The 133,316-nt window shown below is 35.6% G+C and overlaps 1 long non-coding RNA gene across 1 annotated transcript; it reads left to right on the forward strand.

Annotated features, from left to right (window-relative positions):
- The first annotated feature begins 50,251 nt into the window (after positions 1-50,251).
- LOC137241089 (uncharacterized) lies at positions 50,252-120,973 on the forward strand. Its single transcript, XR_010949906.1, has 3 exons — positions 50,252-50,779; positions 56,342-56,657; positions 119,738-120,973. It is a non-coding gene; the product is annotated as an uncharacterized lncRNA (long non-coding RNA).
- The last annotated feature ends 12,343 nt before the right edge of the window (positions 120,974-133,316 follow it).

A 133,316-nucleotide genomic window follows, 5' to 3' on the forward strand; every position in this document is an offset into this window, starting at 1 on the left:
CCATCATTATTTAATTATTCTTAAACGAAATCGTTCTCGAGTTGATATCCAACTTCATTCTCCAATTACAATCAAACGTTTGAGAAATTTTGCAAAATTAAGAGTTTTCGAGTAGATCTCCAACGTCATTAATATTTTCCAATTATTATCCTAATTTCGAGAGATTTTGAGAAATGTAAAGTTCTCCAGCTGATATCCTACATTCCATATCGAGTTGAGGTGGAGTTGTTATCACCAAAACCGACAGCTGTTTATTATGAGACATAAAAACCTGGTTGATAGCAGTCCCACCAATTTGTAAGAAAACTTAAAAGGAGCACGACGCAAATTGACAGAGAAGCTCGACCTAAAATCTCTTCGGAGGCTACCGCGCCTCACATTCATTTATTTTTTAAATTATATATATTTCATTTCACATTTATTTATTTTTTAAATTATATATATTTCAATTTATTTTCGTTAAAATAATGTAGTATGGAATCCATTTGAGTCCAGTTAGAGAACCATAAGTTGTTAATTAAATTTTTTCAACTAAGTAATAGCATTTTTTGCTCTATAGAAAATGCCCTATTTTGCTGAGTACGCTATGATTCTCGAGTTGAGCTACTATTTCGAAACAAATTTTGAGATTTTAGAAGTATGCCTAGTTATCAACATGAGCCAAATGCTTTTTGGGTATATTCGATGCCATTTTGAACGAACGCGAATAACTGATAGGTTAACTAGAGTTTAGCCCTGTCAGATCGGCCGGTTAATCTCAGCTTAAACTTCAGTTAAAGTAGACTGAAAAACTGCATAATAAGTTTAAGCGTAATTTAACGGACAAACTGAGTTGAAAACCGGACCTTATTGGTATAACTCTTTCTCGCTACTGTTTGTTCATTCTTCTTGTTCTTGTCATACCACTTCATCTAAACTATCAATATTCAGTGATAATCAGCGGTTCAACTACTTGCGTCATCTGTTGATATAATTTGCATTTCTTATTGCACATTCACAACATTTGTGGACAATTGATGACAGCGCATTGACCGAGATTGCTTAGAGTTGGCCTACTCCTAGTTAGCAGCTGCTCAGCAACCTCTAGTGAGCAACACTCATCATTCTTATATGGTTACGACATTTAAGTGCTTCTTCTTCGCATTTGTTCTTGGAAGATCGTTTCTGAATACAATCAAGCTCTAATGAGCTACATATACTAAATTTTTTTTAAATAATTTAAAAATTGATTTTATCACTTGTCTCTATTAGTAACCAAATTTACAATGATTATGATTAACGAACCTCATATCCCAATTGTCGATTAAATGCATTTGTTTAATGACAAGATCGATGACAGCTTTCTAAGAGTTTATCTGATGTTATTCAATTGCCCAAGACATGCATAACTGGATGTTGGCAGCCAAATAAAGTGCACCTTATATAAGGCTTTTTTTCTATGCGGCAACGCGCTGCCCTCAAGTAGCCCTATGAAGCTAGGCTAATCCTGTTAACTCGATGGATGTATATATATAACTTTTTTTTGTGTATTTGTCGAGTCTTTGATGGGCAGCGGTTTGTCAAACGTCGCGATCTGAGACTGCTCAGCTACAGAAGAGATTTCACCAACTTAAAGAGAACAGAAGCAAACGTATTATACATTAATTATTAAGAGAGGTGAGAACAATCTTTTTTATAGAAAAAAGGGAGTCCGAGCTCCCAAATGTGTTTGAGGAGAGTTATAATCTTGGCATATACGCCGAAAAGGTTCATTTTGTTCGAAATTCGTTCTACAGTCAATCGTTCCGATGTAGTGAACCGATCTTGACAAAATTTGCAGGGGAGGTGGATGTGTAAACGCCCACAGGCTATTTGAAATTTAATTTGCAAACAATTCGTTTCTATTTGCTCAAGCTAGTGATAATTGAGATTACTTATGTACTCAATAACCAATATTCGGTATAAAAACAAAACAAAAATACATATCGCGATACACCTCCGAAGAGATTTGGACCGAACTTCTTTCCAATTTGCGTGAGACAGAACCTAGACATGTTATGCCGACTCAAAAATGCATCTTTAAGGCAGATTAATTTTCATTGAGATGCTCTTCATATATGAAATACGCTTGGAAAAGCAGTTCTCCAATTGAAAAAAGTTGTTTCTAAATTTTCGATATTGTCTTGCACTTGAGCCCAGGATCTTCGGTAAGGTAGATGGATCAAGCTACCAATACAACACGGCGACCGCCAGGGAAAGGTAATGCAAGTGGAGAGTTGCATTGGAAGTTTGATTTTATTTGGTTTGGAAGTGGGAGTGGGTATGGGAATATAAATATGAGTGTGAGTAGATGTGGGTCTGGGTGTGAGAGAGGGAGGGAAGTGGGAGTGTGACTGTGATTTTGAGTAGAGGCGGGTGGGTATTGGAGTGGGAGAGGCAGGGCAGAAGGAGTGAGCATGTGAGTGGGAGTGGGAATGAAAGTGGGAGTGGAAGGGAGAAGAAGAATTACACGTTTGTGGAGATAAAGGGATTAAGAAAAAAGGGAAAGGCAAAAAGAAGAATGGCAAACGGAAGATAGCGGGGACGACAATGGGATAGAGAGTTATAGTGGGAGAGGAATAAAAATAAATATATAAATAAATACAAGGTGCGATAACATCCGAAGAGATTTTGGGCCTAGCTTCTCTGAGCAGCAGATAAGTTTTCACTGAGAAAGCTCTCATGGCAAAAATTCATTCGGAGTGTTTTCCAAATCACTGCCGAGGGACAACCCTACTTAGAGTATCTTTTTCTAATTGAAAAAAATTCTTTCTTAATATTTGATGTTGACCAGTCCGCGAATTGAACCCAGGATCATCAGTGTGGTGGGCAGAGCACGCTACCACCAACGTCGGCCGAATGGGAAGCCCCTTTGAAATGTAGGAAAACCATAACAGAATATCTGCTGGGTTCGCTGGATCGTTTCCGATGCTGGATCACCTCAGATGTAAGAGTGCCCTTGTCACAGTGAGGAATTCCCGATTGTATTGTAAGATATCTAAGCTCAGGAAAGTGGTCCTGCAAGATGGATTAGTTAGAATCTTTGTAGAGAGAAAGGAAATGCGAATGCATCAGAATGATTTTAGATCAGAAGGAAGAACAAAGGATGGCAAACTGGGGAATTCCCGAATGTATTGTAAGATATCTAAGACCAGGAAAGTGGTCCTACAAGATGGATGAGTTAGAATCTTTGCAGAGAGGAAGGAAATGCTAATGCATCAGAATCTTATTAGATCGGAAGGAAGAGCAAAGGATGACAAAGTGAGGAATTCCCGAATGTATTGTAAGATATCTAAGCCCAGGAAAGTGGTCCTGCAAGATGGATTAGTCAGAATCTTTGTAGAGAGAAAGGAAATGCGAATGCATCAGAATGTTTTTAGATCAGAAGTAAGAACAAAGGATGACAAACTGAGGAATTCCCGAATGTATTGTAAGATATCTAAGACCAGGAAAGTGGTCCTACAAGATGGATCAGTTTAAATCTTTGTAGAGAGGAAGCAAATGCGAATGCATCAGAATTTTTAGATCGGAAGGAAGAGCAAATGATAATAAAATCACCATCCTATTATCCAGGAGCGCTTGTCTGACAACAATTAGTCGAACTTGTAAAATGAATGCAGCGACAAGCAAACGAAATTCGTGATGGGCTGGCAGTTAAATCTCAACGTAGAAGAAGAGTGGAGAAGTGCACGAAGCAGAGAGGATAATAAAGCCTTCTAAGAGTACCGTGGTCGACCAAACAGACTAGCAAGGTGACACTTGAGGCGATATGCTACCAACGGAGAGCATGAAGAAATCGCTTTTTACCTTCAATTCGGAAAAACTGTAGAACTAAACTAGGTTGATGTCGCGAGACAATATTTTGAGCTTGGCTAGGGGGAGTTGTTCCTAGTATCTAAAGTCAAAGAAAATATAGACTGCGGACTGAGATATCACCCTATTTCAGATGCAGTTTCAAAAATACCCTATCTGAGGCTAAATTCAACACTCTTTTCCATTAGCTGGCGCATTTAGTAACAAAATTCTGAGATAGAGCGTTTTCGAACTGAGCAAAAGAACAACGAAATATCCCGAAACGGGTTATCCCCTAACAAAGTTTGGCAAAGGAAGACGCAAAATCGTTCAATTTACACGAAGGACGCAGACGTTATATAGATGGTGTTGGAGAAATACAAAGAGCCCAAAGTATGTTATTCGAGTTCTTCCAACGCTGTAGTCGTTGCTTTTATTTAAAGAATCTTCCGTACACTCTTTTTCCTGCTCATATATCCTATTATTATATCCAGTTTGAGAGTGCTGTATGTGCGAAAAAAGCGGGTATTTTGATTGATCTTGAATTTTTTCATTGATATTTTGTCAGGAGCAAGATTAACTTTGCCCACAACGCCCCAATAACGAGGCAAAGCCATTTTCATTACTGCAATAATTTTTTTGCAACAAGAACAGTCAGAAAATATTTAATGTCAAACGTGTAAAAATTTCAAATAAAGCTCTTATTTAATAGTAAGTACCATACAGCAACAACAAATAATCTTACTACAATCAAGTTAAGCCAGATTCTCCTGTGGTTTTATATCGTCTGACAATCACAATGAACATCCTTAAGTCCAATCACTTCTTTTATAACATTTTTATAACTAAGACATCCTAGACTCGTGCCCCTAATAAAAACAAACTATCTTAAGTATTTAGCATATTAAGGTGAATCTGTTTGTGTGAATCTAACTACGAATGTATTGTTGATGTATTTGCAAAAGTCATCACTGTCACATGCGTGTATTTACGATATTTTAATGCCAACAAGTATGAATTTTTACGTGTCTCTACAAATGTTTATTGCGACAGCCTTCGTTAGTCTCCACTAGACACAAAAACATCAAATTCTCAGCCACCTTTTTATAGCTGAGTATAATAAAATTTTGATTACCAACAAGCTGTTTGCTTTGAAGGATATTTATAATGAATTATAGACGTTGTTATAAAAGTTTTATCTATGATGACAGAAGAGAAATAAAAGTGAAATTGTAAACAAATTTTAGATTAGTGCTGCTTTGATCAATGCGGAAAACTTTACTAGAGTCGTTGGTAATGAATAAACAACATTTCTCATTTAGAGTTTTGAAATTCGAGTTACGAATTTTGAGTTTCGAATTTGAAGTTGCGAGTTTTAAATTTTTGATTTTGAATTTTGGGCCCATATCGTGCGTTACGATTCATATCGAAATCCAGTTTTCACTCAAACATTAAATCAAAATAGCTCTTAAATCGTGCGTTCAAATAACAACATATGTGGATTTATAATTTATTATAATTTGTATATATAGTTTGGCAGTTTCATATTTATAAATTGAGTGAAGAATGGATTTCGGTACGAATCGTAACACACGATACGGACCTTGAGTTTTGAATTCTGAACTTTTAATTTTGAATTTTGAATTTTTAATTTAGAATTTCGCATTTCGAAGTTCGAAGTTCGAATTTGAATTTTGACTTTTGAATTTTGAGTTTTGATTCGTATAGTTTTGCCTTTAGAATTTAAATTTTTAACCTTTAGTTTTGCACTTTAATTTCGAGTTTTGAATTTTGAGTTTTGAACTTTGAATTATAAATTTTTCATTTTCAATTTCGAATTTTTTGTTTTGAATTTTGAATTTTCAGTTATAATTTTGAATCTTGAATTTCGCATTGCGCCTTTCGCGTTTTGAGTTTTGAATTTGGAATATGGTATTTTGACCTTTCGATTTTGGATTTTGAGTTTTGAATTTTGAGTTTTACATGTTAAGTTTCGATCTTTGGATTTTGAATTAAGATATTTGAATTCTGAATTTTGATGTCTGAATTTTAGTTATCGGGCTTTGAATTTTAATTTGACTATTGATTTTGAATTTTTAATTTTGAATTTAGAATTTGAAGGTTTCATTTGACTATTGATTTTGAATTTTTAATTTTGAATTTAGAATGTTTAGTTTGGAATTTTGGTTTTGGATTTAGAATTTTAAAATTTTGGAATTTGAATTTACAGTTTTGAATTTTGGATTTCGGTTTTCCATTCACATTTTTGAATTTCCAATTTGGGATTTTGTGTTTTGAATTTTGATTTTGGTTTTGGATTTGGAATTTTGATTTTTAGTTTTGAGTTTTGAATATTGACTTTGGATTCTGAATTTTGATTTGTTTTTTTTTTTTTTTGGTTTTGAATTTAGAATTTTGAACTTTAATTTTGAGTTTCGAATTTAAGTTGCAATGTTATAATTATGAACTAAGATATTTGAATTCTGAATTTTGATATTTGAACTTTAGTTATGGATTTTGCGTTTTGAATTATGAATTTTGACTTTTCACAATTCTGAATTTTGATGTTTGAACTTTAGTTTTGGAGTTTGCGTTTTGAATTATGAATTTCGAGTTTTCAATTTAGAAAACTTTAGATTTTAAATTTTGATTTTTGATTTTGAATTTCAGTTTTGAGTTTCGAATTTAGAATTGTGAACTTCTAATTTTGGGTTTTTAATTTTGATTTTGGAATTTTGATTTTGGATTTTGAATTTTGAGTTTGAATTTGAGTTTGGAATTTTTGAATTTTGATTTTAGTTTTGAATACAGAATTTTGAATTTCGAATTATGTTCTCAGAATTTTGAACTCAGAGTTTTGAATTTTTATTCAGATTTTGAGTTTCAAATTTTAAATTTTCGATTTTGAGTGCTGAATTTAGATTTTAGTTTTAAGTTTTATGTTTTAAATTATAAATTTTAAGTTTTTGAATTTGGAAATTTGAAATTAGAGATATAAAATTCAATTGCCAAACTCTCTTAATTTGTGGGTAATTTTTAATAGTTTTTAAAAACATACTTCTTTATATTTTTCTGTAATATTTGGATTTTACCAACCCCGAAACTGGAGCTCCGGGAATGGTAGGCTTTAGGATTGACTATACCAAAAAAATGTTTAGTTTATATCTTAGTTTTATTAAATACTAGCCTTTACCCGCGGCCCCGTCCGCAAGGAGGAAATGAAATATGTGGGCTATTCACGTTAGCCTGCTTATAAAGTTATCTGTTTAAAATTTTTTTTTCTGCCTAATGCATTTTATTTTTGTAATTGAGTAACAAAAAGAACTTTATGAGCTGATAACCTGATAGGATCCCAAAATGATAACGAAATTATCCAGAAAAATCCACGAAATGACCCCGACGCTATCGCGGACGGATCCCGAAAACCATCCAGAAACGCCCCGGAAATGTTTCCAAAAGTTCCCGAAGTAGTCCCAAAAAAACCCGAAATGACAACGACACGATTCTAGACTTATCCAGAGAACCACACAGAAATGATACCTGAAGGGTACCAAATTGATCCCGAAATAGTCCCGAAAAAGTTCCGAAATTACCCTGACGGGCTCACGGATGGATCTCAAAAACCATCCAGGAAGGGTTCCTAAATTATCCCGACATAGTCCAGAAAAAGCTCCGAAAAAGTTCCGAAATGACTCCGAGGGATCCACAACGGATAGCGAAAACCATAAACAAATGATTCCGAAAGGGTCCCAAAATGATTCCGAAATAGGCCGAAAATGACCCCGATGGAATCCCGCACGGATCCAAATGTGATCCCGGAAGGGTTTCAAAACTATCCCGAAAAAGTAACAAAAAAAATCTCAAAATGAATCTTACGGCATCCTGGACGGATCCAGAAATGATCCCAACATGGTCCCGAAATGACCCTGATGGATCCGTCAAACGATCAAGAATTGATGCCGGAAGGGTCTTCAAATGATCACGAAACAATACAGATAAAGTCATGGAATGACCCCTAAGTGGTCCCCAAATGATCCCGAAATAGTCCCGAAATTACCCTGATGGGTTCCCGTACAGATCCCGAAATCCATCAAGAGGTGATGCAGGAAGGGTCCAAAAATGATCCCGTATTGTCCCCGAAAAAGTCCCTAAATGACCCCGAGGGGATCCCGGACGGATCCCCAAAACTATCTAGAAATAATGAAGGAAGGTACCCAAAATGATTCCGAAAAAGTCGTGAAATAACCCCGACGGATTCCGGACGGATCCCGAAACCATCCAGAAATGATCCCGAAATAGTCCCGAAGAAGTCCCGAAATGTTCCTGACGGGATCTCAAACGGCTCCCTAACTGACCCCGCCGGGATCCCGGACAGATCCCGAAATCCATCCAGGAATCATTTTGGCCCAAAATGATTCCGAAATAGTTTCGGAAAAGTCCACAAATTACCCTGACGGGATCCCGGACGAATCCTGAAAACCATGCTTAAATGATCCCGAAAAAGTCCCGAAATGACCCCGACGGGATCTCGGACGGATCCCCAAAACTATCTAGAAATGATGAAGGAAGGTACCCAAAATGATTCCGAAAAAGTCCTGGAATAACCCCGACCGGATTCCGGACGGATCCCGAAAACCATCCAGAAATGATGCCAAAAGGTACACCAAATTATCCCGAAATGATCCCGACGGGATCCCTTACGGATCCCGAAAACCATGCAGAAATGATGCCGGTACCTTCCCGAAAGAGTCCTGAAATGACCCTGACGAGATCCCGTACGGATCCCGAAAACCATCCAGAAATGTTGTCGGTAGGTACCCCAAATGATCCCGAAATAGTTCCGAAATGACCCAGTCGGGATCCCGGAAACTATTCAGAACTGATGCCGGAAAGGTCTTCAAATGATCCCGTATTAGTCAAGAAAAAGTCTCGAAATGACCCCGACGGGGTCCCTTAGGGATCCCGAAAACCATCCAGAAATGATGCCGAAAGGAACACCAAATGATCCCGAAATAGTCACGAAATGACCCCGACGGGATCCCGGACTGATCCCGAAAATTATCCAGAAATGATGTCGGAAAGGTCCTCAAATGATCCCGAAAAAGTCTTGAAATGAATCCGACGGGATCCCAGACGAATCCCGAAAACCATCCAAAAATGCTGCAGGAAGGGAACCCAAATGATACCGAAAAAGTCTCGAAATGACCCCGACGGGATTCCTAACGGATACCGAAAACCATCCAGAAATGATGCCGGAAAAGTCCTAAATGATCACCTAATAGTCCCCAAATGACTCTGACGGGATCCCGGACGGATCCCGAAAACCATCCAGAAATGATGCCGAAAGGGTCCCCAAATGATCCCGTATTAGTCGGAAAAAGTCCCGGAATGACCTGCGACAGGATCCCGGACGGATCCCGAAAACTATCCAGAAATGATGCCGCAAGGATCCCAAATGATTCCGAAAAAGTCCCGCAATGATTTCATTTCATTTTTCATTTCATTTATTTATTACGGCAAAAAAGCCTAATTCATAAATTAAATTATATTACAATTTACTATCTTATTGCTAAGGTTTTACAATATTCATAAAGTTTTGCTTTAAAAGCCCCGATTTCATTACAACTTTTTATATCTATAGGCAGTTCATTGAAACTTTTTAGACCTTTATAAAAAATATTTTGCTGATCTATTTCAGTTCTGAATATTCTGATTCCGACGGGATCCCGAACGGATACCGAAAATCATCCAGAAGTGATGCCGGAAAGGTCCTCAAATGATCACCTAATAGTCCCAAATGACCATGACGGCATCCCGGACTGATCCCGAAATCCATCCAGAAATGATCTTGAGAAGGTCCCAAAATGATCCCGAAATAGTGTCGGAAAAGTCCGGAAATAACCCTGACGGGTTCCCGGACGAATCCTTAAATGATCACGAAAAAGTCCCGAAATGAACCTGACGGGACCCCGAAAGGATCCCGAAAACTATCCACAAATGTTGCCAGAAAGGTTCTCGAATGATCTCCTAATAGTTCCGAAAAGACCCTGACGGGATCCCGAACGGATCCCGACAACTATCTAGAAATTATGCCGAAAGGGCCCGCAAATGATCCCGTATTAGTCGAGAAAAAGTCCCGAAATGACCCCGACGGGATGCCGGACGAATCCCAAAAACCATCCAGAAATGATACCGGAAGGGACCCCAAATGATCCCGAAAAAATCCCGCAATTATTCCGACGGGATCCTGAACGGATACCGAAAACCATGCAGAAGTGATGCCGGAAAGGTCCTCAAATGATCACCTAATAGTCCCAAATGACCATGACGGCATCCCGGACTGATCCCGAAATCCATCCAGAAATGATCTTGGGAAGGTCCCAAAATGATCCCGAAATAGTCTCGGAAAAGTCCAGAAATTACCCTGACGGATTCCCGGAGAAATCCTGAAAGCCATCCTTAAATGATCCCGAAAAAGTCCCGAAGTGACCCTGACGGGATCCCGAAAGGATTCCGAAAACTATCCAGAAATGATGCCGGAAAGGTCCTAAAATAATCCCCTAATAGTCCCGAAATGACCGTGACGGAATCCCGAAGGGATCCCGACAACTATGCAGAAATGATGCCGAAAGGGTCCGCAAATGATCCCGTATTAGTCGAGAAAAAGTCCCGAAATGACCCCGACGGGATCCCGGACGAATCCCAAAAACCATCCAGAAATGATGCCGGTAGGTATCCCAAATGATCCCGAAATAGGACCGAAATGACCTCGTCGGCATCCCGGACGGATCCCGAAAATTATTCAGAAATGATGCCGGAAAGGTCCCCAAATGATCCCCTAATAGTCCCGAAATTACCCTGATGGGATCCCGGACGGATCCCGAAAACCATCCAGAAATGATGCCCAAAGGGTTCCCAAAAGTCCCGAAATGACCCCGACGGGATCCCGGACGGATCCCGAAAACCATCCAGAAATGATGCCGGAAGAGACCCCAAATGATCCCGAAAAAGTCCCCAAATGACCCCGACGGCATCCCGGACGGATTCCGAAAGCCAGCCAGAAATTATGCCGAAAGGGTTCCCAAATGATCCCGTATTAGTCGCGAAAAAGTCCCGAAATGACCCCGACGGGATCCCGGACGTATCCCGAAAATCATCCAGAAATGATGCCGGAAGAGCCCCCAAATGATCCCGAAAAAGTCCCCAAATTACCCCGAAGAGATCCGGGACGGATCCCGAAAACCATCCAGAAATGATGCCGGAAGAGCCCCCAAATGATCCCGAAAAAGTCCCCAAATGACCCCGACGAGATCCCGGACGGATCCCGAAAACCATCGAGAATTGATGCCGAAAGGGTTCCCAAATGATCCCGTATTAGTCGCGAAAAAGTTTCGAAATGACCCCGACGGGATCCCGGACGAATCCCGAAAACCATCCAGAAATGATGCCGGAAGAGCCCCCAAATGATCCCGAAAAAGTCATGAAATGACCCCGACGGGATCCCGGACGGATACCGAAAACCATTCAGAAATGATGCCGGTAGGTACACCAAACTGATCCCGAAATATTCCCAAAATGACCCCGTCCGGATCCCGAACGGATCCCCAAAACTATCCAGAAATGATGCCGTAAGGGTCTTCAAATGATCCCCTAATAGTCTCGAAATCACCCTGACGGAATCCCGAACGGATCCCGGAAACCATCCAGAAATGATGCCGAAAGGGTCCCCAAATTATCCCGTATTAGTCGAGAAAAAGTCCCGAAATGACCCCGTCGGAAGCCCGGACGAATCTCTAAAACAATCCAGAAATGATGCCGGAAAGGTCTTCAAATGATCTCCTAATAGTCCAGAAATGATCCCCGACGACTCCCGGAAGCTATGCAGAAATGATGCCGGAAAGGTGTTCATATGGTCCCCTAATAGTCCCGAAATGATCCCGAACGGATTCCGAAAACCATCCATAAATGATGTCGGAAGGGACACCAAATGATCCCGAAAAAGTCCCGAAATGATCGCGACGGGATCCCGGACGGATACCAAAAACCATCCAGATGTGATCCCGGTAGGTACCCCAAATAATCCGGAAAAAGTCCCGAAATTACCCCGTCGAGAGCCCCGACAGATCCAGGAACCTATGCAAAAATGATGCCGGAGAGGTCCTCAAATGATCCCCTAAGAGCCCCAAAATGATCCCGCGCGGATCCCGGACGGATCCCGAAAACCATTCAGTAATGATGCCAAAAGGGTCCCCAAATAATCCCGTATTAGTAGAGAAAAAGTCCCGAAATTACCAAAACGGGATCCCCGACGGATACCGAAATCCATCCAGAAATGATGCTGGAAGGGACCCCAAATGATCCCGTATTAGTCGAGAAAATGTCCCGAAATGACCCCGACGGTATCTCGGACGAACCCCGGAAACTATGCAGAAATGATCCGGAAATAGTCCCGAAATGACCCCGTCGAGATCCCCGACGGATCCCGGAAACTATGCAGAAATGATGCCGAAAAGGTCTTCAAATTATCTCCTAATAGTCCCGAAATGATCCCCGACGAATCCCGGAAGCTATGCAGAAATGATGCCGGAAAGGTCTTCAAACGATCCCCTAATAGTCCCGATATGATCCCGAACGGATCCCGAAAACCATCTAGAGATGATGCCGAAAAAGGCGCGAAATGACACCGACGGGATCCCGGACGGATCCCGAAAACCATCCAGAAATGATGGCGGAAGGGACCCAAAATGACCCCGAAAAAGCCCCCTAATGATCCCGGAAACCATCAAGAATTTATCTCTCAAAGCTACGCAAATGATCCCGAAAATACCCCGACTGGATGCCGAACGGACCCCGAAACCCATCCAGAAATGTTGCCGGAAAGGTCCCTAAATGTTCGTGAAAAAATCTCGAAATGATCCCGGAATAGTCCCGAAAATATCCCAAAATAACACCGACGGGATCCCGGACGAATCCCAAAAACCATCCAGAAATGATGCCGGTAGGTATCCCAAATGATCCCGAAATAGTCCCCAAATGACCCCGACGAGATCCCGGACGGATCCCGAAAACCATCCAGAAATGATGCCGGAAGAGCCCCCAAATGATCCCGAAAAAGTCCCCAAATGACCCCGGCGAGATCCCGGACGGATCCCGAAAACCATCCAGAAATGATGCCGAATGATCCCGTATTAGTCGCGAAAAATTCCCAAAATGACCACGACGGGATGCCGGACGAATCCCGAAGACCATCCAGAAATGATGCCTAAAGGGACCCAAAATAACTCCGAAAAAGTCCCGTAATGATCACAGAAACCATCAAGTACCCCGACGGGATGCCGGACGGATCCCGAAAACCATCCAGAAATGATGCCGGAAGGGTCCCCAAATAATCGCGAAATAGTGCCGAAATGATTCTGGAATAGTCCCGAAAATGTCCCAAAATAACCCCGACGGGATCCCGGACGGATCCCGAAAACTATACAGAAATGATCCCGGAAGGGTCCCAAAATGATCCCGAAATAGTCCCGAAAAAGTCCCGAAATTACCACGGCGTAATCCCGGACCGATCCCGAAAACCATCAAGAAATGATCCCGGAAGGGTATCGATATGACCCTTACGGGATTACAAATAAGGTGAAGCTAATTATAAAACCATGTTAATAAGGCAGCAGGCGCATTGGAGCGAATAAAAAGTTACATAGAAACATACAGGTAAGGCTAATAAAAGCGTGCTAATAAAAACAATTGATGGAGAGCGGATGGCGGGAGTAGAGGAGAGGACCACTGATCGTTCCTCCAAAATTGTCTAGATCACGATCTGTATGTACCAGATTCCAAAAACTATTGATTTAGGAGAAAATTTATATTGAGTTATAACAATTTATAGATTTTACACCAGAGGGGGAGATAAAGGGGGGCGGGCGGAGGGTGTCACTGCTTACTTTGTAAGCCCTCGACTTATTTGACCCCTTGAGTCTGTGATATTGATTTAGTGTTTTTTAACAAATGAACTCTAAAATAAAATGCCTGCATGAGATGGTTTTATGTTATTACTTGTCTTTTATGTACTTCTATAACTCATTTCTGTATAAATATGTTTAATTGAATTGTTAATACTCCATATATGGCAACTTAGATCATGCCCATGTTCTCCTGACTGACAAATTGGTGATGCTTTGTACGACAAATTCTGTAAGTATTTGATGCTTTTCTAAGATAACTATTTTTGGATTTAAGATACCAAGAAAAAATTAAAAAAAAAAAAACTAATAAAATGTCATTGATTTATTATTATCTCAAAAGTGACATATTCGCCTAAATATCTGAAGTTCTCACGTGGCTTTTGTCTTATGCCGTGAATGCTGTAGATACACACCCGTTTACGATATGTTGCTTACGTGAGATTTCAAAGTGAAGATTTGAGCTTAGCGACATCTTAGCAGATGATGAAAGATTTGTCTACTCGGTTGATGCATCTATACGGCATGAGCTAATAAGAATGAGGTAATTTTATTACTATAATTTGTATGTAGCAGTACTCCAAGAATTTTGATATTTATTTCTAGTTTCTGATTTAAATAAAAATTTGAGATATTAATAAAATCGATAAAAAAACAAGCCATCAAAAATTCGGAAGAAATAATTGTGAAATTGATTAAATATTCCTTATACCTAACAATGCGAATTATTTTACACATTATTTGATTTGTCACCGTGGTGTGATGGTAGCGTGCTCAGCCTACTACACCGTATGCCCTGGGTTCGCACCCCGGGCAAAGCAACATCAAAATTTTAGAAATAAGGTTTTTAAATTAGAAGAAAATTTTTCTAAGCGGGGTCGCCCCTCGGCAGTGTTTGGCAAGCGCTCCGGGTGTATTTCTGCCATGAAAAGCTCTCAGTGAAAACTCATCTGCCTTGCAGATGCCGTTCGGAGTCGGCATAAAACATGTAGGTCCGGTCCGGCCAATTTGTAGGGAAAATCAAGAGGAGCACGACGCAAATTGGAAGAGAAGCTCGGCCTTAGATCTCTTCGGAGGTTATCGCGCCTTACATTTATTTTTTTATTTATTTCATTTCTTTGGCAATACAGTGATACGAACCGATTACAAATAAGAAAGGAGAACTTAATGACGACCGCTGGACAGAATTCTTTGACGCTCAAATCCAATAACTAAAACTCAAATCCAATAACTAAACAAGCATACCTAGATATATCAGGATCAGAGCCCAATGTGATATTACAAACATTGCTGAATGTTCAGTCAAAATATGTAGGGACACTACCTCTGTTGGCTACCTGCAAATCGCTTTGTAGGGTGTTTTATCACCTCTTCTCTACGGAATGTGGTGCACATTTTCAAAGACAAGCAACCGCTCATCTTTTACTAGCCTCTTGCACCCTCTGGCGGACACTCCACAGTATGGGTGATACAGACAGATTCCAAGATAAATTCTTTTTTAATCTTCTGCTCGACGGTCTTCACCGCAAAGTACTCAGTAGTGTAATGAGACATCAAAAACGAGTACAAACGAAGGAAACATCCTTACCATGACTACAGCTCGCACCTTTCTACCGCCTGCTTGTAGAAAATACCTAATCCGCACTTGCTGAGGCCAGAACTTTGCTCGATGCCACTTTACTGTGTTGGAAGTTCATCTGTAAGGTTCGCAACACCATTGTGCTGTTTTTTACCCCCTAACATACTGAACGTGATACCTACGTCCTCCTCTTGCCATTTTGGTGTAATGCTTTCGAGGTCTTAAATCAGGAGTCGTACAACCACTCTTTTCCAAACATTTTCCAAATCACGCTAGAAGGGTTAGACGGATTTGATTCACACAAAATCAATAGTCTGGAAGGAAATTTTGATTATGGTTTTTGGAAAAAGGAGTCTCTAAGCCACTTGAAACACTTACTTTTTAATAATTTTTTCGTCGCTATACATCTAAATATATTGACCCAATAAATGATATTTAAAAATAAAATTTTTCAAGAAGTGGTCACTGCCTACGCCGCAACCCACAGAACATAATTTAATCGCTCTTACTACAAGATTTTTCGACTTAGGCCAACAATATTTGAGCAGTGGCACACACTTCCAGTATCTTCAAAAAAATAAATCCAGTAGGTCCTTCAGACTGTTAGCTATCTGTATGCTAAATTTTAACAAATTTTTAGTAGTTTTTCTAAAAATCTTTTTGGTTGACATTTAAAAGACAAAAACCGTGGAGTTTTTTCTTCATCTTCATTGGAGAATTATATTTATTAGCTAAAGAAAAATAGTGAAATTAGTTAGACAGACTGATGAAGATGTAAGAGAAACATCATGAAGCGAAGAAGAATAAAAAAAACTGGAAGTTTTTTCTTTAATATAACGACCGAAAGGCTCCTTTTAGAAAAACCAGTAAATATTGATTAAAGAATTACGGAAAAAATCTACAGTTTTCAGCTTCGTTGCAAGGACGTTCTTTGGCAAGTTTTAACAAGTCAGTGCGGCGCTAATTTGGGATGATTTCTGAACGATGACCGGGACATTTAGGGATTTTTTTTTTTTTAAATTTCGATCTACTTTGAGACCGTTTCAGATCCATCTTAGAATCTTCTCAACTTTATTTCCGGGTTGCTTCGCGATTGTTTGTAATTTAATTTACGGTCGTTTCGGTCATATGCCAAATTAATTGCATGAACTTTTTTAGAACTGTTTTGGAAAATCATGTCCATGCTGTGTCAAAATAATTTTATATTTTATTTTTTTTCTTAGATATATAAACCTTAATTTTTTTATAAATCATAACTAGGATGGTTCCCCAGTGGGTGCTTCATGATAGAGGGTCTGGAAAAACTGCAACTATAAGATATCATCCAGGCAAACCTATCCCTTTAAATCACTGTTATGTAAATCCCCTTTAGCTCTAATACAATCGAGGTGGCGCATCAGCTTTGCCTTGGCTATGAAAATGCGTCTCGTGCTTAATTTTATCTCATACCTGAAAATTAAGCTGACAAACGGTTAATACAAATACCCCTCAATCCTGTCTCACTTGACCAGGCACCAGCGCTGCTCAAACGCCTATGTATTCCATACCTCAATTGCACAGTCAATTTTTTTAAGTGTTTAAATACCAACTTTTATTAGCTGGGGATGATAATCAGTTTTATTACTTATATTGATTTTCCCATATTTCACCTTAACTCACTATGGTTGAGTGATAAATATACACACGTACTTATGCAAAAGATAAGAAAAATTCTACTAAGTTGATTCTCAGCAAAAATCTTTTCTCAGCATTTGCCACTATACATCAACTTCCTTTCATTTATCAACAAGTTTCAATGGGTTATAAACTTCAGCTTAGTGTCAAGCTAATTTTTTATTAATCTCCATATATATCTACATACATAAAGCAGTCTTAGTGCTTATGAATATGCGGACATGATTAGGAGGTATTAGAAGTACAATGCACCAACAAAAAATAGAGCCAAGTTTGCCACGCCACAGCCGGAGGATGCATAACAGCTTAAGTAGTAAAGCATTTCAATTTCCCTTTCCTCTTTATAAATACTTATGCACATATGTATGTATATGTGGTTAATTATTGTGCAACATGAGAGCGCGTGAAATATAAATTCAAATAAAAATTCGTATTCATATGTTGGTAAGAAAGTAAATTAAGAGCTTTCCAACTGACAAAATGACAGTCATTTGATATTAGTAACCATAATTCTGTGCTAATATTCTTGTTGGTATCCCTAAAGTGTGTGTGTATGTTGCTTTATACATGCTTAGATAACAGCGTGATGTGCACCTGTGGTGCCTTTTCGTTTCTTCTTTTCTCACATAAGCTGCGTAAAATTATAAAATCTTATATATTTTGCTGCTATCATAATGAAGAACTATCTAAGTAACTAATTTCCGGCGTCAAATAATTTTTGAGGGGGTATGCTGAGATAGGGCGTTCCTCAGCAATTGTGAAATCAGACGTTTTCGAACTTGCAGTTAAGATACGGTGATATTCCACTTAGGCGTCGCTATTCGCTCTGCGGATCAGAGAACTAAGAATATTCCAGGATTCAGCATGTCTCTCGTAAGAAACGTTTAACATCCATAAACCAGAAGTTTTTAGAGGTCAAAAAAATGGTTTCTGAGGCAGATAGATAAGCTACCTATTTTTATCGAAACAAAATTAATTTTTTGTCGATAATAATCCATTTTTTTTCGATAACAAACGATATTTTTTTGATAACGCATAGAACCTTTTTTCGAAAACTGATAACCCTTCGATAACAATTGTTATCGATAACAAGCCGATAACTCGGCGATAGCAGACTAATACCATATCGATAACAATGCGATAATAATAATGGTTTCTATAATTTTGCGTAGCATATGTGAACTTTTCCGAATCCTGCTAAGTGATTCCAAAAAATTCCCGAAATTATACCAAAACAGTCCCTAAAATAATCTTTAAACTATCTCGAAAGAGCTCCCAGCATATTCCCGTAACGATCTCAAATTAGTCCTGATATAAACCCCAAATAAAGCAGCAATGTTTCAAACACCTACCTCAATTAACCCAAATTAATTCATTAAACGATTCCGGAAATATACAACTTGATCTCAAAATGGTCCCGGTGTGATCCCAAAATTACTGCAAAAAATACAAAAAATGATAGCAAAATTATCGCCGTAAACTCCTCAAAAATGCTTCGGTTGCAAAACAAGTGTTCTAAAACGTAAGGCAACAATCTCAGTTATAGGATAGGTAAGTTAGAACTAGCTGGCCAATGAAAACTGAATATTGTTATCAAATTCGTTGCCTGTGGCGCCAGTAAGAAGTATTCAGTTAGCATGCACATCGTGTACCTTAAATCTTCTCTTTTTACAGATATGAGCTACTTTATGAGTCTAACGTTGTGAGATTTGCTTATGATCTTAGAAAATCTGCAGCCCCGCGCTTCTGTTCACGTCTTTCCTGGCCGATGGATCATATGCAACTCTTGTGTCCTTTTGATTTCTCCCAAACGGATTGGGACATCTACCGTGTTTTAATCGAGTGCCGCACAATTCTTGTGCCAACTCATAAGCCTTGAAATGATTAATCTGGAGATGTTTGATATTGTCGTACGGCATAAATAGTTCTTTCTCTTGAGAAGAGCTAGTTCCGTCTTTTAACGCATGACATATATTCGGCATGAATCAGGCATCCGTTTACGAGCCCAGTCACCTGTGTAAAGCTTTCCTCAGAATATTCAGAAGTTTCCACGAAATAAAGCTTGCTTGCTCCTCCTACTGTATTGTGTGACTGTTCTGCCACTCACAGTTAGCCAATGAATTTCACAAAACCCGATTCGACTTCCAAGGAAAAGAATAAATTCGTATGTGAAAGAAGACACAATCAACAGGGAGAAAAAAGAGAGGTAGTTTTTTGGAATAATCGCTCTATGATTGATAATGATCAAGGGATCAAACGAAGGAATGTAGCTGGAGGAAATTCGCAATTACAAAAGGCGCATTCTATTTTCAATTGACACTTTCTTATTGACAACCGACCGTTCCTTAATTCAAACATTATTTTCTCATTTACAACAGAACTTTCTTAACAACTAAACAAATGGCGCACTCGTAGTTTAATTTGACGCTTCCGCATTAAGAATGGACTAAGTATACTCATTTTCAAATGACGCTTTCTATTCTACAACTCACTATTATCAATTACGGATGATCCTTTAAGTGACTTTTTTGACATCCTAGTGACATTTGCATTTACAGTTGACTGTTCTCATTTACAGCTAAATAGTCTTTATTGCAATTAAGCTTTCGCAATTTCATTACTTCCCTTCTCATTTAAAATTCTTAAATTTTCTTGCATAACTTATGACGCTTTCTCTTTTCCTATGACGATTTATAATTTACAGAATATTAATGAAGCCAAGAGCCTGTTAGGAGGAGCAAATGCGTAAATTCAATTTTATAGTTTAGCCTTAAATCTTTTTTTTTATCGGAGAGGCACGTTAGCCCCTCTCGCTTAGCCTCTATAGGAAAATGTTTACTTAAATAAGTTTGCGTACTGGTAAATATGTTACATATACTGTTGTTGTTGTTGTAGTTATAAGAACGCTCCCCGAAGGTCTTGGTTAGTGTTATCGATGTTGATGGTCATTTTCCGGATGCAGATCCGGTACGGTCCGGTAACAGGCAGCATTAAGGTACTGGCACGACCATTTTGGGAATGATTTGGTATGACCACATGAATCTTTTTAGGCCATACCGCACTGCCACCTCCTAGATCCATGAGGAACTTGGGATCGCCAGAGCCCCGGCTGCTAAAAAAAAGGATTCGCCACGGGTAGGTGAGGTTGACAATTGGTTTGAGAAGCTATATATTGCGCTGGCAACCCCCTTGAAAGGGTTGTGTAACCCCTTGAATCAATTTGGTATTTTAGCCGCCTCTTACAACAGGCATATCAGTCGTGGGTATATTCTAATCCCCCTGACCAGCTGGGGCGGTTGCATATACTAATTTTGTTGTGTGTATATTTGTATTCATACCTATCATTTTCTCATAGATTAGCGTCTTCATTTAAATTAATTTGCAATGTTACATAGAGCACCCGGTTATATGCCTACCAAACCGTTCTCACGAATTGCAATGTGAAAAAAAGGAAAATTCTGAACTTTATATTTTTGTTCGTTGCAGTCGCTAAATGCCTACGCTTGACAAGAAGTAGATAGAATATATATATGCACTAGGCCGGGTCGATTTGTGGGAAGGCAAAAAAATCGCCCATTGCTCTGTGAAAATCATATACTAGGGATCAAAATAAGAAACTTTGCCGAAGGAACCATATCTCTAAAACGAATTCTGATGTTTGAAAAATCGCACTTTGAAATGCCTATGTGTTTTTTTTTTTTTTTTGGAGTTTATTTTTCTCTTTAGAAATTTATTTAGTCAGAACATATGTAAATGAAAAAATGAATTTAACTTAGTAATAGAAAAGAAATTAAAAAAATTATTAGAAATTAGCGTTTTTACAACCCCCTTTTAAAACCAAGGCATCACTGTGATGCATTTGCATGTCGTAAATATAGTTGTGTGGATTTTTTATTCACCCGTTTTTAAAAATGAAGGTATCACTGTGACACAATTGCAGATGGTAAAATTGCTTGTGTTGTTTTTTTTAAGCCACCACAAGACACAGCAGGTAGAATTGAAATTGCCCCTACACAAAAGTTCGACCCAAAGGGGGGGGACATCAGAATTCGTTTTAGAGGTATGGTTCCTTCCGCAAAGTTTCTTATTTTGATCCCTAGAATACGATTTTCATAGAGCAATGAGCGATTTTTAAATCGACCCGCCCTAATATGCACATATTTTACATACAAATATAATCACTTTGCAACATAAGGCTGCATATCAAATACAACGCCACATCTTACCGAACAACCAACGCCAACACATTGCGCCACTTTTACTTGCCGTTTTCACACAATGGCTTAAAACATTCACAGTCACACACACCCAATTATTGTTTTCTGTAAGTGCTTGGTCTTTAAAAAAAGTTGCTTCATGCTATTTTATATATCTTACCATGAACTTGACGTTCACTTTTGACAAGTTAGAAATTTGATTGCATATGCATTCGCTATTATGAATACTGCATTTTTTTTCTCTCTACGATACATCAGCCGCCATCAAGAATTTCCATCATAAACATTAATTTCTACATATGCAAGCACTGTAAAATGGCACCACTCTATGTGTAACTGGTTGCCTTCACCACTTCATTATTAGCGCCGCCTAATTTCAAATTGAAATCTTCGCCATGTAGTTTCGTGATTGCTTTTGGCTCGGAATTGATTGTTTAATTTCATGCATTTGCATTGCTGCAAATTGTGTCACTTTGCTTTCGCCTAAATTGTTGGTGTTGTGCGAGTAAAATTTTCATATGAATAAAACCAATTCCATTTTATCAATTTGCTGTTAGTTTCGATGAAATGACACAGTTCCCTCATTCTTGGTTGAGTGAAAGAATAATGTGAATGTACTCATCCCATACATTTTCTCGCATTCTAAACCATGCACTTCCACAAGGCAATAAGTAACCCCATATGAAATTACATGATATGACAATGGGACGATTAAACGGAATAACAACTGGCCTAGCGTCCAACACCAACCATGTCAAAGCGGTTTTTGACTTCCAGGCACACAACATAAAATATGCTTCAAGGGAGGAATCGGAGGTATGCCACGACAGTGGTAGGGGCATTACAGTCTACACAGGCGGCTCAAAACAGGGAAAGTTAACTTGAGCTAGAATGTACGGTAAGCATCTACAGGCAAATCAATGGCACCGTTTTGTAGATACATGCAGTGTCTTCAAGGCGGATGTCTTTGCCATATATAGAGCAGCCAAACTGCTTCAGAATAATAGCAGTCCAACGTGATAAAGTAGGAGATCATGCTAAGGTATCGAGCCTCGCTGGTTATCACAAGGCATCATCTTTAACGAGTTCTTAGGCAAATCGATATCGAAGGGAAGTAATTTGTGGATAAGATGGCCAGGGAGGTTCAGAAATTGATATAAGCGATTTCAGTTCAATTTGAATTTATTATTTGACACAGTTGTACAAGTGAGACTATTGTCTCTTAAAGTAAATCGATATTTGAATATGTGTACAATATAATAATGTAAGTTTAACAATATTTACATTAATATTAAAGAAATAACAGAATAGAAAATGTAGATTCAAGAAAATAGCTAAAATAGTGTTTTTCGTATATCAAAAAGTTCCGACAAATCCAATTTAAAGCGCGATGCATTAGGCTAAGTTTTAATAAAATTAGGTAATGAGTTCCATAATTTGATAGTACTGACAAAGAACATCCTTGATGATGTGAGATATTTATGGCGTGGAACGATGAGGTTACATGTTCTGTCAGATCTAGCAAAACATAAGTCTCGGAATAGGTATTCTGGTTGTCTTTTATAAATTAATTTATTCAAGAAAACTAGATTACGATAGTTTAGGAAGGTAGTAGGACTGCAATCAAGTCTTTTAAACGAAAACTCTGATATGTGCACAAAATTGTTCAGTACAATTTTTAGCTTATTTCTAGACTTGCAGTGAATATCACCAAACACTAGCCCTCCAAACGAGTTGAAAGGCACTGTTAGTGATCTGACTAACATTAACTTGACATTTGGAGGAATGAAAGCAGCTGTGTACCACAATTTATTTAACACAAAATAAATTTTTGATAAAACGTAGTTAATATGATAAACACAGTTAAAATTGGAATTTAGTTTGAAACCTAAACTAATAACGACCGACTCATACTTGATGGTAACATCCTGAAGTATACCCGGTGGTAAATTCTCTACTAGTTGCGGAGATTTAGATTTAAATTATTATCACTCTACCCCGAGGAGATGCTTTCGAGATCCTCGTTCATCCTACAAACCAAATGGTCAGATAAGCCAATAGGGCGAGATAAATATATTTCTGCATCATCAGCATATAGATGTATTGAAACACTTTTACAACAATGAGTAATATTGTTAGTGAACATACTGAACAAAATTGGTCCAAGTATATATCCCTGAGGCACCCCCGAGTTCAGGCACTTCATCTCGAAGCAACCACTTCTAACTACTACCTTTTGCCAACGATTTGTAAAATAGTTTTCGAGCAATCTTGAAGCACTAGTAGAGAATTCAAGTTAGTGCCTGATTTTAAAAAAAAAATTAAATGATCTACTGTGTCAAAGGCTTTAGTAAATCGAAAAGTGACATCACAAATCACGCCTGCCATAGGCAGGGCGGATGTCTTCAATTACCTTGAGTAAATCCGTCGCTCAACTATGGCTGGTTCTATAAGCAGACTGGTATTCTGAGAGAGGGTTGTTCTTATTGAGGTGTTCGGTGATTTGGTGCACCATTAACTTTCCCCCGATTTTGGAAAGAGCAGGTAATATACTTATCGGCCGAAAATCCGTTGGCAAAACAGCCGATGGCTTTTTAGCAATAGTAATAACTTTTGCTATCTTCCAAGCATCGGGAAAAGTTGAAGTCGTTATCCAAAAGTTAATAATATATGTTAACGTTGAAACAATGTTGATTGCTATAAGTTTTACAAACCTAAGGCTAATACTGTCGTCACCAAATGCATTGGACTTTATTGAGAATAGACTTCTTATGATATCATCCTCTGTAACTGCGAAAAATTGAAATTTTTTTTCTGGTGTGTACATCACATTTTCATTAAGTTTGAAATTTCGATTTCGATGTATTCGACTGTAAAAAGAAGTCATTGATGGAGTCAGGGTCCAAATCGTATTTCGAATCATTTTTAGAGATTGCGTTAAAGTCACCGCAGACCAAAATATGTTCATATTAGTATATAAATTCAGACAATTTTAGGAACAAATTGTCTAGCTCATGGATTTTACTGTGGTTATACACACACAACTAAACACTTCTTTAATGCATCACTAACTTCTATAATCAAGTACTCAACAGGATCATTTTCGTTGGATTTGAAGATAACCTTATGCCTCAGCGCTTTTTTACAATATATGGCAACACCTCCACCTCTTGCCCCGGTCTTCCTATGATTCCGTACCAATGTGTAATCGAGTCGCCTACACACCGAACATAACCATAACTTTCGCGATGCGTGCAGCTCCTGATAAAAATCGAGAAATACGAGATTAGGGCAACGGACTTGCTGTGGACCAGCCGAGATAATTGTTAGGTCTAAATTATACTTCTGGCCATGTTTGGAAAGGAATGCAACCAGTTTCCTTCTCAATCTAAATAATTTTGCAAGGAGATTATTTAAAGGTGTCATAATAGGTCATTGCGCTATTGCATTAATTCTCTCATTGTGGCGCATAAAAAAAAAGCTACCTGTACAATTGTCAGGATGAGGATTAAGAGAAGTCGATGCATTACTTTATCTGCAGATGTTCAGAACTGTAAATAAGACTACTCATATTTACGGTCGCATGGTTTTTCGACATGCTGACATTGGTTGAAAAAGTGAATCTTTCACATCCACTTATGCTCACTAGAGAAAGCAAATAGTTTTTCGAGGACCACTAGGAGACAGTCTGGTCGGACGCATGTGCGGCCATCCGGCACCCGCTAATGGCACTCAGAATAGACCAAAATGTCTTCGATTGGAAGCGTTATTGACTTCCACCTGACCTCATATGAAAAATGAACAATATTTTTGCACTTAACATCATAGCAGATTCGAAAAGAATCCAATATGTGACCATTTTGATGTGTAAACAGCAGAAATGAAAATCGAAACCTGACTGTGTGTTATCAATTCGTTATAGGGGTGTTACCACTTTTTTACCAATGAGATATCCATTTGATATGAACAGGTTACACGTGTGTTATATATATATATAATCGACCAGACATCGGAAATTAATCATTATCAGAAATTAAGAGTTTAAATCAAAGAGTTATCAATTAAAACACATCGGCTTCGAATCGAAAACTTTGTGATAAGTTATCAAAAATGTATCGATTTGCTTTCAAAGAGTTTTCGATTTTATATCGGATTTTTTATCAGCGCCTTATATATGTTGAAATTTTATTTTCGTCATTAATTGATGTTTACCAGCCAGGCGACTTTGGTAGTATCATAGCAAAGTAAGCGTGAAAATCCATTTCAAAGGAAACATGTGCCAATTGAGAGCAACAAGGAATATTAAGTCTGCTTTCGCCTGGCTCCTCAATTCAGTGGTTGTTGTCTGATTCGAGTGATGGAAGGATTTATAACTGGACCAGAGCATTTTAGCCACGATCATAACTTTACTTACCTAGCGACTTTATTGGATTTTTCTTCGAGTTACAATATTCGTAAATATCAGTTTCAATGCGAAGCATAATTCGCTTCACAATACCGGTGTACGTGTATACAACTCTTATATCTTTGTTTATCCATGTAAATACTTTTATATCAGGTTCGTTTCTTAATTCTTTCGTGTCTGTTGCGATTTAGAGCCGCTAGCAAGAATACACATTAACATAATTGCAACACCCACAGCATACTTACAGCTAAACGTAGCAAATTGATAATTCCCTAGCTTTACCTAGAAAATACGAACTCGTGTGTTGCATGCGTCTCGTAACAATTCATGCTATTACATGAAGCAGCACTTTACAGCAAGTAATTACTTTTTAGGCCACACATCAAAGTCACTCACAATTCAGGGCATGCGCGTACTAGGCAACAATTCAATTTAGTAACTGTAAACATGCAAGAATGAAAACGAATCCATTTGCGGAAAGTACAAGAAGAAGATCAAGTATATATAAAAAAAACAAAAAGCATCCAATGTAAAGTAGCAAACAAATCAATTTTCACAGGACCACACACAGGCATGAAAAATAAATACACGCACACACACATAACAATACATAAGTAACTTAATCGTTTGCCCTAATCCTTCTGACAACAAAACCACTGAATTTTTTAAAAACTACTATTTTTTTTAACAACTACGCGCAACAACAATAATCCATCCTGTCATGTTTTTTCGTTTTGTGCTTGAATTTTGCGATTCTCAGGCAACATCAAATGGAATTGTAGTAAAATAGATTCTCACATCTCAAAAGTTGAAATGTTCATTAAATAGGTGGATCAGGCGTGTACGCGCATAGCACCGACATTAGCAGTAAGCGAATGGCAGCAGCAAGTAAACTGACAAACTATACAGACAGAAGAGATAGTTTAGTTTAGTTTCACGCACTCTTACGCTGGAATTCAATTAAGTACAAAAATTACGATGCGGTAACAGCAGAAAATCTTTTGAACCAACCCACCAAGCGTAAAGCTTGCAGAAATAGTAAACAAAAATAATATAAAAATTAAAAACACCTTCAACGCATGAAACGGAAAGCTATAATTAAAATTAAGTTCTTAGACCTATTTGAGATTTTTTTTCGTTAACGTAGAACAAGGAAGAACTTTATTCACTCTGCTCAGCATAAAAAAAAGCTTTTGGGATAAAGTAAGAAAGGTATATTTATGAAGATTTTGAAGTAAGGTTCAGCTGCGGTATATTAAAAAATAAATATAAATGTAAGGCTACATAACCTCTGAAAGGAAGGTATTTAAGGCCGAGCTTCTCTTCCAATTTGCATCGCGCTCTTTTTTAATTTTTTCTACAAACTTATTGAAAGGAATTCACATGTTTTTGCCAACTCAGGGGGCATCTGCAAAGCAGACGAGTTTTCACTGAGAAGCTTTTGTTGGCAATCGGAGTATACTTCAAATCACTGCCGAGGGGCGGCCTCGCTTAGAAAAACTTTCTTCTAATTGAAAAAACTTGTTTTATGTTGCTTTGCCCTAGGTCGAAAGTCACTTCCAGTAGTTTTAAGTGTCTTACACTGCAAGGCAGTTGGCATCGTAATATAATACGACTACAAAAAAAATTGTGTTCTTTGCCTTAAAGTTTACTTCATGATCTTCTATTTTATTATAAACAGAAACGAAAAGAAACTACCTTTTTTCGGTATAAGTTTGTTTTCGTAATAGTTATAGTAGCAATACTCATGGCGCTAGAGGTGTTTTGTACAGATCTAGAATAACCTAAAATGTCATCGCGAAAGTGTAAATATGAAGCTGATGCTTTTTGTTATATATGTGGGCAACTTATTAAAGTTCGAAATATAAAATATGAATTAAATACATCTCTCATCCTCTGTGAAGCCTACGAAGCATATTTTGGCTCTCCTGTTTGGAATCAATACAAGACATAGGCTCCACATATTGCTTGTAGTTATTGTAAAAGAGGTTTGGAAGGTAAGCAAATTTTATTTAAATAGTAAATTAAATAAAGTAAACATATTGATTTCTCTGTCTATATTTTAGGTTGGTATCGAGGTGAGAAGAGATATATGAAATATTACCAGGAATCTTCCGAGTACAAAAGACCACGTTAAAAACTGCTACTTTTGCATTGTGAATCCGAATAAAAGAAGTAGAGGGAAAAACGCAAAACCTACTGAATATCCTCATTTTGAATCTTCTTCTGCGCCAGTCGCACACGATCTGACACGACCAGTACCAGAGTCACCGAAAAAATTATCGCAGAGAAGTGGATCAGCCCTTAGTTATTATAAAAGCAATGCCGATAAGGAGTTTTTACCTACAACAGAACAACCAAAACAACATTTCATCACTACTGAAAATTTTAATGATTTGATTCCCGATTTAAATTTACCAAAAAGTAAATGTAGAGCTTTTAGGCTCTTCTTCGAACAACGTTAATATACTGAAAACCTGATGGGAGACTATATTTGGTGTTTATTGAGGGATAGTACCTATTTTCCACTTTTTTGTAAGTTATTTCGATATTAAAACTTATTAAAAATATTCATTTGAATTGTTTCACTTTCAAGTAAAAATTAAAACCGCAGATTTTGAAAAATTTCGTTGAAGTGGTTTCCTAAATCGGAAAGCAAACTTTTTCATGTCATATATATTTTTTTTTTTTCGTGAGAAAAACTTGATAAAGACACCTTTATCTGAAAATTTAGGAGTTCGTTTCAGCCTATATCTGCCATTTCAGCCTAAGCAGTTAAGATGCATCTCGAAAGCGATGTTTTTCTGTTCGGAGCACCTGCATAAGATCGTCATACATGGTCTTCCAGAGACCACTTATTTCAAAGGGTCATCCCACCTTTCTTTGACACCGTACACGATTCCGTGGAATATATCGGTACAAATATGATGAGAAGCTAATGGATGGTGACCTTTTATGCCGATAGGGGACTTAACTTATAAATTGTTTCCTCAGTCTGAAGTAGATCTTGCTGACAGCTATTCTTCGTTTGGTTTCTAGGCTGACATTTGTTTTCGCTGTTAACGCTGGTCCCCAGCCTTGAATTTGTATTCGTCGATAGTAACACGGCAGATCGAATGGAATTCCTTCAATTTTTTCCAAGATTACTGCAATTACTTACTTACTCTTTTTATAGTTCACAGTAAGATCCACCCTCAAGGCGTGCTTGTTATGGACAATTGTACCAATATCACAAAAATTAACTTTAAACTTTACGCCCATTTTGTCTCCAGCCTAGTGTGATCCCGAATGGTTTAGATAGATAACTTCCAATCTTAGCACAGCTTACAGTGTTACCTGAAGCATATAGTCATATGAAGGTTGTGATGGGTGCTCGTTAACATGCAGCAACTTGTATGAGTACCAATTACTCGTGAAGTTCGATATATATCAATGGCGTATTATTATCGCCAAATAATCAGTCTTCTATCGGCTTTCTATCGCCGTGTCATCGGCTTCTTATAAGTCTGTTATCAGATTTTTAAAGGACTGGTTACAGACGAAAAATCTCTTTTATATAACTACCCTGCAGCGAAATTATTAGACTGTCATACAAAGCAGCAGTTTCGCTGTAAAGGTTTAATGTCTACCTCCGAAGTGGCGCTAATCGGATGCAGATCATGAAAATTGGTAGCCACGCTTAACTATACACACAGCACCTTAGTTTGAGCTTGATAAATTAATTGCTCAAAAACAAAAACTATTTCGGAACGACTGAACTAGTAAAGAGTGCATTGAAAAAATCCGATAAGAAATCGATAACTTTAAGATATCAAATTGAAAATTTTTTGATAGCGAATCGATAAATTTTCGTTGACACATCGATAGTAGTGTGAAAACATATCGATAAATAATTGATAACTTCTCGATGGGTTCACTCATTAGTTTCCTTAAATTTTTTGATAAGAAATCTATTGTTTTTTGATAACTTACTATAACTTTTCCATAAATATTCGAGAACTTTTCGATAATAAATCGAGAAATTTTTGATAAAAATCTATAAATCATCGTTAACAAATAAAAGTACTTATTTTTAAGGTTCCTAAAATTCCGCTAGTTTAAAATATTCAGTAATAAGCCCTTTTATAACCAGAGTTAACACCATTGGCGGCCGCCGTGGTGTGAATGTAGCGTTCGCCTACCACTCCGATGATCCTGGGCTCACACCCCGGGCAAAGAAACGAAGTCTTTCAATTAGAAGACAATTTTTCTTAGCGGGATCGTCCCTCGGGGTTACAGATACCGTTTGGAGTTGGTATAAAACATATAGATTCCATCCCGCAAATTTGCTGGAAAAATTAAATTATATTTATTTTTTAAACACCCGGTTTAAGTAAGAATTAATTTAAATTAATTTAATCTTCTTCAATTTAAAATCTTAATTAATATTACTTGACATCGCGGTGTATATCATTGCAACCGACACTTTTGACATTTTGTAGCAGGTTTGGCTTCTCTGCTGGCGCTGTGGCTGTCATACGCTTGAATACGCAGATAAATGTATCTCTATGTGTATAAGACTTCCTTCGAGATGAATTGCAAGTGATATGATATAAATATGTATTTAGGTATGTTTTTATGTTTTTTCAGTTTTTTCCCCTTTTTCAGATCTAAATATATAACTGGTATTAAAGATTATTTTTTCTTAACAATTAAGCTGGACGTACCTTTCGATACGAGCTGTCACAATTATACAATAGCGCAGCTGGATTTGGTACTGCACTGAGTGAAGACGAAAAAGGAATTCGCATGGATTTAAAGTAACTATGTATGTGGAATTATTTTATATTCACTGTATGTTTAACCACTATAGTATATACCAGGTATATGCTTTTACTCATCTCCTTACATAACTGCTTACAGCCCACCAAACAAAGTACCTACTATGTTATAGATTACTATTCCTACTTTTAATAACAATAATTGCACGTTGTGGCAGCGCACTGCTTTCAAGTGGCCCAATGACCCCAGGCTAATCCTGTTCAATATTTTTTTTGTAATTATTTTTTAGTTATTAATTAATTGACTAATTTTGGCGTTTGATCGTGTAAACGGTTTTGACCGCCCACCTCATCTATTTGTTTACCACCTGGCAAAATTGGAAATTCCATGGGGTCAAAATTGTTCACAAATATGGTTGGAGATTCTTTCTTAATAAATTTTGTCGATGTATCTCGCTTTGGACGAACTTTTCTTCTACACACGCGAAACTATGATGCACCACAAAATAGGACAGATAAGAGAATGATTAATAGAGCGTTGCACCGTTCGCGCCACTAAAAGGTCTCTTCACTGCTACATGTCAATTTCATTTCTTCCTTTTTTCCCCCTAGATAGGACTATATTGTTGTTGTTGCAATACTTCGCTCCATCAAATAGGTATAATCACTCAAGAATTTTCATCAATACATTAAAAAGATGGTTAAGGTCATGTGAGGACATATTACAAGCAGGACATACATACGGAATGTCGGGGTATGATAATTTCAGTGTGTTTATTTTAGGCTCGGCGACCATACTGGGAACGCGCAGCACACTAACGTCTTTGCCCCAAGTGATGCAGGTAAAATACTTGAGGAGTTCGTTACGTCACCCAATTTTAGGTACAACTGTGGCTGCATAGGACTGTCTTAAATCTGGCTGCTTAGCCTGAGCGTTCGCTATCTACACAGAAGTTTTTGCATCAGGATTTATTTGCTCTGCCAAATTCATATTTGTAAAACGGTAACAGATCTATATATTCCTGTCGATTATCCGACTTCAAACAGCTTATAGAAAAATCTTTCGAAAAATATCGAACTTTTCTTTTCTTCTATCAACAAAAAATAAGTAAGTCTTACCAAAACTTAGAAATTGGCTGAGCCCTTGGTAGAGCAATTGAGCACCCAGATGGTATAAGCCCTTCATTTTTTTCACTGAACTGAGAACCACCTAACCACGAACTGAGATGAAGTTATCTTTATCTCTTTTGCTATCTTTGCCAGTGACATCGAACTGTGCTCAGAATACTCAAAAAGCCTTAAGCTATGGTTAACAACAAATGTTTCACTTAACAGCATTCATACTCCTTCAAAATTAAACATCAAACGAAGTGATGAATTTCCCTACGCAGAAAGATAAAGTTCCCAATTTTCTCCAATTTGACAATTCTTTGTCACTTATAAAAATACAAAAAAAAATAAAAATATAACACTTACGCCTCAGATGATAATTATAAACTAACAACTACGATGTCTGCCTAGCAATTGTTCAGATTGACTTACAGCAGCGAACACGAAAAGAGCACTGACAATTTTTAACAAAAATCCTTTTTTTTTATAATTAAACAAAAAAAACTTCTCCACAAATTATATAACTGAAACTAGAAAAATTAATCCTCAAAATTCTAAGATTCAGAAATTTCTTAATAAAAAGCTTAGAAATTTTCGTAAAATTTTTTTCGAAAATGTTCTGAGATTATTTAGCATAGGGATATTTTTTCTTAAATTAACGAAAACTAATAGAAGATTAATTTAATTGGAGAAGTTTGCTTAAAATTTCCAGTGCTATTTTCGTGCACGCTGCTGTAAATCAGTATTGATTTTAATATTGTACATTTTTATATTGAAGTGCATATCACAGTACATATACAAAATTATATGTATACTGAAACTTTTTTAAATTGAAAAATTAAAATATTATTTTAAATGTTTAAAGAGATGGTCCACTAAAACATTTTGAAATAAAATTTTTCTGAGTGCTACGATATTTTTGAAAAATGTTTTGTTATCAATGTAAGTTTGAATATAATACCGAAGTACCTTGGCTTCATATGGAAGTGCTTTTTCTTTGCACTTTCATATGAAATTCAGGCACATTCATATGGACCAAATTTATATGTGAGGGCATAAACTTAAACTCTTCTCTAAACCTTCGACTATTCCTAAAGTTTTTGAACAGATTGTTACCAGTCAACTTCAACATCAGTGCTATTCCCTTTTATCTACATGCCCACAAGGCTTCATTCGTGAAAGGTCAACCACTACAAATTTGCTAGTATTTACCTCTTTAGTTATGGAAGGATTTTTAGCGAACATGCAAGCGGATGTCATCTATACTGATTTCAGCAAAACATTCGATACCGTCAACTATGAGTTACTTATTCATAATCTTGATTTACTGGGCTTTCCGTTTGACTTATTAATGTGGCAGAAAAGCTATCATTCTAACCGGACCCAAACAGTTTTTTTCAAGTTTAGTCTCTCGGAATCGTTTGGAGTTTCCTCCGGGGTACCTCAGGGAAGTCATCTAGGCCCTTTGCTCTTTACCCTTTTCATAAACGACTTGCCCCAGATAATATTACATTCCCATATTATAATGTATGCGGATGATGTAAAACTTTGCTACACTTACTGTCCTACCGATTTGAGTTCCTTGGATCATCTTCAGGCCGACTTGGTGCACAAAAAATTTAATAGCTTTAAATTTCTCTAAATGTAAGCATATAACATTTCACAGAGTGAAACCAGTTTTGAAACCGTATGTAATAGATGGTACCCCTTTGGAGCGTATATCTAGTGTAAATGATCTAGGTGTTTTTTTGATCCGAAACTGAGTTTCAACATGCATATTTCATCTATTGCCAACAAAGCATTGGGAGTACTTGTGTTCGTTAAAAGATGGGCTAAACAGTTCGATGATACGTATCACACTAAGATTCTTTACACATCGCTGGTCCGTCCAATACCCGAGTATTGCTCATTCGTTTTATCCCCTGTTTCTCAAAATCATATAAAGCGTCCTGAGTCAGTTCAAAAGCAATTTTTGATATTCGCATTACGTGGCCTTAACTGGGACTCAAGTCTCCACCTTCCACCATACAGAAATAAACTTCTGCTTATTAGCTTACCCACTCTTGAAAACCGGAAAATATTACTGGGGGTATTGTTCATCCATAAGCTCATTATTGAAGAAATTGATTCTGCTGACCTTCTCAGCCGATTGTTTTTTGCAGTTCCTCCTAGGGTTTCCAGACACTAAGTTCCTTTTTATTTACCCCTTTGTTGTCGAAACTTTGCTAAAAATAATCCTCTGCTTATCTGGTGCTCGCACTACAATGACTTGTATAGCTGTATCAGTCTTGAATGTACTTATGCCACTATACGTAATGCAATACTCGCCTATCTAAACTAAGAGATACAAGCTAATTTATTTTGTAAAAAAGCTGTAATTATTATTTACTCCGTAGAAAACAGGCACGATCGTATAAGGATGGATTGGGTACATCGGTATTTCAACAGGTTCGCGCGTTCCACCTACTGGGCATCGGGCTCCTTTATGAGCACGTCGCGTAAGCCCCCTTATGGGTACCAAGCTCCTTTCTGAGCACCTTGCGTAAGCTCTCTTCTGAGCTGCTCACGATGACCCACCACTAGAGACACTTATATTAATCTTATATATACTATATATATATTATACTTTAAATTTTTAGCAGTCGACCGCTCTGTTTTTGAGTCGACTATAATTTTAAATAAATAAATAATTAAGGGAGTGCTATGAAAATTTGTTCTATACTCAAAGTGTGAATTTGGGTCTGTGGATATTCTTCAGTTCAAAACAAAACGAAAAGTGCTATACGTGTTTAGGGGCTGAGCAGGTCTGATTAAAGCCTTCATTTTCACTAACTGTTTCATACTGTATCTTCTACTTTGTTTCTAACGTCTTTTACGATTTCTATGTCATTGTCAGCCTTTTACCAAAATATCTTTATTTTTCTAGCTTAATTCTTGAGTGAAGCAATTTGGCAATCGTCAAGTTCTGTTTTGAAATCACATTGGTTCATTTCCTATGATTCTTATTGCTTGCTTAATAATTCATTACTAATTTACATTTTCTAATATTAAGTACGTTTTTTCATTTACAATTAAAACTCACTTTAAACATGTCGTTCATCAAAGTCAGTGCATGCAAATTACTTTAAATTACTAAGCATTTTCAACCAAAATTTAATGAATAAATTTGGCAATCGGAAATGGTTTGAACGCTTTGTTAAGCGCATAAGAAACAATTGCTTGAGCTGAGCAACAACAACGTGATTTTTTTTCTGAAGTGCAAGCATCCGACAATTTTGGCAATGTATAAATTAGTTGAGTTACTTTGAGCATAAGTTTAAAGCAACTAGCTAACGTTCTAAATAGACCTTAAATAGATGTTGAATTATTTACGCATACTCAAATGTTAATGTTGCATTTTTAATTTGATGAGATTGCGTGACCTTGCCTAAATATATATGAATAGCGTTCAGAATATGTTCTGCTATTAGTTTCTATAATACTAATACCTCCCAGTTCAAAATTGATGCGCTTCTTCTAGTAAATAACGAACCGCAATTACTTGGCTCTCTATATCTTTTACATGCTTTCAACTGTAGACTTTAACATGGCGATATCATAGGCGGTGGAATTTGTTTACGATAACTTTGTTTGTACTTCTGAACTAGATTAAAATTCCTACTTTAGAAAAAGCTCATTTATTGGCAATTTTTCTATAGTAACCAACTAGTGAACAAATCGTTAGTATGGAGCAATTAAGTTTATTTGTACTATTTTGATAGTTCCGAACTGTTGTAAAAATTTACAGTTTTAGTCTAGTTCTTTTGTTGGTTTCACACCAAAACAAAGTTCAAAATGTTACTTCTAATTCGATTTTATTTCCTTTTTCTATAGTTTCAAATCTGCATTAGAAATATAAACTCCCGTTCTAAGATAGCTTTGAACCAGGCGAGAATGCGAAATATTAAAGATCGAGTTTCAGTGCAATATTCTGTATTCTCCGAAATTATTCTCTGTGGGTTTTAGGCATGTTTTATAAGAATTGACTCATAAATAAGTTAAATTTCATTGTCCAAATGTACTATGTTGGATCTACCGCTAAAAAATTCACTTGCTATAACCCTTTTCCTGCCAATTTGATTAACCATGTGCTATAAAGTTTACTAGAAGGCCCGGCAGACGTTTTCCTGCCCCAAATTTGGCCTATCTGCATACATTTTAATAAGCTTTTTCCGTCTGACTCTGCCCTCCCCGCTCTTCACTTTTTCCTAATCCTTTTATTCACTACTCTCTCCGTCTTTTTCGCTTCATCTATCTCCATCTTCGTCTCATTCTATCTCTTTCTCAATCTCCTTCTCTCTTTTCTCTTCTCTCAATTTCTTCTCATTCTTCTGCATCCCTTATTGCCTGTCCCACAGGGTGGTATGTATTTTATTCTAGTCCCAGTCCCACTCCGAGTCTCAGTCCCAATCCTAGTCCTAATCCCAGTCCAAGTCCGTTTCTGAATAATATATTACTCTGTACTAAAGCACTCGTCAACAACTTTCATTTGTTATCCATATTCTATAAACACATTCTAGGGGTACTTGGGTCCACGTTTCGGCCTATATCTCACTTCACTATAATATTAAAACGAAATGCAGATTTTCGTTGCTTTTGAAATTTGGCTTAAAATTGCACATGGAACAACTAAAGACCCTCCTGAATTAAAAAAAAATGTTATAGTACCTCTAAATCGCGGGCCCCCTCAGAAACCCCCACCCTCTCGGCGGGCCTGATGATATGCTATACTTGATATCATTCGCTATAATATTGTTGATTGATAAGCAGGTTGTTTAATTAAACACCAAGCAATTACACGGAAGTATATCCGCACCACCTAAAAATATGAGTGCCTCTGCGTATACGTAACATTTTATTATTACGTATAAACAAATAAAAAAAATTGCAATAAAATGATATTGCGACCATAAACTGAGATATAACCTATCCTATCTCTCAAGTTAGATCAAACTAGACACGGGGTGCAAAAGAAATTCAAAGTCGTTTGAGTAGATTAGGAGTCCATCCAAAGTCCAAAAAAGTTGTGACACGTGTTTTTTATATATTAAGATATAAGGAAAAGTAGGGAACTAAGGCATACTCAAATCGAAGCTCCTTGAAGCTTACAGCATTTTAATTTTGTAGATAGCATATTTATCGAATACTCCTTGATTGTGGAAACCCACACTGTCGATGTCTGAGCTAGAGAAAATATATTTACGATCAAACTAGTACTTATTTGTTACTTTAGGTCTTGGACTGAGCCAGAAATCTGTATTACTAGTTACTGACTTACCTAAAGGGACACTAAGTTGTACAATAAAAGCATTTTTAGTAGAACCATTGGAACTTTAGTTTATGGAAAATTCTAATTTTTTAAATTGTTTATACATAGATAGTAACTTCAGGAAAATTTTTCTATTCCCATTCAAATTTTAATTATAGTCCGGGTTCGGTTCCATTTTGGCGCTCATTTCAATATCTTTATGAAATAGTTACAAACACGGTTTCGGCTATGAAATTAATTGCAGCTCTTCTTTTAGTTCCAGTTTTGGTCTTACCTCCGGTTTCCGTAGCGACTTCGATATTGCCTCGGATCCGATTGAAGCCTCCTATTTCTGCATGTTTTCCGAATGATTTCGGTTCCAGGATTCGACTTGAGTTTCGCTTTTTATTCCGGTTTCGGTATTTTTTTCACGTTTCCCGTATTTTTTTTTTTTTTTTGGTGTCGGATTTTGGTTTAGTTTTTTTTTAATTTTGATTTCAGCTGCAGTTCTAGCTCGCGCCCTGATATAGGTTTACTTTTCCAGTGGCAATTTAGCCTTACATTTGATTCCGGTTTAAGCGCCTATTTTTGTTCTTCTGGAATTCGGGTATCGGTTTTTATGCTCGTTAAAGGGGCACTTGATATATTTCTCTGCGATAGCCTCTTCAACATAAATTCATTTTTCAGTTTAGTTTTCTATCTATTTTGACGCCAAATTACTTGCCTCTGATTGAGAGTGCGAGTTCTTTGCTATTGATTGAAGTGAGTTAAAGTTGATGAGTTTTGGTTTTAATTTTTTTTATGGGATATATCCGTTCCACCTTCCCCGACCTAACATTACGTATGCCTGTCGCTGTCACGGCAGGAAACACTGCAGCTTTTTTCTTAATATTAATGAAGAAGACCCAGATACTGCCACTGGAACATTGTCTGCATTTTTAAGTGTCGGAAGAGGAAAAAATTTACCTACCAATAAGAATCTCCAAACGATGCAATGAGTCGATTTAGCTTTGGTCATCCGCTTGCTAATCTGTTCCAACCTTACTTTTGATGTTGATTTTCATTTTCTTATTTTACCAAAGTATGAGGAAATTTGCGGTCACCGTACAAAAGTCGACTGTGAAAGCTACCACTAAAAGTTAAACTTTCCTATATATGGGGTATTCCATCCCATTTCGACCAATTTTGAACCCAACTCCTTTAGAATTGGCTGAAAGTTTTTCTTCTTTTTCTAGCTTACGAAAGACGTTTTTCAAATTTTTTCATCCAAATCAAAAACAGTTATGAATTTAAAAAAAACACCGTTTTTGCTTTCAAAATGCTATAACTTTTTCAAAAATTGACTGCTTGGGATCTTTTTTCTTTTTAAAAAATTTGTTTTTAAATGTACTTTTCGGAAAAAATTTTTTTTTGTAATTTTTCAGTTTTTCGAGATTTTTCGAATTTCGCCCATTTTTTTTTTCTCATAAAAAACTTCAATCAATTCTGCAATTAACCCCACTAATCCCGGAGTGGGCCGAGAATTTTTTTTTTCTTTATCTAATTGAAAAAAAAACTTTTAAATTTTTTTGTATTTTTTCCGAAAAGTCCATTTAAAAACATATTTAAAAAAAAATGATCCTAAACGGTCAATTTTCGAAAAAGTTATAGCATTTTGAAAAAAACACCGTTTTCCAACTCAAAATAAGTTTTAAATATTTTGAAAAAAACGGTGTTTTCAAAATGCTATAACTTTTTCAAAAATCGACCGTTTGGGATAGTTTTTTTTTTTTAAATATTTTTTTAAATGTACTTTTCGGAAAAAATTAAAAAAAAATTTTAAAAATTTTATTATTTAATTTAATTTAATAATTTAACAATTTTTGTTGTTATATCGGCCTACTGATTTTAAGATCGCGGGTTCGAATCGAGCTCAAGGCCTAACAATAATTTTTTATCATTATTATTGTTATGATAAATTTTTTCTTAATTGAAAAAATTTTTAAATTAGAATAGAAGAAAGAAAAAATTTAGACAACTGCCAAAGCTCGTTGTATAGATCCATTTCGGGAACTGCTAAATTCCTTCATCGGCAACGTTTAGGCGCCGCTGCTATAACCATTCAGCCATCACAGCGGTTTTTTGTTTGTCTTCATTAATCCTACTTCTATTCTGTTTCGTGCCAATTGTTCATTAATCCTACTTCTATTCTGTTTCTGAAACACGATCCCGCGATCTTTTAATAATTTAATTAAAAAAATTTTTTTTTCAATTAAATAAAAAAAAAAAAAAATTCTCGGCCCCCTCCGGGATTAGTGGGGATGATTGCAGAATTAATTTGAAGTTTTTTATGGGAAAAAAAGGGCGAAATTCGAAAAATCTCGAAAAACTGAAAAATTACAAAAAAAAAAATTTTTAAATTTTTTTGAATTTTTTCCGAAAAGTACATTTAAAAACAAATTTTAAAAAAAAAAGATCCCAAAAGGTCAATTTTTAAAAAAGTTATAGTATTTTGAAAACAAAAACGGTGTTTTTTTAAAAATTCATAACTTTTTTTGAGTTGGATGAAAAAATTTGAAAAACTTTCAGCCAATTCTAAAGGGGTCGGGTTCAAAATTGGTCGAAATGGGATGGAATACCCAATATATATGTATACATATATCTCTTCTTGTATACATAATGTGTGATAAGCTCTTGTAAATATTATTTATTTTCATGAACTCAGCATTTAAAATATAAGAGGATTTGCAAAAATCGACAAAGCAAAATCAACCGCGAAACGAAAAATCACTTATTCAAAAGCAAAAAAATTGAATTTCATAAAGATACTGACAACATTCGGGTGTGGCATAAAGTTATCTCCAAATTGCTTGCTTGTTTATGCTTCTTAAGCAAATGTTTTTTTTTTTCTTCTTGTTTACGGAATATTACAACACAAATTGACAACTGGGTGTCATCTGCGCGCTGGGTGTTCCACCAACTTGAGAAGGGATGTATAGAGAAAAGTGAATCAAAGATTTCATTTACTAAATGGTAGGATGCGCATGTGGATATCCTACAATTTTCAAGTTTTCGAGATAAATTCAAGCCTTATCAAAACACATTTATCTGAATCATGACGGTTAAAAATGGTCATACTACGAAGTAATGGATTACTGACACTAATTTGAAAATAAAATATAAATACCATATAAAGATCTATCATATTATTGTACACATTCCACAAAAAATCAAAGTAGGCAATCTGAGCCACCGGTCTTTAGGTACTTTATACCGAGAGCAAAAAAAATTTAATTTCAACAATTGTTTGCTCTTTGTACATATGTATGAAGGAACAGATATTTGCTTATGCAGATATTCAAAAGTATCAATTCTTGAAATTTCTCACAGCAAGTCGTTGCACGTTTGAGAGCTCAAATATTGACAAAAGCTTAAGAGGATTTCATTGGAAATTTGCAGTTTGATTAAGCAAAGTTTTCTGGATTGGATACTTATATGAATTCCCCAAATATTTGTTCAAAAATGTAGGATTAATGGAGAGGAAAGATTATGCAAAGAAAGCAAATATATATGGGTACATGAATTTATGTTATAATTAAAGCTTCAAAATAAGGATTTTGCTCATTTAAGGAGAAATATTTCCTGAATGAATTGCCAAGTTTATTAATTAATTAAAAAACTATTCGCACTGATAAAGAAATTTCCAATCTCAAAGTTTGCCTGATAGTGAAGTCGTGATATTGGTAGACACGATATCTAAACGTCGAGAGATATATTGATATATTAAGTTATGGTCAAGGCTGGACATATTATCAATGATATGCTGTTAAACATCAACTACCGATGAGCCAGATATATATCTCTTTCGACTAACAATTTAGTGCAATTTAGATTTCATTAGAAACAACTTTAACAAAGGATACGAGACATTAATCCCTGAGAGGGAACAAGGGGTGAATGACCCTGATTGGCCCACTAACAGCATTCAGATCTACACAGATGGATCTAAACTGGATAACAGGATCGGAGGGGATGACTATTCGGAACGATGGGAGATGCAAAGATCGTTTCACCTTCCGGACCACTGTAGCGGGTTTCAGGCTGTAGTAGGCTGTCGCAGATCACTTAAGGTGATGGCTGAACAGTTTACTCTGCATCTGGTCTGGGTTCCGGGACATAAGGGCATACCAGGTAATGAGATGACGGGTGAACTTGCAAGAAAGGGTACCTCCTTTCCAATTTCGCCATCCTGGAAGAGGTTGGGCATGCCGCTCTCCATCTGCAAGCTCGAGATAAAGGAGGATCTACTGATGGAAGCGGGAGCTAGGTGGAAGCATCATGATAGATGCCACACAGTAAAACTCACATGGCAGGAATGGAATGAGAAGAGATCGCGAGAGCTTCTCACCCTCCGTAAGAGGGATCTTTCCTTAGTTGTAGGTCTTCTCACGGGTTATGTTTGTATTGGACTGCATGCGGAAAGGATTGGCGCTCAATTTAATGATTATTGTAGAAGCTGCGGCAACGAAGAAGAGCCTGAAACTGTTAGGAATCTACTCTGTGAATGTCCAGCACTCGGCAGAAGAAGACAACGTTTTATGGGTAAGATGTTTCTCGTAGATCTGACTGATATAGCTGAGGTCAATACATGACGCTTCATAAGGTCAACGACCTAATCCAACCTAACAGTTTAGTGAAGATATTGCTTATGCCTAGTGATTGAACTTTAAAAAAATTATCGATAGCGGTACTCATATAAAATACTCGGATCAAAGTATGGTTGCTATTACTCGTACTCAGTAAAAATTATCGAATATTCTTCGGAAGTTACTTTGAGTACTTCGGATGTTTTATCAAAAGTGAAAAAACTTTTTTAAATGAGATCTTATGTTTTGAATTTAGTAGAAAATAGGTAAGGAAATTAAAGTTTGGACGAAACCGAACATTATACATATATTTTAAGGAAATGTTACGAACATTAAATGATTTAAAAGATTTTTATCTACTTATGGTATTTAAAAAAAAAGTATTTTAAAGTCAGAACAAGTAAGGGAGGTTAAGTTAGGGTGTAACCGAACATTACATACTCAGTTGAGAGCTATGGTGACAAAATAAGGGAAAACCAACACGTAGGAAAATGAACCGGGGGTAATCCTGGAATGTGTTTGTATGACATGTATATCAAACGAAAGGTATTAAAGAGTATTTTATGAGGGAGTGGGCCATAGTTCTATAGGTGGACGCCATTTAGGGATATCGCCATAAAGGTGGATCAGGGTTGACTCTAGAATTATTAATGAGGGTTTTAAAAGGGGGTGGAGGTAGTTGTATAGGTGGTCGCCTTTTCGAGATTTCGGCATAAAGGTGGACCAGGGGTGACTCTAGAATGCGTTTGTACAATATGGGTGTCAAACGAAAGGTGTTAATGAGTATTTTAAAAGGGAGTGGGCCTTAGTTCTATAGGTGGACGCCTTTTCGAGACATCGCCATAAAGGTGGACCAAGGTAGAATGTGTTTGTATGTGTGGTGTTAATGAGTATTTTAAAAGGGCGTGGGGCTTAGTTCTATAGGTGGACGACTTTTCGCTATATCGCCATAAAGGTGTGATTCTAGAATGTGTTTGTACGATATGGGTATCAAATTAAAGGTATTAATGAGGCTTTAAAAGGGAGTGGTGGTAGTTGTATATGTGAAGGCGTTTTCCAGATATCGAACAAAATGTGGACCAGGGTGACCCAGAACATCATCTGTTGGATACCGCTAATTTATTTATATATATAATACCACGAACCGTATTCCTGCCAAGATTTCAAGGGTTTTTTATTTCGCCTTGCAGAACTTTTTCATTTCATTCTATTTAATATGGTAGGTGTCACACCCATTTTACAAACTTTTTTTCTAAAGTTATATTCTGCGTCAATAACCCAATCCAAATACCATGTTTCATCCCTTTTTTCGTATTTCATATAGAATTATGGCATTTTTTTGGTTTTTATACCAATACAAAGTGAGTTCAGATAAGTACGTGAACTGAGTTTAGTAAAGATATATTGATTTTTGCTCAAGTTATCGTGTTAACGGCCGAGCGGAAGGACAGACGGTCGACTGTGTACAAAAACTGGGCGTGGCATCAATCGCATCCGCCCACTTTCACAGAAAACAGTTAACATCATAAAATCTATGCCCCTACCAAATTTCAAAAGGATTGGTTAATTTTTGTTTGACTTATGGCGTTAAAAGTATCCTAGACAAATTAAATGAAAAAGGGGGGAGCCACGCCCATTTTGAAATTTTCTTTTATTTTTGTATTTTGTTGCACCATATCATTACTGGAGTTGAATGTTGACATAATTTACTTATATACTGTAAAGATATTAAATTTTTTGTTAAAATTTTAATTAAAAAAAAATTTTTTTTAAAGTGGGCGTGGTCCTTCTCCGATTTGTCTAATTTTTATTAAGCGTACATATGGTAATAGGAGTAACGTTACTGCCAAATTGCATCATGATATCTCCAACGACTGCCACATTACAGCTTGCAAAAGTTTCAAATTACCTTCTTTTAAAAGTGGGCGGTGCCACGCCCATTGTCCAAAATTTTACTAATTTTCTATTCTGTGTCATAAGTTCAACTCATCTACCAAGTTTCGTTGCTTTATCTGTCTTTTGTAATGAATTATCGCACTTTTTCTCTTTTTCGAATTTTTCGATATCGAAAAAGTGGGCGTTGTTATAGTCCGATATCGTTCATTTTAAACAGCGATCTGAGATGCGTGCTCAGGAATCTACATACCAAATTTCATCAAGATACCTCAAAATTCACTCAAGTTATCGTGTTAACGGACGGACGGACGGACGGACGGACGGACATGGCTCAATCGAATTTTTTTTCGATGCTGATGATTTTGATATATGAAAGTCTATATCTATCTCGTTTCCTTTATATATGTACAACCAACCGTTATCCAATCAAACTTAATATACTCTGTGAGCTCTGCTCAACTGAGTATAAAAAGACGCAAATTGTAAGATAAGCTCAGTCTAGATCTCCTCGGAGGTAAATTGCGTAAAGTATATTTCTCCTAAGGTTTTTCAATTAGAAGATAATTTTTCTAAGCAGGGTCGCCCCTAGGCAGGGTTTGGCAAGCGCTCCGAGTGTGTTTCTGCCATGAAAAGCTCTCAGTTAAAACTCATCTGCCTTGCAGATGCCGTTCGGAGTCGGCATAACACATGTAGGTCCCGTCCAGCCAATTTGTAGGGAAAATCAAGAGGAGCACCACGCAAATTGGAAGAGAAGCTCGGCCTAAAATCTCTTCGGAGGCGCCTTATATTTATTTATTTTTTCTCATTTTTGGAGAAATTAACTAAATATAAAATGGTTGTAACAATTTTCCTTTTTGTTTAATTTTTGTACTTTATACTAACATATCTCTACCGGAAGTATTGTTACGTACCAAATGTATATATATTGAAAATTTCCAATTTCCAATCGTGGGTTGGAATCAAGCTCAACGGCTAACAATAATTATTTCATCGTTATTATTGTTATGATACATTTTTTCTTAATTGAAGAGATTATAAATTAGAATAGAAGAAAAAAAATTTTAAACAATTGCCAATGCTGGTTGTATAGATCCATTTCGGGAACTGCTAAGTTCCTTCATCGGCAACGTTTAGGCGCCGCTGCTATAACAATTCAGATTTTTTATACTCAGTTGAGCAGAGCTCACAGAGTATATTAAGTTTGATTGGATAACGGTTGGTTGTACATATATAAAGGAATCGAGATAGATATAGACTTCCATATATCAAAATAATCAGGATCGAAAAAAAATTTGATTGAGCCATGTCCGTCCGTCCGTCCGTCCGTCCGTCCGTCCGTCCGTTAACACGATAACTTGAGTAAATTTTGAGGTATCTTGATGAAATTTGGTATGTAGATTCCTGAGCACTCATCTCAGATCGCTATTTAAAATGAACGATATCGGACTATAACCACGCCCACTTTTTCGATATCGAAAATTTCGAAAAACCGAAAAAGTGCGATAATTCATTACAAAAGATAGATCAAGCGACGAAACTTGGTAGATGGGTTAAACTTATGACGCAGAATAGAAAATTAGTAAAATTTTGGACAATGGGCGTGGCACCGCCCACTTTTAAAAGAAGGTAATTTAGAAGTTTTGCAAGCTGTAATTTGGCAGTCGTTGAAGATATCATGATGAACTTTGGCAGGAACGTTACTGCTATTACTATATGTGCGCTCAATAAAAATTAGCAAAATCGGAGAAGGACCACGCCTACTTTTAAAAAAAAATTTTTTTAAAGTAAAATTTTAACAAAAAATTTAATATCTTTACAGTATATAAGTAAATTATGTCAACATTCAACTCCAGCAATGATATGGTGCAACAAAATACAAAAACAAAAAAAAATTTCAAAATGGGTGTGGCTCCGCCCTTTTTCATTTAATTTGTCTAGGATACTTTTAACGCCATAATTCGAACAAAAATTAACCAATCCTTTTGAAATTTGCTATGGGCATAGATTTTATAACGTTAACTGTTTTCTGTGAAAATGGGCGAAATCGGTTAATGCCACGCTCAGTTTTTATACACAGTCGTCCGTCTGTCCTTCCGCATGGCCGTTAACACGAAAACTTGAGCAAAAATCGGCATATCTTTAATGAACTTAGTTCACGTGCTTACTTGAACTCATTTTATCTTGGTATGAAAAATGAACGAAATCCGACTATGACCACGCCCACTTTTTCGATATCGAAAATTACGAAAAATGAAAAAAATGCCATAATTTTATACCAAATACGAAAAAAGGGATGAAACATGGTAAGGTAATTGGATTGTTTTATTGACGCGAAATATAACTTTAGAAAAAACTTTATAAAATGGTTGTGACACCTACCATATTAAGTAGAAGAAAATTAAAAAAGTTCTGCAGGGCGAAATAAAAAACCCTTAAAATCTTGGCAGGTACTACATATATAAATAAATTAGCGGTATCCAACAGATGATGTTCTGGGTCACCCTGGTCCACATTTTGGTCGATATCTGGAAAATGCCTTCACATATACAACTACCACCACTCACTTTTAAAATTCTCAATAATACCTTTAATTTGATACCCATATCGTACAAACATATTCTAAAGTCACCCCTGGTCCACCTTTATGGCGATATCTCGAAAAGGCGAACACCTATAGAACGAAGGCCACTCCCTTTTAAAAATACTCATTAACACCTTTCATTTGATACCCATATCGTACAAACGCATTCTAGAGTCACCCCTGGTCCACCTTTATGGCGATATCTCGAAAAGGCGACCACCTATACAACAACCACCACTCCCTTTTAAAACCCTCATTAATACCTATAATTTGATACCCATATCGTACAAACACATTCTAGAGTCACCCCTGGTCCACCTTTTTGGCGATATTTCGAAACGGCATCCACCTATAGAACTAAGGCCCACTCCCTTTTAAAATACTCATTAACACCATTCGTTTGATGCCCATATTGAACAAACAAATTCTAGGGTCACCCCTGGTCCACCTTTATAGCGATATCTCGAAACGGCGTCCACCTATGGAACTAAGGATTACTCCCTTTTAAAATACTCATTAACACCTTTCATTTGATACCCATATCGTACAAACGCATTCTAGAGTCACCCCTGGTCCACCTTTATGGCGATATCATGAAAAGGCGACCACCTATACAACAACCACCACTCCCTTTTAAAACCCTCATTAATACCTATAATTTGATACACATATCATACAAACACATTCTAGAGTCACCCCTGGTCCACCTTTGTGGCGATATCTCGAAACAGCGTCCACCTATGGAACTAAGGATTACTCCCTTTTAAAATACTCATTAACACCTTTCATTTGATACCCATATCGTACAAACGCATTCTAGAGTCAACCCTGATCCACCTTTATGGCTATATCCCTAAATGGCGTCCACCTATAGAACTATGGCCCACTCCCTCATAAAATACTCTTTAATGCCTTTCATTTGATACACATGTCATACAAACATATTCCAGGTTTTCCCTCGGTTCATTTTCCTACATGGTTATTTTCCCTTATGTTGTCACCATAGCTCTCAACTGAGTATGTAATGTTCGGTTACACCCGAACTTAACCTTCCTTACTTGTTTTTTGCTATTTTTAATGTGGGCGTGGATATAGTATGGTTTTGGATTTTTTCAATACCAATATATCGTCAACGATGCTGTAAAAGCTGCTAACTCCGTCTATTGAAATTTCATAGAAGATCGAAAAAGCTCTATTGCATGACAAGTTTAAATATATAGAAATTTTATGGAGTTAGCCAGAGAACGTATAAATATAGAGAACCGCCAACAGAACGAATAGTGGAAAAGAGTACACCATCAAGTCGCGGGTAATGTGGCATGAAATTCATCAATTCCAACGCTAGAAAAATATTATTTTGATATAATAAAAACAATTTAACTATTTTTTACGTTTTCAATAATTTGTATACCTTTCGTGAACATGAAATGGTATATTAACTTTGGCCCGATGTTTGTAACGTTGAGAAATATAGAAGATAGGCTCACCATTAAATATACCGAATTGATCAGGACGACGAACTGAGTTGATATAGCCATGTCCGTCTGTACGTCCTTCTGTCTGTTTGAACGCAAACGAGTCCTCAACTTTTGAGATATATCAATGAATTTTGGCACAAGAATGTATTTTTGTATTATATTAGACATTTGTCGGAACCAGTAGGATCGGACCATTATAACATATATCTCCCATACCACCGATCGTTCAGATAAGACGATTTTGGTCATTCCTGCCGCAATTTAGAAAGTATAAACGTGAGACTCGGTGATATATATTCTAATATATCATAGAAGATATGCTTAAAAAATTACTTTGATCGGAGCTATATATAGTATATATCCCATACAACCGATCGTTCAGATAGAAAGATTTTTTGCCATTTCTCCCTTTATTAAGAAAGTATAAACGTGAAACTCGGTAATATATATTTTAATATATCATAGAAGATTTTCTGAAAAAATCACTTTGATCGGAGCTGTATATAGTATATATCCCATACAACCGATCTTTCAGATAGAAAGATTTTTGGCAATTTCTCCCTTAATTTCCAATATAAAAACGTTAAAAATGGTGATATTTATTCTAATATATCATAGCAGATCTCATGAAAAAATCATTTCGATCGGAGCTATATATAATATATATCCCATACAACCGATCGTTCCGATAGAAAGATTTTTAGCCATTTCTCCCTTAATTTCCAATATAAAAACGTTAAACTTGGTGATATTTATTCTAATATATCATAGAAGATTTCCTGAAAAAATCACTTTGATCGGAGCTATATGTATATAATATATACCTATCCCATACAAACGATCGTTCAGATAGAAACATTTTTGCCCATTTCTCCCTTAGTTTCCAATATAAAAACGTGAATCTTGGTGATATATATTCTAATATATCATAGAAGATTTTCTGTAAAAATCATTTCGATCGGAGTTATATATAATATATATCCCATACAACCGATCATTCAGATAAGGGGGTTTTTTTGCCATTTTTTGGTTTATATTTATCTTAAAAATCGTTTAGGTATGTACATCTGCTCACCATATATTTCTTATCTTATACATCCGATTATTTGGAGATTATGAACGGGATAAGATTATTTTTCAGCCCCTTTCATGAAAGGTTACTTGTTTTTTATTGTAAAATTTTAACGAAAACACCGCGCTTTTTGCTAATTTCAAGTAGGTAATGTGGTTACCTACCAGCAGTTTGAAAATTTCTCTTGCTTCTCTATATATTTATGTCTCTGGTGTTGGCAGCTTTTTATTATTTTGTTGGACCAGTGATTCTGGACAATAAACACGTACTTCCCTTTTACCACCATTATCAAAAAGTCAATTTAAATTGAGTGCTTACTGAATTGACTGAACTTTATTGATCTTAAACATGTAGACCATCGGCAATTTGGAAAGTATGGGGGAAAAGTATCGAGGTAAAGCATCGATACTTTACTCTGTACTTGGAAAAGTGTATCGACTACGAAATACTCAAGTATTTTTCGAAAAGTATCGATACTACTTACTAAGTAATCATATTGTTATGTCACTATTTTTGCCACATATCGTGCTATAAATTGCTCCATTCAATTGTATTTGCTGTATTTGATAATTCTAAAAAATAATTAAAATATGTGCCCTTCATTGAAGCTCTCTAAGTAATTTCTTTGGCATAGTCAACATTTGAAAATAATTATTTTCTAATCGCATGTACTTGCATTGCTTAAATGATGACTTTATATTTTATTCTAACCAAATAAATTATTTGCTGTAAATATCTCATATTTATTTTTAAATCATTAGCATATTTGTGTTTTCATCGTTCAACCACAAAAGGTTTACAATTACGCAATTTTATGAAATTCTTAGCAGCAATACAAAAATGTCTTTCACCCAAGCACTTAACTTATACATATGTAGAAATGAAGTTCGTTGTGGCAGTCTTTTGTTGTGCTTGGTTATAAGGTAAGTAATGAGAAAACCCACCACATTGCTAGTGATTTACAAAATACAACATAACTAAGGCGGCAGTATAGTCTAAATAATGACGTCACATATGTAAACAAATCGCAACCGTTGCCGGTAAAATGAAGTGAACGAAAATAAAACAAAATGTAAACAAAAAGCGAAGTAGAAGTGGAAACAACTAGCAGTAGCGAAGCAATAATCAAAACAAAATAATATAGTAACGAAGCCACGTGAGTTTCGAAAGCAACAGCAAGTACAAGCAATAATGAGTAGCATGAGTACACCAATATGAGGAATCAGTATTTAAGGTAAAGAGAATGAGAATGGTGGTTGAGGGTAAGCAAAAATATTAATAGAGCCAGTACACTTATTCCAGTTGTCAATTTGACACTGGAAATTTTTTGTTTGGTTACTTATGAGAGCGGTAAGCTAGGGAGAGAGAGGAGTAGGAAAAAAATAATAATATAAATGCACAAAAACTGAGTTCTGAAAGCTTCCAACTCACACAGTCACGCTGCTTCTCTCAACTTGTTAGCGCTGCATGCTGATGCAAACGGCCACTATCGTTGCTGCTGCGATTGCGCTATTGCATTCGTGCATTTATACCAGTTGCTTCTTTTGACCAAACTAAAAATTGCAGATTAACATCTAATGCAGCAAATTCATGGTGAATTTGTAAAAACTATTCCCAGCATAAAGTGGCTAACACAGTTGTAAGTTTGTATTCTAATACACATTGCTAATAGTTTAGCCATGACCATGACTAAGTCATCAATTTGACCAGTTTATATTAGTCGCATACTGCGAAAATACACTTCAGTCTCACGCCAGACTTTGAGTGTGTTACAAGTGATTGGTTGGTGTTACTCGTAACTAGCGTACCGCGATCGTGTGTGTAAAATTCTTCTGCTACTATTGCTTACTTATACCCATAAAAAGGCTATTGATAAGTAACGATACGAATTGGCAGTGCAGTTTCAAAATATTTTTTTTTTTGTGACCCACAAGTTGGGGTGGGATGTTTAAAGCGCCTATAGCCGCGGCTAGCTAGTGTTATCTCTTTCGCGCATATACACACACAAACTTATGCAAAGCTTGTGTGTTGGAAATCGCCTATTAAGCGCTGACATAATCGGTTGGTCGCCCGACCGTTGAGCTCTTGTTTAGTTAGACGTTCGGTTATACATATGTGACGTTCATTTGAATTGGCTTTCCTTTTTCATCGCCGTAAGGTTAGTGCGAATTCGCGTAACTTGCATAATCACTACAACAACAGTATAAACGACGGTATATTTACGCGCAGACGTTGGCCGTAAAGGATTTTTTAACAATATCGCCTCTATGAGAGCTTCAAGTGCAGACGTCAGAGCAAAGTTTCGTGTTACGAGTTGTGATTAATGGTGAGTTTTGACTTCTAAACTGTATGCAAAAAAGTGTTTGTTTGATGAGAAAAGGAATGTGGAAGTTAATGCTTGTATGCCTCTTTTATATGAGTGTAATGATGTGATTTTATATTGCAAGTGCTTATTTTTATGAAAAAGTAATACCATTAAATAAATAGGAAATACAAAAAACGGTGGAGGTGTGAAAAAAAAATATTTTTTAGTTATTTATTTTTAATTTTTACTTTTGAACATTTGATTTCAATTTTTAATTTTTATTTACAATTTAGAGTTTTAAATTAAAATTTTTTATTTTTTATTTTAAATTTCAATTTTTAATTTTTTATTTAAATTCTAAGTTTTTCTTTTTCTTCAAATTTTTAATTTTGAGGATTAAGTTTTAATTTTTATTTTTGGTTTTTAAACTTTAATTTTTGACTTTTAGTCTGCAGGTCTAATTTTAAATCTTGAAATTTAAATTATTGTTTAATTTTTAACTGTGAGCTTTTGATTTTCTATTTTAAATATTCAAATTTTAAGGTTTAAGCTTTTAAAAATACATTTTTTAATATTAGCTCTCAATTTAAATTTGGAATTTTTTATTACATTTTCATTTATCAGTTTTAATTTTTATATTTTAAGTTTTAAAATGTTAAAATTTTAAATTCTGAATTTTATGTTTTTACTTATTTTTCAACCCAGCTTGATTAACATATGCACATACAAATGACACGCTGAATTTTAAATCTGAGGTCGGTTTGCGTCAAATACCCCCAAAGTTTGAAAACTGTCAAAAATGTCTAAAAATAAATTTTTGCACAAGTTTGGGAAAATTCGCGAGCTAAGTGAACCTCGAGCTCGGACTTAGCACGTCGAAATACGTGTTAAGAGGTCAGCTTTATCAACGTACATACAGATGTTGTTGAGAAAATATGAAAATCGCAGAGTATTTCCAAAGAATTACCCATGGATTGCATTTTGATGTCTTAACCAGCATCTCGCCACACGCCAAAAGCTTGTCAAAGATTTCGCATAAGACCAAGCAAAAGATAAGGTAGGACGAGCATTTTGCTAAGCTAACTCGAGCATTTATGCAGAAGCACTGCTGGTTAACGGAAATACAGCCGTCTACAGCCTTACAGCTAGGACCGATATGAGTTGAATCTTAATTATAAGCAGTCGCAATGTAGGTAAGCTCTACCAGCACAAGGTCAATGGCACCAAAGTCGAACTCAAGTTTTTCTTAGTCACATGGCGTCGTGATATCATTAAATACACCAAATCCCTATTCGCGGCAAATTTCCTTTGTATTATGCTAGATTGATCGAGCAACTTCCACTCAAGACTTACACTAGACTCTTTATAGAAACTTATTTCAGTCCCTTTTCTACCCATACGTAAAACAATCAACCAGTCCACTTCCAAGATGATTCCCTTACCCTAGTTTTCTATAAATCCCAATGAGTTAGGCTGGTACGCCTGTCGTAAGAGGCGACTCAAATACCCAACGATTCAAAGGGCAATTTATAGCTTCTCCAGCCAAATTTGTAGCTTTACCTGCCCGTGGAACTTTGTACCTTAATGGTGCTTGTTACCGAAACGTATCGGATCAATGTATATACGGCAAAACATCACCAACATCAATAAACCTCCCCAAAATCTTCGGAGAGTGTCTTTATCGCTACAAAAACAAGAACAACTGAAGTGAAGCTTTTATAGGGTGCTTTTATCGGCAGTAATACTGTTATGTCTTTAATGAAAACAATGAGTGTACGACTGCTACAATTCTCAAAGGGAAAAAATCAAACCCATGCCACAAAGCCTGATAAAGGACCTGGCCTTGGTAAGGTTGCCCAACAATATTTAGCGAATATATGTTCAGCACCACATTCCATGCCAAGGTGAATGTCATTATTACCAGTCGGCGCTTAAATGTTTCTTAATTCTCGCCATATCTAGTGGCCTCCTTTTCTCATAAAACCAACCTTTGTAACCACTGCAGTGTTACATACACATGTGGAAGCTTTCTTGCCCTCTTCTACACAACGTGATCCACAACAATTTCCTGGCTAAAATAATCCGCTTATTTTTAACCTTTTTTTTATTTATTTATAAGAGAAACCTAGCGGTACTTTGGGAATCGGGGGAATCCCGCAAGTGAATCAGTAATTTTTTGACAGGGTTTACAGCCATACATCGTATCTATGGCCCCGAAAAACATCACGTGGGATGTATAAAAAATTAAATTTTGACCATGGTTGCCATGTTAACTTTATTGATTACTACACCATACCCACTGGTTTCGATATCCATCAGAAACTCGTTTATTAACGCAATGCAAATTACGAAGATAGAACTTCCTCTGTGATGTCTTTCTGCTTACCACTCTCCCAATTGTGGCCCTTTTCCAGTCAACTGCAATAGGCATAAATGTTTGCTAATGAGCTCAGCCAGAGGTCCCATGATTTTTGCGCCAATCGAGGTCAGACTTCGATATTTTCCACTTTAGTATTCAAAAAGGCACTTTTAGACAATTTTTTTATTAAAGGTACTTGTTTGTTTGCATTAAAATTGAGTTGAGAGCTGTTGAAGTGGACCTGCGCCTCAAAAACGCATTCTGTGGTGGCGCACCTATTACAGCACCAAACACATTTTTCAATTATGCATAATTTTGGCCGACACTTAAAAACTTATATCACCAACCACGACGCCAACTCCGTAATTGATAAAAAAAAAAAGCACAAGTAGAAATTTCTTTTCACAAAAGGAGCCGCGCTGAAAATACCTGCTACTTAGCCAGCACACGCATGGATCGCAGCGGCCAGAGTTTTTTTCCTATGTTGATCTAAGATTTTTTTTTTAATTTTGCATGGAAGCGCACCCCCATTAAATGTCTATATATAGCACTAATCTTGTGCCACAAGTGACTATTACAAAGAACCGGATATTGAATATTCCCAATGAAGGAAGAAGAGTAACTATGGCGTGCAATTTGCAGCAACACGGAAGGTTAAAGTCAGCCTAGACTATCATAGCCTTTTTGCATTGGAATCGAGCGCACGCCAATTGCTGATAGTGTCGATATAAAATTATTGTGAACTTGATTGTGCGCGTAGTTGCGTTAATGCATATCCCATTATCTGCACATATTTTTGTTTTTGTTTAAAAGCGAAAAAAAATAAATAAATAAAAAAAAAATTATAATAACGGCAGCGAACAAATTAAAGAAGAATATCGAGTTTGTGGTTTAAATTCAAAAATTATTTTTTAACCCAATCAGCTCGTGATGATGTAGACAATCTCAGCGCAATTTTTTTTTTGCGGCCGCATTGCTTTTGTTGCGGCTGTGGCGGGTGTGAAGGTTGCTGTGGTCGCTCATGTCCGTATTCTTTATGTTATATCTTTATAGTTTTTATTGTTGTTATTGGCTTAGCAAATGATGCGTATGCTGCTGATAACGTCGAGTTGATCTGCTAGACCACAAAGTTGTGAGTCCCTTCACTTTTTCATAATAGCTTTAGGGGTTTATTTGCGTAAAAATTATGTTTGCCTATGCTGTTCATTTACACTAATTTGTTGGTTGCACCGTAAAGGTGGCAACTGTTATATGCTGGCATATGAAGATATTAAAGATAGGAAATTTATGTTTTTTGTAGTTTGAAACTTAAAACCCATTAGAATATAACAACTGGGAGAAAAAGAATGCGACATGTCTTTAATATTTTTTATGTGAGCTTAATTTTGTAAAGCTAAAATTGAAAGACTCGACGTAGCAAATAAGCGCATAGGGTAAACAAAAACCGTACATTTTTCTGTTTTCGTGTTCTATTAAACATATTCTTAATGTACTCAATTTATGAATAATTGCCAAAGACTTCCAGCATGATTCCAAAATCCCTACGTTTGATGGTACCGTATGAGGATCAAACTCTCAGATAATGTTCAACTGTCTCATACGCTTCAAGACAACTATTATAATTGTAATAAGTTGACTGCAGTTAAACTTGTTCCACTTTCTGTTCTTATTCCTTTTCTTTTTCCTATGCCTGTTCTGTTCCCGGTCCTGTTCCTTTTCCTGTACCTTTTTCTGTTCATTTTCCTGTTCCACTTTCTGCTCAATTTCCTCTTCTAGTTCTCGTTTTAAATTCTATTATTTTTCCTGTTCGTCTTTTTCTCCCTATTCCTATACCTAATCATTTTCTTTTCCCACTCGCAGTTCTTCTGACTTTTCCTCTCCCTGTTCCTTTCCTTTTTTTTATTCTGTTCACTTTCTTGTTCCTGTACTTATTCTTGTTCCTCTTTTTATTTTTGGTTATGTTCCTGTTCTTTATTCTGGTTCTTTTCCGGTTCCTTTGTTATTTCTAATTTCTGTTTCAGTTCCTGTACCTAATCTTGTTCCTAGGTCTGTTTCTTATCTTTTATACGATATTGTTCCCGCGTATTCCTATATTCCTGTTCCCTTTTCTTTCCTGTTCCAGTTCCCCTTCGTCTTCTTTCTCCTGCCGATGTCCCTGTAACTAATCCCGTGCTGGGTTCTATTATGTTCCTATTTCTGTTTCTGGTCCAGTTAAATTTTCCCATTTTATTCTCGTTTCTGTACGTATTCCTGTTCTGGGTTCTATTCTGTTCCTATTTCTCTTTCTGTTCCATCACCTTTTTCTGTTTCTGATCCCATTTTCTCATTTTGTTCTCGTTCCTGTTCCATATCGTGCACCGCCTACCAAACTGCGGGTCCTGAGTTCAACTCGCAAGAAAAGTAACACCAACAAGTTTTTTCAATTAGAAAATATTACCTAACCGGTGTCGCCCCTTGAAAGTGACTTGATAAACTATACGAATATGTTTCTGCCACATAAAACTTCTCAGTGATAGTTCATAGTTATAAGAGAGGCTCCGCTTTAATCTTCTTCGTCTCACTTTCGTGTGGCCCGATTCTTAGGGTATAGTAGGCATTTTATATAAGTGCCATTTTGCAATACGGCACCTGTTTTAATATTTTCATATTACATCCACATTGTGCCATATACTTAAGTTTATGGCCCATTTTGCAGTTTATCAGTACTGAGTGCTATCTAAGGCTTTTAGGGCAGCTATGCTGTCACTGCAGTAATTCGAGTACCTCTGCGGACAGACTGAAGAATATTATATAAATTAAAGGAGCATTTTGTTATCTTTTTCTTCGGTGAACACAACATGACATGATTTAAATCCGCTTCGGAGCATTTAGCAAGGATTCCGCAATAAACATAAGAGGTCGAGCTCTGTTCATCTAGGAATCCAACACTAAACAATCTCTTTCATAAGGGTAATGTTTGTAGGGAATGTTGTTGCATTTCAACACATGGGTGGCTATATCGCAGCCTCGCACAATACTTATTTCTCGCCAACATTCCTTTTTATACCGCAGGTTGCCCTCAGGATCTCACTTCCTTGCGGTTTGTTTAACTGACTTTTCGAGCGAATGAACATTATTGAAAAAATGAAGATTTAAACAAAATATTCTTTTCTTACTTAATTTCCACCTTCCTTTAAAATATTACCGAATTATCTATTTGAATTCCATTTTGTTTTTGTTTTCAGCACCGTTAATGGAAATGCAAAAACCCAAAAATATTTATCAAAAACGGTAATGAGATCCAAACTGTGCTATTTTCATTAATTTGAAATACATTACAACAAAGTGTAAAGGAATCTTTAACATGCAATAAATGGTGCCCTCTAAAAAATATTTTTAAAAATTAGTAAATAAGTAAAATATAATAACCTCTTAAGAACAACTGAGGTGAGAAAGCTATAGATGCGAAAAATATTTACAAAGAATACAAAACGACGATAAAACAAAAACTGGCAAGCCAACACGTTTCTTCTTGGAGACATGATCAAAGGAAAAATTAAGGTAAACTATTGATTTGAAAAAAAACAAGTATTAAATATATAGTTAAGTTGGAATCGCATTTAACCTAATGTTAACCTTTTGCAAAACAGTTATTTAATTTTGTTGGTATCTTTTGAAAAAAGAACTTCATTCAAGCAAAAGGTACCTACCACTCCTTTTGGACTGTTTATAAAATTTGTTTTATTTAAAATAGTCTAAGTTGTTTATAAAACTGTTGCAGCTACACTCATTAATTTTTTATGTAAGTCACAGTCAAGAAAATAATAAGTGATTACGACATTTTATTAATTAGAACTATTTTAATCTTAGAAATAAAAAACTTCAATCAATTATGCAATCATCCCCACTAATCCCGGAGTGGGCCGATTTTTTTTTATATTTTTTTTTTTTATTTAATTGAAAACAAGATTTTCAAAAATAAAAATTTTTTTTTATCAATTTTATTTATATAACAAAAAAATGTAAGAAAATGATTTTTAAGTATTCTTTTCTTTATATATTATGGTAATCTACAATTAAAATAGCCAGGATTAATGACTGACACAGTAAATATGTAAGTTTTCTAAAAATAATGTAACAAATTATGAATTTATTTTCTGGCGTTTAAATATTTTACAAATTCTTTGTTCTTCTGAATTTGAAAAGTTTTTAACATACAAACAACCATTTTTGTCAGGACTTATGCAATGTAATTGTTGAGTTCCTGTAATCGATTTTGTTTTCAAAAGTCTTTCATTCAAATCATTTTCTGCTGTATTATAATTATCATCTGGGGAAAACTTGAATGTAATGTTTGGCAAGTTGTCCGGATCCGAAGTCCATTTAAAAAGTCCTTCAGGTGTCGTTATTTGATTATCAACCGCGAGTTGGAGACTTGCCCTTGCTGCATATCGTTTGGTTATGCCACCAATACCATCACACGGACTTTTGCTATGAGCAGTCGCAAAAAAGTGCCATTCGACAGGAATGTCAAAATCATCTTCATGATAATATAAATTTACAAAGTTTTTGAAGTTTTTATATTGTTGAGGATCTCCATCAGAAAAATAATAAATCTTGTCACAACGTTCAGAAACACTCTTCACATAATCAGTAATTATTTTAATAAAAACATGAACAGCAATGGCATCATGATTATTACAATCTGAAATAATTGCTAAGCTTTTGTGTTCAAGTTTGCCATTTACTTTATAATAAATTACTACCGGAAAAATTGTTGCCTGGTTATTGTTCCATTGAAAACCAGATGCCGCATTTTGCACTACGAATGCGTAATTTTCTGCTAAATCACAAATAATAATAAATTCATTTGGTTGTAATGTTTCTTTCAACGCTTTTAAAAATTTAGCTTGTTCTTTGGCGATGAATGCGTGAGGTAGAAGAGTATTTAATTCACCACAAAAATCTTCAACAAATTCTTCTTTAGGGTTAATAGAAGTTTCTAAACTGCTTCTCGGCTTTGATATCCAATACTTATAGGTAATATTCTCAATTTCGTGGTTCTCAAAACATGTCAGTAAAATATTAATCAATTCATCTACCCCCGGACAGTTATTATATCTACCCAAATAACATTGAAACGATGGAGTTTCACATATAATCATGCTCAAGCAATCGTTATAGTGTTGAACGGGCTTTTCTGCATTTCTCGTTAAAGAATTAATATTTGCATCTGAAATGATTAAGTTAAATGAAAATATACGCATTTATAATTATTAATAAATTTGATATTTACCAAGCATCATCAATTTAACGTTTTGATGGACCGTACATACACAGATGGTGTGTGTTCCACTTGCCCTTGCTAACACACAATGTTTAGGTCGCAAAGAAGCAAATTTCGAAAATCCAATTTTCTCTGCAGCGTTTACTTCCCGAAAACTTTGATATAATTCTTTTAAGTTAGACAGGACAAGTCTTTTCTGGACGTGCACTCGATTACCATCGTCACTTCGAACTGAAACAAAGTCTTTCATACCTGGCATCAGAGCACTGTACTCATCATCGTTATAAAAATTTTGAACTTTCAATTTTACTTCATCTTCAATTTTCCTCCCTATAAAAAAGATGTAATTGAATTTTCAATTGTATTTCAAATATTAATTTTACGTTATATATGTATACCTAATTTCGATTCAGGTGTTGAAAGTATACCTTTTTCTTCAACCAACATTTTCGCTAGCCTTGTCATATGTCTTGATGAATTCATAGTTTCACAAATACGCCTTTCAGTCCATTTTTCTGGTAATAATGTTAAGATTTGTATTTTCAAAGACTTTTCCGTTTCTTTATCGTTGAATTTGTCACACAGCATTTTAATTAAAGCACGAAAATGTTCACCATCATCATCGATCGAGTCTTAATCAGTAGAAGAGAGTAAATCCCTTTTCAAATTCTCAGATATTTTATTTATTTTTTTGTACAAAAATTTATTGTATTTTGACCTTCTTGACGGAATTGGTGATTGATTCAACAGTTGTAAAGCACGGTTTATTACAGGTAATTGAGTTGCAGCGCTAACTTGGGATGCCGAGGTTGATTGTAAATCATCTGTGTTACTGTCACTATCAATCTGATAATTGTTTTCATAACTGTTACTTACGGGTTGCTTAACTATTTTCGAAGCTTCTTTACGACAAGAACTGCATAATAAATAATAATCACCCAATCCTAACACTACTTTCATAGCGTCAGTCGCTGGACGCAAACCAATTTTTTTATAATGAGACTCCAACTCACAAGGATTGCAACATCGATCGAATTGTTTATTTGATGCCATGATATTTCGATGAAATTATTTTAATAAACGTAGATAAGTATTGAATACGAATGTATGTTGTATACCGGGCTAATGCAGTTGCTGGACAGCGAAAGCGTAATTAATCTTAGATTACCATAATATATAAGAAAAGAATACTTAAAAATCATTTTCTTACATTTTTTTGTTATATAAATAAAATTGATAAAAATAAAATGTTTATTTTTGAAAAAATTTTTTTCAATTAAATAAAAAAGATATATAAAAAAATCGGTCCACTCCTGGACTAGTGAGGATGATTGAAGAATTTATTGAAGTTTTTTATGAGAAAAACAAAAAAAAATGGCGAAATTCCAAAAATCTCGAAAAACTGAAAAATTGGTCGAAATGGGATGGAATACCACATATATAACGTGAAGGTTCAAAGGGATTAGAAAAATCCTGCGAAATATAAACCTGTCGTAAGAGGTGACTAAAATAAATAGACCTGGCGGTTCGATTGGTAATCAAAATAGGTATTGAGGTTATCGGGGTAGTACTACAACGTCTTGGTAGTGCCGCACATCAGTCTAGCAGAGGACTGCCCATATCCGTAAAATATCTAAGCATTCCCGAAGTCTTTCTGCGGCTGAAATGGCAACAACATAATTGAAAGATTTCGCTCATTTCAGTTTTAAAATATCTAAAAGGATAAAAAATTTATGCATGTCGGAACAATTTTCCTTCAGCTTTCAGAAAATTTAGTTGGGAATAAAACAAATATTGGCGCTGTGCTATCTTACTCGTTCGAAATGTCATTAAATATGGCTGAACTCCGATAGAAAAACAAACTGAGTTTTAATAGAATTTTACATCAATAAATTACAATATGTGTTTGGATGTGCATAACACAAGTTTAGATATTTGAGAGTGGTAAAGGGAAAGTGCACCTTCTAGTTCAGATGTACCGCCAAAAAATTTAAAAAAATGTCCATTCCCATTCAATGTTTGGACAAACTCCTAAAAGAAACTCAGTTTCCTCGTTGAGATACTGGCTATGGAAAAAGTGGCGATGGTTACTGGGACATGTTTCTGAATTTCACTTCTTCAAAAGCTGGCGTTTTGGAAGCTGAGTTCTAAGCACGAAATCGCCAACATTCATACTTTATACTGGTGCCAAAGATGATGTTTTCATCCACTTAGCCATATAAATTCCCAGCTGCACGCCTTGTCAATTTTCTCTATCTCTCTTTCATAATTTGGTATATACATATGTGTAATATATTTTTATACTCAGTTGAGCAGGGCTCACAGAGTATATTAACTTTGATTGGATAACGGTTGGTTGTACAGGTATAAAGGAATCGAGATAGATATAGACTTCCATATATCAAAATCATCAGTATCGAAAAAAAATTCGATTGAGCCATGTCCGTCCGTCCGTCCGTCCGTTAACACGATAACTTGAGTAAATTTTGAGGTATCTTGATGAAATTTAGTATGTAGTTTCCAGGGCACTCATCTCAGATCGCTATTTAAAATGAACGATATCGGACTATAACCACGGCCACTTTTTCGATATCGAAAATTTCGAAAAATCGAAAAAGTGCGATAATTCATTACCAAATACGGATAAAGCGATGAAATTTGGTAGGTGAGTTGAACTTATGACCCACAATAGTAAACTAGTAAAATTTTGGACAATGGGCGTGGCACCGCCCACTTTTAAAAGTAGTAATTTAGAAGTTTTGCAAGCTGTAATTTGGCAGTCGTTGAAGATATCACGATGAAATTTGGCAGGAACGTTACCCTTATTACTCTATGAATGCTTAATAAAAATTAGCAAAATCGGAGAACGACCACGCCCACTTTTTAAACAAAAATTTTTTTAAAGACAAATTTTTAAAGAAAAGTTAATATCTTTACAGTATATAAGTAAATTATGTCAACATTCAACTCCAGTAATGATATGCTGCAACAAAATACAAAAATAAAAGAAATTTTCAACATGGGCGTGGCTCCGAACTTTTTCATTTAATTTGTCTAGGATACTTTTAATGCCATATGTCGAACAAAACATTTCCAATCCTTGTGAAATTTGGTAGAGGCTTAGATTCTAGGACGATAACTGTTTCCTGTGAAAAAGGGCAAAATCGGTTGAAGCCATGCCCAGTTTTTATACACAGTCGACCGTCTGTCCTTCCGCTAGGCCGTTAACACGATAACTTGAGCAAAAATCGATATATCTTTACTAAACTCAGTTCACGTACTTATCTGAACTCACTTTGTATTGGTATAAAAAATGACCGGAATCCGACTATGACCACGCCCACTTTTTTGATATCGAAAATTACGAAAAATGAAAAAAAATGCCATAGTTATATACCAAATACGAAAAAAGGGATGAAACATGGTAATTGTATTGGTTTATTGACGCAAAACATAACTTTAGAAAAAAACTTTGTAAAATGGGTGTGATACCTACCATATTAAGTAGAAGAAAATGAAAAAGTTTTGCAGGGCGAAATCAAAAGCCCTTGGAATATTGGAAGGAATACTGTTCGTGGTATTACATATATATATAAATTAGCGGTACCCGACAGATGATGTTCTGGGTCACCCTGGTCCACATTTTGGTCGATCTCTCGAAAACGCTTTCACATATACAACTAAGGGACACTCCCTTTTAAAACCCTCACTAATACCTTTAATTTGACACCCATATCGTACAAACAAATTCTAGAGTCAGCCATGGTCCACCTTTATGGCGATATCCCTAAATGGCGTCCATCTATAGACCTATGGCCCACTCTTAAAACACTCTCTAATACCTTCCATTTGATACACATGTCATACAAACACATTCCAGGGTTACCTTAGGTTCTTTTTAATACATGGTGATTTTCCCTTATTTTGTCTCCACAGCTCTCAATTGAGTATGTAATGTTCGGTTACACCCGAACTTAGCCTTCCTTACTTGTTTTAATACAAATTGTGTGAAATATTTACACACGCGCTTCAACAGATCTTATTTATATTTACTTTCAAACATATAATAAGGTATATTCCCATATAAACAGAAAAATAGGAGTCCAATTTAAAAAAAAAAAGAAGGAAAGTTTAGATTCGGGCGAAACCATACATTATATACCCAGCTGTGTGATCTCAAATATGCACATATATAAAGAATGTCTGGAACAATGATTGATAATCTGCCACCAAATGTTATTGGAATTGGTCGAATTTTGTTCGGCGAATGGCACTCAAAAGCCACGCAGGTTTAGGTTTCTTTTAATTTATTTAATAATTTGGGAAAAATTTAAACAATGTAACATCAGGACGGACAAGGCGACAGCTGTTTCGATTATACATTCTAAATCTCTTCAAAGCCTTTTCTCCCGGGAGTGGGAGTCGAACCCGCACTCCTACGATAGTTGAAATGATTACAAACGCATTCAGCTACGTCATGCCTTAGTTGTTGTAAAGTTTTTCCCAATTGCCTTCTTTTGCATATTTTAATCTTTTACACATTGCATACTTCGTATGCAATTATGTGTTAAAGCTATGCTTGTTGGTACGGCAGTTTTCAAAGAAACTTTTGGTATTGTTGCTGTTTTCGTTCTATTTATAGAACTACAACGAATTAACCAATTTTGTCTGTTTGTATGATTTAATAATCGGGGATTTCTTTTGTTTAATTTTAGTGCTTTGCCTTGTCATATCACTGATGGTAATAATGGTGCGTACTATAAATATATCTTGAGACTGTTTTACACATTTTAAAGCACGTACAAACGAAAGGACATATGGAAGGCTGGGTGTAAAAAATGAACATGGTTTTCAACTAATTTGGCCCATTTTTATCAAAAACATTTATGGTCATAAAAACAATACACTTAGAGAAATTCCTCAAAATTTGTAAATTTTTTTTAACGTATGCAAAAGGTAGATAGAAATACTAGCCAAAAAAATGTGGAATGCATCGCACAGTTTAAAAAAAAATTTTATTTTTATTCTATAAGGAACACGACACAAATTGGAAGAGAAACCCCGCCTAAAATCTCATCGGAGAGTATCGCGCCTTCCATTTATTTATTTTACATCCTTAACGTATTTTGGTCAGCAGCTAGAAAAAAATTGTCTTCCCTTAAATTTGAACGTTGCCGCGGTCTTTTTCAAAAGTTTTAGCAAATTCCCATTTATGGTAAGGGCAAAATTATCACATTTTTCCAATTTTCGATACTGAAAGAGTGGTCGTAACAACTAACACAAAAGACTTAAGACACAAACTCGGTTGAAATGGAAAACAACAATTTAAAAGTAATAAATTAAAAAAAAAATATGTATATACAAAATTTGAATAAGTAAAAGAGTAATCCAAATTCCCATTTATGGTAAGGGCATAATTATCGCATTTTTCCAATTTTCGTTACTGAAAGAGTGGTCATGACAACTAGAACTAGAAGATTTAAGACAGAAACTCGATTGAAATGAAAAACAACAGTTTAGATGTAATAAATTAAAAAAAAAGGATGTTTATAGCAAATTTGAATTCGTAAAAGAGTAATCCAAAAATTTGAACAAACAGAAAAATACTGTTTACCTGCTACTGTCAATTGTCATAGCAAATGTTTCAAATGCCATATCACAATTTCTGCACACTTTGCTGGCTCAAAGTAGCAGACAATTTTAGTAGAAAATTCTCCGCTACTCGTATAATTTTTAATATTTGTATGAAAAGTGGGCTTTGAAAATTGTGAGTAGTCATGAGTCAGAGTAAGGGCATAAAAATGAGAAATAAAATCACCATAATTGTCTGCATTTCTTAAAATTGAAAAACAAAGTATACACAACTTTTTAAAATGACAATTTTATAACAAATTTTTAAATTGTATGGCTTATGATAAAAACTTATTTGATCTTTGGCGAATTAGGAAATAAGCTTATAGCACTAAATTTTAACACAAATTTTTTTTATTTAACAAAATAACCAACATTCGATTATCACCTATCACCTATTCTAGATAAACAACAACGTTTCCGTTCAAAAAATCTACAAATATCAAAAACTTATTTAATTTAATTTATTTTCGTTATTTTTTCAATTAAAAATAGCATGTTATTTAAATGTTTTACACAAACACATACACACATATGCCTTTTGTTCAGCTTGATAAAACACCTTGATGGTCACTCAGCATTACGGTTATGCTTGATTGGAGTTAAACGGAGAACCAGAAATACATATTTCAAACTACATAACAACTCAATATAAAATAAACATACTAGCCTACAAGCTAACTTTAGTGATGGGTAGCTATGATGTTTGAGGTATGCGAAAAATTTTTGAAATACTGCGCATCTATGAGTAAGTACGTATTTAGCTACAAGCTTCTAATTACAATGCCAACTGACCGACGGATTGTGGCTTCCTACTAATTTAAAAAGTCCAATAATGTAAATCGAAGGTTTATAACAAATTAGTTAAAAATTGATTACAAAGTAATATTTTTTGTTTAGAAAAATTTGTTTTGCAATATTAACTTGAAGAACGAAATAATGCAAAATGGTTAAAGATATAATGAGGTTTAAAATTATTGAGCATTAATTCTAATGACTGAAAGAAATATTACAAACAAAGTTGGGTAAGGTTAAACTGGACAGGTCGTTAATAGACTGAATGAGTCTATAGCGTTGCCAAAAGTGTGCTTAATGAGGGACGAGAAAATTCAAATCAAAAACCAGGGCCTTTGTTATAAAATAACTCGTGTCATTCCTAATAGTTAAAGTTTAGGCCTGGAGAGCGCAGGACAAGGCATAAAAAGAACTAAAGAAAACTTGATCTAAGGATATGCTTCCACTGAACGATGACTATGCAAAATAGTTGCTGTCAAAAAGGAGGATCACAAAAGAAGCCACCGTACATATGGCGGCTGAGCAGTGATCAAATATGGAATTAATTTTCAGCGATCCACCAGTTCTTTTAGATATTGGCTCATCAGTGAATGGTCTGTTTTCACGGTATAGCAGTTCCATGATAAAATTGTCAGTTCTCCAACAATCACCTTACATCTTCCACTCCAGCATTCTAACCATTTTTAAAACTTGTGTGCCTACGACTGCACCCGATTTTAGCTTCAATGTAGTTAAAAAAGAATTAAGAAGATGGACTCAACTCTGCAATTTAAAACTATCACTCCGTACTGCTATGGTCAGTGACTTTAACACCATCGCATAGATTGAACATGCTTACGTGATATCATAGACCACAGTACATATAATACCCAGTGAGAGTTCTTATGCCATTTCTTTGTCTTTTATCTAGTGTTTTCTAAACTGCTTTGTTTCTCAGTTAGTTAGCGTTTGCCTAGAATATGCCTTTGTAAGTCCACAGAAGTGCTGCGAACCATAAAATGTTGCTACAGCACCAACTTGGCTATGTAGGTCTGCCTGTTTATTACGTTCATATCCTTGATACCTGGAAATCCATTCTAAAAAACTTTCTTGTTTGGCGCTCAGGTCACTTAGGAATCAATTGCGTTCGTCCAATAACTCAGAAGTAATTGTGTAAGACAGCCTGCCGATCTGGCCTAATGAGGATACTCCTTAAGAATAAGACTCATCGGTTTTTTTCTACCGCAAACTTCTATTGTTTGGATTTCTGCCGGTAAAATAGTGAGGTAGCATATCACTGATATCAATGTTTTGAAGTTCGACTAATGGACTACAGCGCCCGTCTATCCGCTCAAAAATTTTGATCCATCCGTTAGCCAGATCTCTAAATTATTTGCGTTATTAATTAAAATGACCATAAGTAATTCAATAGAACCCAAATAACAACCGTTTTATTGACTCTCATTGGTCTCTTAAAACACATAAAAAAAATTCTGTTTTTGACTGAATAAAAACAATTCCTTGCGTATATTTCAGCACTTTAAAAGCCGATCACCCATCAAATCACTTAAGAAGCATAAACCATTTCTCATTTGAATATTGCCAATCATAATTTAATTAGTATGCCAAATAGCGTTTGAAGTTCACACCTCAGGCTGTTAATGAAGACGAGATTGACTTATTAAGACACCAATGCATTTAAAATAATACTAAACCTTAACAAAATGTATATATACTTGTATACACACACATATAGATATTTACTTTAAACCACAATTAACCTTCCTTTTCAATAAATTCTTCAATGCAAACATAAATTTATATTTTAATCATAATAATTTATCGCAAATAAATCAATTCAGCTACCGAAGTAAACAATTAGAGAAACAAAGAATCATATTTACATACATAAAAACATGCAAATAACACAAAAATAATTGTAAAAAATAAAATAAACAATAATTTATTGTCAGCGCTCTGCTTGGTACCAACATTTTCTTTAAATACATGCACGCTTGATTTTTATTCTTTTTTTTTTTCGTATAACAATAAAAGTTTTTAAAGTGCCAGTTTAAATGATGATATCATCATCTTACCGATCATCATCACTGACTCGTTAAGTACCAACATTTTAGATGATTGCCGTCATCAGCGGTGCTAGCTAGAAGATAATAAATACCCTGCACAAAATAGGTTGAGTCCAGGATGAGTTGGAAAAGAATATGCGACTATAACCAGTTTTGATCTTTTTATGTTGGTTGGTTTGATTAATTTTGTTAGAGCACATTTTATGGAGAGACCAATTGTAGCAGCTTACGCCTGGGAAGTGTAGGAGAGACCCTCTTTGTACCACTGCGGTTAATGTGGGATATATCCTGTTCGTATCCCTGCGCGTGTTATCGGACAAGTCTTTTTTCGCCAACGAGTACTGTCTGACAAGTCCAGTTCTTAACCAGCACTGTCGAAATAGTCCTCCTTCTAACCATACGAGAACTCCTAACCATCTTATAATTAAACACAGCGTGCTTTGCACACAGAGTATATTAACTTTGATGGGATAACGGTTGGTTGTACAGGTATAAAGGAATCGAGATAGATATAGGCTTCCATATATCAAAATCATCAGTATCGAAAACAAATTTGATTGAGCCATGTCCGTCCGTCCGCCCGTCTGCCCGTTAACACGATAGCTTGAGTAAATATTGAGATATCTTCACCAAATTTTACACACGAGCTTATCTGTACTCAGAATAGATTGGTATTGAAAATGAGCGAAATCGGATGATAACCACGCCCACTTTTTGTATATATAACATTTTGGAAAACACAAAAAACCTCATAATTTAGTAAATAATACACCTAGAATTTTTAAAATGGGCGTGGTACCACCCACTTGTGATAAAACCAATTTTACAAATATTATTTATCATAAATCAAAATTTGTTAAACCTATCGTAACAAAATTCGTCAGAGAGGTTGCCTTTACTATGGGGCATGTTTTGAAGAAAAATTAACGAAATCAGTTAAGGACCACGCCCACTTTTATTTAAAAGGTTTTTAAAAGGGTCGTGTATGAATAAAATAAGCTATATATTTGTAAAAAAAGAGCTTTATATCAATGGTATTTCATTTTCCAAGTGGATTTATAACAGTAAATAGGGAAAACTTAAAATTTTAAAAAATGGGCGTGGCGCCGCCTCTTTTATGACTAAGCAATTTTCTATGTTTCGGGAGCCATAACTGGAAGAAAAATTAACGGATCGTAATAAAATTGTGTACACATATTTTCGTTATAGCAGAAAATATTTCTAGTAAAAATGGACTGGATCGGTTAAATACCACGGCAACTTAGATATAAAACAAGTTTAAAAGGGTCGTAGATGAAAATAATAAACTATAACTTAGCAAAAAATAGTTTTGAATCAATGATATTTCACTTATCAAGTTTTACTGTAAGAGGAAATGGGGAGACATTTTTTTTTAAACGGGCGGTGTCACGTGTTATGTAGAAAAGTAATTTATCTGAAATGAAATATACAATTTCAGCTCACGCTGAGTATATAATGTTCGGTTACACCCGAACTAAAACACCATTACTTGTTTTTTTTTTTTTAACTCGAATAAAATATTTATACTTTTTTTTTTTTTGGTATTGTAGAATGATTAAAATAAAAAAAACGGAAGAAATGGCACAAGTATTTTAAGCTCGGTTTAGGGCTCGGCACTATTCTAAAATAATTTCCTTCAATTCCATTCAAATTTATTTTACCCGTTGCGCTGTTGTTTTTATAATTCTTCCTTAAAACTGGCTACAGAAATTCCTGCCTTATCCTATTTGTACTCAAAAGGGACTAGAGGAATTCATATAAAACCCCACTTCCGACAAAAGAGATCAATCACATATGACTTTTCAGGGATTAATCGCACGATTTTTTGCAGGGTATAGAGTTGATGTTAAGGTATTTACGAAAGTTTTTTTTATAAGAACTAGTTATGAATGAAAACAAGCTTCCAAACTAGTTTTTATATTTATTTAGTCAAATAGTTAAGCCAAATGTAAGCAAACCTCTTTGGTTAATGTCGCTGAAGCAATTTTTCTAAAACCGCCGGTGATATCCCAGGGCTTGTCCTTTTTAAAAAATATAAGAAATCATGATATGAATACCGAATAAGACTATAAATTAAATTATGTTTAAGTTCTAATTGTCTGTAAAATGTTGATAAGATTTCTAAGCCTCAAATCACATTAAAAATATTTTTTTCCAATTACTATCAGATCACTATAATCACTTCAGGTTGGGCCTTTGTTAATCTGAATAAACATGTATTGAATGTATATTTGTAAAACTAACAGCCTGAGGCACTGCAAGGATAAGGGTTTAGTTAATTCTTCGAGTACCCATTCTATGGTACACATAATACATTAAGCAAAAATTGGACATAGAGGCTTGACAACGTCCTAAAGCTTTATATTCTAAGCAGGCCTAACTTTTTTGGTGGCCACCGTTGTGTGATCGTAACGTGCTCCGCCTACCACACCGTATGCCCTGGGTTCGCACCCCGGGCAAAGCAATAATCAAAATTTAATAAATAAGGTTTTTAAATTAGAAGAAAATGTTTCTAAGGGGGTCGCCCCTCGGCAGTGTTTGGCAAGCGCTCTGGGTGTATTTCTGCAATGAAAAGCTCTCAGTGAAAACTCATCTGCCTTGCAATGCCGTTCGGAGTCGGCATAAAACATCTAGGTCCCGTCCGGCCAATGTGTAGAGAAAATCAATTGGAGCACGACGCAAATCGGAAGAGAAGCTCGACCTTAGATCTCTTCGGAGGTTATCGCGCCTTACATTTATTTAGGCCTAGCTTTTTTTTCAAATCAAAAGTCTAATAACATAGTAATTTTTTTATAAGGCATAACTTATGACTAATAAATCACATGGTGTCGAAGCCAACTCATTTCTATGAACTTGAGGTTACGTTGTTTTGAACTGACAGGTCAATAAAGATTTTCCATATACTGAATGTGTACACAGCTTTACCATAGTTTGAAAACTAAGCGGATAGAATTCAATAAGGAACCAGGAGTTATATTACAAAATTACTCGATCCTTGCCAAAAACTAGCAGTTTTCTACGACCTAGCTTAATAGCTACCTCCAGTACTGGCGACTCTGCCTTCCTTAATAACTGAAGCCTTGACTTCACGAGCACATGACACAAACACAGCATGCGGGCAACGGTTTCTTATTGCAGAACGCGCTTCCTACGTCTGCATGCATAACAAATTTGACACTTTTAGAGATATGACCAACTTTGTTAATTTGATATCATAGGATTTAAACATGACCTTAGACATTTGTGTGCCCAACGTTTCTTTCCACGTCTTCGTGGCTTGATATGCAACTTCTGTCCCCTTTTCGTTTATCCCAAGCCGATAGGAACTTAGCTGCACCATCCTTTGCCAACTCATCGGCCTTTTCGTTACCTTCTTTCCATTTATGAATGGGAACCCAGTATGGTTATAAGGTTTTGCCTAGGCGAATTGTCTGCATTGCACTCGGGACACTTCTTGATGAAGAACTGTGTGAGGTTATTGCCTTGATCACCGCCAAACTATCAAATTATATATTGATCCGACAAAAGATTAGGCACGATTCCACCAGAGTTTTTCTGATTCCTCCACAGCTTCAATTTCCACCTGAAAGAGAATGCGGTCATAGAAGTAATATTCCTTTGTATCTGTGATATGCAGAAAATTGTATGAATTCGAAAGCCAAGTTTTTCCTTGCCGCTTATCATCCAACTTCCACTCACATCTCTTAGGCACCCCAATAAAGCACGATCGCTCAAAAAGACTTCATCAACCCCTGGCGTTTGGTTCGTCTGGGAATCTTAAAATAGATTTTTGGGAGTCGTGACTCGTCAAGACTAAGCTGAAGGTATATGCCCGTAGAGAACACTCTAGCTCTTTTCCCGGAATGCCGTGACGCTAAGGACAAGCGTAAGGTCACAAGTCGTTTCTCCGATCAGTCAAAATAGTGGCTGCAGCGAATCTTTGAGAAGAAGTGACATATCTAGCTTTGATAGCTAGTATCATTTCCGATGATAACTAATATCCCTACCGGCTTTTATTAATTAATATTAATGTTTTAACTTAGTGTTCGGAAAAGAGCTTAATGGAACTTCGAATAATTTATATAAATAAAAATCAATTCGACAACTCAATTCCGAAAAATGAGACGGTTATTTGTATGTACATACTACGTACCCTCGCCCGCTTCGCTAGGCGACAAGTTCAATGATTTGCTGAAAGAGAATAAAATTAATACGAAACAAAGCAAATTCTTTGATACAATTTCATTCGACCTTTATTGTAACACTTTTTGGTAGACAACGTTTTTGGTTTTTTCATCTTTCGCGTAAATGAATAATGATGATGGTTTGCCTACTCTTGAGCAAGCTACATGCAATTGTCCATGAGAAAAAATTGGGTTTCTAAATTAATACCGCACATTTGTAGAGACTGTCCTTGCGCCTTATTAATTTTCATAGCGAATGCAAGGCGAATAGGAACTGCAAACGTTTGCAATCGAATGGTAAATCCGTCGGAATCAGGGGAATTCTGGGTATCAAAACGTCTTCGCCTTTGTACTTTCCTTTCAAAATTGTTGCTTCGAAAATGTTATCCATTAGTTACTTCACAGCGAGTCTGGTACCGTTGCAAAGTCGTGGCACATTAATGTGGCGCAGCATAATAATCGGTGCTCCAATTTTTAATCGCAAATTATGAGGTCGTAGGCCTGGCAAATCGAGTGAGTTTAAGAATTCAGTTGGATAATTTGCGACATCATCTTGATCAGTAATAGTGTCCATTGACTTATGTGCAATTATGGCACCAGGTATTTGATACAGAATAGCTGCATTTATATCATTGACGTCCTTATTTTCCCAGCTGAAATTGCTCTTTCGCTGAGCCAATCATAGTTTTTGTAATGTGGAACTATGTTTGGTAATACACTCTGTATCAATGCCTCTTTAGACTGTGCAAAAGTGCAGAAATTGTTAGGCAATGTAATAATTCCTGTTGGATCGAAAGATATTTGGCCATTTCCGATTTTCAGTAATTGCTGTGAAAATTCAGCTGTTGACGGATCGTTTTGTAGTTGAACTCGTACGTTTTTAGTAAGTGTAAGCGTGTTTACATGTCTCCAAAAATACGATGATTTTAAACATGCATTGATTTCATCTGCAGAAGTGGATTTTGGATCACAGGTAATGTTTGCCTGAAATCTCCAGCCACTAAAATCATGGCACCTCCAAATACTGTTTGGCTTTCTCGTAGATCTTTTAAATTTCTTTCAGGGGATTCCAATGATTTCTTGTTTTCGAAATATTACATGTTGGTGTAAGCATATTCAAAGGCAACTTTAATACAGAATGTGCTGTCCGATCAGTAATGCAGCCGCAATTCCGGAAGAAGCGAGTGCTAATGAAACGGTATTATCTGATCGAATTGTTGCTAATATTAATGAAATCAAAGAGATCTTGCCTGTTCCCCATTAGCATCCAAGAAAAATAATCCACCAGTTCCATGGCTAACATTATTCATCATTGTATAATAAACATGTTGCTCTTGGTCATTCAATTTCGTTAAATTTTATGTTACAAATGCGTTTAGTTCATTACAATCATAATGGTATTCACGCTCCAGTTCTCGATTGAACATATCATGCATTGGACGATTTGCTGCTGACATGCCCAATTGTACTAACGATTTGCTTGACATCGACAAACAATTGTCGTCAATCCTTATCAATGTTTCATTGTAAATTTCCCATGTGAATTCAAACTCATAATTTACAGTGTTTCGACACATTTCGTATAAAATATCATCTGCAATATAATCTTTAAAATTATTCCATAATTCCAATGGATTAGATGCGGAGCATGTTGCAATTATTATCGAAAATAATGTTCGTATTTGATGTGGACTGGCTATTATAGCTGAAACGGCAAGCGTATCTTCCCAATGCTTATCATCCTCCACAAAATTTAATTGTGGAAATTCTTTGCGAAATGTAGCGCACAATTCACCATTAATTGTTCTTAAAGCTTGGAATGATGTTAGGCCACGAACATTAATTAACAACAATCATTAACAGCTTCCATTTGATACCCATAATTTTAAAACACATCCTAAGGTTATTCTGATCCACGTTTTGGCCAATATCTCGAGACCCTAGTCACCCAGATTTATGGAAATTACCCTCTGCTAAACAACTCATCAACCACTTTCATTTGATATCCATATTGTACAAACACATTCTAGGGGTACCTGGGTCCACACTTTGGCCTATATCTCGAGACCCTAGTCACCGAGGGATACCAAAAGTACACCATATTAAAGTACTCATCAGAAGCTACCACTTGATACCCATATTATATAAACACATAGTGTGGTTATCCGGGTCCACGTTTTGACCTATATCTCAAGACCCTAGAAATTCTTTAAAATTTTTTTTCGCTAAAAACCTTCCCCTATTTGATTCCTATAATATGAAAAAAGAACGAATAAAATTGGGCTCGCATCGGCCCCAAAACATGGACAGGAACGAACATCATTTCATTTTTAAATATATCTTATATATAAAATTCTCCTGTCACGGTTTTAGAGGCTTAACTCCGTCGAAACGGCTGAACCGATTCTCATGAAAGTTTGTGAGCATATTGGGTAGGTCTGATAATCGGCCAACGTCTACCTTTTTTTCGCTACGTGCCTATGGTCTTTATATCAAAACGTGGACCCGTGTACCCCTAGAATCTGTTTATACAATATGGATATCAAATGAAAGCTGTTGATGAGTGCTATAGTGCAGGATAATTTCCATACAACTGTATGGTCTCGAATATAGGCCAAAACGTGGACCCGGGTACCCCTAGAATGTGTTAATACAATATGGATAACAAATGAAAGCTGTTGATGAGTGATTTAGTACAGGATAATTTTCATACAACTGGGAGGAAAGGGTCTCGAGATATAGCCCAAAACGTGCACCCGGGTACCTCTAGGATGTGCTTATACAAAATGGATATCAAAAGAAAGATAATGATGAGCGATTTAGTAGAGGATAATTTTCATACCCCTGGGTGACTAGGGTCTGAAGATATGGGCCAAACGTGGGCCCGTGAACGCCTAGACAATGTTTTTACATTGCGGGTATCAAATTGAGGCTGTTGATGAGTGCTTTAGTACAGGGTAGTTTTCATACCTATTGGTGACTAGGGTCTCGAGATATAGGCCAAAATGTTGTTCAGGGTTACACTAGGATGTGTTTTTACATTATGGATATCAAATTGAAGCTGTTGATGTTTGCTTTAGTACAGAGTAAGCTTTATGTCACTGGGTGACTAGGGTCTCGAGATGTAGGCCAAAACGTGGACCCTGATACACCTAGAATGTGTTTTTACATTATGGATATCAAATTGAAGCTGTTGATGTTTGCTTTAGTACAGAGTAAGCTTTATGTGGCTGGGTGACTAGGGTCTCGAGATGTAGGCCAAAACGTGGACCCTGATACACCTAGAATGTGTTTTTACATTATGGGTATCAAATTGAAGCTGTTGATGTTTGCTTTAGTACAGAGTAAGTTTTACACCGCTGAATGACTAGGGTCTCGAGATATAGGCCAAAACATGGACCCGGATACCCCTAGAATGTGTGTGTATTATGGATATCAAATGAAAGCTGTTGCTGAGACCTCCAAAGTTCATTGTGATATTCGATTTAGTCGCATCAACCTGGCAAAACTGATAAATATGCATGCGAAGCCGAAATAAAGACAAGAATTAATAATACCCAGATACCTATTTACATATGTACGTCCTATTCGATTTGCCTGAAATTTCGTATATAAATTTGCCTATATTAGTATTTACGATGGTTTTTTCCAGGAAGTATACCAGAGACGGGCTGGAACTGTGATTAGGACTAGGACTGGGACTGAGATGGGACTGGAGTAAAATACATACCACCCTCTGGGACTGGCAATAAGATATGAAGAAGAAGATGAAGATGAAGCGAAAAAGACGGAGGGAGGAGCGAATAAAAGATTAAGAAAAAGTGAAGAGGGGGAGGGCAGAGTTAGACGGAAAAAGCTTATTAAAATGTATGCAGATAGGCCAAATTTAGGGGAGAAAAACGTCTGCCGGGTCTGCTAGTAGATACATAAAATTCAATTAAGTTTTATTAATTTAATACTGACAAGAAATTCCAAATTTATTATTTACATTTGCTGAAGTCCTTTTGAGGCAGTAAAAATATTGTTTTGCTAAATATAAAGTAATCCAGTGGCTGCAAAAGGAGCTTCCAGAAGTAAGCGCCGCCGAAACAACGTAGTAAGTAAGGAGCGGAACTGCACAACATGAGCTCATAAAATCTGTCAACAGCAAGTAAAATTATTCAACGGTAGCAATGCACGATTTATAGCTTATACCACAAGAAGGCAATTCGAAAGTGTGTTGAAGCAAAAAATTTATTGATGTTATTAAATTTAATTATAGCATAATTTTGAGCTTTAATTGTTCAAAAGAAAAACCTTAAACCATAACTGACTGATTTATAGTGGAATGTGATAATTAAATTAAGAGTGAAATACATAACCAAGAAGACAAGACAAAGCAGTTGGCATTTAAAAGGTAAAAAGTAACCTTTTCTACCTTTTTTGACCTTCCAAAAAATTTGCTTCTTGTGAAAATAATATTTTATTTGATTGAAGAACTTTAGTGAGAGAAGAATTGCACATAAAAAAACAAAAATAAAATAAATGTAAGGCGCGATAACCTCCGAAGAGATCTAAGGCCGAGCTCTCTTCCAATTTGCGTCGTGCTCCTCTTTATTTTCCCTACAAATTGGCCGGACGGGAACTACATGTTTTATGCCGACTCCGAATGGCATCTGCAAGGAGCGCTTACCAAAAACTGCCGAGGGGCGACACGGCTTAGAAAAATTTGCTTCTAATTGAAAGACCTTATTTCTAAAATTTTGATGTTGCTTTGCCCGGGGTGCGAACCCAGGGCATACGGTGTGGTAGGCGGAGCACGCTACCATCACACCACGGTGGCCGCCAATATTTTGCATATAATATGATGCATTATCTCACCGATCTCCTATTCTAACATATGTACAATAGAATGCAGCTTCTGGGTTCATGATACCTACAATATTAGCATCTCGCTAGGGCGTTATCTCTCACATGAAGGAGCCACCTAACAAAATCAGATGACATATGTTAAGAGATCAACATCTTTGCAGATGCAAATAAACTATGGCAAGCTGAAAAGATGTTGTTCAATCTGACCAATAAATAAAATAAATGTAATGCGCGATAGCGTTCGAAGAGATCTTTGGCGGAGCTTTTCTTCCAATTTACGTCGTGATACTTTTTTTATTTTTAATTAATAAGAATCATTTCAACTAATGCAAGTTGAACCTCGTTATCGAAGTAAGATTTATTTTATAATAGCAACGTACCTCCCTTTTGCATACACAGCAAAATTTACATTTTATAATGGCACAATTCACAGTATAAGGTAAACCAGTGAGTTTAGCTTTTTTATACTCAGTTGAGCAGAGCTCACAGAGTATATTAAGTTTGATTGGATAACGGTTGGTTGTACATATATAAAGGAATCGAGATAGACATAGACTTCCATATATCAAAATAATCAGGATCGAAAAAAAATTTGATTGAGCCATGTCCGTCCGTCCGTCCGTCCGTCCGTTAACACGATAACTTGAGTAAATTTTGAGGTATCTTGATGAAATTTGGTATGTCGGTTCCTGAGCACTCATCTCAGATCGCTATTTAAAATAAACGATATCGGACTATAACCACGCCCACTTTTTCGATATCGAAAATTTCGAAAAACCGAAAAGTGCGATAATTCATTACAAAAGACAGCTAAAGCGACGAAACTTGGTAGATGAGTTGAACTTATGACGCAGAATATAAATTTAAAAGAAGGTAATTTAAAATTTTTCCAAACTGTAATTTGGCAGTCGTTGAAGATATCATGATGAAATTTGGCAGGAACGTTACTCCTATTACTATATGTACGCTTTATAAAAATTAGCAAAATCGGAGAAGGACCACGCCCACTTTTAAAAAAAAATGTTTTTAAAGTAAAATTTTAACAAAAAATTTTATATCTTTACAGTATATAAGTAAATTATGTCAACATTCAACTCCAGTAATGATATGGTGCAACAAAATACAAAAATAAAAGAAAATTTCAAAATGGGCGTGGCTCCGCCCTTTTTCATTTAATTTGTCTAGGATACTTTTAACGCCATAAGTCGAACAAAATTAACCAATCCTTTTGAAATTTGGTAGGGGCATAGATTTTATGACTTTAACTGTTTTCTGTGAAAATGGGCGAAATCGGTTGATGCCACGCCCAGTTTTTATACACAGTCGTCCGTCTGTCCTTCCGCATGGCCGTTAACACGATAACTTGAGCAAAAATCGACATATGTTTACTGAACTTAGTCCACGTGCTTACTTGAACTCACTTTATCTTGGTATGAGAAATGAACGAAATCCGACTATGACCACGTCCACTTTTACGATATCGAAAATTACGAAAAATAAAAAAAAATGCCATAATTCTATACCAAATACGAAAAAAGGGATGAAACATAGTAAGGTAATTGGATTGTTTTATTGACGCGAAATAAACCTTTAGAAAAAACTTTATAAAATGGTTGTGACACCTACCATATTAAGTAGCAGAAAATGAAAAAGTTCTGCAGGGCGAAATAAAAAACCCTTAAAATCTTGGCAGGTATTAAAAAAAAAAAAAAAAATAAATGTAAGGCGCGATAACCTCCGAAGAGATCTAAGGCCGAGCTTCTCTTCCAATTTGCGTCGTGCTCCTCTTGATTTTTCCCTACAAATTGGCCGGACGGGACCTACATGTTTTATGCCGACTCCGAACGGCATCTGCAAGGCAGATGAGTTTTCACTGAGAGCTTTTCATGGCAGAAATACAATCGGAGCGCTTGCCAGACACTGCCGAGGGGCGACCCCGCTTAGAAAAATTTTCTTCTGGCAGGTATTACATATATAAATAAATTAGCGGTATCAACAGATGATGTTCTGGGTCACTCTGGTCCACATTTTGGTCGATATCTGGAAAACGCCTTCACACCACTCCCTTTTAAAACTCTCATTAATACCTTTAATTTGATACCCATATCGTAGAAACTCATTCTAGAGTCACCCCTGGTCCACCTTTATGGTGATATCTCGAAAAGGCGTCCACCTATAGAACTAAGCCCCACACTCATTAACACCTTTCATTTGATACCCATATCGTACAAACATATTCTAGAGTCAACCCTGATCCACCTTTATGGCTATATCCCTAAATGGCGTCCACCTATAGAACTATGGCCCACTCCCTCATAAAATACTCTTTAATGCCTTTCGTTTGATACACATGTCAAACAAACACATTCCAGGGTTTCCCTCGGTTCATTTTCCGACATGGTTATTTTCCCTTATGTTGTCACCATAGCTCTCAACTGAGTATGTAATGTTCGGTTACACCCGAACTTAACCTTCCTTACTTGTTTTTTTTTTTTTAAATTTATTTGCTTACAATTTACAAGGCTATGAAATAATCAATTTTTTCCTTTCTTTCGTTTCTCTACTAATCTTAATCAAGTAGTTAGCAGAAAATATTACTCGAATTTATAATTCAAAACCAAACAAAAATTTCATATAAACATGAAATATATCATCCATACATCCAACCATCTAAATAAATATGTTTATTTACATACCTTTATATACGTATACATAAATATATATCCGCAACAATAAATATATGGTTTAAAATCTTTTCTCTGGGCTTTGCTAGAATACGCTATTTTTTTTTTTTTTATTCTTTCTGACTCGTAGGCGTAAACAACATTTTCATATACGGTATTTCTTATGTAGATAATTAAGCAATATTAGCTAAACTTTCATAAATAGTAAAACGACGTTTATTTTCGTCAGCTAAAACTTATTTCCTAGCCAATTTGAAGTGAGACGGAACTTAATGGAAGTTTTTGAGATATATTTCAACGCTGATACTTAATGTTTCTTTACTATTAGTCATCTTATTGAAGCAGTCCTATTGGAATAAGGTCTCACTTTTGCTGGCTTGAATATTTGATATAGAACATGTAATGAAGTCCTTTGTATGGCAACCTAAAATGAACGGCTGTGCATGCTAGCATAATCCTGGTGCTAAGCTCGCTGGATCGGGGTGGATCTTGCCGCACTTATTGAAGTTACCTGACTATCTACAAAAAGAAATATCATGCAATTTGACTAAAAAAACGCGAAACATTACTCCTGCAACCACTTATCCACTAAATCGGACGGACCAGATCGGACGTTGATAATTCCTCTGATCAACGATGCCTTCTCCCCCTGTTCTTTTCTTCCCTGTCCAACCATCAAGAGATACTTACGCATCACCATCCCAACCAACTCAGTAAGTCTAAGGTCTAGGCCATCTCACGATTAATGAAAACGTTACACTAACATTTCAGACTCTTAAACAGTTTAATTCATTTATTAATAAGTATCGTGTAAGGCATATTAGATGATCTAAAACTACCCTTTATGTAAGTATATTCATATAATTTTTATGTTACATACTAGTCGTTAGTTGATTTCGCAAGAAAATTTGACTCTATGAAGGTCAGCCTAATGTGATATAATTTTTGAATGAAAAATGTTACCTTCACATGCATCTATATATATATATATATGCATGTATGTCTACCGTTTTTTAACATGAATCAGAGTAATTATGTAAGTAATAAAATAATAAGCCACTAGGCAGTGGAGAAGAAAAACAAATAAAACTCATCCATGGTTTTCCTCCTAATCGGTCAAATGAAAAAAAATAAATGTCAGAAGAGTACCTGGGCTCATAAAAAGAAAGAGATGAGCAAGAAATCAAATTACCTAGAAGGTAAGGAGAATTAAAAGCTATCGCGCTCCAAGACTTACGGGACCGCCAACAAAGAATCAGTCAAGCTACTCTTTTACATAAACCAAAATGAATGATGAGTGAAAAATCAATCCATACGTTAGATATTAAGAGTAATTTAATAAGAGTATGTACTTACATCGCATTTTCTCGATCAGATGCAGCAGGTGCCTGTTGTTGTAGTTGATCGACGAGCATAAGCTGTATGTGTAAAAAGTAGTTTTTTTTTTCTGGAATGGAATTTTTCACTCACCTACCTAACACACTTTGTCATACATATAACTTAGCAAATTATTAATGAATGAACGTGGTTATACACATTTAACTGATTTAGAACTTTTCTTCTTAATTTAAAGATTTTTGTTTTTGCACTTCAAGAAAAAATCCGAAACTCTTATATTGCTATTTACACGTTTTCCTAACGATATTAATATGACCAAAAATGAATTCTGAAGTTATGCAGGGAAATGAATATTCGGTGTGATGGAATTTTAACACAATTAACTTGTAATTGACTAATATTTATAGGATAACATTTTTTTCCTTCTTAGTTCGTTATCCAAATTAAATCAATTATCTTGCTCCTTTATATACCGTGCCGATCAGTCCCCGTAATTCTGGGTGAAGTCCTTGTGCCGCCGGGACTAGAATTAAGTAACACTTTAATTGGTATTTGATGATAACTTTGTTAGGTCAACTTTCGAATTCGCAGCAAGTTGTTCTTGTAGAAAATCTAAGTGGCTCAATTCCTAAAGGAAGGATGTATATTTTTCCAAATGGCTCATCCGAAATCCCAAAAAAAATGTGACTGCTTTACTACAAGCCGTATAGCTAGGTTTGTTTAGCTAATCCAGTCGTATCTCTCGGGTTAATTTCTTGTAAAAAAGTTATCTGCGTGGTTGTCGAAAATTTTTACAAATACTTTATTCGCGTTATTTAACTATGCTTTTACACGTTAAAATCTTTGCAAAAAAGAACAAACGTTTGTCACAACTAGCGATGGTTTCGGATCGTTTTCAGAACGCTTGTCGACTCTTCAGCAGCTCCACCAGAAAGAAAAAAGGAAAAAGCAACTCCAGCGGAAGTGTCCGCTCACGCCTGTCAGTATCTTTTTCAGTTGACATTCTTTTATGAATGGTCTTTCTGCAATATGGTAAATTGATCGGGGTGACAAGCAGTCAAAAAAAAATATCTTTAAGCTTTACAAAGCACGTTAGTCGTAGGGTAATTACTGATCACAGCTGACAGTAATCGCGCTCACAAACAGGGGCTGCATTCCGTAGCACAATTGTACTCTCATTGCCTATGTGAAAGGAGCAATTACTTTAAACTTTTGTACACACATGCTATAGAACAATATTAGTGCCAATTTCAAGTTAGTGTTTTAACTCTTTCTTATTGTGAGAAAATTAGTTCGTGTCTCAAGTCTTCCGAAATCAAAGAAATGAGTTCGTGTGATAAATTTTCTAATCTAATTGTCATTTTCTCAAGTAAACTTTAAGGTTTATCTGTCTGACTAAAGCATTTTCTGTGCACAAAGTTCTTTTTATAGGACATATAAATTTTACAGTTCACATGAGAAAACGGCCGTAAATATATGAATAAATTCTTATCTGATGTTACTAAATTACCATAAATTAACAATATACTCTTAACACCAATTGTATTTATATTTCATTTATAGTTGTTGAAATCGAAACTTTTCATTACTTTAGAATATGGCAAAAAAAGTTTAAGATTATTTCCAACTTTTTTCGCATCAGTTCTGCCCTAATCTGTAGCAAATATTTTGGAGTTATATGATATAATATGAACTAGTTTAGGATTAGTGTTAATCCGATTTTTAAAGCGGACCAAGATTTGGACCACAAAAGGCTAAGACGAATTAGTGCAAATATAGTATCAGGCAAGAGCTGTTATTATGAAACTCGATTCGAAAGGGATTTTTAAAACGCTGTTCGTGATTTGACAGCTATCGAATGGAACTTCCTTTCGACTCGAGTCACAGAATCAGGACCCAGGTCTTCAATATGAATTCGTAGTTTTTAAGATACCTAAATGATTCAAAAAACAATATACCTCAAAAAATTAGAGGGGGTATGCAGCCTATCAATGCTTAGCATTACGGGAGCCCTGAAAACAACCCCGACGGCTGCACTGTATGCCATTCTGCACATCCCACCTGTAGACCTGGTAGCAAAGAACAAAGCGTTAACGACCGCAACCAGGCTCAGTGCTTCGGGGCAGCTTGAGCGCCGACCATATGGCCATAGTAGTATAGCGTCATCAATCACAAGACGAACAGACTACCTGATTCCCTATCTGCGCTTCGAGGGAGATCTTAAGGTCACAATAGAGGTGGACGGTTGGCGCAAGGGTGCGCAAATGGCAGACGAGGCGATACATGTGTACACCGATGGTTCCAAAGTAGAGGAAGGAGTAGGGTCTGCGGTATACTGCGCTGATCCGGAAATAAGCAGATCCTACAGGATGCCGGATTACTGTAGCGTTTTCCAAGCGGAAATATTAGCCGTAACCAAATCAGTAGAAACCCTGAAAGAAAATAGGTTAAGCTGCAACCGTGTTAACTTTTATATTGACAGTCAATCAGCAATTAAGGCAATAATCTCGCATAGCACAGCATCCAAATGCGTGTTGGAGTGTAAGCAGTCTCTGGAGAGAATCGGGACAGGGAGAAGCATACATCTATATTGGGTCCCAGGGCATATGGGAATAGATGGGAATGAAAAAGCGGACGAACTAGCTAAAAAGAACGCATCCCTTGAAGCTTGCTCCGTAGATGTCCCAATTAGATTGGGCGAGATTAAGCGAAGGCGATAGGTGCACATGATCGACCAAGCGGAAAAGGTTATGTGTAGGTCTTACAACCTTAGACTAACACAGTTGCTTCTATCATTAAAAAGAGAGGACTGTAGACTCATGACGGGGATTCTGACTGGACACTGCCTTCTGGCGTCACATTCTTTTAAATTAGGCTTGGTCAGTGATAGCATATGTAGGAAGTGCGGTTTGGAGGAGGAAACGATCCAGCACGTTCTGTGCTCGTGCTCTGTACTTGCCAGGCTAAGACTCCAGTTATTAGGAGTGATAAAGCTGTCAGATCTAGAAGCAGCAATTGACTTAGGTCCTAGGAAGATTCTAGTATTTGCCAAGAGGACGGAGTTATTTTATAACATAGGTCCTGGTTTTCGATAGGATTTTTCAGTTTGGTCGTTTAAACAAACTTCTGGTAATATTACAGACTCAATCAGTCTATGTGAGGTCCTCATGGATCGGCCAGTTATTGTAATTTTTGCTGGAACAGATCCACATTAAATAAGAAATCTGCACACAAACTTTCGCAATTTTACCTTTGCCCAGACGAAAATATATTTTAAAGAGCATATGCTACCACGCCCATTTTTCAAAATTTTTGTCTTTAGGTTGTATTTACCTAACCCACATGCCAAGTTGTAAGATAATAGCTCAATTAGGCATCGGAATATCGAACAAGGTAATTTATAGGAAATATTTGTTAATCAAAAAGTGGGAGTGGTTGACTACGGAATATGCCTACTTTTAGTATAAACCCTAATCGTGGTCAAAAGAAGTAGTAAGTCAAATTTCATTACAATAACTTCATTTAAATTAAAATTATTTCAAAAAATACATGTGACGATGAGCCTACGGACGGATAGGCGGACGTATGGCCGAATGGGTATGTGCGTTGTTGATCTTTAATTTCTTTTTATCAATTTTTTTATTGACTTAAATCGGTGGAGGCGATGAAAAAATGTGTTAGGGATACCATGAAAATCGGAAAATGCTAGCAAAAATTGGCAAGATTTGCCGATTTAAAATGCTAGTATAATCAAAGACGAATACGACATACATATATTACAACGGACGCTCGAATTTTGATCTGGATAATGCAATCTTAATCACCTGCAATGGTTTAGGTTCCACATGTCACAAACTCTTCATCAAATATTCAAGGAAGCAAACTCATAGTCTCGGCCTTAAATCTCTTCGCATGTTATCGCGCCATTAATTTATTTATTTAAACTCATAGTCTAGCCCATGGATTTTGAAATCACTCTCAGCATACCACAAGTCATATTCAAAACTGGAAGATTGATTGTTTTGAAAGTATTTTCTATGTAACATAAATCGAAAAAAAATGTTTATGACTTAAAACCGAAATACACTGCCCTATTACACTATTACATATATGAAGACTTTTATAAATAAAAGCCCCAAAAATATATTTTTGAAGACTCAAGCAAAGTAAAAATTTTTTAAAATAATTTTGGATTAATTAAAAAAATATTTATTTTACGAAATTATTTTAAACGATTTTTTTTATATTTATTGAAATTTCTGAAATTTTTTTGAAACTTCAAAATCAAGTAATTATCAGTTTGGGTGTGTATTTTTTGCAGCTAAGATTCCGAAAAAAGAAAGTATAGTGTACAAAAGATTTAAATTGGTCGAATGAAACTACAAAAACTTGGCCCAAATGTATCAACCCACGCTCACCTTAAGTTTAACAAACTTTTGTTCGCTTATATTATCGTACGAAGAAATCAAAATGCAACAATTGCATCATGTTGTGAAATTGAAATAAATAGCAAAATAAACAACAAATTTTAAAAACTATGTCAACTAAAAGCTTACATAAATTTACAACGTAGTGCTTTCATGAATACAAAGCTCCTTTGGATTGAGCGCAAAACCAACCACTTAGCTGTGGAAGCAATACATTTTGCAGGATTTTTTTACATGAATAAAATTGAATGTGATGTGTTGACTTTAAAATAAATACTTAACCAAAATGTAAAAAAAAATCATTGGAAAATATTAAAAGCGTTTAATTCAGTATTGAAAGCTGGCGTTCATAATCGAACAACAATAGCTAACAAAAAAGTAGATTACCGTTACAATACAGTTGTGAACCAGTGCTGCTATGTAGGCGTGCAAGATGCCCTAAAAGGCAGCTGGAAAATACCAAAAATTTGGTACAAAATATATTCAGCAGTTTTATATTAAATGCAGTTTAACGAAAATTTATACATATTACGGTGGGCCAGAAATATTATCTTTTATTTCCTTTATGTATGGTGAATAACATACAAAAGGATTGCCTGAAAAATATCAGCTTTGTACTTTTATTTTTAAGGAAGCCTGAACGCGATTTTTTTTTTCAAGTTTTTATTAATAGATATTAGAGAAAAAAAAGCTAGCTGATGAAGAAGTGAAATTCAGAAACATGTCCTAGTAACCATCGCCGTTTGTAAACTTACAATTTTTCTCTAATATCAATTACAAAAACCAATGTATAAAGCAATATGTGCAAAGCTCGCTAATTAAATACATATGATCATATTGATATAATAGTAACAGCGGAAGTATTAAAAACAAATACTGTAAAAATCCGAACAAATGTTACTAAGCTTTCAAAAGCGCGCCTAAAAATCATATCCACACCATTAGGAATAAACTACATACAGAGTGTATGTGCCTACATGGTGATCAAAAGGAATATAGACAAAAAGGCAACTCTTAGAGATCAATTGTACAGTGAATAACGGGACATTCATATGGCTTAGCAGCTAAAAAAGGCTTGCACTGATATGAATGTTGGAGATTCGAGTTGAACGGACAGCTCCCGAAAAGCTAGCTGATGAAGAAGTGAAATTCAGAAACATGTCCTAGTAACCATCGCCGTTTGTAAACTTACAATTTTTCTCTAATATCAATTACAAAAACCATTGTATAAAGCAATATGAGCAAAGCTCGCTAATTAAATACATATGATCATATTGATATAATACTAACAGCGGAAGTATTAAAAACAAATACTGTAAAAATCCGAACAAATGTTACTAAGCTTTCAAAAGCGCGCCTAAAAATCATATCCACACCATTAGGAATAAACTACATACAGAGTGTATGTGCCTACATGGTGATCAAAAGGAATATAGACAAAAAGGCAACTCTTAGAGATCAATTGTACAGTGAATAACGGGACATTCATATGGCTTAGCAGCTAAAAAAGGCTTGCACTGATATGAATGTTGGAGATTCGAGTTGAACGGACAGCTCCCGAAAAGCTAGCTGACGAAGAAGTGAAATTCAGAAACATGTCCTAGTAACCATCGCCGTTTGTAAACTTACAATTTTTCTCTAATATCAATTACAAAAACCATTGTATAAAGCAATATGAGCAAAGCTCCCTAATTAAATACATATGTTTTTATTAATAGCGTACCATAGTATTAACGTTTAGTATGCAAATCACTAGTTTTATATATACTTATAGAAAATTGAACGGCCTACGAAAAAGGTCTTGCAATACTCTTTGCTCAAGTGACTGGTAAAATAGTTATTCGAGATTAATTTTTAACAACAAATGGTATGAGGATGGCTATAAGGCACCGCTCAAACTTTCTTTTTGAAGTTTCCGAATAATATTTTTAATATACCAAAGGGAAAAAACGATTTTTATTGGCCCACCATAATATATATACATATGTAGGTAACTCAAAACTTATTTGGCATTGTCAGCAGCAAACGATGAAAGCTGTACTTTCACATATTTATAACATAAACTTAAATAAGCCAGGATTATTGGCTGCACGAGTGGTTGGTAGGTTGGTGCGCAGCGCTTCCTCGGAATCCAATTAGCACTAATGCGCCGATTTAATGCTTAACTAAACAGTTCTGAAAGCCTTATGGAGAAACTACATCTTTCTGTTTCCATCCTGTTGAGTTTTAATATTTGAAAAGCTTCCGAGGTGTCCCTGATGTGCTAATACCTCAGCCATATAGTTTTCTGTTTGCTACTATACGTCACCAATATCACTTAAATAAAAAAAAAAAAATAATAGCCACTCGGCACATTCATAGCCCACAAACGAACCTACAGGAGTTGTTGTTATCGTTGCAATCAGGGATTCCGAAGAACTCCTTGGCTACGGATAATATGACTACTCTGCTAACAGTATTACTGACATCCAGCTAAGTTTTGTCCAAACCTTGTATCGACATATTTTCGCTCTGTGTCCGGATACGTTTATGAAAAACGAGTTATCGAGCTTATACGTTTTTTCTATAAAAGAGGAATTTATCGTTGAAATTAAGATTGTCAATGGCTATATGAATTCCTTGTTTGTTCAGATATGGGACTAGTAATATTGAATAGAATACGAAGATATGTACGCCCTCTTCAGAGACACATATCCCGCATCCTCAGAGCGGTGTACGGAGCGGGTACGGTTTCGTTGAGAAATCAAATCACTGATAGCGCATTGTTTAACAAGCTCAATCATTTTAACAGCTTTATCCAATCGCAATTGTAATTTCACCATACAGAGACCGCTGAACATTGCTAAGTATGTTATTGATGTAGCTCATATTTACTGTCACCCACAACACCAAGCTTCGATGCAATTGGTAAGAGAAGCTCGACTTATATCTGCTCGGAGGTAATTCTCTATTCAAACAGAAATATCAAATTCCAGCAAATATCTTTGTTTGAGTTTACGCTCTTGCGCTAATACGCTTCCTGTTCCTATTGTAAGTCAATATAGGCCAAACTGTTATAACAACTGCGAAATAGAACGGGACATTTTACGCTAGTGCTATAGGTTTTAACGCTTTTATGCCAGCAAATTCTTGTGCTACTACTCCCGACTCTATTAAACTTTACGCGTTTACGCTTATACGATATTACCTTGCTTCAATTTTATGTTCACGTGCTTTTCCGCTGAACGCTCTCATTATAATACGCTTTTACGCTGTTACGCTTTTACACCAGTATGCTTTGACGTAACCACGCCTTAACCTCAGTAAGTTTTTAAATTTTTATCCTAATAAATTTGTGTCATTAATATGTCTCACTGCTTCGACTAAAATTATAAGTGTAAACATTACTGTATCGTTTTGCGCTTTTGCGCTATCGCTATTGATGCCAATGCGGCAAATGCGACTATGCAAATATGCTCACACACCACGCTTGTGCTAATATGCTCTTCTCTGGAATACTTTATTGTAGTACGATATTGTTGCTTTGCTTTTTGTTTAGGATAGTACGCTGTAATAAGATTAACCTGATATGTTTATTACGTCGTTGCTACATCTAAGCTCTAGACAAATACTTCTGAAATTTAAATTACTACGAAAACCATAACATAAAAAAAACATAACTTAACTAAATTTCACGCTTTTGCGCTTTCAGTTTCAATGAAATACGTTGAAATTTGTGTACAGTGTATTTTGCTAGGCGAGTGCCCTTTTAAACTAGTACATTTTAACCCAGCACGATTTGCTCTAGACCACTTCTACTCCTTCTCGTTTCATATCTACGCAGCTTTGCGTTTAACCTTAAGCGCTTTCCCGCTATTACTCTGTGCGCATTTACGCTTGCAAGCATCTATGCTGGTACGCTTTTGCGCTAATACTTATGATAGGTACTATACAAATGAGCCTAGACGCTAATACGCTAATACGCTCACGATAATACGCACTTACCCTATCACAGAAGTTTGAGGAGCTAAGAGGACCCTTAAATTAAATGTGGATTGGATTTTTGCCGAATCACACAATATTATTTTATTTTATTTTTTTTAATATTACATGTTTTTATTTTAATCAATATTAAAAACTTGGTTTTCATTCCCTTTACTGTAATATTATTTACCTTTATCCCAATGCCTGCTTCCTCCTAATGCCTATTTGCTCTAATGAAACAAAATTATAGCAGCTGATGGCAGATTTGTGGTTGCATTACGTGTCATCATTACATATCAGCGAGTGTGATTGCAAATATGTTTATGTAGATGTGTGGCATAAACTAACCGCAGGACGTAAACTCACTCTTGCGACCCATGGCAAAGAAATGGCACTATAATCGGCTAGAATTATAAAAGCAACAACGCCAAAGTTGCATCAGAAGTGTTGCAATTTATGACTTCTATGACCGTCCAGCATATCGCGTAGCGCTGCGGTGGGTAAAGAAACAATTGCTGTTATAAATTCAATTTTCTGGACTCTATAATTTGTTCAAAGCGCATTCATGCAGGAATTAATATAAGAGGAAGAACAAAACCACTTTGGATAGAGGAAATAGGAAAATAATGAAGACAACAATCGTCAGGCTTTCGCAATTTCATTAACAAGCACAGTCGAGCGTGACTAACAGCGTTTCCTTAATAAACGCTCTCCATGCATTTGGCTATTCCTTTAATATCTAGCTAATATTTTTTTTTTTTTTCAATTTTTATATCATCAAGGTTTTGTTGATTTCAAAATAAAGACACATCATAGTTGTGTGGAGCGGTAAAGTGAGAAAGACATTTATGCTTCTATGGCCATTATAAAATTTAACGATTTACTAAAAGCTTAGTAGAGCTTCATAAAATCCTTTGGGTCAAGCACAGCATGCTATAAAAATTGTATAAATTTCTGAATCACCTAAACGATGACACCTTAGCCCATTAAAGGCACTTATGCGATTATAAATTTTAATGGTAATAAACTGAGCTAGAAATTAATGAGAGCAGAGTTCGTTTGAACAGAAAAATTCTATCCTCTTTGTGGTTACAATAAAGGCAAATAAGCACAAGGATGTACTAAGTTACGTGCAGGCAATGTCATTTTGCTCTACCGCCGAACTAAAACGTGCCTTATATGCTCAGGTGCAAAATACTTACACAAAGGTATACTTATGCAAAAATTCAACGAAATCTTAAGCAGCAGTCCAAGCAGCATTAGAAACTTTTCATAGCAGATATACACGTGGGTTGATTGCCAAATCGAAGCCGAGAAGCGGCCCGCTTAGAACAACTTTTTTCTAATTTAAAAAAGAAAAAAAACTTGCTTCTATATTTTTGATGGTACTATGCCCGGAACTTGAGCCCGGGATCTTCGGTATGGTAGGTGGCGCAAAAATATTTAGATATCTTTAGCAAATTTGATATGCTGACTTCTTTCGACACACAATAGATTGCTATGAAAATAGGCAAACTCGAAACAATAATCATTCCCACTTTTTCGATATCGAAAAATTCTTATAATGGAAAAAATTCCATAATTCATTACTAAAGATCTATAAACTGACGAAACTTAATTAACTGTGTTATGCGAAATCGAAGTTTGGAGAAATTTTGGAAAACGGGCGTGACACCTCATACATTTAAAAGAAGAAAGTTAAGAGGTTTTACTCCGTAAATTAAAAGTTGTTACAGATATCAAATTGAAAATTGTCACTAAGGTTGTAATTACCATTATATATTGATTTTTTTTTTAATTTCAAATATGATGATCACGGTCGTTTGAAAAAAAAATAAAGTCTAATGGTAACAAAAAATTTTATATCTTCGCAATATTTAACTAAATTATACTGGGTTTTTATCTCTATATCGGTATGGTGTAGCAAAACTCGACAATTTAAAAATTTCGGAAATGGGGCATGGAGACGTCCTTTTTTAGAGAATCTCTCCACATTACTATTAAAGTCATAAATTGAAAAAAAAATCGAACAATTCTAATAAATTTTGGTATAGAGATTATATAAACAAAAAAACTTTAGAGAAATTTATTAAAATTCGATAAAATGGGCGTGGCACTGTCCACATTTAGTAGAACAAAGTTTTAAAGTATTGCAAACCGTAATCAGAAGCCGCTTATGCCACTTTGCAAAGAATGTTTCTTAAAATCATATATAGATCTGGAGAAAATTCAATAACGACCACGCCCACTTTTTAAAAACAATTTGCTTAAAGTTTTAGTGATTGCTAAAAATATGCAAGGTCTGTTAGAGCAAAGTACGAAAATGGAAAAATTATTGTTATTAATTGCACAAAACTTTCAATTGCACCTAGTGCTGCGCCTAATTTTAATTAGATATATTAAAAAATATTTTTTTCATGGCAGAAACTGTTTCAAAGTTTCTTACTGAAGACAATATTTGAATGAGTATAAGTAGCAGCTGCAGAACTTAACCGCTCTGGAACTATCTATATATAAAAAGAAGTGTACATTTTCATTATCACTCCATAACTCGAGAACGGATAGAAAGATTGCCATAAAATTTTTAGGAAAGATACAGGAAGAAGAGATCATGGTTAGTTGATTTTGAAATCCCAAATCGGTTTAGCCATTTTTCAGTTATGATTTTTTTTTAGAAAAAATTCAAAATTTGAAAATTTGGTATATAAATTTGCCTATATTAGTATTTACGATCCTTTTTTCCGGGAAGTTAACCAGAGACGGACTGGGACTGTGATTAGTACTAGGACCGGGACTGAGACTCGGAGTGGGACTGGGACTGGAACAAAATACATACCACCCTCTGGGGCAGGCAACAAGGGATGAAGAAGAATGAAAAGAAGGTGAGAGTAGAGAAAAGAGAGAAGTAGAAGGATACTGAGAAAGAAATAGAATGAGACGAATATGGAGATAGATGAAGCGAAAAAGACGGAAGGAGGAGTGAATAAAAGGATCAGGAAAAAGTGAAGAGTGGTGGGGGGGCAGAGTTAGCCGGAAAAAGCTTATTAAAAAAAGCAAATAGGCCAAATTTATGGCAGGCCAACGTCTGCCAGGTCTGATAGTATGCTATAAAACCGTGCCATTACTGGCGTATGCTGATGACATTGATTATAATCGACCTAAACACCGCGTCGTAAGTTCTGCCCATTCCAAACTAGAAAAAGATGCAGAAAAGATGGGTTTGATGGTGAATGATAATGAAACGAAGCAAGGAGTCAGGACATACACCTTGTGAACCACGCTACTTTTGACAGCCATAAGTTCGAAATAGTGAAAGATTTCGTTTATTTGGGAAACATCATTAACACGAACAATAGCGTCAACTCTGAAATCCAGCGAAGACTGACTATTGCCAATAAATGCAAAGTCTCATGTGTAGTGTAAACAGCCAACAATTGCAATGCCAAAACGTGCAAACCACTTAATGTGCCATCCTTTGTCAAATTGCGTATAAATTTTAATTAACACAAAGCAGCGCATTTTCTAATTGTTTCTGATAACGCAATTCCCACGATTTAGTACAGATGTGTGTGCACCGTGCGACTAAACCAAATTTGCATTTAGCCAAATTTGCTGATACTGCATTTCCCACAGACGACACAAATCAACACAAATATGAAGGTGCATATTTGTGTCGATTTGTATGTAGATATGTAGGTATGTAAAGTTTAAAGCAAATGTATATGTACTTATGTTTAGTATGTAGGAACTTTAATGAATAAGAAAGAGTTTAGAATAATTTAGTAAAAATAAACCGAAAACTATTTTAATAAAGGCTTGACACTTGGTGCTGCAATACTGCACCACACGAACTTCAATGAGTTTTACTTTCATTCATTTCAAACTTTACACCAGGTAGGCAATTAAAACTAAAATCCTGTCCCAGCAAGCGAAAATCATGCTCTACAAGCCACTTATCGTACCCATCCTGCTATGTGGTGCAGAGGCATGGACCATGATATCATATTATCACTGTTGGCTAGTCAGTTAAACCCCCACTACGGATTGTAAATTTTTGGCCTAAAAATTTAATAAGAACAAAAAAATACCAAAAAAGTTTTTTAACTTCTGTTGACGATGATAATCAAACTCTTTTACAACAGAATATAAAAATTTTTATTATTAAAACCATTTTATGATACGTAAGTATTTTTTGAGGGGCATATTATGTATTACCCAACGGACCGTATTTTCTCGTGTGAACCAGAGTTCGTATGATATACGATTTTTCATTCACCTCAGAGAGTGACAGTAAACCTGATTTCCTTTGTGAAATTTTTTTGTTATTTAGAGGCGAATGTTAATGCCAGTGACTGTATATTCATACATAATCTGGCCCTTAGTCTTAAATATTTTCTATGAATATTAATGCCATCATTTTAATTGGTAGATCGTTAATTTACAGGAATCTAAAATGGTGATGATGTTTAAATTTATTGATTAAATATATCTATAATTTCTGGTTTCATCTTCGCTATAAGCAATTAAAGTATATTAAGAAAGGAAAAAAGGCATTAATTTTATGTGTTGCTAAATCAGTTTAAAAAAGGCTAATAAAAATGAGGTTCCACGTTTTCTATAAAATAAAAATTCATTAAAGCGTATCCTATTTTATTGTAGTAGAATGAATCTGGCTCGCAATGACTCAAAGACCACCCATCTTCGTACTTTTTTGCAAACCTGTTGTCTTCTGTTCTTAATGTACCTATTTACATATCTGTGTTTCGGTTGCACTGTAACCGTTTTTATCAATTCAAAGCAAACTTGTTGTAAAAAGTTCTTGTTTGGCGAAATATTATATCTAAGCTACGCACTTCCCATCAGACTTGGACATTATTTGAATAAATTTGTATTTGAATAACGAGCAGACCCGGCAGCTTTGCCCTAGCTTTGGTCTATCTGCATAACTTTTACGCAGCTTTTACTCCTTGCTCTTCCTTCCCCTCTCTACCCATCTCTTCCCCTTTTCTTATCTTTTTATTCACTCTTCCTTCTGAATTTCTCTTCTTCTACGTATCTTTTCCGATTCCCTATTTTCCTTCACTTCTTTTCCACTCCATCTATCCATATCTCTCTATCTTCGTCTAACTCTATCTTTTCTCCTACCTCTTTTCTCTTGCCTCTAATTATTCTTGTTCTTCTCCATCCCTTTTCTTTAGTCCCAGTCCCACCCCAAGTCCAAGTTCCAGTCCCAGTACCAGACGGTCCCTGCTCTATTTCCCGAAAAAGGTGCATGAATACTAATCTAGGCAAAATGTTGCTTATATGCCCTATTTCAGGTAAATCGAACCGAGAACAAGATTTCTTGGAAAAGAGCGGTTCCTTGTCCTTTTCCCGGAAAAAAGGTATCGTAATCCTATATCACTTCTTAGCATATACGAAATGGAGAAATGTTTTTTATATTAACTGAAAGAAAATACCTGTTTCCTTAATTATTTATTTATTATTCAAATAACGAATAAAATAATTCATTCGTCACACAAATAAAATTTCTTTAAATAAAAAAAAATATCTGTATACGTGAATAACCAGCAAAAAAAATATCTTTTATTCGTTATTCGTATAAATGTAGCCCAACTCTATAATTCTATATAATGCTATAAAAAAAAATCGAATTTTGTGCTTTGTCTTAGCTTTGAAATCTCAAATTTTGCAAAAAAAAATGTTGTATTGCAACACTGTCATAACCTATACATTGGGTGCGTAAATACTTTCAACGCAATCTTCTGTATTTTTATCATGATTATTACAACATATTATTTGCTAATATTACTATTATTACTTGTCCAAAGTTCACAGCCCACTTTTCGCATGATCCGTGTGTGCTGAAGTTCTCTTAGTTCTTTTTTCAATTTTCCCATTTACTTTACTTTATTGCAAACAAACATTTATAAAGGCAACAAAATATCTATTCTGGAGACAGCAAACATACACCCATACATATAGTGCAGCTACAGAATGTTGTCAAGCTACATTGTTGCTAAACCTCCAAATGGGAAGGCTGTATGAGAAAAATTCGTCCTTGTGGTACAAGAGCTACTTAGTACATATATTTGTATATAACTGGGAACATATGTAAGTAGATTTGTGCACGTAACCTTTTTCTGTTCTATTTGATGGTGCTCCACTTTTTGCTTAGCATCTCTAAACAAAGAACATGTATTAAGCGTTGGTATTACTATTATCATGACAATAATCAAGACTATAAATGATACGGAAATATTTATAATCAAAAAGCGGAAGTTAAAAATGGAAACAATATTGAAAGAAAACTAATTGTATATAGCAATTAATATTAGGGTTGAGATAACCATGTAGAGCTTACGTTTTTTCTTAAACTCAAGCGAAAAAATCGCGACTTGAAAAACTGATAGCTTGGCTTCTCGAAACATGCTCGAATATCTATTTAATCGTAAAGCTCACGAACTTCCTGACATTCAAATAAGTCGCTGTACTGGCTGGCAGTGGCAATTCTATAAGTAGAGATAACGAAGCAAGAATTTCGTGTCTCGAGGAATAGAAAATTCGGCTTTTAGCAAGACTCTTGGGTCTTGAAATACTCTTAAGCATCGCGAGCTTCTTTACATTCAATTTAGTGCATTGGCAGATATATATGAACAGCTTATGATTTCTTTTCGAAATTATCACGAGATATTTCTTCTCGTACAAATTCGAAAAATCGGAAAATATAATACCAAAATATACAGATGTACGTCTAGAGAACTAATTTTTACAAATTACAAGTTGTTTTTTTATTATTGACTTATTATCGACAGAAAATTATTATCTTTGAATAACCTGCTTTTAAAGCTGAATTGTCAGATTCTTTTTTCTTTCTTATTGGCTTGTTATCGACGGGATACGGATGTGTCATCAAATTTTATTTAGTTTTTTTTTCGGTATCTGTTTCATAACAAATCAGTGAGTCACATAAGCAATTTGTTAGTACGTCGATAGCAAATTAATAAAACTCCAATAAAAAATCGATGGCTTTTGGATGAAGAATCGATAACTTTTCGATAACTCAGCTTTCCGACATCAATACTTAGGGTTTTCCAACACAAATTTATAACTTTTCAAAATCAAATCAATAACTTCTCCATAACCAATTAATAATATGCCGATATCATATTTGTAACTCTTTGATAATATATCGATAGCGTTTCAATAAGTAATCGATAACTTTTTGAAAATTTTTGATAACGAATAGATAGCTTTGCGATAACAAATCAGTCACACGCCTATTACAAATTGATAACACTTTCATAACAAATCGATAACTTTTCGATAAATAATCGGTATCTTTTCGGTGATAGATCAATAACTATCCATCGGGCACCACTTCCGCCAACATTCTCAATATAACCCAACATCATCGATCTATTTGGACATCAGAAAATTGCCCGCCGACTCACCGATGGCTTGACATCATACACCGATTTCACCACTCCCCCGTGCATCTTGCCTTAATGGACCATTTTTGTATCTATTGCTCAATTCCTTCGATTTTACAGCTCCATTATGCCTGTAGCCTAGAACGACATTTTTTTTTCTTGATTCCTCTTCATATTTCATTTGCTCCCTGCAAAAAATACGATTATTCCAGGATGAATCCGATATGAGTTCCAAAGCAGTATATGACTATAGCCAGTTTTGATTTTTTATGTGTGGCTTCGTGTGATCCCTGCTATTTGAGCATATTCAGTGAAAGGACCAGTTGTAGCTGTTTATGCCTAAACGGGTTGTGTGGTACTGGGTTTCTTTTTTCCCTAAGGGTACTTTCGGGGAATTTCAAACTACCTCATCCCAACTGTTCACCAAAGAGATCAAGGAATTTTTATTTATTTCTTAGCAAAAGAAGATGAGACTTGACTTATTGCTATATTAGCTAAGTTCCAGCAGTTCTGCGACAAGACCAACCAGCAATTGCTTTATGATTCCATTGCTATACGTACAAATATTTCAACAATTTTCCGAGGCATTGCTTTGTTTCGCTTGGAAGAAAAGCTGTTCCTTTTATTTTCCAAACAATGCCAAAGGAGTCCTGAATTGGAACGTGTTGGTTGGTTTATATCAAATGTCATAGAAAATTGATTTCTTCGGTTTTCCAATCCCATAGGAGACCATACACAGTTAAATGCTTCCTCTGAATCCAAATCGAAAGGTTATCTGACCAGCACAACAGTTATCTCAATCCCATAATATTGCTGTTTCCAGGGACCTAGCCATTTCAAGTATTTTAAATCCAGCAGGTTTAGTTAACAGCAAATATTTATGTGTACCTTACTGGGTCTATTCCTTCACGCAATAGAGTTGTTATTGTGTAGTATAGACGGAAGTATAAAGAATATCGTATGTATTCATCGCCTTAGCGGCCTAATATTCTTAAAAGGTGTAGTTATAATGAGCTTATAGCCCTAATCGGAAAGAAATTCAAGTGCTCTTATGCTCGGAATAAAAAGTACAAGTTTCTTTAAACTATCCTTGGATCATTCGTATTACCTCTCAAATTCCTTCAAAAGCGTATGCCTGTATCTATTATCTGAAAGTCCAAATTATTAATTATCTGCATCAGGATTCTTTCAAGCTATACACGGTCCCAACTTTTTCCATAGCTTCTTATTAATCGCTGGTACTAATCCTGCGTTTTTCGGACTAGTTTTATTCCAGTGAGAAAATTTTGCTAGCTTATTATTATAACTTTTTTTATATACAAAAAATATCAAAGGAATTACCTCAACCTCTATGTCGTAGTGCAATTCTGCTGCACATACTGTGTTTGGCCTTATGTGCATGTATTTGTTTGTTATTCTGCTTATTTTTAGAATTGCCGATTTTTATTTTTTTTATTTTTTTTTTTTTTTATTCTTCTACTTGACATTGCACTGCATTTCGCCTGTGCGCAAATCAGATAAATTGAGTGGTTCACAAAATGTTACCGTGTTGGATGCCACGCGGCGGATGCAACTGCGCGGCTTTCTGTTTTTCTACAACCTAGAACAAGAATACAAGTAACAAAACAGAATAAAAAATAATAGTTGGTAACAGCAAATACTTTGGTCAGCAACAGCAATGAAACGCCGCAAAAGCCTGGGAATAACACGGCACAGCGAGGCTTTAAAAAATACCTAAGCTTATATATGTAAGCAGCTCTGTATGCATAGACACTCACTCATGCAGATATCTCAGTATACAATTGTACAACACCATGTGTATGTTTAAATAAAAATTGGCGCTGCTCGAATAGACCGTTGGGTTGCTTGCCGCTGTTTCTTGTACATTTTTATACTTAGTTGAGCAGAGCTCACAGAGTATATTAACTTTGATTGGATAACGGTTGGTTGTACATATATAAAGGAATCGAGATAGATATAGACTTCCATATATCAAAATCATCAGGATCGAAAAAAAATTTGATTGCGCCATGTCCGTCCATCCGTCCCTCCGTCCGTCCGTTAACACGATAACTTGAGTAAGTTTTGAGGTATCTTGATGAAATTTGGTATGTATGTTCCAGAGCACTCATCTCAGATCGCAATTTAAAATGAACGATATCGGAATATAACCGCGCCCACTTTTTCGATATCGAAAATTTCGAAAAACCGAAAAAGTACGATAATTCATTACCAAAGACGGATAAAGCGATGAAACTTGGTAGGTGAGTTGAACTTATGACGCAGTATAGAAAGTTAGTAAAAGTTGGGACAATGGGCGTGGCACCGCCCACTTTTAAAAGAAGGTAATTTAGATGTTTTGCAAGCTGTAATTTGCAGTCGTTGAAGATATCATGATGAAATTTGGCAGGAACGTTACTCTTATTACTATATGCATGCTTAATAAAAATTTGCAAAATCGGAGAACGACCACGCCCACTTAAAAAAAAAATTTGAAGGTCAAATTTTAACAAACAATTTAATATATTTACAGTATATACGTAAATTATGTCAACATTCAAATCCAGTAATGATATGGTGCAACAAAATACAAAAATAAAAGAAAATTTCAAACGCTTTCACATATACAACTACCACCACTCCCTTTTAAAATCCTCATTAATACTTTTAATTTGATACTCATATCGTACAAACACATTCTAGAGTCACCCCTGGTCCACCTTTATGGTGATGTTTTGAAAAGGCGTCCACCTATAGAAATAAGCCACACGCCCCTTTAAAATACTCATTAATACCTTTCATTTGATATCCATATCGTACAAAGATATTCTAGAGTCACCCCTGGTCCCCCTTTATGGTGATATTTCGAAAAGGCGACCACTTATGGAGCCAAACAAAACACTCATTAACACCTTTCATTTAATACCCATATCGTAAAAACAAATTCTAGAGTCAGCCCTGGTCCACCTTTATGGCGATATCCCTAAATGGCGTCCACCTATAGAACTATGGCCCACTCCCTCATAAAATACTCTTTAATACCTTTCATTTGATACACATGTCATACAAACACATTCCAGGGTACCCTCGGTTCATTTTCCTACATGGTTATTTTCCCTTATGTTGTCACCATAGCTCTCAACTGAGTATGTAATGTTCGGTTACACCCGAACTTAACCTTCCTTACTTGTTATTCTTCCAGTGCTTGTTTTCTTTATTTAGCAGCAAATTTCAGCGATTTTTTATGCCACAAAAAATACCAAGTCAATTATTCCTGCTGGCTCTCTTAGTGAGCTATGAAAAGTCAGCAATCACGATTTGTTGTCATATTAGTGGGCAATGTTTATGGCCTTTCGGAGCCAAAAAAAAAAAAACGAAATGCATTTGTTGATGGGTATGAGCTGTTTATTGAGGGTTCTTAGTTCTAATTTGTAAACAAAATGATTAATATCATAAAAAGATGGATTTTCATTAAGAATTTTAAGATATAAACCAAAATTTGCCAAAAACCGATTCTTATCGACATTTGTGTGCATATATATCGTAATAAAAAAATTGTATGAACAAATTTGTTGGAATTACTTTTACTTATAATATCGAAGGTGAAGACTAAACATAAAAAAAAAATTTTGAAAAAAAGTGTTCACGGGTATTTTCTGAAAGCTGACATCGCACAAATATATGAACAAACTTGTAGTCCAGCTGGTTAGTTTACTTTTTATTTTGCATTTAAAAATTACCTGGTCACAAGGTATTCTTCGCCCTTGTGCGTAAAGTCCGAGAGTATTTTAATCTTGGTTTAAACCTAATATTGCTAAAAATAAAATAAATAATTTTTCACACTACCACTTTGAAGCTCCATCATTCTCCTTTCACTTCTCTTTCTCATTTTTCCCCGACGTAACCAGTACCATTAAAGTACCAGCCCGACCATCTCGGGAACTACTTAGTATAACAACATGAAACCTTCAAGGGCATCGCGCCCTTCCGCCCCCAATATCTATGAGGAACTTGTGGTCGCGACATTCTCTACTGTTAAAGTAACAGGTTTCCCCACGGCTAGGGGAGGTTGATAATTGTGTTGGAAAAGCTACATTTTGCGCTGCCACCACTTTGAAAGGGTTGCGCTACACAACTCCTTGAATCGATTTGGTACTTTAGTTGCTTCTTACGACAGAAATACCTCCCGCGGGTATATTCTGAGCCCTATAACCGACTAGGGAGGCGTGCTGATGCAATATGTTGCTAAAGAATTACTCGGTTTTTCTTTTGGGGCACAAAACTAAGGCAGGTCTTATGGTAGAGAACAAGCCCTTAAAACACATAGAGAGCTTACCAAAGCCTTATGGCCTCTATCGATATCGTTTCGCCATTGCTTGAGAGATATTTTCAGTGCTGTAGCGGGACTTTTTCTGGATAAGTCTGAAATTTCTTCATATGATTTCCAAATAATTTCGAAACATTTTATGTATAAACTCTGTACTATTTTCTAAACAGTTTCCGGAATAAGTTTTGATCTGTTTGTATCTGTTCTTTTACTTACTTACTTTATTGACAATTAACTATTTAAACGGTTCTGCTAACTGGCGCTAATTGATCATACCAAAAGAATTTATGGCGTTTCCAACCTAGTTATTCCAGCAGAGTGGGGGACCTTCCCCTTCCACGGCTTACTTACTTAGAAGACGCCTCATCTTCTATTCGCATAACATGGCTTAGCTAGAGTTGATGCTGTGTTATAATCCGATGGATTATGTTGATGTGTGCATAAAGCTCGTACAGCTCATAACTAAATCTTCTGTGGTACTGGCGGTCGCCATTGCGTAGAGGTCCGTAAATCTTACGAAGAGCTTTTTCTCGAACACTCCTGTAGCTCTTTAACAAAGATTTAAAATTAAACTGATCTATTTGATGTTGGTTATTCATTCTATTTACGTGCTCCCGCTGCCAGAAAACCGCTTAATCGAAAGCCCTTTTGTGTCCCTGGATTTTTCGCGTATGACATTCTCGAAGACTGTTTAGATGTATTGCAAGTTAAACTTTGCCACAAAGTTCCAAAGGAATAAACCACTAAAGCCAATTCTGATCTATTTTCGTATACGAGTTGGAGTGATCCGTATCATAAGGAGAAACAAATTGTAACTGTTTATGCCACATCAAGTAGTGTCGTACTCGTCCTCTTTATACCCCTAAGGAGTTGCATCGCAGAGATTCTCTTCATACCCCTGTGGACGTTGTCGGAAAATTCTTCTTTTTTGCTCGTCGATGGGTATAGTCGGGCAAGTCTTCAAGACCCGTACGGAAATTTGTATGCATTTTACCATCTTCTCAAACACTTATATAATATTTTATTCGTATTGTTATCATTAAATAAAACATATACTACGATAATATAACGTATAGTCCTTCTATTTTAAGTTTGGTAAAGGGCTTTTAATTTGTCTTAAAAAATTCTATTCAATTATATTTTTATTTTAAAGATTTTGTCGCCATTTTTTTTTTTTTTTTGTTTTTTTTGTGTGCTTTAAACTGGTTCATCTCAACTATAAACAAAAAGGTTCATACATTTAAAGCGATACGGGCAATCCCCGGTTAACTCATATAAGTAGACAACATTTGGTTAATTCGTTGTAGTTCTATAAATAGAACAAAAACAACAACAAATACCAAGTTTCTCTGAAACCGCCATACAAACAGGCATAACTTCAACACATAACTACATACGAATTACGGGATGTGTGGAAGATAATATATGTGAAAAAAGGCAATTGGGAAAAACTTTACAACAATTAAGGCATGACGTAGCTGAATGCGTTTATAACCCTTTCAACTATCGTAGGAGTGCGGGTTCGACTCCCACTCCCAGGAGAAAAGGCTTTGAAGAGATTTACAAGGTATAATCGAAACAGTTGTCGCCTTGTCCGTCTTGATGTCACGTTGTTTAAATATTTCCAAAATTATTAAATAAATTATAAAAAAAGTTCTAGAATGGATCAGTTGCAACCCAACGTTGGCAAAAGAGTTTAATCGCAGACCACTCTCTTTAAAGAATAATCGCATAATTTTTTGCAGGGTAGCTTTGGTTTGCTTTAGATGTGCGATACTTAGAACCGATTTGCTCAGTATGTTTAAGAATCAAAACAAGGAGAGAACTTGATCCACATTTTTTTCCAATTTCAAGTGATCTATCCTCAAACAACTTATAAAAAAACTATTTGTTGTAATGTCTACTTTACGCTCAATACATGTCGACGACCCTTACAGCATGGAAAAATATATCCCTAATGGCCATTAATGCCAATTTAACTGTTCACTCTATGCACAGCTAGGAATTTATTTAGTTTTATTTTCTTTCTCTTGAGAAGTTGAAATATTTTACACAACACAAAAAAACTCAAAAAGGTCACTGCAATTCGTTCACCTTTTCACCACTGAGTAAGTCACATGCGATTATCTAACCATTTTCAAACGAAGCGCAGCTCTTTAAAGTCACTCACTTGATTTGGCTTGTAAAGACAACAGCTTTGCAACGATGGACTAATAGTCTTTTTTTTTTTTTTTTTTCATTCCTCGAAAATCCATCACACAGCTTGCATTCTGTCAGTCTCAGACAAAAGGGGTCATTGACTATTAGTGAAGATGCAGAAAAATAAAAAAAAAATAAATCATGAAAACTTCTCAAACTAAGTATTAACTAAAAATCATTAAAACTATATTTAGACTACAACATATGCCGGATTATGCAATTTAGTGAGGAAAATATTTGTGTGCTTGATGTGAATTAAAGCTGGAACAATGAAGTTATTAAATAGGCTGTGATTTAATACCAAATGTATATAAAAGGATCAAATGCAAAGAATATTTTAAAAAAAATTTAAAGCGGTATTAAAATCGCATATTCTCTCGATAAATATTTTGTCCAGTCGGCTCAACGTTGGAGTCAGAATTAATTTTCAAAACCTACCCAAGTAATTTTCATAAACTTTGTTTGATTACTAATTTGTACGTGGTCTTATTAACATTTGTATTAGTTTATGTTATTTCTTGTTTATAAAAATTTTGATCGGAATCGACTGTTTTATGTCTCTGACTGCCTTAAAATTTATAACAATCAACTATAAATATATTTCGAAATTCAAAAAATGTTTATAAAATGAACATGCCTTATACCAATTTCACACAGAAACTTTATCGAATCACAATTTTGTTTTATGAAATAATTAAGTTTTCCTTTTCACACATGGCCATTATTCATTAAGCGAACATCTGTCAGCAGCCACAAAAAAATATTACGCTTTTACAAAAAATTGTTAAATGGATTGCAGCCGTTTCCTCTTTAACTATTGAGAAAACCAAAATAAAATGCATGCGCAACTACTCACAGATGTTGCGCCTAACCAAATATGTGCCTATTTTTCAAAAAGCTACATCATATTTTGCTGCACTTGCAACGAAAACAAAATTTCCAAATTGTTTGGTGTTTTTCTATTTTTCGTAAATTATTGAAAATTAGGAGTTTGTATTTTGTATGGAAGATTGAATTCAATAAAGGCTTTAATGTAGAAAACTTGCCTAATTATTTCATTAAGCATCTGTGTGAAATTGGTATTAGACCTATTGAGCTGGTTGTAAAGTAGTGCACTGATAGATAGTCCACGTCATCAATAAGACTGAGAGAACTAACTGGCACTGTGTTGGAACAAGTATCTTTGCCAAATGGTCAAGCTTTCTGATAAATTTGAGCTATGCTAATTTTCCGCAGGGCGTTTATAAGTATTTATCACTTTACATACATGTATTACAAATAGGACCATACCAAATTTAATTTCAAATATAGATTATACCGGTCTTCCTAAAAATGAGAATTGAGTTTCAATTTGAAGCTATAGAGGTTGTTGTTGTTGTTGTAGCAGTGCTTCGCCCCATCCAATAGGCGCGACCGATGACAAACTCTCATCAATATCCTCTCACGGAAGTCGAAGGAAACTTGCAGTTTTAACAGGGGTTGACCATAGCGAGAGGGGTGTTAGAGGCGCTGGTTGCAATAGAAGAGATGGCTGGTGTCATGAGAGGTCAAAAGTTGCAGTTATAACAAAAGAAAATTTAGTGGGCAGTGGCGTGGTTTCGAGCCAACGTGCCACCGACTCTCAAAAATTTACTCTACCCCCTGAGCTATCACATATTTGTAAGAAAACATATCATTATATTGTAAGGAATTGCACTTCTTATTTGCAACCTTCTACTAACGTTCGAATCACTAAACTGTTGAATAAATAACTCCACTATTCAATAATGCAAAATAGTCTTTATTAAAGTACTTCGCAATAAAACTTCTACTTCTCAACAGAGAGCGTGCTCAAATCAAACTGAAGCCTCGTGCCTCAGCTGGTGCTGCTTTTTATACTCTTTGGTTTCCTCGTTGACATATTTCTATGCGTTTCTATTTCTAGAACTTGCTACTTGTTTACCAGCTATAAATTTCTCAGCTATAACTACAGATGCACTATTATTATAGCTTCTCGCATAGCACATGCGCGTGTATTTTAGTGAGGAAAATATTTGTGTGCTTGATGTGAATTAAAGCTGGAACAATGAAGTTATTAAATAGGCTGTGATTTAATACCAAATGTATATAAAAGGATCAAATGCAAAGAATATTTTAAAAAAAATTTAAAGCGGTATTAAAATCGCATATTCTCTCGATAAATATTTTGTCCAGTCGGCTCAACGTTGGAGTCAGAATTAATTTTCAAAACCTACCCAAGTAATTTTCATAAACTTTGTTTGATTACTAATTTGTACGTGGTCTTATTAACGTTTGTATTGGTTTATATTATTTCTTGTTTATAAAAATTTTGATCGGAATCGACTGTTTTATGTTTCAGACTGCCTTAGAATTTATAACAATCAACTATAAATATATTTCGAAATTCAAAATATGTTTATAAAATGAACATGCCTTATACCAATTTCACACAGAAACTTTCTCGAATCACAATTTTGTTTTATGAAATAATTAAGTTTTCCTTTTCACACATGGCCATTCATTAAGCGAACATCTGTCAGCAGCCCCAAAAAATATTACGCTTTTACAAAAAATTGTTAAATGGATTGCAGCCGTTTCCTCTTTAACTATTGAGAAAATCAAAATAAAATGCATGTGCAACTACTCACAGATGTTGCGCCTAACCAAATATGTGCCTATTTTTCAAAAAGCTACATTATATTTTGCTGCACTTGCAACGAAAACAAAATTTCCAAATTGTTTGGTGTTTTTTTATTTTTCGTAAATTATTGAAAATTAGGAGTTTGTATTTTGTATCGAAGATTGAATTCAATAAAGGCTTTAATGTAGAAAACTTGCCTAATTATTTTATTAAGCATCTGTGTGAAATTGTTATTAGACCTATTGAGCTGGTTGTAAAGTAGTGCACTGATAGATAGTCCACGTCATCAATAAGACTGAGAGAACTAACTGGCACTGTGTTGGAACAAGTATCTTTGCCAAATGGTCAAGCTTTCTGATAAATTTGAGCTATGCTAATTTTCCGCAGGGCGTTTATAAGTATTTATCACTTTACATACATGTATTACAAATAGGACCATACCAAATTTAATTTCAAATATAGATTATACCGGTCTTCCTAAAAATGAGAATTGAGTTTCAATTTGAAGCTATAGAGGTTGTTGTTGTTGTTGTAGCAGTGCTTCGCCCCATCCAATAGGCGCGACCGATGACAAACTCTCATCAATATCCTCTCACGGAAGTCGAAGGAAACTTGCAGTTTTAACAGGGGTTGACCATAGCGAGAGGGGTGTTAGAGGCGCTGGTTGCAATAGAAGAGATGGCTGGTGTCATGAGAGGTCAAAAGTTGCAGTTATAACAAAAGAAAATTTAGTGGGCAGTGGCGTGGTTTCGAGCCAACGTGCCACCGACTCTCAAAAATTTACTCTACCCCCTGAGCTATCACATATTTGTAAGAAAACATATCATTATATTGTAAGGAATTGCACTTCTTATTTGCAACCTTCTACTAACGTTCGAATCACTAAACTGTTGAATAAATAACTCCACTATTCAATAATGCAAAATAGTCTTTATTAAAGTACTTCGCAATAAAACTTCTACTTCTCAACAGAGAGCGTGCTCAAATCAAACTGAAGCCTCGTGCCTCAGCTGGTGCTGCTTTTTATACTCTTTGGTTTCCTCGTTGACATATTTCTATGCGTTTCTATTTCTAGAACTTGCTACTTGTTTACCAGCTATAAATTTCTCAGCTATAACTACAGATGCACTATTATTATAGCTTCTCGCATAGCACATGCGCGTGTATATGTGAGTGATACTTCCACAGATGATTGCTTACTTTTGGGAGTATCTTAGATACATGCATATGTTTGTGCGTTGCTCTCCGCTGCAAAATTATAGTTGGTGGTATAAAGTCATCAATTAAAACAGTTATAAAGCGCCATCTATCAGTTTGGAGGTCATTTGTTGAAAAAGTTTAAACAGCGCCATCTCTACTTCTGAACTCAATATCTGAATATTTTTTTAAACAAAAAGATTTACTCCCATATTCTCGATCTCCCTGCCTGACAGTCGTTATATTATTTTTGTTTTAATTATAGATTTAGTTGATATTTGTATAACAACTGTTAGTCACTCCAAGCAGGCACATGATTGTTACTTTACGGAAACACTGGAGACAGGGTGGGTTTGGTACTCTTTTTGAAGCCGTATTTCTCTGAATGTACTCAAATGCTAAAAATTTGTAAAAGAAAGTGTCAATCATTTATAATTTAATTATTTATTCAATTGAAGGCTTTTACGTACCCCTGTACTCCTTAAGTTTTCGCAAAAATTAATCATGAAATCGGACGTATAAAAAAATACTTATACAGGCCATCTATAGCACTTTGAGGAGCATTTGAATATTTGTGGTAAAACTTTAGCTTTAATTTTTCAAGCCATCTAAATTTATTAATATCTGAAGTAATAAACAATTAATCTCTAATAAAAAACGACTTAGTTTTATTAGGTGCTAGGTATGCCAACTCAAAATATATTGACTTCAAAAGCGCACATTTTGCATCTGATTTCTTATGAAAGTTTCCTCCTATCAACTAGTTTAAAAAAAATCAAATAATTTTCAACTCCCGGAAAGTTTGACATGGAATGACCCGCTTATTTCATAATTAAATATTATGCAGTTAAATAGGAATTATGCTTACCATTATGTAGTAAAGATGGCTTAAAGATTATATTCAAAGCTAAACCATTATATCACACACACATATATAGCATATATAGTATAAATATGTAGGTAGGTAGGCGGAAGCGATGGCGTGGTGATAGCGTGCTCCGCCCACCACGCCGAAGATCCTGGGTTCAATTCCTGGGCAAAGCAACATCAAAAATTTTGAAACTAATTTTTTCAATTAGACGTAAGTTTTTCTATATGGGGTCGCCCTTCGGCAGTGATTTTTCAAACATTCCAAATGTATTTCTGTCATGAAAAGCTTCTCAGTGAAAACTTATTTGCCTTGAAGATGCCTTACGGAGTCGGCGTAAAACATGTAGGTACCATCCCGCCAATTTTTAGAAAAACTTATAAGTAGCACGACGCAAATTGGAAGAGAATTTCGGCCAAAAATCTTTTCTCAGGCTATTGCGCGTTGTATTTTTTTGTTTTTATTTAGGATGTACATATATGCCATAAGTTGGCGTCAAACAATTATTACAGAAACGATGCAATGTTATGCTTCAGAAAGCATTTCCATCACAAATTAGTAGTTATGCGCTATATTTATGTCAAAATGAAAAAGAAATAAAGCAACAAGAAAAGAACCGCTTGTAATGAAATATGATGTGTGAAAAAGTCTAAAATGAAAATAAAACAAATCATGCTTTAACCAAGCAATATTTAAATGCGCTTTGTTCTGGTGAAATTTTTTTTAGGTGAATGGCAAACATCATTCTTCGTTCTTTTTTCTTGCTGCAAGCACTGACGCCCGCCCCATCAACTAATTAAATGCAAGTGAGCTGTGAAGTTTTTGCGGTGCATTTAAGTGGATTGTTGAAGATTTTTCCTTTTTTTATATTTGTAACGGTTGGGAAAAGGAAATAGACAACCTCTTAAAAGAATTGTGGAAATAGAATAAGCTAATGCATCTTCTAATTTAAATTTGTTTCAAATATTCCCTACGGATATACAAATTATAAAGTGTTTCTCAAATTAAGTTCACTAATGTACATACAGGTGTATGTTTATTTACTCCTCCGCTGTGATCTATTACGTTCACTCCAGACTTAAATATGGCATTAGTTGTTGGGGTGGTGCATTGAACAACAAAATTCAGCTCTTTTTAATCAGTCTGAAATATTTTATCAAAAAAATTTGCTATGGAACCTTTTAGGAACCTAGGAACTCTACAAATAAGACAGATGTACTAATATAAGACTTTATGAATATTTTTCATTCGATGTGGTTATTTACATAGCTTAGCTTCAGATAAATATAATCTGAGGATAAACACTGATAGTTTAGCGGTTATCCCTGGATATCGAACAACTCACTTCGGTAACTTCTTCACCATAGTCTCTTGTAAATTTTTCAATATTCCGACTGCTAATATACGACTCATTAGAAATTTGAACCTAAGAATATGTTAAACCATATAATCCTATCGATTTTTCACATAATGATATCAATTGCCATATAGCTACATAAATATTTTAATTGCTTCTTTACGTGCCATTCTAACGCCACACATTGTATTTAATAATTTATGTAATCATAGCATTCAACACTATTATATCATATTTTGAAGAATGCTTTACCTTTTTTCTTATATTTCAATCTAAATGATGATAACTCAAGTTACTATGTTACGATGGAAGAACAATTTAATGAACCATAATAATAATAATAATAATAATAATAATAGTAATAATTATCTCAACTTTGTATTTAAGTAATCGATAATTAAAAATCAAATTTCTTTTAACATTCTATCAGCAAACTGAAGCACGTCGCTCAATTAGGGACGAGTAGGTCCTACCTTGGCCGGTAAGTACATTATTTTGTTGTTCTCATCTCGCTATCTCGTATTCAAATGGCTACGATAGGCACCATCTAAGCAGACTCATTTACATCATAGGAGTATCTTACCAAAAAAATCCCCTACTAATCAACAGCGAATGAAGGAAATGAGCCTTACAAGACAACTTGTAACCAAATAAACTGGAAACAATGCCAATTTGTTATCTTTATTGGACTAAAATTCGTTTTTTCTGAGCCTATTTGGCGTACCTTTAAAAAAAATTTAATCTGAGTCCAAGATTTTACAATTTCAAAAGTTAATATCGAAATCTGTCCGGATGTGGTTTAGTTTCAAAATATTTTAAGCCGCAATTCCGTGAGCACTTCATGCCTGCTTCGAAAACATTTCGGGATTGTTTACTTGATAATTTCAAAACAATTTTAGTAACATCTCGGTGTTACTTCGGGCTAGTTCGTAGTTGCTTTCGGCATTTCGTCAGTTAACGCGACACAGGAAAATCTGGCATGGCTTGTTACGACACGGCCAAAATCGCTATCATATCATTATAGGAGCTCCATGTAGTAAAAAATTTGTTCACATACACATGGTTGCACATGGTTGCTTAAACACCTCAAAGAATGTTTCGCTTATAAAGGGTTATTGAATTAAAGTCCTGAAGATTGTGAGCAGGTTCAGGGCTACTCAGTATTTCTTAAACTACATAGCATGTCAATGTTCCCTCCTCGGGAGTAAATTAAAAAAATAAAAAAATAAATGTAAGGCGCGATAACCTCCGAAGAGATCTAAGGCAGAGCTCTCTTCCAAATTGCGACGTGCTCCTCTTAATTTTCCCTACAAATTGGAAGGACGGGACCTACATGTTTTATGCCGACTCCGAACGGCATCTGCAAGGCAGACGAGTTTTCACTGAGAGCTTTTCATGGCAGAAATACGCCCGGAGCGCTTGCCAAACACTGCCGAGGGGCGACCCCGCTTAGAAAAATTTGCTTTCTAATTGAAAAACCTTATTTCTAAAATTTTGATGTTGCTTTACCCGGGGTGCGAACCCAGGGCATACGGTGTAGTAGGCGGAGCACGCTATCATCACACCACGGTGGCCGCTTATTAGCTGTGAGTATAATGAGCCAGGCTGGGTAAGATTCTTGCCAAAAGTCATTCAAACAAGACATTTGTCAAGCGCGGACAGGATCGGCGGCTGAGAATCTAAACATCCTTGTAGATGATCACTTCCCGGATGGATCGGGGTAGGGAGTACGAGATACAAAGACGGCACATTAGGAAGTACGTATTGGCTTAATAAACAACCTTTTAGCAGAGAAGAATATTGCCTGGGCAATACATAGCTTCTCTCCATATAAATCACTAGGCGTGGATGGTATTCTACCTATTACGCTGCAGAAGACTCAGAAATCTTTGGTTAAGGAACTAAAGGAGATCTTCGAGGCATGTATTCGTCTCAACCAAGGGTGGCTTTCATCTCTAAGACCGGCAGAAAGGGGCATGAAGTAGCCAAAGTCTTTCGGCAAATAAGTCTTACTTCCCTTGTTCTGAAAACGTTCGAAATACTACTAGATATACATATATGGGGAACTTCTAGGCGAGGCTCCACTTTCCACGGCTCAGCACGCATACCTGAGCGGGAAATCCACAGAAACCGCGCTACATGAGGTAGTTCGTACGGTGGAAAAATCCCTTCATCACAAGCAGTTCACTCTGGCTGCGTTTGTTGATGTGGAAGGCGCGTAACAATGTAAGAGCTGAAGCGATTGAGGCAACCGTCGGTAGGGCAGGGGCTGAAGAACCACTACGGCTTTTGAGTTCAACCCTGCTTCGCAACCGCGAAATAACAGCAGAGCTAGGCGGAGCTAGTGTTGGCAAGCAGGTAAGCAGAGGCACACCACAGGGTGGGGTGCTTTCACCTCTGCTTTGGTTGATCACCATAAATGAAATCCTAGAAAAACTTAACGCAGGGGGGTTAAGATCGTGGCGTATGCCGACGAAGTGGCGATCTTGGTCTCTGGTCCTTTCCCATCCGTAAAGAGCGAAATCATGGAAAGGGCCTTGGCTAAACTCAGCAGGTGGGAACAGGGATGTGGCCTTAGGTTAAATCCCGACAAGACAGACCTGCTTCTCTTCACGAGGAAGTACAATCCACCTGCCTTCAGACTGTCATTTTTAAACGGCCAGCAACTAACCCTGTCATCGAGTACCAAGTATCTGGGACTAACAATTGACTGCAAGTTGAATTGGAAAGTATGCATCGAAGAGCGGGTGCGGAAGGCCTGCATCGCCTTCTATGCCTGCAAATCAATGTTTGGTAAGAAATGGGGTCTCAAGCCAAGCATATTACTTTAGGTGTACGAGGCGGTGGTGCGACCGGTGTTTACCTATGGTTCCATAGTCTGGTGGGAAGCTCTAAGTAAGAGCTACAATCTCACCAGCCTGCAAAAGTCCATAGGGGCCGGACTCACTTGCCCCACAGCTGCTTTAGACCCCATTTTGCACCTGTTGCCGATCGACTTGCATATAATTTGCACAACGTCACAAACCGCACTGAGATTCAGGGATTCTGGGTGTCGGAAGGATACTCAGCAGGGGCATAGTAGTATCCTAAATACATTTCCGGATGGTACATATAGTAGCGCGACAGATTACTACCCTCGCAAACTGAAGTTTTAGTACGGTTGTAATACCGCCACTCCAAACAGGAACGAGTGGAAGGGAAACCCGCGCATAAGGGTCGACGACAAATCTACACTGACAGCTCCAAGATGGAATCGGGAGTGTGGGCCGGAGTCTACTCTGAGTCCCTATATTTGTCTGCATCATTCAGACTCCCATCGCACTGCAGCGTGTTTCAAGCAGAAATCCTCGCGATTTGGCAAGCTTGCAAATCACTGGAGGGCTTGAATGTAGCTGGTAAAGTTTGCATCCTGTCGGATAGCCAAGCAGCGATAAAAGCGCTTTCCTCGTCATACATTAACTCAAAATTAGTGTGGGCTTGTGAGCGATTCACATCCCAGTTATCCACCAATCTAGAACTATGCGTTGTCTGGGTCCCGGGTCATAGGGGGGTAGGGGTAACGTAAAGGCCGACGAGATGGCATGCAGGGGCTCATCGGAGATGAGCGAGGAAAAAACCAGTGTCGAAGTAGGCATACCCTTAGCAGTAGCCAAGGGGAATATCCAAAGCTTCTACTAGAAGAAAGCACAAACAAAGTGGAATACCATCACCACCTGTACAATATCAAAATTTATTTGGCCAAACTATGATGGAAAGGCAGTAGGTACGCATGCGGAAAAATGGGCATTCCGTATAACGACTACTGCAGAAGCTGCAAAGGTCCAAATGCCAGGGAGACAGTAGAACACTCTATGTGTAAATGCCCGGCTCTAGCTAGAGCCCGACTAAGGTTCCTTGGAATCCCGTTTCTAGAAGGCCTCAGAGGTCTATCTGTGATAGCAATCCCGAATATTCTTAATTTTATCAACAACTCTGGCTGGTTGTAATACATTGACCGTAACATTCCGTAGGTTTTAGACGAGTTATATGGCATCAAAACGGCTTTAAATAGCTACTTGGGCGACCAGGGTCGCAGCCATTTCACCTACCTACCTACCTACCTATAATGGGCCACACAATGAAGAGCCAATATAAGGCGATATTATAAAACTAACAGCTTTCTAGTCTAACTATTGAAAGCCCTGAATAAAATACCATTAGAAGACACTTAATAAGGTTGTATTACCTTATAAATAATGAAGCTTAAATATCTTGGAAGCAGCTACCACTTACGTTAAATTTTATTGGTTGTTTACATGCTGAATCCATTAGCCGCATATCGACAAAAGGGCGTCCATTAATAGGGAATCTCACATACAAATTGATCATTAAAATTACATAATTTTAAAAAATAACATTCGGAAAAAGGCGTATTTCATGGGCATTTATGCATTTACAAACTTGTTCTTATGATTAATGTGTGCCCCATTTTATTGGTTCTTTCGAATTGGTTTTTGTGTTTTATAAATGCGTTTACCCCACTTTCGCCCAAAGCAAGGTTTTTTTCAATTTAAAAGTTATATTGAAAGAACAAATATACATTTCTTTATATGTGTACATTAGGGCGGTCCTTATATATCAACAAAACTTTTTTTTTCAATCTCACCCATTTAAACGGTAATACCAAGGACAATTATGTCATAAATAAATTTTGCTCCCGATTTGAGAAGTATAAGAATGTCGCTCATATAAAGATTCCTCTATGTAAATTCAAAATGGAAACTAAATTTTCATTTTCGAATATGCAAATCGGTATTCAATTTAAGGCAAACCATGTACTTGGGACTAACTAATTGATTATATAAAATTTAAACACCCGCTCTAACTTTATAATTTTAAATCCCAAATTTCTTTTACAAGAGCTATTGTTAAAGTTTTTTAGTCAAAATTCAACAAGACTATGTCTGTATTAAAGGAAAAATTGCCTTCTATTTTTTGGCCCATTTATATAAAGGTAGTCCTTAAAATCTTTTTATTATCTTTTTATTTTAAATTTTTTAGTACTGCCTACAAGAAGGTAATTGCAACTTTGATTAGTAATTTAAGTAATTCCTAAGTGAAAATTCTTATCTTAATTTACTGGTTCAAAACAGCAAGATTTAATAGAATTATTGGAACTTTCGCTGACAAAACTGGCGAAAACAACAGAATTCCACCTCGCATCATAACAAGAGAACTCCACCTCGTTTGTCAGGTACTTAATTTGCACAGCTGAAAATCGTGGTGAAATTCGCATAGGCCTGAAAGTCTAAAAGAATCGTGGTGAAAGTCGCGTACGCCTAAAAGTATGCAATGACGTGCATTAAGTTGGGCCCTCAACGAAGTGGAATTCTACAACACCAGCAACACTCAGGAGGGTAGCCAAGAAGGTATGGCCTAATCTAGCTCATTTTTTGATCAAACATTGCACTGTTACCGAGTTTTAAACTATATTTCAGGTTTCAAGTATCTAGATATCCAGGAAGTTAGTTAAAAATCATCTGCAAGATTCCCAATTTAAAGCGGAATTTTTTTGATAAAATATTGCATTGTCACCGGGTTCTGACTTACGGCCCAAGTTTCATGTCTCTTGATCATCGGGAAGTTACCCGAATCGCAAGATTCCCCCGGTTTTTAAAGGATTTTCAGTTATCTTGACTAGCGCGCCGACTAACGGAACTATGTTTTCTATAGGTTGTATTGTCACCAGGCCTCTAATTAAGTGCCAACTTTCAAGTCTCTAGGTAACCGGGAAGTTAGTTAAAAATGGATTGAAAGATTAACAAATTAAAAGTTAGTTTTCTTGCTATCTCGATCCGCGTGCCACCTAGCGAGTTTTTTTTTTTTTTTTTTGATCATATGTTGCATTGTCACCGGGTTCTGATCCACGGCCCAAGTTACAAGACTCGAACTCACCGGCAAGTTACTCAAAAATCGATCGCAAGATTCCCCTCGTTTTTCAGAGATTTGTAGTTATCTCAACTAGCACGGCACCTAGCGGAATTTTGTTTTCTATAAATTGTTTTGTCATCGATTCTCGCTTTACATGCCAAGTTACAAGTCTCTAGGTAACCGGGAAGTTGGTAAAAATGGATTGAACGATTCCCAAATTAAAATTAATTTTCCTAAAATTTCGATCCATGCGCCATCTAGCAACATTTTTTTGATAAAATACTGCATTGTCTCCGAGTTCTGACTTGCGGCTCAAGTTTCATATTCCCGCTCACCGGGAAGTTACGCAAAAATCGATTGCAAGATTCCCCTCGTTTTTCTAGGATTTGTAGATATCTCACTTAACGCGCCACCTAGCGGAATTATGTTTTCTGTAGATTGTTTTGTCAACGGGTCTCGAAATATGTGCTAAGTTACAAGTCTCTATGTAACCGGGAAGTTAGCTAAAAATGAATTGAACAATTCTCAAATTAAAATTAATCTTCCTAATATCTCGATCCATGCGCCATCTAGCAACATTTTTTTGATAAAATACTGCATTGTCTCCGAGTTCTGACTTGCGGCTCAAGTTTCATATTCCCGCTCACCGGGAAGTTACTCAAAAATCGATTGCAAGATTCCCTGCCTTTTTCAGGGATTTTCGTTTATCTCGATTCGTCTGCCACGTGGCGGCATTTTGTTTTCCAGGAATTGTAGTGCCATCGACTCGCAAAATGTGCTAAATTTCAAGACTCTGGATCACCAAGAAGTTAGTTAAAAGTCGATGGCAAAACTTCCATTTTAAAATTAATTTTCTGTATATCTCGATCGGTGCGCCACCTAGCGGATTTTTTCACTTACATTGTAAAGACTCCCAGATCTGAACTATGTTCTAAATATCAAGTATCTAGCTCAACGGGAAGTTACCGGAAAAGGCTTTTCCGTGGGTCAAAAATTCGTATAGAAATGAGTGGAAAAACATGAAAGCGACTTAGTATAAAGGTATAAATATAATAAAAACAACTAAAGGTGTCTAAGTTCGGGTGTAACCCAATATTATATACTCAGCGTGAGCTTCAATTGCGCGTTTCATTTCAGATAAATTACTTTTCTACATAACACGTGGCACTGCCCGTTTGAAAAAATGTGTCCACATTTTCTCTTACAATAAAACTTGATAAGTGAAATATCATTGATCCAAAACTATTTTTTGCTAAGTTACAGCTTACTAATCTAGTTTACGACCGTTTTAAATTTGTCTATTATAGGGACAATTTGTGTACCCAATTTTATCACGTTAATTTTTCTTCGAGTTATGGCTCCCGAAACATAGAAAATTGCTTAGTCATAAAAGGGGCCGTGCCACACCCATTTTCAAAAATGTTAGTGTTTTCCAATTTAATGTTATAATTCAATTTAAAAAGCAAAATTCTACTGATACAAAGCTCTTTTCCGCTAAGATATAACTTATTATTTTCATCTACGAACCTTTTTAAAATCTTTTATATAAAAGTGGTCGTGTCTTTAACCGATCTAGTCCATTTTTTCTAGAAAAATTTCCTGCTATAGGGAAAATCTGTGTACCCAATTTTATTACGATCCGTTAATTTTTGTTCGAGTTATGTCTCCCGAAATATAGAAAATGGCTTAGTCATGAAAGGGGCGGTGCCAAGCCCATTTTTTTAAATTTGAAGTTTTTCGTATTTATTGTTATAAATCTACTTGGGAAATGAAATACCATTGATACAAAGCTCTTTCTTGCTTTATACCTGTACAACCAACCGTTATCCAATCAAAGTTAATATACTGTGTGTGCAAAGCACGCTGAGTATAATAAACGATTGTGATCACACAAAGAAATATATTTTTACTATGGCACTATTGTGAATATTTGATTAGAACTAACACTGCATTACCGGCAGTTTCTAACATTCGCCAGATGGCAGTGCAAGCTGTAAATTTAACTTGATTGATGGAACAATTGATTTTTGTCGATATTTGATAAGAGGCTGCGCACGGGTGCGGCTTGTCTTATATATTATTTCTAATTGCTGTTTTTATGTGCAAGTCCCTTTTTCGCTCTTATTTGGAATCCAAATCTACAAATAAAGGTTTGGTTGTGAAGATGGAGATTCAGGCTATTAGCGAACTTTGGGCATTATTGGTCGTAGTGCTTTTGTTTAGATATATTTTATTAAACTAATTTCTTAAAAGTAGACGATTGTGAGCACACAAAAAGAAATATATTTGTACTATGGCACTATTGTTAATATTTAATTAAAACTAACACTGCATTACCTGCAGTTTCTAACATTCGACAGATGGCAGCGTAAGTTTTTATTGATAGATGATTGCTTGATAGAACAGCTGATTCTAATTTCTGTTGATATTTGATATGAGACTTTTGTATTTTGTTGCGCAAGATGCGCACGGTTACGGCTAGTTTTATTTATATGTATGTGGTAACACATGCATAATCGCGTATGTCCCCTCTTTTATACTCAGATGAGCAGAGCTCACAGAATATATTAATTTTGTTCGCATAACGGTATTCCGTATCGGTATAAACTAACCGAGATAAATTAAGACTTCCATATATCAAAATTAAAAAGACATTCTTGGCATACGGCCACCTTATAGGAGTCACATATGCGTGTTTTATGATTATTGGTTTAAATTTTCCCGAGGCACGTATTTCTCACATATTTCGAGCGCTTCGAAAATATATCAGGTGTGATTTAAAAAAAAAAGTTATAAGAAATGCGTTCAAATTTAACCAAATTTTCATATTAAAAAAAATATTCAAATAAAGCGAATTGATAGCTGAAGAAAGATAGCAAAGGCAATTTGCTCTACTTCTTAGTATTACCATTAGTATGTAGCCGTGAAAAAGACAATTTTGTCTCCAAAGCTCTAAGCTGAGTATGTAATATTCGATTTCACCCGAACGTAGCCTTCTTTACTTGTTATACAGCACTTTGCCGATTATGTACGTATACGCAATGAAAAAACTCAATTTAAAATTTGTGGATCTTCATAGCGAAATCTTAGTTTTTACCCTTGTGCGACGGCATTTAACGGTCTCCAATCGGAATCGAAATTTATATAGATAGATTTATAAGGACCACACTTATGTACATGTAATACATTTCATTTATATAATTGATGTTGGCGGCACTTGAGATTTGGTTAAATGAGCCTTCCTTGGTGTGATGCCACTTGTACTCAGACATTCTATTGCTGCAGGGAGGGTGGTCAGTCAGTTCAGGCATCTTGCAATTCCTAGCAAATGTAAGAGTTTTTATCAAATTTTCATCTAGAGGATTGCAAGGTTGAAAGCAATTATATTCGAACTTCAAAAAAAGATCATCTACGCCCACTATTGAAAGGAAGTGAAACCGATTAATTCTCACTGGGCCACTGGCAGGATTAAAATCTCTCATACTGATAAACCTCGCCTAAAAATATCCACGTAGCTACAGGCTCTAAAATAAAATTTATCAAAAAACATTATACAAAATCTTAAAACAATTTATTTCTAAATGGGCTATAGATATATGTTGATATAAATTTGAACTGCGCTATATACAGTAGGGAACAGAAAAATAGTAATTAAATAGTTTTTATTTACTTTCGATATTTTAAGAAAAAAATTGATTTTCATAAAACCAACCTTAAAAGCATTATGGAGAAAACACGTAACATCGAGACAAATTTACGAAAATTTCCAAATTTTTATTTTGAGTTCCCTGAATTTTTTTTTTTTTTTTTTAATTATGCTCAATCAATTTAAGTCAAACAAGGTACAATGTATCCGGAATTATGTTTGTTTACGACAATTCTTTTTCAGATGGTGCTTTAAACTTTCCTCTAAACATTTTTTTGATTAAATGAAAGAATTTCGGAACACATTTCGAAAAAAATGTCAAAATCAAATGCGAGTTGCATTTGGTTATATTGAAATTGATGGGTTACAAAACTGTTTAAAAACACAGAAGAGCTCTACGACGAAATTCGATAAAAATTACCACCTCTATTTTTCTGTGTGCTGCTGTATATGTATGTATGGTTTACAGAGCACACACAACATAACTAAACATTAATCAAAGTTCGAAATGAACAAAACGCCAATGACCCTACGCTGAGCGGCAGGCTTTTGAAAGTTGGCGTATGACCAGAGGCAGATATCTGTAAAGGGTTTTAGATTGATATATTCATATGTACGTATACCCTATACCTTTTGTAAGAATGTAAATATGCATATTTGAAAAATTATAAAATTTGTTTCATTCGATTTCCGCTGAGCTTTCAATTATCGCGCCACAATGCGTATTAATCTTTGCTATAGATGGAGAAATGCAGTAATCGTAAGCCACTTCAAGTCAGTCACTGCCAAAGAAAATTGCAAAAATCATTGCATTTGGCATGCCTTTGATAACGCATATATTTATATAAGTAGCCCGTTATTAGCTATACATGGAACATCCACGAAACTTTAGTAAGTTTCTTTTTTTAATGGACGTTGTGGCAGGCAATTGCAAAGTAAAGTCCTCTCTCGGTGAACGAAAATCATACTCTACAAGTCACTTATCATACCCGTCCTGTTATATGGGGCAGAATGATGATGATCCGACCAAGAAGTGTTTCTATCGGAACCCGCCTATGGAAGCAGAGGTAGAGGGCGGCCTCCACTCCGTTGGAAGGACCAGGTGGAAAACGATTTAAACTCCCTTGGTGTGACCAATTGGCGCCGGTTGGCGGAGCGAAGGAGCGACTGGCGCGCCTTGTTGGACGGCCATAACTGTTTAGACGGTTAAGCGCCAATTAAGTAAGAAAGTAAGTGTGGCAGCGCCCTCAAGTGACTCAATGAAGCCAGGCTAATCCTATTCATGTGAGATACGAGCCCGCCCACATTGAACCTTCTATTGGCTCTATGAAATCGTTGTTATTTAAAATTTTTAAATGGTTTTGGAAATTAGAGCCTTTCAACAGCTAATCTAGCTGGAATTATTTTTAGCCGATATTTGCTTTGCTGATCGAATTCATTTGCATTCCGACAGCATTAAAATAATGCTATATAAATTAGAATATACGGCAAAACAAAAACTGGAGCAGAGGAGGATTAGAAACACGTTCTTTCCAGCCTTCTCATATATGTCGAGCTGTGTTCACCAGAATCTTCATGCACTCCGACAGCATTATCACAAAAACGAATTGTCGATCCAGGAGTAAGGGGTGATTGAAAACACGTTCTTTCCAACATCCTAATACATTGTAAATATACTTACCTTATGGTGAGAGCAATAGAGGATTGGAAACGCGTCCTTTCCAACTTTCCTTAAAAAAGTGGATTATATTTAGTAGTCTAAATTTTTGGCCCAAACAGCCGTAATAATAAATAATTAAACTATTTTCCTTTTCAGGTAAACGTGAATTTTGGTATTAGTGTATATATATTGGGACAATCAAATTGGCAAAACTATTCCCGCTTTGCAGGCTTAAGAGCCAATAAAGGTAACTTTTAATAAAATCATAAAAAATATGTTTGAGAAAAAAGGAGTATATGTAGGAAGTGGTAACCATGGGTGCTAACGCGTCTCCATGGTTACATCAATTCACATTTCAATAAATGCGCTTACACTTTTTATGATTTTGCACTGTTACCCTTACATTATTACGATCTTACACATGTGCGTTATTACTAACGCCTAGCAAGTCATTAAACGGTTACACACATATTTCTATGGAGCAAATGCGGGACTGTGAAGAGAATTTTTTACACTTGCATGTATACATGGCCTTTTCGAAACTACAAGTGTACATCGTCGCTCCCAAAAAACCAACACATTCCATATTTCTATGGAAGACTTATAACTTTCGTTATTCTTATTTGGTTGTACTAGAACGCAAATAAAATAATGTACAAAATGGAAAAAGAATATAAGCTATTCCAATATGCGGTGGCCCTCAAACCAATTCTGAGCTGAGGCATTTCGAAACTGTTTCCCTAGACGGATGATACTCAACTCAGCCAGACATATGTATTGACAAACTAGCATTGTTAAATTCACTACTCATTTTGCGTAATATTCAAATGTCTCAGTGCCCTACTTAGTTTCATAGTTATGATAATGATTGTCTAGTCGCCATAAAATATGCCAAACAATACACAACAATTACTAATAAGACTATTAAACAAAATGCATTCAATTGCAAATGACCTCTTGGCCAGAGGGTCATACGTCCACACTTTTAATAGCGCATCACTTAATTGTAACCTATTTTTGCCAGTAGCAAATGCATTGCCTCACACTGTAAAAACATTAATTTAATAGCCAATAAAGATAAGCAACAAACAACAAAGAAATTGAAAAAAAAAACCCAAATTAACTTAGCCGTATGCGGAATACGGGTCGGGTATGTAGAAAGGTAATAAATTAACAGCACCTTATTGCAAAAATATAACTACCGTATGCAAAAATAAGAACAACAATATGTATACGTTCTGCATAAGTGGGCTGAGTGGCATTTTGGCAGAAATTTTGAGTTTAAAATTGTTATTGAGTAAACATCCTTGCGCACGGTATGGTGAATGTAAGCGCTAGTCTAGTCGCTACACGAAAGCATAATGTAGGAACAATGACTTCGTCAAAGGAAGATGAGGAAGAGAAGATAATGAAGGGAGAGAGAAGGAGGGAGGGAAAGGAAAGGAAAGGAAAGGAAAGGAAAGGAAAGGAAAGGAAAGGAAAGGAAAGGAAAAGTAAAGAAAAGAAAAGAAAGGAAAGGAAAGGAAAAGAAAGGAAAGGAAAGGAAAATAAAGGAAAGGAAAGGAAAGAAAAGAGAAAGGATGTGATAGCTTGTAGTATGTGTGTTATCGAAGAGGTTATGACGAGTTATCGATTTGTTGTCGAAGTTTCGCAAAAACTTCGCTTTTTTTTTGAGAAATCTTGTAATAATTTTAACCTTTGTTCTCAATAAAGAAAAAAATTGCTAATTTTAACATATGCTTATTAGGTTTTTGTCAGAGATTTATCGATTTATTATAAAAATGTTATCGATTATTTATCGAAAAATTATCTATAGTATATCGATAATTATACGATTTGTTATGGACAAATAATTGATTTGCTATCGGAGTTTCACCAAATTGTTTTATGCATGTTACCGATTTACTATCGAAAAGTTCTCAACTCAATGTTGAAAAATTACCGTTTTGTTAGCGAAAAGTTATCAGTGTGTTATCGAAAAGTTTACGATTTTTGTCAAAAAATATATATTAATTTATTATCAAAAATTTATCGATGTGTTATCAAAAATTTATTGATTTTTTAGAAACTATCGATTTGTTATCGGATCGCTGCCAATTTGTTTTCAGATTCTTTCGATTTGCTATCGAAAAATAATCCATTTTTATTGAAAAATTTACCGATTTGTTACTCAAAAGTTGTCGATATACTATTGAGAAGTCAACGTTTTTTTACAAAAAATTTATAGATTTCCTATCCACTTACAATAGAAAAGTTGCCAATGTGTTGTCACAATTTAGTAGCTATTTTTTATCAAAAAGTATCGATATCCTATAAGAGTGTAATATATTTATCATCGACAGGTTAACAACTACTCCCCTGTTTATTAAAAAACAGATATCGATAAAACATATTACGTGTCGTTACCAACGCGATAAGAAACCAATAGATAACCGATGACTTGGCAATAATTATTAAAAAGTAATCGATTTGCTGTCGAAAAGTTATTATTTTTTTATTTGAGTGCTTACCATTTTTAATCGGATTGCTATCAATTTGTTATCGAAACGTTCTCAATTTACTGTCGACAGTTTTACGATTGGCTATCGAAAAGACAATCATTTTTATAAAAATTTCGACGGTCTTTTAGCGATTTATTATCGAAAAGTTATCGATTTCTTATTAAAAAGTTGTTGAATTCTTTTCGAACAGTTATCGATATGTTATCAAAAATGTATGGAAATAATATCGATTTTTTATCAAAAAATTATTGAAACCTCATCTTAGTGTTATCCGTTTGTTGTCGATAACACTTCAATAAATCAATTTTACAAAGTTAACGCGTCATTAGCAAACGGACAAGAAACCAATTAAATTACCGGCAATAATTCGCTATCGATAATAAGCCGATAATAAAACAACAACTTGCCAGTATCGGTTGTTACACATATGTAGCTTTTCTCAAAAACCCTGAAATTGTTTCTGATATTGTTGCTTCTGATGTGGCTTATTATAATATGATATTAGATGATTCAAAGATTTCAAAATCGAATATCGGAGCCATAACGCCAGATTCCCAAAACGATTTTGCACATAATTTGAGGACCATTTGGATCATTAACTTTTGATTACATGTTTTCAATTTTCACGACACTCTCCGAACGAAATTATTATTTTTATTTGAAACAGCCCACTGTGCAGCATTTGTCGTATGGGGCCAGCATTGCATCTCTCACTGGGTTGCTACCCAAATGACACTGGCGGTAGTTTACAACGATGCCAAAGCTGTAATTTTTGCTGGTTTTTCATGCCATCGCACACACACACACACACACATTGGCATAAACATATGTAAATGCTTTTTTATATAAAAAGAAATGTTCAAAAGCCGTTTTTAGGTCAGCAATCAGTCAGCCACTTTTTAGCCGGCAGAGTGGGTGAGTAGGTAATAGGCACATGCACACATATGTGTGTTGTATGTATGCGTTAGCGGTAATGTGTCAGTGCAAGCGCACGCGCTTAATGTCGTCATCTTACCGGCAATCCAACGACGACAACGACAACGCCAACAGCAAACGACAAGCGGATTTATGCATATTCACCTGGTGCAGGCAATAGAAATAGAATTGGATAAGCGGATGTCAGTTTAATATTGGGTTGAACAGATTTGGGGGAGGGATATGCGAAGTGAAGTAAACAAGTATAAATCTGATTGCGTGTCGTCTACCGTTGCATTTTTTTCACTGCTGTGGCGCTTTAAATTAAAACACTTTGTTTGTTTTTTCATACAAGCAAATAAATTCTAAAGCACATTTATTGGCGATAAGTCATTTTTTTTACGCTTGATAAATTTAGGTTGCATTTGCATCGAATGGCGGTTATGGCAATGGCAATATATGTTTTGTATGCGTGTATGTATGTACGTTTTACTTCAGCGCAATTATGGTTGTATGTGTGCTTGTTGATGTTATTTAATTTCCCACCTGAAAAATTATGCATTTTTGTTAAATAACTGGAGACATTGTAAGTGTAGCGTAATTTTTATGGAGAAAATCCAATTAAACTTCACAGCTTATTTAATTTATGTAATTTAGGAATCAGGTTTATATTACAGATTTAATGCAATATAAATATTGCATCTAGAAGGTATTGTTCGGTTTATTAGCACCTCAAAGAGAAAGCAAAACTACATATTTTAGTAAGTTCTTTCTTCCAATTTTCGTGATGCTCCTTTATATTTATATGTTTCACGCCGCTCCCCACCGGCATCAGCAAGGCAGATGAGTTTTCGCTGAGAAATTATTGATGTTGCTTTGCCATCCACACCACTACGCGTAAACCACCAGCTCGGTATAAACCTCCTCTAAAGTATACCGCGCCTTGTATTTATTTATGTGATTTCTATCTACTTTTTGCGGGCTTCTGGTAATTCAGTTTGTTTCCATTGGTGGTATTATATAGAGCTTACGATTTCTTTTCGATAGAATGTAGCCAATCTCACGAGAGACCAAACTGTCGATATCTCGAGTCTGGAAATTCTCGCTTGTATTCAAGCTCTACTTATTATCTCTAAAATAAACAGATATCTTAAACTTTATTAGAAGATATATCGTAAATTGATTTTCTGTAAGTCTTACAGCCCTAATGGCGAGATTGGATATGTATATCTAGTAGCTGTTAAATATATAACTTTTAATCTCGTTTCTGGCCGCACGAAGAAACTCAAACGTAAAATTGCTATCTAGTCCTGATGTTCTTACTAAAACTGTATTAGAATAACTAGAAAATAATCATGAAACATTTCCGAAACGATTCCAAGATGATTCAGTGTTAAACCCGAAAAGTTCCAATTCAGATAGCCAGGCGGCCGCGTACCTTGCAGTCCAACGCAATTACATTTAAGCTAGTCGATGACTGCATTAAAATCGTGAATGACAGCCAAAGCAAGGCTTTGTTAGGATGGGTTCCCGGACATCTGGGACATGAAGGTAATGAACATGCCAGTTTCCTAGCAAAGCGGGGTGCTATAGCAGAATTATAAAGTCCAGAGCACTTTTGTGAACTCACAAAAGAACACACCAGGTAAAACATTAGTAACTAGGAAACAAAACAACTCAGACGTCACTGGACTGATTGTACAGGGCAAAGACAGGCCAAACTGCTTATACTTCCGGCAACAAAAGTATCCGCCAAACTCATTAATCTAAGCAGGGCGACCTACGAACTCTCACTGGGTACTATACGGCACACTGTTGTCTACGATATCATCTAAGTAAGTTAAATCTATCCGCCGAATTTGTCGCTTAAGTGAGATGGAGGACGAAACGCCGGTTCCCATTCTCTACGAATGCGTCACTCTAACCATCTATATGGTGTGACTCTTAATCCCCATTTAATTTGGAGTAAAAAGCCTGAACAGGTAATAATAATAATAATAACAAGTAAGAACGGGACTGTCTTCGGCTGTGCCGAAGACTTCATACCTTTCATGAATGGGGCTGAACAATAATCTTATCCCGTTCGTAATCTCCGAATAATCGGATGTATAAGATAAGAAATATATAGTGAACAGATCTACATACCTTAACGATTTTTAAGATAAATATAAAATAAAAAATAGGTAGGTAATCTGTGTGAGGATGCAAAGCTTCACGTTTTTTGTGGTCTGCATGTAAAAACTATGGCTACGAATCACGTATTCCAAAAATATATGACGTAAACGTAACTATTTGATGAAATTTGTTGAATTTTGAAGCTTCTAGCCGTAAAAAAGGGTCCAATATGACAGTTTATATGAAGTATATAATATATATACCACCGATCTCTATGATTTTTTCAGACAACAATATATGCTATATACGTAAGCATTTTGTGAAATTTGAAGCTTCTAACTGTTAAAACGGGGCAGAAATTGCGTAAAGTTTCTTATCTGAACAATCGGTTGTTTGAGATATATACTATGTGTACCACCGATCTCAATGATTTTTTCAGACATCAATATATGCTATACACGTAAGCAGTTGGTGAAATTTGAAGCTTCTAGCTGTTAAAATGGGGCCGAAATCGTAAAAAAATATATATATACTATATATATATACTATATATACCATCATATATATATTATATATATCACCGATCTCCATGATTTTTTGACACAACAATACATACTATATACGTAAGCAATCGGTGAAATTTGAAGCTTATAACTGTTAAAATGGGGAAGAAATTGCGCAAAGTTTCTTATCTGAACAATCGGTTGTATGGGATATATACTATATATACCACCGGTATCTATGATTTTCTCAGACAACAATATATGCTATACACGTAAGCATTTGGTCAAATTTGAACATATCTAAACGATTTTTAAGATAAATATAAAATAAAAAATAGGTAGGTAATCTGTGTGAGGATGCAAAGCTTCACGTTTTTTGTGGTCTGCATGTAAAAACTATGGCTACGAATCACGTATTCCAAAAATATATGACGTAAACGTAACTATTTGATGAAATTTGTTGAATTTTGAAGCTTCTAGCCGTAAAAAAGGGTCCAATATGACAGTTTATATGAAGTATATAATATATATACCACCGATCTCTATGATTTTTTCAGACAACAATATATGCTATATACGAAAGCATTTTGTGAAATTTGAAGCTTCTAACTGTTAAAACGGGGCAGAAATTGCGCAAAGTTTCTTATCTGAACAATCGGTTGTATGAGATATATACTATGTATACCACCGATCTCAACGATTTTTTCAGACATCAATATATGCTATACACGTAAGCAGTTGGTGAAATTTGAAGCTTCTAGCTGTTAAAATGGGGTAGAAATTGCGAAAAGTTTCTTATCTGAACAATCGGTTGTATGAGATATATACTATATATACAACCGATCTCTATGATTTTTTCAGACGACAATATATGTTATATACGTAAGCAATCAGTGAAATTTGAAGCTTATAGCTGTTAAAATGGGGTAGAAATTGCGAAAAATTTCTTATCTGAACAATCGGTTGTATGAGATATATACTATATATACAACCGATCTCTATGATTTTTTCAGACAACAATATATGCTATATACATAACCAATCGGTGAAATTTGAAGCTTATAGCTGTTAAAATGGGGTAGAAATTGCGAAAAGTTTCTTATCTGAACAATCGGTTGTATGAGATATATACTATATATACAACCGATCTCTATAATTTTTTCAGACAACAATGTATGCTATATAAGTAAATATTCGGTGAAATTTGAAGCTTCTAGCTGTTAAAATGGGGCTAAAATTTGCGAAATTATATATATATATACTATATATATATACTATATATACCACCATATATATACTATATATACCACCGATCTTTATGATTTTTTCAGACAACAATATATGCTATATACGTAAGCATTCACTGAAATTTGAAGCCTCTAGCTCTTAAAATAGGGCAGTAATTACGAAAAGTTCCTTATCTGAACAATCGGTTGTGGGGGATATATACTATGTATACGACCGATCTCATAAATTATTTCAGGCAACAATATGTGCAATATACGAAAGTATATGGTGAATTTTGAAGCTTCAATCTGTTAAATTGGGTAAGATATTACAAAAATCCTCTTTTTCTGAAAAATCGGTTGTATGGAGGATATATGCTATAGTGGTCCGATCCGGTCGGTTCCGACAAATGTCTAATCGGACACCCAAATACACCTGCTCACCAAATTTTATCAAGATATCTCAAAAATTGAGGGACTAGTTTGCATACAAACAGACAGACGGACAGACGGACAGACGGACAGACGGACATGGCTAAATCAACTCAGCTCTTCAACCTGATTATTTCGGTATACTTAATGGTGGGTCTATCTATTTTCCTTTAAGGACTTACAATTTTCGGTTTCGTGACGAAATTAATATACCATTTCATTTTCATGAAAGGTATAAAAATAGGTAGGTAATCTGTGTGAGGATGCAAAGCTTCACGTTTTTTGTGGTCTGCATGTAAAAACTATGGCTACGAATCACGTATTCCAAAAATATATGACGTAAACGTAACTATTTGATGAAATTTGTTGAATTTTGAAGCTTCTAGCCGTAAAAAAGGGTCCAATATGACAGTTTATATGAAGTATATAATATATATACCACCGATCTCTATGATTTTTTCAGACAACAATATATGCTATATACGAAAGCATTTTGTGAAATTTGAAGCTTCTAACTGTTAAAACGGGGCAGAAATTGCGCAAAGTTTCTTATCTGAACAATCGGTTGTATGAGATATATACTATGTATACCACCGATCTCAACGATTTTTTCAGACATCAATATATGCTATACACGTAAGCAGTTGGTGAAATTTGAAGCTTCTAGCTGTTAAAATGGGGTAGAAATTGCGAAAAGTTTCTTATCTGAACAATCGGTTGTATGAGATATATACTATATATACAACCGATCTCTATGATTTTTTCAGACGACAATATATGTTATATACGTAAGCAATCAGTGAAATTTGAAGCTTATAGCTGTTAAAATGGGGTAGAAATTGCGAAAAGTTTCTTATCTGAACAATCGGTTGTATGAGATATATACTATATATACAACCGATCTCTATGATTTTTTCAGACAACAATATATGCTATATACATAACCAATCGGTGAAATTTGAAGCTTATAGCTGTTAAAATGGGGTAGAAATTGCGAAAAGTTTCTTATCTGAACAATCGGTTGTATGAGATATATACTATATATACAACCGATCTCTATAATTTTTTCAGACAACAATGTATGCTATATAAGTAAATATTCGGTGAAATTTGAAGCTTCTAGCTGTTAAAATGGGGCTAAAATTTGCGAAATTATATATATATATACTATATATATATACTATATATACCACCATATATATACTATATATAGCACCGATCTTTATGATTTTTTCAGACAACAATATATGCTATATACGTAAGCATTCACTGAAATTTGAAGCCTCTAGCTCTTAAAATAGGGCAGTAATTACGAAAAGTTCCTTATCTGAACAATCGGTTGTGGGGGATATATACTATATATACGACCGATCTCATAAATTATTTCAGGCAACAATATGTGCAATATACGAAAGTATATGGTGAAGTTTGAAGCTTCAATCTGTTAAATTGGGTAAGATATTACAAAAATCCTCTTTTTCTGAAAAATCGGTTGTATGGAGGATATATGCTATAGTGGTCCGATCCGGTCGGTTCCGACAAATGTCTAATCGGACACCCAAATACACCTGCTCACCAAATTTTATTAAGATATCTCAAAAATTGAGGGACTAGTTTGCATACAAACAGACAGACGGACAGACGGACAGACGGACAGACGGACAGACGGACATGGCTAAATCAACTCAGCTCTTCAACCTGATTATTTCGGTATACTTAATGGTGGGTCTATCTATTTTCCTTTAAGGACTTACAATTTTCGGTTTCGTGACGAAATTAATATACCATTTCATTTTCATGAAAGGTATAAAAATAGGTAGGTAATCTGTGTGAGGATGCAAAGCTTCACGTTTTTTGTGGTCTGCATGTAAAAACTATGGCTACGAATCACGTATTCCAAAAATATATGACGTAAACGTAACTATTTGATGAAATTTGTTGAATTTTGAAGCTTCTAGCCGTAAAAAAGGGTCCAATATTACAGTTTATATGAAGTATATAATAGATATACCACCGATCTCTATGATTTTTTCAGACAACAATATATGCTATATACGAAAGCATTTTGTGAAATTTGAAGCTTCTAACTGTTAAAACGGGGCAGAAATTGCGCAGAGTTTCTTATCTGAACAATCGGTTGTATGAGATATATACTATGTATACCACCGATCTCAACGATTTTTTCAGACATCAATATATGCTATACACGTACGCAGTTGGTGAAATTTGAAGCTTCTAGCTGTTAAAATGGGGTAGAAATTGCGAAAAGTTTCTTATCTGAACAATCGGTTGTATGAGATATATACTATATATACAACCGATCTCTATGATTTTTTCAGACGACAATATATGTTATATACGTAAGCAATCAGTGAAATTTGAAGCTTATAGCTGTTAAAATGGGGTAGAAATTGCGAAAAGTTTCTTATCTGAACAATCGGTTGTATGAGATATATACTATATATACAACCGATCTCTATGATTTTTTCAGACAACAATATATGCTATATACATAACCAATCGGTGAAATTTGAAGCTTATAGCTGTTAAAATGGGGTAGAAATTGCGAAAAGTTTCTTATCTGAACAATCGGTTGTATGAGATATATACTATATATACAACCGATCTCTATAATTTTTTCAGACAACAATGTATGCTATATAAGTAAATATTCGGTGAAATTTGAAGCTTCTAGCTGTTAAAATGGGGCTAAAATTTGCGAAATTATATATATATACTATATATATATACTATATATACCACCATATATATACTATATATACCACCGATCTTTATGATTTTTTCAGACAACAATATATGCTATATACGTAAGCATTCACTGAAATTTGAAGCCTCTAGCTCTTAAAATAGGGCAGTAATTACGAAAAGTTCCTTATCTGAACAATCGGTTGTGGGGGATATATACTATATATACGACCGATCTCATAAATTATTTCAGGCAACAATATGTGCAATATACGAAAGTATATGGTGAAGTTTGAAGCTTCAATCTGTTAAATTGGGTAAGATATTACAAAAATCCTCTTTTTCTGAAAAATCGGTTGTATGGAGGATATATGCTATAGTGGTCCGATCCGGTCGGTTCCGACAAATGTCTAATCGGACACCCAAATACACCTGCTCACCAAATTTTATCAAGATATCTCAAAAATTGAGGGACTAGTTTGCATACAAACAGACAGACGGACAGACGGACAGACGGACAGACGGACATGGCTAAATCAACTCAGCTCTTCAACCTGATTATTTCGGTATGCTTAATGGTGGGTCTATCTATTTTCCTTTAAGGACTTACAATTTTCGGTTTCGTGACGAAATTAATATACCATTTCATTTTCATGAAAGGTATAAAAAATAGGTAGGTAATCTGTGTGAGGATGCAAAGCTTCACGTTTTTTGTGGTCTGCATGTAAAAACTATGGCTACGAATCACGTATTCCAAAAATATATGACGTAAACGTAACTATTTGATGAAATTTGTTGAATTTTGAAGCTTCTAGCCGTAAAAAAGGGTCCAATATGACAGTTTATATGAAGTATATAATATATATACCACCGATCTCTATGATTTTTTCAGACAACAATATATGCTATATACGAAAGCATTTTGTGAAATTTGAAGCTTCTAACTGTTAAAACGGGGCAGAAATTGCGCAAAGTTTCTTATCTGAACAATCGGTTGTATGAGATATATACTATGTATACCACCGATCTCAACGATTTTTTCAGACATCAATATATGCTATACACGTAAGCAGTTGGTGAAATTTGAAGCTTCTAGCTGTTAAAATGGGGTAGAAATTGCGAAAAGTTTCTTATCTGAACAATCGGTTGTATGAGATATATACTATATATACAACCGATCTCTATGATTTTTTCAGACGACAATATATGTTATATACGTAAGCAATCAGTGAAATTTGAAGCTTATAGCTGTTAAAATGGGGTAGAAATTGCGAAAAGTTTCTTATCTGAACAATCGGTTGTATGAGATATATACTATATATACAACCGATCTCTATGATTTTTTCAGACAACAATATATGCTATATACATAACCAATCGGTGAAATTTGAAGCTTATAGCTGTTAAAATGGGGTAGAAATTGCGAAAAGTTTCTTATCTGAACAATCGGTTGTATGAGATATATACTATATATACAACCGATCTCTATAATTTTTTCAGACAACAATGTATGCTATATAAGTAAATATTCGGTGAAATTTGAAGCTTCTAGCTGTTAAAATGGGGCTAAAATTTGCGAAATTATATATATATATACTATATATATATACTATATATACCACCATATATATACTATATATACCACCGATCTTTATGATTTTTTCAGACAACAATATATGCTATATACGTAAGCATTCACTGAAATTTGAAGCCTCTAGCTCTTAAAATAGGGCAGTAATTACGAAAAGTTCCTTATCTGAACAATCGGTTGTGGGGGATATATACTATATATACGACCGATCTCATAAATTATTTCAGGCAACAATATGTGCAATATACGAAAGTATATGGTGAATTTTGAAGCTTCAATCTGTTAAATTGGGTAAGATATTACAAAAATCCTCTTTTTCTGAAAAATCGGTTGTATGGAGGATATATGCTATAGTGGTCCGATCCGGTCGGTTCCGACAAATGTCTAATCGGACACCCAAATACACCTGCTCACCAAATTTTATCAAGATATCTCAAAAATTGAGGGACTAGTTTGCATACAAACAGACAGACGGACAGACGGACAGACGGACAGACGGACAGACGGACATGGCTAAATCAACTCAGCTCTTCAACCTGATTATTTCGGTATACTTAATGGTGGGTCTATCTATTTTCCTTTAAGGACTTACAATTTTCGGTTTCGTGACGAAATTAATATACCATTTCATTTTCATGAAAGGTATAAAAATAGGTAGGTAATCTGTGTGAGGATGCAAAGCTTCACGTTTTTTGTGGTCTGCATGTAAAAACTATGGCTACGAATCACGTATTCCAAAAATATATGACGTAAACGTAACTATTTGATGAAATTTGTTGAATTTTGAAGCTTCTAGCCGTAAAAAAGGGTCCAATATGACAGTTTATATGAAGTATATAATATATATACCACCGATCTCTATGATTTTTTCAGACAACAATATATGCTATATACGAAAGCATTTTGTGAAATTTGAAGCTTCTAACTGTTAAAACGGGGCAGAAATTGCGCAAAGTTTCTTATCTGAACAATCGGTTGTATGAGATATATAATATGTATACCACCGATCTCAACGATTTTTTCAGACATCAATATATGCTATACACGTAAGCAGTTGGTGAAATTTGAAGCTTCTAGCTGTTAAAATGGGGTAGAAATTGCGAAAAGTTTCTTATCTGAACAATCGGTTGTATGAGATATATACTATATATACAACCGATCTCTATGATTTTTTCAGACGACAATATATGTTATATACGTAAGCAATCAGTGAAATTTGAAGCTTATAGCTGTTAAAATGGGGTAGAAATTGCGAAAAGTTTCTTATCTGAACAATCGGTTGTATGAGATATATACTATATATACAACCGATCTCTATGATTTTTTCAGACAACAATATATGCTATATACATAACCAATCGGTGAAATTTGAAGCTTATAGCTGTTAAAATGGGGTAGAAATTGCGAAAAGTTTCTTATCTGAACAATCGGTTGTATGAGATATATACTATATATACAACCGATCTCTATAATTTTTTCAGACAACAATGTATGCTATATAAGTAAATATTCGGTGAAATTTGAAGCTTCTAGCTGTTAAAATGGGGCTAAAATTTGCGAAATTATATATATATATACTATATATATATACTATATATACCACCATATATATACTATATATAGCACCGATCTTTATGATTTTTTCAGACAACAATATATGCTATATACGTAAGCATTCACTGAAATTTGAAGCCTCTAGCTCTTAAAATAGGGCAGTAATTACGAAAAGTTCCTTATCTGAACAAT

This window comes from Eurosta solidaginis, chromosome 2 (genome assembly GCF_040869045.1).
Source record: "Eurosta solidaginis isolate ZX-2024a chromosome 2, ASM4086904v1, whole genome shotgun sequence".
NCBI classification, from domain to species: Eukaryota; Metazoa; Arthropoda; class Insecta; order Diptera; family Tephritidae; genus Eurosta; species Eurosta solidaginis.